Raw genomic sequence first — 139812 nt, 5'->3', positions numbered from 1 at the left:
GTTATAACGGTATAAGGGTACTTTTGTCACACAAGAATGTATTAGGGACAATTTTGTTCATTATAATTAAAGTGTATAACATTTAATGAAAAATATTTACCTTTATTAGCATACAAATGTAAATATTAACACAAATGTGTTTATATCTTAATTGATAAAGCTCATGGTTTTTAACTTAAAGGTTAAGAGTTCAATCCTCACCTTAAACATTTAATTCATTATACTATACATTTATTAAAAAAAAAAAAACAAACCGATCGGTTTCTCAGTACCCGAACCGAACTGAACCGATCGGTTTCCTCCGATCGGTACTTCGATCTAAGACCGAACCGAAGTGAACCACTTCGGTTCGGTTTGGGTTACCCGAACCGAAATGTTCAGCCCTAAATATTTTTTTTTCAAGGCAACCATAATGGTTATTTTATAGATATGCAGAAATAGAATCTGGGGGGACGACGTCCCAATACATAGCTGTAGTAGAATCAAAAGCAGTAGAAGCTAAACTATGTGCTAAAAAATTCTGAGATCTAGGTACGAAACTGTTAGGAATATAGCGGAATATTGCGGAAGCGAAGAATCGAAAATTGAGAATTATAGAAGTTAAATAATAGGGAAAGTATGTAAATGAAGAAAATTATATATAAATGACAAATGAATCTAATATAAAATGAGAAAATATAAAATATATATATAAATTCTCAAAAGAGAATAACAAATGAAATATATATATATTTGTATGTAAGGAACACTAAAGACAAAGAAGATGAATTCAATAATTGATGCATTATTACAAAAACAAGCAAAGCTATTTATACTATTCTAAATGAGAGAAAAAAGGCATTAAGGAGGGATGAAGTGCAACGTGGAGAAAGCTGCTAGCTTTATGGTGAGAGTGGAAGATGCCAACATGGTGAAATGGTCCATGTGTAAATATTTGAGCCACACATTCCCAACAATCTCCACCTTGGATCAAATTCATTGTGGGAATTAATAGCTGGAACAGCCGACAAAGCTCGAGCACTGCTTGAACTTAGCAATAGGAAAAGCTTCAGAATAGCAGGATGGATCACCATCAACTTCCTATGCGACTGAAAGAGCATAAGCAACCATGTTGGTTTCATCATCACTAGCATACCTAGCAGGTTTCTTGATTGTCCTCCTAGGCCGATCCATAGCAATGGAATACTCTCGTAGTGGCTCGACGAGAGGTGTTGTGCTAGTAGATGCATCATCTTTAGTATTACCGTCAGCAATAGTAACACTATCAATAGGCCTGAACTCAAACTCCACCTTTTCACCAGTACTCTGCGTCTCACCTGTACTGGGAACTTTTTCAGAAGAAAGTAGTGCATTTTCGTCAAAAGTGATATCTCGACTCAGAATGATTTTCTGAGAATCAGGAGACCATAGACGATACCCTTTTGACTCAGAGGCATAACCAAGGAAAATGCATTTGACAGCTCGAGGGTTTAATTTACCCTTACTGGAATGAGCATAAGCAGGACATCCAAAAACTCTTAAGGTAGAGTAGTCAACAGGATTACCTGACCAAACTTCCTCTGGAATTTTGAAATCAAGGGATGAATGTGGAGATCTATTTACCAAATAGCAAGCAGTAGAAGCGGCCTCGGCCCAAAAATCACGCCGTTTCCATAACCCAGCATTAGAGAGCATACAACGAGCTCTTTCTAATAGAGTCCTGTTCAAACGTTCGGCAACACCATTTTGCTGGGGTTTACCAGGCAAGGTCTTGTGCCTGGCGATTCCATTTGCCGCACAGAAGTCATTGAAATCTGACTCACAGAACTCCAAGTCATTGTCTGTCCTGAGCTTCTTGACTTTTTTTCCTGTCTGAGTCTCAACAAGTATTTTCCACTTCTTGAAAATAGAAAATGCCTGATTTTTGTGTTTCAGGAAATAGACCCAGACTTTACGAGAAAAGTCATCAATAATAGACATAAAATATCTACAGCCTCCCATAGACTGGAATTTAGTTGGTCCCCATAAATCAGAATGTATGTATTCCAATACATCTTTGGTACGGTGTGTAGCAGTAGAGAAACTAACCCTCTTTTGTTTCTCAAAAACACAATGCTCACAAAACTGTAATTTACCCGTACCTGAACCACCAAGGAGACCTTTCTTGCTCAGGAGATGCATGCCTTTCTCACTCATATGCCCCAGACGCATATGCCATAATTGAGTGAGATCCGCATCAGACATCGATGAGGATACCGCTACTGAACCTGTCACAGTATTGCCATGCAACACGTACAAGCTTCCAGAACGAGAAGCTTTCATGAGAACAAGAGAGCCTTTTATGACTTTCAGAACTCCACCTTCAGCTATGTACTTGCACCCCAGAGATTCCAAGGTGCCCAAGGATATCAGATTGCGTTTCAAATCAGGAATATACCGAACATTGGTAAGAGTCCTGACAACATTATCATGAGTTTTAATCTGAACACTTCCAATTCCACTAACCTTGCATTGGGTATCATTACCCATCAAGACAAATCCACCATCAACTGGTTCCAGAGAGACGAACCAGTCTTTGTGAGGACACATGTGGAACGTACAACCAGAGTCCAAAATCCACTCAGTCTTGCTCCGTTTGTCACCGGAGCTAACAGGTAACATAACATCGCCTTTTGAATCACTTTCAACAACACTAGCTTCAGCAGACTTCTTTTCTCTCTCTTGCTTGTTTTTCAACTTGAAGCATTCAGTCACATCGTGACCCTGCTTCTTGCAGTACTTACAGGATTTGTTGGACTTACGTCCATTGGACTTGGATCTAGAATTTTTATTGCTACTCCCTGATTCAAGTGAATGACCCCTTACGGTCAAGCTTTCACCTTTGTCCTCAGACTTAATTTCAAAGTCAAACTTTTCTTTGGACAATAGGTTTGACTTAACATTGTCGAAAGTAAGGGTATCACTACTATTACCATATAGCATAATTTCTTTGAAATGCTTGTATGAATTAGGGAGAGAGACAAGCAATAAAACAGCACGATCCTCATCTTCAATTATGACATCAATATTTTCCAAGTCCAATAAAATAGAATTGAATTCATCTAAGTGATATTTAATAGAAGTACCTTCCGTCATACGGATTGTGTACAGACGCTCCTTCAGGCGTAGCGTATTTGCCAGAGTTTTGGCCATGTAAAGCATATCCAGCTTGGACCATAAATCTGACGCAGTCGTCTCACTTACTACCTCACGTAGAACCTCTTTAGACAAGCACAAAAGAATGGTTGAACGTGCCTTGTCATCCAAATCTTCCCAATTTTCATCTGTCATTGTAGCCGGTTTCTTCTTCTTCCTAGCTAGCGCTTTCTTCAAACCGTTCTGGGTTAGAACGACTTCCATCTGAACCTTCCAGATAGAAAAGCTAATTTTCCCGTCGAACTTCTCGATATCGAACTTAGTGACAGTCGACATCTTTGAAAATAATTCTCAAATAAACTTGGCTCTGATACCACTTGTTAGGAATATAGCGGAATATTGCGGAAGCGAAGAATCGAAAATTGAGAATTATAGAAGTTAAATAATAGGGAAAGTATGTAAATGAAGAAAATTATATATAAATGACAAATGAATCTAATATAAAATGAGAAAATATAAAATATATATATAAATTCTCAAAAGAGAATAACAAATGAAATATATATATATATTTGTATGTAAGGAACACTAAAGACAAAGAAGATGAATTCAATAATTGATGCATTATTACAAAAACAAGCAAAGCTATTTATACTATTCTAAATGAGAGAAAAAAGGCATTAAGGAGGGATGAAGTGCAACGTGGAGAAAGCTGCTAGCTTTATGGTGAGAGTGGAAGATGCCAACATGGTGAAATGGTCCATGTGTAAATATTTGAGCCACACATTCCCAACAGAAACTAATAATAAAAATGTCAAAAGACGATAAGTAGGCCTTACAGGCTTGTAAAACGTATCCTACGTATGATCGGGGTATAGGCATAGATGAAGTTAATTGCCTTTGTAATGCATGACAATCTGTAAAAGCTCGTACTCGCTAAATATAATAGTGAATGAATCTAAAGAGTTTTATTATTATGAGACAAATTTATGAGGGAAAAACAAGATTAGTCTTTCAATCAATTGAAAATTGTATACAAAACAAGTGTTAAATCTAAAAGTACTAATTAAAGGGGATGAGAAGAAGTAAGGGAATAAAATGGTGATACCTTTATTTTATTTGGGTATGAGTTTTTTAATTAAGAAAGTATTTGAAACTCATAATAGTGTTCTAAAAACCTATGAACCAAACAATACTAATCATTTTGATACCCATTTCTTAGAGCTAAACATGTCAACCAAACTTTTTTACTTTGGAAAGTGTTTAAAAAATTTTGTACTTTAAAATTTTTACCACAAAGCATGCGCAAGCACAACAAATCAAAGACTTTTGCTTACATTGTTTATAATAAAATAGTACATGAGTTTTGTGTTTGATTAGAAGGTGTTTGATAGGTTTGTCATGTATGGATCACACAAACAAATGCAATATTGTTGGTCTCGGGTAAACTAAAAGTCTAGAAGGTGGGGGTTGAATAGACTTTTAACAATTTTAAAAACCTTTACCAAATAGCTCTAAGTTAGCTTGAATTTAGAAAATCAAAGCGATGAACGAAACAAGTTTTCTTGCAGCGGAAGTCTTGAAGCTTTCCGATAAAATGATGTAGCTAAGTTCTACGATTTTGAAGTGATAATGTGTGTAAAGTAAGTATGGTGTTAGTTGCTCAGTCGAAGTAATGAAAATAAAAAGAGAGACACCGAGATTTTATAGTGGTTCGGAAAATTTTCCTACTCCACTCTTCTCCTTAAACTCCAATGAGGGTTCCACTAAGTATTTGATTACAAAATACAAAGTGACATGAAGTCTTCAGCTTCTTCCAGTTGACAGTCCTTAAGATAATCATAAGTCTTTCGTCAACTTGTCTTTCATTGTCTAAATAGAGCTAGACGCTAGTCAAGGGTCAATCACAAAGTCGCCTTGCTAGGTTGATCTCCCAATTTCCTTCATGTAACACCCCCTTTTTCTAAATTCTAAATCCCGAATAAACAAAATTAATTAAGATAAATAAACAAAACTTAGATAACTAATTAACCATCCAAACGATCAACTAAATGGTGTCACCGCCACAGTCACCACTCACGGTAACTGTAGGCTACAAAAACATCTAACAAACTAGAGTCAAAAGCTCTACAAAATAGTAATAAAAGGGAACACAATCCCGGTGTCTACGCGCCATCAAAAGATAGTTCAACTACAGCTGCCAACAGTACAACTAAGGGTAGAAAACTAAGCTAGTGACTACCACATCAAATCTACGCACTAAACTAACAGGTGCGCTCTCAAGAACTGGGTCTACCTGAAAGGGGTTATAAAATAAGTAGGAAAATAAACCCGGTAGCAAATTAATGCTAAGTATAAAACCACTCGACCCTGTAAAGTACTATAGATATAGGTTGGAAAACATTTCTCATTCACACGCAGTCTCAAGTATGAATATAAACCGTCACAACACTTAGACAACAAGTCTCAATAGATATACATAAACGCTTCTATATGCTTGCAACCTATACTTCATATAAACATGCTTTAACCCATAACTCATACTTTAACACATTCACAAGCTATAAATAGATATTTCCAACTACATTCTATCATGCACTACTCACGCTCATACTAATAAATAAAGAGCAAACTGAAATTCAACAAGCAAGATCATGCTATCATGATAACTCGTAAACAACAATAAGACTTTACTTCTCAAATGCTCTAAATAAAACATATGCTAAGTCATGAAACGAGTAAAGATATGATGCTATAAATATATAGATATACTCTCGCTCTTTATATAAAAAGGAACATTTTCCTGTGGAGGATCTCTGTTGAGTCTCTTTGACTCACTTTTCTCTTCTTTCTTCTTTCTTACTTTCTTTCAGAACTCGCGGGCGAGGTATGAACTTCACGAATCGTGAAAGGACCTATCCGGGCTCGACATCTAGCCGGCCTAATACTCATCTCGCCCACAGAACCGTTACTCTTGGTTCTTATAAAATCTCTGTGGAATCAGGTATCGTACTTTTCAGTGTGCACACCCCCTAACCAGGATTCCAAGCCTGGCGGGTAGTATCCAACCTAGCAACTCGAGAATATCAACCAAGTTACTTCATAAATATATGTCGGTCCTCTGTGACCGTTGCTTTCCTTTCTCAAACTTCTTTCTTTTTCTTTTATTCCGAAAGGACCTAGTCCTAACGGGGCCTCCAAAACAAAGTTTTCCTCACATATAGATAACATATATATCTCATGCAACTTCTTATCTCATGCAAATAAACTCCATAATATGCAAGCTTTGGATGAGTTTAGGGAAATTAGTTCATTCGATAACAACCAGATAGAACGTACAAGATATACAATAAATAAGAGCTTCCTATACAATAGGCTAAGAGTGTGATGAATAAGTCTACACCACACATTATTAAGACTAGAATATTAACTGCACTCATACTCCCCCTCAAGCACAAGGGTGTACTGTAACAACATTGAGCTTGGACCGTAGAGTTCCAAACCGCGTAGCCGGCAAAGGTTTGGTGAAGATGTCGGCCAGCTGGTCCATCGTGGAAACAAAATTAACCTGAAAATAACCAGAGGCCACTTTATCACGAACAAAATGATAATCAACCTCAACATGTTTTGTTTTGGCGTGGAAGACAGGATTTGCACAGAGGTAGGTAGCCCCCAAATTGGCACACCACAGCATGGCCGGTGCACTAGTATGCAGCCCTAACTCTCGCAGAAGAAAAACTACCCAGGTGACTTCGGCGGATACATCTGCAAGGCCCTTGTACCCAGCCTCAGTCGATGAACGGGCTACAGTACGCTGCTTCCTAGAGACCCAGGAGATGAGATTTGTACCCAGGAACACTGCATACCCATTGGTGGACTTCCTGTCAACAGGGCAGCCGGCCCAATCAGAGTCGGAGAAGGCGTGAATCGTAGCAGATGATGACGGAGACAACCGCAAACCAAGGTCAAACGTGCCCTTGACATAACGTAAGACCCGCTTGAGAAGACCCCAGTGTTCATCTGTTGGGGCGTGCATAAACTGACAGAGGCGGTTGACCGCATAAGACAGGTCTGGCCTGGTGATGGTGAGATACTGCAAGGCACCAGCGTGACGCCTGTATTGAGTTTGATTGTCGTATGGCTCAGTAGTGGGTGTAATTGCCTGAGTTACCGAGGCGGGGGTTGCAAGAGGCTTGCAGTCAACCATACCCGCCCGGTGTAACAAATCATTCATGTAACGCCGCTGAGAGAGAATTAAGCTATCCCCAGTCACTATAGTTTCAATCCCAAGGAAGAAGCTCGGCGTCCCAAGGTCCCTGATTTTGAATGTAGACGCAATGCAGCTAAGTAGGGTGTCAATCAAAACATAATTATTACCCATCATTATGATGTCGTCCACATATACTAGCAAAAATACCCTAGAGTCCCCATCAAAGTAGTGAAATAGGGATACATCAATCTTAGACGTTAAAAACCCTGCAGACAGTAAGTAATCATGCAAGCGCTTGAACCAGGCCCTGGGAGCTTTTTTGAGACCATATAATGACCTCTGAAGATAAAAAAAACGTGATCCGGATGCCCTGGATCCTCATAGCCCGGAGGCTGACGCATGTAGACAGTTTTAGCCAACCGACCATTGAGAAAGGCGTTATGGACATGTAGCTGTCGCAGAGTCCAACCTCGGGAAACAGCAAAAGAGTACAGGATGCGCACCGTAGTCGGTTTGACTACCGGGCTGAAGGTTTCAAAGAAGTCCTCACCAGCGACTTGATTAAAACCTTTGGCGACTAGGCATGCTTTGTAGCGTTCCACCGAACCATCGGCTTTGCGCTTGGTGCGAAAAACCCAGATGCACCCAATGATGTTCATGTCGGGTGTAGGTGGCACCAGTCTCCAAGTATCATTATGTAATAATGCATTAAACTCCTGATCCATGGCGTCGCGCCAGTGCTGATGCCCAACGGCCTGAGAATAACATGTTGGATCAACAGTGGTGTCTGTCACAGTAAGGGCATGAAACTGTTCACCAGTGCCCTGTGTCATGCGGCGGAGGCGCATAACGTGACCCGTTGTTGGGGGGCACGAGGTGGCCGGCCACGTCATTTAACTAGACGAACCGGAGCCACCGCATTTGTGGTTGTCGAAGGCCCAACTGTGGGGACATCCTGTTGTGCTCCAGTGATTAATGGGCTTGAAGCCCAAGGTTCAGCCACTGCTGGGGCCGGAGCTGCTTTAGCTATTGCAAAAGGGAACTTAGTTTCATCAAAGCGCACATGGCGACAGACATAGATCTTTCCCGTATTTAAGTTCATGCATCGGTAACCCCTAAAAGACGAAGGATAACCTAGGAATACGCATGAGGCTGAGCGATACTCTATCTTGTGGCGATTGTAGGGCCGTAGATAGGGAAAGTACAGGCACCCGAATATGCGGAGGAAAGTGTACGAGGGCGGAGTTTTATATAGGCGAAAGTGTGGTGTTTGAAACTGTATGGCTGATGAAGGGAGACGATTAATTAGGTATGTAGCTATCTCAAAAGCTGAGTCTCAGTGTCTCATAGGGACTGAACCTTCGGCTAATAGAGCTAACCCGGTCTCAACGATGTGCCATGTCGGTGCTCTACTCGGCCGTTCTGTTCAAGTGTGTAGGCACAAGATTGCCTATGCACAATTCCAAGAGTATTAAAGACAACATGCAAACGGCGATATTCGCCACCTAAATCAGACTGAATGGACTTGATAGAACGCGAAAACAGTCGTTCTACCATAGTCCAAAACAACTCAAACACTTTATAGATGTCAGTTTTGAGACGTAGAGGATAATACCAACAATACCGGGTATGATCATCTACGAAAAGTACAAAGTAACGAAAACCTTCCGCAGAAACAATGGGTGCGGGACCCCAAATATCAGTATACAAAAGATCTAATATGTTATTGCTAGAGTGAGCTACCCTATCTAAAGGAAATCTAGATGATTTTCCAAGCTGACAAGACGGGCATATAGCCGAGACACGCGAATTATTTGTTGAAACTGGACAATTGCGCAGGACTTGCTGCTGAACTCGACTGTGTGGATGGCCTAACCGGCGATGCCAAGTCTCAGAACACGCCAGGGCCGTTGTGAACGAGGAATGGACAAGGTGTACAACCCCCCGCAGCTAGGACCTTTAAGAAGTGTAGTTTTGGTGAGGCAATCCTTCACAACAAAGAAACCCAGGTGAAACTCAAAAAAACAATTATTATCCTTAGCAAATTTATTAACAGATAATAAAGACACTGAGAGTTCAGGTACGTGTAAAATATTAGAAACTTGTAAGGATTTAGATTATGACGGAATGATCGCATGACCAACACGGGAAATACCTAGACCGTTACCATTACCCACACGGAGAACATCTGAGCCAGTGTACTCCTCCGATTGCCCGAGCAGTCCAGCGTCCGGTGTTACATGAGCCGAAGCGCCAGTATCTGGAAACCAGGCAGATGTCTCCGGCGCAACGTCTCCGGCTACTGCAACGTTGGCCTGAGCCGGCTGATCACTGTAGCGCCGATAGCAGAAGACGGCCGTGTGCCCCTGTGCGCGACATATCTGGCATCGCGGAAGTCCACGACCGCGCCCCTGTCCGCCGCGTCCGCGCTGTCCACCGCGTCCATTTCCACCACGATGGTTTCGACCACCACCACCGTTCCCGGACTGGCGACCCCTGCCGGTGTACAATGCCATCGGCGCTCCAGTCGGCAATACTGCCCCACCCGTGGGATACTCATCGGAGTGGATGAAAGCTTGCGCCTGGAGGTAATCGGACAGCTGGGGAATGGTGACTGCGTTGCCTGAGATGGCGAGGGTGGCGGCCATAGCACGGAATTCCGGGCGCAATCCTCTGAAGACGTAGAGGTTCTGTTCCTCTAATGACATTGGATGACCGGCAACAGCAAGGTTCTCGACGAGCAGTTGCGCCTGACCGAGATACTCACATGGCGACATGTCGCCCTGCCTCAACGACTGGAATTGGCCTAGTAGGTTGAGACACCTTACAAGAGTCGACGAACCGAGGGCAGTCTCGATGGCCAGCCAAACGCCCCGGGATGTAGCTTTGCCGACTACCAAATACATGACCTCCTCCGACAAGGAGGAGACAAGCAGCAACAAAATAGACTGGTCCTGTTGGACCCACGCACCGTACGCGGGATTGGAGGTGGATGACGCTGCTTCATCGGAGGCTTCACCGGCAGTGATCTGGAGGACCGGCGGCGGGCATGGTGTTGCACCGTCGACATAGCCGATCAGTCTTTGGCCTCTGAGGAAGGGAACAATTTGTTTCCTCCAAAAAAGGTAGTTGCATGAGGTTAATTTTAACGAGACAAAATGATGAGCGGCATTGAGGGAGGTGGGTGTGGCCGGTGTGGGCATGGTGGATGTCGTGATGGTTCTCTCGGAGCCGGAAGAAGACATCGTCGGCGAGGAAAGAGAGAGAATGCGGAAAAAGGAACAAGGCTAACTGATACCAGATGAGTTTAGGGAAATCAGTTCATTCAATAACAACCAGATAAAACGTACAGGATATACAATAAATAAGAGCTTCCTATAAAATAGACTAAGAGTGTGGTGAATAAGTTTACACCACACATTATTAAGACTATAATATTAACTGCACTCATACTTTGCAATGCACATAAATCTCAAACAATATCTCTTTCTCACATTTTGGAAATCAATTTAACATGCAAACTTCTCAATGCAAAAGATATAGATTTTCCAAAATAGATATAGGTTTTGAAATAGGACTTAGGCTTTACTTAGAGCCTTCAATGCACTAATCTTTGTAATATGCTAAAAATGCCCATTCACTATAAAGTTGGAAATGCACTATTTCATGCCAATAAATTCAATAACTTAGCAAATTTTCTCAACAAGAGCTAACAGAGTATTAAGCAAGCTACTCAACCATTCATATACTCAAGGCCAAAATTATCTTCACAAACTCAAGTTCACTGCCAAACAACACAGACATTCACCATTCATTTTTCCTTCTCTGTTAACATGTTTTTTCTTCTAAAATCAAACGAGAACAACTCATACTAGTGCATTGTACCGAGCCCGAGTGTCCAAGCCTCAAGGGCCCACGAGTCCCGGTCCGAAACAACACATGCACTACAAGAAAATTGTTAATTAGTGAGAGGTGAAACCGTCACTAAAAATTAAATAACCATCATAAAAGACTTTTAGTGACGGGAAATTTACCGTCACGACCCGTCGTTATTTCTTCCGAGGATAAAACCAAATAATGACGGGATATGATACCATCATTAATAAGCATATAGTGATAGTGTATTTACCGTCACTAAAATGTTCTTTTTGTGATAGAAAATCCCGTCACTAATATAACTACTCACTAACATTATTTCTCTCATTATATTCTTTTAATGATGGTGAATCCCGTCATTAATATTACTATTTACTAACCAAAATTTTCCTCATTATATTAAATTTTACCGTCACTAAAACTAGGTTTTTTTTTTTCTTTCTAATTTGGTATATATATTGTTGCTTCTCATTAAATATTAACTTTTGTAATACATTTTTTATCGCTAATCTACATTATGTTCTAAATATAGATATTGTATCGGTAACATATATAATTTTTAACATAATGGAATCAAATTAAACTCGATTAATATGTTAAAAGATTTCATCATCACCACTAAAATGAAATATTTCGCACAACTTTGTAAAGACTATAAACAAAGAAACTAATTATAATGAATAGCCATAGTAATGTATCTGTTGGCTATTTTGAAAGGAGAGGCTGTATAAATTGACATGATTAGTTTATACAAAAGCAACCCCCCAAAAAAAATGTCCAATCTGCTGTACTTCATACAAAAAGAGTTTACTTTCAATGTGGTGTTAGGTATGCTCTTTTTCATCAATAGCTTTGCCACCTGATAGATAAAAATAGCCTGTGAGGATATACTCTGTATAATTGCAGTTAATAAATATCATGCATGCACTTTCACAATCAAATGTGTATAATGAAGCATATATTTAACCCACAATTCAATCAACCCAACCACATAGATGAAGGGCCAAGAAAAATGTAGTGTGCAATTCAAGTTATATATTCTCATATAAAACTCACAACTCCAGCTAAATGACATTCATAAAACTTTAACTACAATCCTCATAGTAAAGGAAACATATATTTCATATCAATATAGAGTTAATGTATATACATACATATTTCATTTAAACAAATGAAGTGAACTTACATCATCCAAAAGCACACGGTTGCTATACATAATAACCAGTGTTAGAAGTAACCTGCATTGTAATGCAAAATATAAGAATATTAGTTCTTAAAAGTTGTTTGTACATAGTGCCCCAGAATTGCCCCTTTAGGCTACAAAATTCCTTAGTTAAATCAACAAAAGTGCCATCCTCTAAACCAAACAGCAAGCACTCACACCTCAAGTTACTTTACCAAGAGCCGGCTGCCAAGCTGTTTAATCAAGCATACACAAACTTACACAACATGCAACTCAATCATACTACAATCCTTACCCTACACAAGGTGTGGGACCGATGCTTAAGAGTCATGAATAGAAATCAATACAATCTTTACCCTCCACCTTCCACCCTCAGGATCCAGACCAACCCCTCTCATGCAGACCTCTACATTTTTACAAGAGGGATTCCCAGAGCTTACAACTAGAGCAATGGTCACCCTCAAGCCACCCACAAAGAGCACACAAACCATAATAATAATAATAATAATAATAATAATAATAATAATAATAATAATAATAATAATAATAATAATAATGATGATAATAATAATAATGATGATAATAATAATAATGATGATAATAATAATGATGATAATAATAATGATGATAATGATAATGATAATGATAATAGTAATAGTAATAGTAATAGTAATAGTAATAGTAATAGTAATAGTAACAGTAACAGTAACAGTAACAGTAACAGTAACAGTAACAGTAACAGTAACAGTAACAGTAACAGTAACAGTAACAGTAACAGTAACAGTAACAGTAACAGTAACAGTAACAGTAATAGTAATAGTAATAGTAATAGTAATAGTAATAGTAATAGTAATAGTAATAGTACACATCTAGATCCATCAAGTCATCTAACAATAATTTTTCCAAGAGCCACAACTTAATTAAATTGATATACTGGTAAAAGTGATAGAAATGTTTATTTTACCTTAATACTAAAGTCAAAAGAAACAATGTTCATATCTTGAGTTCTAAGCACCCTGCAATGATAAAATTGTAGTCATTTTGTATAAGGAACTCAAAAAAATAATATAAGTTAGTTACGTTATTTCCTATATAGTAAGCAAAATTAAAGGTTTCTCTCCATTAACTTTATGTACCTGTTGAATATCATCACCGGTTGTAATTATAACTGATGGTGAATTTCCATTCTCTATTCGGATCAACCTACTTTCAAATATATCCATGCGCCTCTTAAGGTCACGATTTTCTTCACCCTTTTCATAGAGTTTAGCCTCTAGCTCTTTGATATAAGTAGATTTACTGTCATTAAAGTTTTTCCGCTTCACTCCACCCCCATAGCCATATACATGACCATGGCGTTGTTGTCCAAAATGTTTTTCAACAACTTCAAGGTTTGAAAGTGATGGATTGGACTTAATAGTCTTCACAATTTCATTCTATAAAAAGTTTACAAAAGTTAAAAGTATATCAAGATAAAAATGAACAAGATCAATGTAAAAGGGATAAATAATGACACTTACATATTTTTCTTCTTCTTTTGTCCCATTTAATTTTTCATTTTTGCTTCTAGTCTTTAAGAAAATTACTCCCAAATCAGGTGGTTGTGAATCTTTACCTCCCTATAAGTTGAGGAAAAAAATGTCATTCTACAGTCATCATCATCTTTCCAATACAACATACAATTATTAACACATGCATCTATTTTTTCATAAGAGAGGCCAAGATCTCTAATGATTTTTTTTGCATCATAATATGTTTCTGGCAAAGATGATCCTGATGGAAGTATGTCTTTTAACATTTGTAGCAACATGTCAAATGATTCATTACTCCATCGACCAATGCTCTTGATATATAGCAATTTGACAATGATCGATAACTTAGAGGTATTACATCCTGGGTAAGCTGGTTGCTCAAATTCCTTTAACAGCCTGTAAAATGCATTTGCTTCCTCATTTGGTTCCTCTCCATGCTCAATGTGATCTGAAGTACCAATATTAGATCCACTCTTATCAAAACTATAATACTCAGGATATATATCTTCTAATAATTCTTGAATCTCCTCATCATTTTCACTTTCGTGTTCTTCTTCTTCTTCATTATCAGATTGTGGTTCACCACGCCTTTCACCATGATGATACCAAAATGTATAATTTGGCAAAATTCCATACACATATAAATGCATTTCAACCACTTCACGAGATCTATAACCACTATTCTTACACTTAACACACGGACACCGTATTTTATGCTCTTCACCCGTCTTGAGAAATGCATAATTCAAAAACTTTTGAACGCCATCTTTATAGTGTTCGTTCAATCTATCATTGAAAAAACTCATCCATTTCTTGCTAGGTGCCATTATAAACAAAATAATGAAAGCTATACAGCAAAATTCGAAACCTGAATTTAATTTAAAATGACAGTTTATTAACCAATAAAATCCATTATATATATAATGCATAGTATTCTAAAAAATATAATGTAATCTGTCAAAGTCTACATGATTTTCAAGAGTCAAATTTTCTTAATTTATTTACATTTCTTCAACCAAATTCCCAAGAATTATTTTTCATTTTACAAGATACAGACAAGAAAATAAAGAACTTAATGATTTAGAATACATAATTGTAATTTAAAAAATTCTTTTTAAATTCAGAACACATAATTGCAACTTAGAAATTTCTTCTTAAAATTCACCCAAAACAAGAATATATTCAAAGAGAAAACAAAGGTGACATAACAATAAAAGAAATTAAGAAAAACAAACTAAACAAACAAGAAACACCTAATATTTTAATGGAATTTACAAATTCAACTTAGATAAGTTCATGACTACAAGAAAAAATGACATAGGCCATAAATACAAGAAAAAGACTAATAAATGAAAACTTCTATAAGAGTTTTGAAAAATCAAATCGGTAGAAAATAAAACTCTTCCTTTTTCAGATGCTATATAATGTACTACGGAAAATACAAAAAGAATGGTTTTTTTTTTTTTTTTTTTTTTGTGAAAAATGGGTTATGGGTAAAATAAGGCTGAAAGTAGGATTTCTTGATTGTGGGTATTTGTTTATGATTAAAAACGGCCGATGAAGGGTAACGAAGCATTTTCTTTACCATTGTTTGAGTGTGCTGTATGCATCAAGTTCTACCAAATTAAATGTCCTAAGAAATGGTGAAAATGCAGGGGATGTCGAAAGAGAAGGGAGAAAGGTGTGTGGTTGTAAAACCTTGTGTAGCTACAAACACTATTCTATAAATGTAAAAAAAAAAAAAAAAAACAAAAACAAAACAAAAAAACAAAAACAAAAACAAACACAGTGAAGTTGAAACAGAGAATAAAAAATGTGAATCGAGATCTTCATTTTGGAAGATATTTTTATCTCCTCTAACAAGTCAAAAACACAGGTTCCCGGAATTAAAAAAAAAAAAAATTTGTTGCCCAACATTACACCACCTATAAGAATACTGTTTGTTCAAAAATTCATAATCCTATATATGTTTACAGCACAAAACTATTGCATATACATAGACAATCCCCCCTCCCCAAAAAAAAAAACATTACTCCTACCCCAATAAGTTTAGGTACAGAGATAAATAGATAGATAGATGCAGTGAAAGATAAAATACTGTGATTACTGGACATGCCCATGTCCTAATTAAGGTTCTTTGACAATGATTATGGCAGTGTAATTTGCAGGATGGGCCATCAACTTCAATATACCCTAAAATTTTCCTTACAGTTCTTGAATCCACCCAGATTATATATATATATATATATATATATATATATATATATATATATATATATTTGTCAAAATCTTGATGGTTTTGTAAAAACCCATTCAAGATGTTGGTAAAAAAAATTCCCTGGAGCTTTTTTTTTTTTTTTGAAGAAGAAGAAGAAGAAGAAGAAAAATCTCTCTAAAGCTTGAGTGATTGACTAACATAATTAAAATTTCAGCAAACTAATGGGTATAGCAGCAATGAGAAGAAATTACAAAGATAATGGAGAAATATTGGAAAAAAAAACAAAAAAATTAAAAATTACCTTATAGATACATGGTGATGCTGAGAAAAATCCAAAGTCACTCACAGTTTCTGAGAAAATGAAATCCTTCAGCACAAGCTCATATTTGTATTGTTAATTACTAAAATGGATCGAGAGGGACTTACCTTTTTCAGCTACATTGAACTACTGCATAAACAATAGATCCCTGGGTTGGATGAGAAATCTTCTATCTGGAAGTAGAGAGTGAATAGAAAGAGAGAGACGAGAAGTAGAAATTGAAGAGAAAGCGAGAGATGGAGAGATGGTCTACTGAGGTGAGAGCTGGTGGTGAATCGCAGGTGAGTGGAAAGAGAGAGATGAATTTTTGTGGCTGTAAAAGCTTATGTCTAAAAGAAGCGCGAAAAAGAAAAAAATTGGTGGGAAATGGATTTTAGTGAAAAAAAAAAAAATCTAGACATCAATAGTGAGAGTAAGAATATCTTCCATATCATTAGTGAGAGTAAAATTTTAGAATAAGTAAAAAATTAAAAGTTTGTCACTAAATCATACACCTTTAACTAGAGTAATTTTTAACCCTCACAAAAGCTATGCAAATATTACATTTAGTGAGGGGTTTCTCTACCCGTCACTAATTTTTTGTCGTTAAAAGTCGTTTTTCTTGTAGTGATGGTTGAGCCACAGGGGGCCCGGCCTTCTCAGCATTGGCCTGGCGGAGCTTGGTGACGGGGCTTCTTGGCTTCGCCAAGCGGTGACCTTGGGTAACGGATCCAGCTGGGATCCGTCCCCATGGACCATTGTTCCACGGTCCTAGCCGACGGACCCTCCCTAGGTCCGTTGGCTAGAGCCGTAAGGCAGTCTGGTGTACCGAGGCTTCTTCTCCAACAAAACAACATAGAGCATCAGAAAGTATGCTTCCAGACCACAACAAATCAATCATAAAACATCAACAACACACAAATAACTCATCCACAAGTATTTTCTAACATCTCTAAACATCTAAACTCAAGCTTCTATCATTTAACAGAGCAAAAATCTTAGTTTTGGAAATCCATGGTTTATACCTTGTGCTTTGTCTTCTCTTGTGTGGATCCCCTTTCTCTCTTCTCAGATGTTACCACCTTAACCAGCTATTTTCCTCAAACAACAAACATACACAGAAAGCTTAAGGCAAAGCTCAGAGATTGGAAGACAAGGGTGGATGGTCTAAGAGATGAGATGAAAGAATGGAGGAGATGGAAGCAAAACAACTTACTGTAATCTTCTTCTTCCTTCTACTGATTCTAGAGCTTGGAGTGGAGAGGCAAAAGAGGGGATCATGAGAAATGGATGGAATAGTGATGCTTATATAGGGGTCCAAAACCCTAGGTAGAAATCATTGGCTGGTGAGGGTAAAAGAGTAAAATAGCTTTGTTCAAAATCAGGCATTTAATTACTTGGCTTGTAGAAAAATCATCAGATTTTATCTAAGGCTTTAAAAAAAATAATTTTTACACAACCTTGGGGTCAAAATAGATTTTCTATAAGATAGTTTCTAATTAAAACATTTGGTTCAGGTTACACAGGTTCCTCTCAGGTTTCACTCAGATTGACTTTTTGGGTCGAAACTTGGTACATAAACCCAAAACTTAGGATTTTCAAAATAGGCTACTTCTTGGTGTTGAATTGATTTAAAAACTCGATTTAAAATATTTAATTCATACACTGTTTTTAGAAAGAAAAAAAAATTTGGAAGAGTGAAAATAAATATTTTGGAATTTTATAAAATAGAATTTAGGAAAAAAATATTTTTGGGTTGTCTCACTTCAGCTAGAAATATGATTTTGGTTGAGTGCTGAACTTGAAAAAATCGAACTGATTCTTCAATTCTTTTAGCTTAGAAGACTTGATTGTATCAATGTAGAAATTTCTCTCTAAACTTAGATCACTTATCATTTTTCCACCATATTCTTCTAAGCTTGGGGTCCTCCTTTTATAGATGAAGAGGGGTGAGCAACAACTCAAAATTTGAATTTGTCCATTGTCACTCAACAAGTGGTAGCCGTCAAAGAGCTGTCACAATCCCCTAAAATCCACCACTATATCTCTAAATTTGTGCAACTTAATATCCATATGGTAATGGCCATTTCCCTATTAGTGTATAAGCACACTTAGTCCACAAAAAGCTGCTCTTGCTTATCACCTATTTGTCGTGCATGTGGACTCCTAGCTATCTAACAAGTTGTATTTCTCTAACAGCATTTTTGTTCTTCTGAGGATGATCTTCTTTAAAAAAGTCATCAATAAAGTTCTCATAATCTTGGATGATAGCATTGAATTCATTTTATCCTCTCATTCAGATTCTAAAAGAATTCTCCTGGACTACTCTTTTTCTTATCCCCTTTCCTTCGGGTCACTTAGCTTTCTTCAGAAGCCCTTCATTCCAGTCGCTTCTTTTCGAAATTGCTTCCTTCTGGTTAGATGTTTGACGAAGTCAGTCTAGATTTACACTAAGAAATGAGGGGTCTATAGTGCCTATACAATATCATTTGCATCATCAAAATCTATTTACAATTATTCCTAACAATTTCTCCCATTTTGATCATATAAAAACATAAACAGAAAGAGATTGAATCAATAAAGATTGCACTCTCACTAATAAACAAAGATAATTTCATTAACCATATTTGGGTACATGAGAGTTCTGAAAGCAATAAAATACAACTATTACAAAAGATCAAAAATTAAGAACCTCCAATATGGAATCAAAAAAATAAAATAAAATAAAAATTAAAAAAAATCTCCAATACAACTTTAGTCTCTCTTATCCTCCAGATGCCCACTTCTTCCCCCCTAAGTGTCAGTATATCAATATTTTTATATCCTGAGCCTCTTATAGGCTCGTCTTTCGAGCCCCTCTCTGTTTCTTTGACTCCTTCTCCTATCATCTTCATACTTCTTCTTGGCCTCTTTTGCGTTTTTGAGAAGTTTAGCCTATTGAGCTATTTCTCCCTTTTGTTTACTAAACGACTCCTGAGTCTTCATTTCAACTTTCCAGTTGTTGCGTTGCCACTTCTCAAAGTTCTTTTAGTATACCCTTAACAATTCATCAAATTTGTCCTTGGTATAGCAAAATAGGTTGTACAACTTAAATGCTTCATCCAATCCACCTTTCTTAAAATCATCAAATGTCGTTGGCTTATCTTTACCAAGGCAACCGTAGTTGAAAGCATGGAAGAATTATTCCAATTTAACTCTGGCTTGGTACATGATGAAGAGTATCTTTTATTGAGTTTTTTGTGAGAGTGTATCCTCACATACACCAGATATCATTTCCAAAGGATTAGCAATAAGAGTCAAGCTATTGACTATCAAGCACAAGGTATTACTTCTTCTATTGAAAATCTAGTCCAAAGCATAAAGTTAGATAATGCAAATAATGATTAGGAACTTGGATTGGGACAATGAAATGTAATAAATTGGGAATAAGGGAAATAGTCAATTGATTAGATAATAGGCGTCAGATAAATGAGAGGAAGCCTTTTTCAATGTCATTCAACACTAAAGGGTATTCTCATGACTCATGAGTGTCTAAGAGACTTTCATCAAATAGTCATACACATATCGTACTCCCAATTTCTCAAAGGTGAAGCATGGTTGATCAACTACCCCTTGATCCTAGGTTAGGTTTTCACTTCCTAATCGGGACTCAATCACGTTGATCTATATAATCCATATCTAGTTTCATCTCTCTCAATCAACCAATTCAAGATCACATCTCCAAAATCATAATCTACATCCCTATCTGCCTCCTAAGAGATCTACTCACACATGTTGAAGATATAAATGACAATATATTCAAAATCAAAAGCACAATCAATAGAAATCACAAGTAATAGATCAAGATAATCAAAGCAAGAAGTAAAATTGCACGAAATGAAATAAGAATGAACTTAACTATATTGAGATGAAAGTAAAAATCCAAATCTTCAACCCTTGATCAAATGTAACAATTGAAATTAAATCTAAGTAATGATTGTAAGAAAAGTGAAATTTACAATAAATTGTATCTAAAAGCGCTGGAAATTAAAAAGGTAAAAGGTTCACTAAAGTAGTCTAGGATGTTTTTTAAACAAATTAAATTAAAAAGATCATTCTAAAGTTCTAACTTCTCCCTTTTATACTTCTCGGATTGGCCTACATTACGAGGTCGGTTACGAGCGTAACGCGCCTCATAACAGTAGAAACAACTTGTGAATGTCTTCCATTACGAACTGATTTATGAGTGTAACGCTCTCTTGTAGTAGCAGAAATACCTTTCAGGTACTTCCCATTATGAACCTTGTTACGAGCATAGCACTATTCGTAAGTCGTAACAGTAGATATGGACTTTTTGAAGTTGAGCACTACAAACCCTGTTACGAGCATAACGTAGCTTGTAACATGAGAGAGTTGGCATCCTTCCTATTTTTACTCTATTTTGTCTAAATTATCCTTGAATTAGCCCTATTTACCTTCAAAACACAAAATGCCCAAAATTAGTCCTTCAACACAATTTATCACATATTTGGACATCTTAAGCACATATAAAGCACATCCAATCCCAAATTAGCCAATAAATGTCTCCTAAAAGTAGTATAATTTGACATTTATCACAATTTCCACACTTTAAATCTTATTTTTCCTCAAGCAAGACAAAGAATTAGCCGAGAAAGAAGACATGTATGAGGGCCAACAATGGAAATCACAAGCTCACAATGATCAAATAATGAACACGTTATGTGCAAGGAATCCATGGCATGGTGTCTTTACCTTTACCTGGGATATCAACTGGAGTATGTATGGACAAGCTTTTTAGACCAAAACTTAAGGGAAAGAATCTTGTGTTACCCTCAATTCCTTTTATTACACACACACCCAAAGGTTCACCTCTAAAAACACACCAATTAAGCACACAAAACGAATCAATTGATCAATCAAAGGACCTTCTCAAGCTTGAACCAAAAACAATGGGAACAAAAATCACAAGTCATCCAATCTTTCACAATTTATCCTGAAGATCCATTTAAGCGATGTGATGGTATGATACAAAGCCTCTCCTCGCATTTTGGCTTGGCGAGCTTTCTCTCTTTTCTTTTCACATTTATAACTTCCCTAAATCAAACAAGACTACCAAAACACAAAGTTAAATATCCTTATAAACTTTGGTGCATTTATTTGTTTAGGATATAGTAGCAAGTTTAGTTCCTACGAGGTGGCGTTACCCTCTTCTTCTTCCTCTCAAAATAAGATAGCTTAGACTCTTTTAGCATTTTAAAATTGTTTCTTCCGCATCCTTACAATCTCGTTCTTTTTTTTCCTGGGAGAAGGGCTTTAAACAAGTTAATATAGAAAAGAAAACGCTCATCTTGCCTGATATCATACCAAGAAAGTATTTTTCATGTCATACCATCTTACAAACCACAAACCATCTTGTGCAAGCATTCCCATTAAATGGTGAAATCTAAGGTCCAAAGATCAATCAATTGAATTACACAAAAGCACACAATGAATATTCATTACAAGCCTAAAGTGGAAGTGTGCAATTGTGGCTCTAAACAAACCTCACAAGTGGGTTAAGAAGACAATTACCCAAAAATTTGACGCAATAAGTCTTGTCAACAATCACTCCAAAATTATAGACAATACAAAGAATAAAAAAACAACCCAACATTGAATCATACATGTATACGACATATTTATTCAATTATTGAGCGTTATAAAACCAAAAGATTAGCTCACACACAAGAAAGTGCAAAGTACAACGAGCAACCCTTTCCACACTTTAAAATGGAACAACATCCCAATGTTCAAGAAAAAGAAGCACGAGGTTAGAGTGGGATGGGCAAAACACGGCTTCCCCTTTCCACACTTTAGAAGTGTATATGGGGATGAGTGTAGAATGGGTAAAATAAGACTTTCCATTTTCACACTTTAGGTCCATGGAGGTTAGCTCTTTTGGGTCTGTAAGAAAACCCGAACCCATCACGAGAAGCTAGAGCCATCTTACGTTCCCATTCGAGATAATAGTCAAGAGGAATCCTGAAGTATCGTTTTGGGGCATCCTCTTTGAAGATTTTTTACCCAAAATTATTTTGGTGCCCACGGGAAGGTATGACTTTTCTTGGGTTTCTTTGCTTGGTTATAGGCATGGAACTAGCCATTATCCAATCAAAATCAGATGGAAATGTCCTACCAACACCATTCCTTGGAATCATACATATTTTCCTCTACTTTGGTTTTGGACGATTTCCTTGAGATGAAGTTCTTTTGGAGGAAGATTGTTGGGCGTCGGCCGAGTTTAGCCCCTGCTCGATTTGAGACGTGGCGATGTGGCTTACCACGGAGAGATATGGTTAATGTTCACCTACTTATCATCAATTGGTTTTAAGTAGGATATGGCAACCAGGTACCATAGAACTCTGTGGTTAAGTGTGCTTAACTTCCAACAATCCCGGGATGGGTGACCCATGGGAAGTAGCATTGAGATCCAACAAAGTTGACTCTTTCTGGTGTGGATCGAGGACCCTTTTTGTAGAAACCCATTCCTTCCTTCCAAAAGTTTCTACCGGTAGAACTTGAACTTCATTTATTTTCATATTATATATTAGGGCATTAATTAAGAGGTGCAAGTTGACTAGGCTTATTAAGTGGGGTCTGGTTGGACTGAATAGCTAGAATTTGTTAGTCAACCAAACTCTATGCCTAATATAAATCTAGATTGATGGGATACAGGTTTTTTTATTAGATAGCACATTCAGTTACGGTACTCATACTGCTTAGTAGACACAAATACACCATCTAGGGTTCTGAGTCTAGTATGAGGCAAATAATGGCTAACGGTATACCGTTAAGAGGCAACACGACAGGAACATCAATTGTGGCTGGAGATCAACACTGCTTCTGTTGCTATGAGGTTAGGTTTCTATTCAGTACCGTTAGGTTTAATCTAACAGTACTTCCACTTCTTCCATTGGTTTCCCTAGTTTTAGAAAATGCTTTCTTTGAATTTTTCTAAGGCACATTGGCAATTTTCTTAAAACCTAAGCTAGTCTGATTTCGACTGCATTCATGATCAACTTTGGTTAAATTATGAGCTTGTACCACTCTATAAGTCGGCTGAGGATTAAATTCTTTAATGAATATTGGTTTGATAGAATGTGGTGCCAAAGAAGATGAGGAATTAAAACCAATTCTGGTTCTATCCCCTGAAGGCTTTTGTATAGCAAGCGAAGTGTTCATTGATTTTGAACTACCCGCATACTTGCCCTATAAGCTCTCTGACCTTTTCGATCTTCTATGCACTTCCTTGTTGTGCACTCTTCCTTCAATCTTTCATGTTCAACTTTGAGTTTATTTAATTGTGAGATGAAACTACTGAGGGATTTTAATTCCTCAGCCAACCTTGTATTGTCACTATTTAATATCTGATTATGTGATTTAAGAAGATTGTGCTTCATAAGGATTTCAAAAAAATTGCTTGACATTTCAAGAAATGTGTCACAACAATTTTTGGGTGCAATATTTTAAAAATTAGAAGAGGATGTAGAAGTTACCTCTTCTTCCTCGTTCTTGTTAGTCATTATACATTTGGAGTTGATTTTCATCATTCTACTGCATTGGGACTCATCAAAAGAACTTGATTTTTTCGATGAACCAGTGGATTCTTTCAGTTCCAGGTTGGCCATCAAGCAAATGAGCGCTTCTCGTTCTAAGTCGGAAAAAGACTTACTTTCGGAAGAAATGTTGCTTGGCTCGCTTTCTTTTGTTTGATCATCACAGATGAGAGCTTTCCTTTTGGATTTCTTCTCATCTTTCTTCTTATCATTATTGTCATGCTTCTTCAGATCATCCTTTCTTGAACTCTTTTCTCCTCTTCAAGGTATTGGCAATCTGCCATGAAGTGTCCGAGCCGAGTTTCCTCCAGTTATAGCAAACCCTTTCAGAATTATCATCTTCTACTTCTTTATTTTTCCTTACTTTCCGGTCAAAAGATCTTTGTTTCCTAGGGCTTCCATCAAATTTTCCATTGTTGTGAGACAAGTTGCATCTATCCAACAACTCTTTTTCTTCTTCCTCGAATGAACTCCCTTTGAATTTGATCTTCCTTAAAAGTTCTTCAATAAAGCTTCCTTAGACTTAGGATGACATCATTGAATGCCTTTTGCCTCCTATGAAGATCCCTCAAAACTTCTTCTAGTCTTGTGCTTCTTCCGATCCCCTTTCCTTCTGGTCGTCTTCTTTCAAAACCTTTCCTTCCCGACACTTCCTTCCGATGCCTTTCCTTCTGGTTACCTAGCCTTATTCTGAAGTTGCTTCCTTCCGGATGGATGACAAACCTGTCTAGATTTACAATAACAAGGAAGAGTCTAAAGTGCTTATACAATCTCTTATATATCAAAATCTATTACAATTAATCATAATAGAGTTTCACCTAAAATGCACATTCAAATAGTGGTTGTTGGCTTCTCTGTAAATCAAAGGGATAAAAATGAGTGTATCTCAATAAGAATGTATTACTTTAATTAATATTATGTAAAAAAACAAAAAACAAAAAAAACAAAAAAAAAAAAAAAAAAAAAACAAAAAAAAAAAAAAAAAAAAAAGTTAACTCCATCATTGATATTTGTTGAGTTCAATTTAAGAATCTTCAACTCTATGGACGGTTGTTAACACAATTGTACTCTAGTCTAGGCCTCTAGCCCCCAATGACCAGCCGTATATTGATTTGAGAGTTGAGTCCATAGGTGAAAATTGTTGACTTTTTATATTAATCAAGTATATACCACCCACCTATTCAATTATTAATCGAGTCTCATTAGCGGCAGTGTGGGAGCAACCTCTCAAAGTGAGGGGGTTCCTTATGCGCAGTGAGCACATGTCTAGCCTTTGTGGTTCATGTTCAGTTGAGTTACCATAATTTACATTCTCCCAAATGCTCGGGTCGGGGTGTGGGGGCCCTTAGGGTTGGGGTTCAGCCTTTTGGAAGAATTATTAAATATTTGAGTTAATTCCATTTTTTGTCCTAGATTTTATAGGTGACAATTTACTTTTAGTTATTTTTTATCAAAATATTCCTTTTTAATTTGGTTCTAGTATTATTATGATATGACCAATTTTAATCTTCTATAAAAAAAATCGTTGAAATTTCGATAAATACAAGGACATTTCGCTTTTCAATTATGAATATTTTCAAAAAAAATAAATATAAAAAATATAACGGGTCAACGTACTTTGTATTAAAAAGATCAAAATATCCTTCAATTTAATAAAATTTCAACGATTTTGTTGATAAATGATCAAAATTGGTCTTGTCACAATAATACTAGGACCAAAAATGGATATTCTAATAGAAAAAAGGACTAAAAGTTGATTGTCACCTCTAAATCTAGAACAAAAATGAAATTAACTCTAAATATTCAAAAAAAAAAATGAATTAAAACTATATATACAAATCTTTACAGCCCTAGATTGCAGGCTAGCTAATAAAGCAACCAATCTCCACCACTGGTAACCTTGAATAGAAGCATGGTGCAGTGTATCCAGAAGATTTTGACCCTTAGAGAAAACTGTTCTCATCAATTCCTTCATTTGGATCCATGCTTGGCTTACAATAATCCTTTCTCAAAATTTTTCTATATTTCTGTGGTCTCTATTTGCCTCTTCGTACATATTTTATTACAACAAAATACATTAAAGCTGCTAACAAGAGACACTCCAGATTTTCTGGGCTTCTCTTCTACTGTACTCAAGGGTTCAACACTCAACAAACAAATTAAATTAAACACTGTCCTGGAAAAAAAAATATTAAAAATGACAATCTAAATGGGGAAAACCGTGGCAACCACAAGTTCATTTAATTTGTTTTGAAGAAGCAAAAGAGATGGCCGCTTGGATGGCCTGTATATTTTAATTTTACAAAATCATATTTTATGAGTTAATACCATATAGGGTCCTTCGAGTATAGTAATTTTGTCACGTTTAGTCCTAAACTTTCAAATATTTGTGATTCAAGTTAACAATCCATGGTCCTTCATTCAACTATCAAATTTTAACCACCCATAATCCTTATAAGAAGGCCGCGGCTGGTTAAATTTTGAAAGTTGAAGAACCATGAGTGGTTAACTTAGACCGCGGAGGGTAGAAATTTAAAAGTTGAAAAATCGTGAGTGATCAATTTAAAAGTTTAGGACTAAACGTGACAAAATCACTATATTCGGAGGACTCATATGACATTAACTATTTATTTATTTATTTGTCTCTTGTATGTGTGTTTGGGGTGTTGTGTGAGGATGAAGAAGAATAAAAGTATAAAGTTGAAGTGGAGCAGGCCGGCTTGTGAGGGAGGACAAGTTATTAGAACTCCCTGGTGAGAAAAGACATCAGACCATACATATGACTTTTACTAGAAAGACTAGGATCTCTGTACCTGCTGGTTGGGTTCAGATGTCTTCTAAAGTGACTACTTTAGTTTGATCAACTGCATTCACATATACATGCATGCAGCTGCTTTCCCAATTTTCATTTTTTATTATTATGTTTTTTTTTATATTAAAAAAAAAAAAAAAAAGTGAAATTGTCCCCTAGTCAAGAAGTGCAATTGATCGAGTGACTTACCTGAAAAAAGTTCAAATCAACTCGGTTAAACTGACAAAAAAGTATGATTGAACTCTTTGTTATTTATATAATAAGTTACCACTAATTTGACACCCTGACTAAATTGCAAAGTATGCTTCTCACATATGTGCTATAATTTTGGCAACATTGAAGAAAAAAATTTGACTGCAAGCACAACCTTAACAAAGGGATTCAATTGCACTTTTTCGATCTCCGTTTAAGGGGTTCATTAGAGTTTTTTCATTTAGAAACTCAATTACACTATTTGCTCAACTTAGGGTTGACACTTTTTTATTTAAGATTGATCAATTGTTATTAGACTTTTAAATAATATTATAATTATCGTTGTTAGGATCAAGCGTTTGCCACTACACCAAAAGTTATAGCTAGTAGTGAAGGTACAACTTTATTTTCTTATACCACCACATATTTTTGAGACGCGCGCGAGGTGCTGTAGCTGAATTTAGTCTTTTAAGACCTTTACCAGTCTCCGCTTAATAATACCCCAGCCACTGGATGCTAGACTTGGCATTTACTGAATTACGGACCTCTGCCCAACAATTATGTATTCACTAGTTTGTACTTATGTTGTATTAATTATTTACGGTATAGTAAAAACAAACAAGCTGCAAGTAATCATATTGTATCAACAAAAATTTTGTTATTCTATACATAGTTTCCAAATAATCATGAATAATGTCTGCTAACACCGAATCATTAATCTGATTGCTATTGTCTGATCTTTGCATGCATGTAAATGTTTTAGTGTGTGTATGTACAGTATGCATGCATGTAGGCATGCATCACAGTAATACAGTATCAACGTTTTAACGAGGAATTAATTACAGAAGGGATTAATGTAATACTCTCTTTGTCTCATTTTATCTGTTGTACTTACTATGCATTGATCAAACTAAATCTTTCTTCTTTACTTGTTTTCATTAGTGTTTACTTATAATTTTTTGAGTTAATTCCTAAAATGGTCCTCTGACTATGGCCTTTTCTCAAATTGGTCCATTGACTTTTAATTTTCCCAAAGTGGTCCTCCAACTTTTGAATTTTAAATCAAAATGGTCCTCCGCCGTTAGCTTGGTGTTAAGTTGGTGTTAAAATGAAGGGTAAAACTGGAAATTTAAGTTTTGCACTCCAATTTAGAACAATCTGTGATTCCTTTCACCAGTCTGCGCACATATTTCTTCAAATTAGATTTTTGCTCTCCTAAACCTGCGATCAAAATGTGGGATAATCAACTAGAATGCCAAAAAAGTTCATCTTCGATCAACTTCATCAACAAACTTCCCAATGCAAAGATTTATGGCCTTCTATACTAGTTGATTATCCCACATTTTGATTGCAGATTTAGGAGAGCAAAAACTTAATTTGAAGAAATATGTGCGTAGACTGCTGAAAGGAATCACATATTGCTTTAAATTGGAGTGCAAAACATAAATATCCAGTTTTACCCTTCATTTTAACACCAACTTAACGCCAAAGCTAACGGGGGACCATTTTGGCTTAAAAATCAAAAGTCGAAGGACCACTTTGGGGAAATTAAAAGTCAAGGGACTAATTTGAGAAAAGACTATAGTCGGAGGACCATTTTAGAAATTAACTCTAATTTTTAAATTTGATTTCTTGTATTTAATAGTACTTTTAATGTAGTTTCTAAATATATAAATTTCACCTACTAACTCTAAACTTAATATTATGACAAATTAAATTGTAAATAACTTCAATCAAACCATGTTAGTCGCATGGTCGATTTTTAGATTTTTGTGATCCTGTACTTATAAATAAATGAGGCTATTACCAAAAGTATAAGCATAATCTTTAAAACGAATATCATAAAATATATGACTCTTCTTCTCAATTACAGAATGGTTTGGCCATGCTCAATTAATTAGATCCTAATTATTAGGAGAGAGAAGTGACTTAGGAAAAAATTGATGAGTTTTAAAATTAATTGTAAAAAAAATTATTTCTTAAGTAACTAGGTAAAATATAAATATTGAACCCTCTAAAATTGAAATCATGTGTTGTTGTCCATCTTGCATAGTTTAAAATCAGATCATATTAATCAGACACATAAAATAGGACCCGAGTATAATGACTGGCAAAAGCCGATAAGGCCATCCAGCAAACTGACAAACACAGGTCGCAGAATGTTTCGAAACAGCAAATGATTAACTAACGTTATCAGCCGGCCTGATAGGGACAGCTGGGGATTCCGGCGTGGCATCCACGTGTCAGCGCTGTAGTGGTGCCAAGTGCCAAAGGGCGGCGGACCAAATAGACAAAGCGAGCTGGAATATTGTATATTGAGGGAAAAGAGGTGACAGTGCTTAAGAATATCAGAGAGAGGATGTGTTAAGCTAATGATGAAGTTAATTTGTTTTGTTTCAGTGTAGAAAATAAAATAAAATAAAATAAAAAGTGGAAAAGCTTAGAGCATAATATAACGGTGGTGAGAGGGGGTGTGGTGGCGTGAGAATTCGTTGTCACGCCGTCCAAACAGGCCTTTCATCTATCTGCCACCCCACGCGTAATCATCAATAACCATCACTCCCAGCCCACCCCAACTATTTTTCTATTTAACATTTGTACTATATATATATATATATATATATATATATATATATATATATATATATATATATATATATATATAAACTCAGGATCACATAAGAACACACAGTAAGAGAAAACTAATAACTAATTTCAGCTTTACATATGTAAAAATTGGATGGATCATATCATATTTTTTTAAAAAAAAATGCGGTAACATTTTTTTAATTATCGTCAATTTCACTTTGCAAACTTGAACACTTAAATATTCAATATGTAACAACTAAATACGCAAATTTGGATAAATTTTAAAAAAATCAATGAAAAAAACTAAATTTTAAATCTAAACTGTAAATGCTAGACCCTAATTAGTAAAAAGTGAACTAAACAAAATAAAACAAAAAACTCAGTCATAAACTCTATAATCAAACCTGATAGGGAATATACCGCGGGACCCGTTACCTATACATACCACATACATGCTCGGTATCCGGGCGGGCCGTCGAGATGAATTATTCTCAGACATTTATCGACCTGGTGTAATCCAATCCAACCTATCGTAAAGTGCCGAGTTGAGGCTCAACTGGCGGCAGTAACGCCCCGCCTTTGGGGTCTTCCCGATTATCTTAGATCGGTATGAAATACCCGATCTCTCCCACATAGAGAACGAAACTTCAATCTCTTTAGTCAAACCCAACGGTAGCAAAAGCAAGGGCGTCAAGAACCTTTGTGCACGTGGAGGAATCAGTGGGGCCTCTGGCCTGCCCCTGTGCATGAGTAGCATGTGTCACACATGCTGAGCGTCCGACATGCGCTTCCCATCTCTCCTATAAATATCGCATTAAATGCAAGGAAGAGGACTTTTAGCGGATTTTACACAGTTTTTATATGTTCGGGACCCTTTGACTCACTGTCACTTCATCCCGAGCTTACTCCTTCATCATTAAATCAATAAACCAGTATGAAATTCAAGAGACAATTGTATTATCCAACTTAATATCCGTATACCTGATAGTATTTACACTATCAGAACCCCTAAGTGTAATGCACTTTTTGCAATTTTGCAATCTTTTAATACTAAATGTGCAAACCTGAAAAATTATAAGAAATGCATATTTTAGTATTCAAGTTTGCATAGTAAAATTAGTAATAATTATGAAAATGCCACTGCATTTTTTTAAAAAAATATATCATCTAGTATGTCCGATTTTTCCAGATGTAAGGCTGAGATTAGTTCTTAGTTTTCTCTTTAAGGACTTGTTCTGACACACACACACACACACACACACACACACGCACACACACAATGGACATATCAAATGTTCAGTAAAAAGTGAAGATTGATCTTAGTCATCCGGTTTATCAATGGTTGAGGGTTTTAGTAAAAAATAATAATAAAAAAAACATTGGAATTAATTTTATAAAATTATTGAAAACTTTTAAAAGCATGATTTAATATTTTATAATTATTGCAAACTTGAAAATTTAGTAATGATAAGATCCTAAACTTTGAACTTTAATTTATAGATATAGAAGTCTATTTCCTGGGTGTGTTTGGTTCATGGGTTTACACACTAAGAATGAGAATCAAAATCATAGTTAGTGTTTGGTTGACAACTTTTTAAAATACAACTATGAGATTTGATTACCCCTTCAATTAAAAAACACATTCCGTAATTAAAAAATGTGTCATTCCATCTTATTGGTAATATGATTTTTAAGTTTAGATTAGTTCTTTTTGATTATTAATTTTTTTTTTTTTTTTTTTTGTTGACATTGGTGCTTTGGATGTCATTATATTAGGATCAATTGCTTTGATTTTTTTTTTTGTTTTTATATTTTTAAAATCCTTATTCTCATTATAGAGTCCTACATAACCAAACATCAATATTGGTAATCATTCCAATTTCACCCTACTATCAAACATGCAAAAATACTTTCACCAAAACTCATACCATTACCAAGTATTTGATTCTCATTCCGGTTCCAATTCCCATGTACAAACCAAACACAACTTTAATTCATCTTGCTCGTCGTAAACTTTACTAATCATAATTTTTTTATTTCTTTGAACAATATATAATCAATCTTTCTATAACCTAATCTCCAAAAATCTGCAGGATTATTGGTAAACAATCTTAACTTGTAATGATTATTATTTATAGAAGTGATAGATGACTATTATTTAATATAGAGTATATCCCAATCCAATAATAATCCTAGTGTTGTACCAAAAATGAAAAATGAAGTTGCTTAAGCTACTCCAACATCCCAATTGAGGAAATAAAAATGGCTCAAAGTAAAGGAAGAAAAAGAAATGGAAAAGATGGAGTTGAGTTGTCTTAGTACTATTAGTTTGGTGTTTTTTTATTTTGTATTTAAATATGTATATGTAGGTGGAAGTGGATAGGTTAGTTTAAGTGCACTCTTGTTCCAACCCTGTCACTTTCACACATTCCTGGGTGGTCTCTACCTGCTTATCGCATTCCATTCCCCCCCTCTTTATTTATATGTCTCTCACCAATAACCTTGCAACCAACACCTCTTTCCCTGCACTTATTATATGCACTATTTCCTTCTCTCTTTCATCTCTCTCTCTCTCTCTCTCTCTCTCTCTCTCTCTCTCTCTCCACCCCCCAATTATTGGCACCCAACAGCAGTGTATACAAGCTAGGTTGAACTTTCTGGTTAGTATTCTCCATAGGTTTTGATTTCTTGTCATCTTCTTTCTTCATTCTTTGTTCTTAATAAAAGAAAAAAAAAAACATTCTTGTTTTGCTTGCATGCTGATCAAAGTTTAGGTTTCCATGATGTTTTTGAAGATAATGCCCTAATGTATTTCCATTATCTCACACCCAAACGCACACCTTATAAGTACTAATCAAGGTTAATTAAACTTTTACAGAATTCATCTCTTAATTTTGAGCTTTAAAACTGTTTTATGGTTATCATATAATGTGGTCATATATACAATCTTAGAATAATAAGTAAAACAAAAATCTCCTCTATTATAAAAACCTCACACACTCTGCCATATTACCATTCTTTGAAAGCTAAGTTATACATTTGCTCAAGAAATTATATACTGAAATCGTTGTATATATCTTGAGAAAAAGGAGAATTGTATGTGACACAGGCTTTGATATTTTTTTTTTTCTATTTTCTAATTGCGCATTATCGTTAGTTTCACATATATTAAACATAATGTAATTGGAAAATAAGTAGAATTAGTTTGAGAAAAGGGGGTTAAGTTTTTCTCAAGAGTGGGTTATTGAGTAGTAACATTCATGTTTTGGCTGACGAGGGAAACCCGCAGCCACTATTTAAGGGCCTGCATTAGGTAAACCCCGCCTTGTAACCCTAGTCGGCAAAGGACCACAAGAAGATAAACCAGTTTAAGTTATCCATAGCAGATCGGTTCAAGCCAAGAGAGCTGGGATTCAAACTCATGACCTTATGGTTCTACAGTTGTATCCTTAATCATCTTGGTTGGGTTAGTTGAGTAATATTGGTGTTTTGGGGCAAGGGCATGAAGAGGTAGAAAGTGATGGAGGGTGGGTGTGAAAAGGGTTTTCTAAGGTAGGGATGACATAATGGAGTGGAATGCACTCAAAGAAATGATTTCCCAACATGCTTAAAACCTATTGGCTGTTTCTTCAATTCACTCGACACAACACAAATAAAAGTCAAAGTTTTACGGCTGTGTTATGTAGTGCTCTCCTGTTCATATTTTTGCATGCTAATTATGCAACTGTTTGTGTCCTAATTCATCATTATCATCTCATTCTTTTCCCATTGTTTTAATTGAATATTTTTTGGGTTAACAATAATGACCCTTTGCCTCACGAATGTGTGGATAGATAAAGGGAATGATGACAAATCTTACAAGACCAGGAAGTGTAAAATTCACTCACTTTAAGGGCATCACAGAAACTCTCTCACATCATTGCATTGAGAGAGAGAGAGAGAGAGAGGGGAAATTGGGAATGTCTTTCCTTGCAAAAGTTGCTTTTTGATTTGATGGGAGTACATATGTATTTCATCTTCTTCTTCTTCTTATCAGTTGTCTTCTTTCCAACACATTTTCACAGAAAATTAATTAAAGCAATTAAGAAGATCAGAAATGGAGATGGAATGTTGTGTCCCTCCAGGTTTCAGATTTCATCCAACTGAGGAAGAGCTTGTAGGGTACTACCTGAAGAGGAAGATCAACTCTTTGAAGATTGATCTAGATGTAATCACTGACATTGATCTCTATAGAATGGAGCCATGGGACATTCAAGGTACATTTTAATTTTAATAATAATATTCCAATTCTCTTCAATTCTTCCCCTCTTATATACATTTCTCACATGACATTTAATGGGGGTACGTGTTAGTCAAAAGATCTTATATCTCATAACATGATAAAATCATCAAGATTTGAAATGAGAGGATGGGATTGATTCACTTCAATAATATAATAATTAAGGTCTTAACCTGGGGTGGGGGTGTGGTTGAGTGTAAGTAACTCATCCATCCTTAATCAAAGGTTAAGGGTTTGATAATTAACTTTGGGTATAGAACAGTCTTAAATTTTCAAGTCAGCTGTCCCACTCAAAAGGGTGCCTACAAGCGATTAGTCACTGTGTCTTACGGTAGAATCTCTGGGTACACCCAAAAAAAATATTAAGTTCATTTTTATAACTTGACAAACTTAAAATTTTGAGTTCTGTAATTGTCAAATCAGGTCAATCGAATTAAGATATGAACTTAAATAAAGAATTTTGTTTAATTTAATAATTTTTCTTTGGCTAAAATTAATTCATAAAAATAATATATTTTAATCATTTAGGACTAAGGGGTTACGGGATTGATTAAAATTCTATATCATCTAATTATAATAAAGTTAATAATGCAGGTAAGTATGTGGTCCTAAAAGGAGTAGTCAAATGTGTGAAATATGATTATCCCACTAAAATAACGAGTTTAATTCTTACCAACACTTGTCTAATTAACCTCCAGTTACTATATGTAAGCTACCTACGTTTAATAATAGAATTTTTTATTATCTAGTTGTCATATTCTTCTTAAAGCATTCAAATTAGACAGGAAAACAATTTTATATATTCAGACTTGTGTGACATAGCTAGCTAGGTCTTAGTTAATTTTGAATTTGTTTTGGTTTTTGAGTAAGTGTAGACAGGTGCAAGTTGGGATACGAAGAGCAGAGCGAGTGGTATTTCTTCAGCCACAAGGATAGGAAGTATCCGACGGGGACTCGGACGAACCGAGCCACGGCCGCCGGATTCTGGAAAGCCACTGGAAGGGATAAGGCTGTGGTGAACAAGGAGGAGCAGATCATAGGGATGAGGAAGACGCTGGTATTCTACAAAGGCAGAGCTCCCAATGGGAGGAAAACTGATTGGATCATGCATGAATATCGCCTTCAAACTTCTGAACATGGACCACCTCAGGCAAGTAATTAAGCATCCATGCATTATATATATATATATATATATTATATATATATATATATATATATATATATATATATATATATAGTAGGGTTCCAGTGAGAACATGTGCTTAGGTGAGAACATGAGAACACATCATGTGCATCCCTCTAATATTTTTTAATGGTATAGATTAGATTAAGTGTGTGCGAACGCACATTAAATGTGTGCAAACACATTTAATCGCGTTTGCACACATTTAATGAACGTTCGCACACACTTAATCTAATCTAACGCAGGTGTTCTCATATGATCTTTTATATATATATATATATTTCGCACATGTAGAAATATACCATAGTTCAGATAAAAATATTGTGTGCTTATTTATAAAGTAAAAACATTGTTCAAACTTTGGAGGATTCATGCACTTTCACCTTTATTAATTCTAGCTTGTGGACCTTTTTAAAAGAGAATTATATAGTAATTAAATTTTATGCGCTTGCATAATAGTTTTTCTTACTGTATAGTTAAGCACGGAAAAAAAAAATGTTTCACTTCGATCTATAATGTTTTTGGTTTCCAGTTTGATTGAACTTCATGTTTATTTAGGACTACTTCAATTTTTTTGAAAAATCATTTTCAATTGAATTGGAATACTTTATTTCTAATGAAATTGTTCGTTTGACTTCATGAGTTTCATGTTCATTTTGAATTATTTTAGGTTTTTTTTTTTTTGGGAAAAATCTGTATGTTGATTTTCATGGAATTGGTGCCCTACCAATCTACCATGTATGTGTTTGTTTCATAGTCTATTTACTTATTTAATGTCCAAGTCTAAAAGGAGCATGTTAAGCCCACAATATATATTTGTAAAGAAAAAAATAGTAATCTACTTTTATCCCGACTCATGGATTTGGAGCCTGTTTATGAGTTTGAGAACATAGTTTGACGAAATTGGGAAATACGTATTATTTAAAAAAAAAAAAAATAGTTAAGCTAATAGTTTCAAAAAGTACAGTAGTGGGAATCAAGAAAATTGTCAACTTCTTTTTTGTTTTCCTTCATTCTTTTTGACTTTATCAATGTGCATTTGACCATCAAAATTGTAAAACACTAGGGAGTTAGTGGTTTTTATGATGTTCCTAAGCATGGAAAGCAACCATCAGCTCCATCTAGTTTTCCACTTTCTGAGGTTGAAATTGTTTGTTCATTAGACTAGACTAGCTAGGATTACTATTAATATCATCATTGCTAGCTCTTCAATTCCCTTGTTCCATGATTTCCTAAAAACACATTCCTATATGGCTATATGAGTATATGCATCTTGCCTGCCCAATGGTTCCATAATGTTGAAAATCAAAAATTTAATCCCCCTGACACATAGTGCATATTATCTAGTCAATTAGTTCATCACTCACATCAATGTTGATCATTAGTTTAGAATTTTCCTACTTGAAAAATATTCAGGGGCAGATCAGAAGACGGGTAAGGGGGGCAGTTGCCCCCCCTTCCCTACCCCCATTAATTTTATTTATATATATATATATATATATATATATATATATATATATATGTAGGGTCAGGTTCTCGTGCGAACAGTGCTTCTCGTGCGGATACTCACCATTAGGTACACATAAATGCACCACAAAGTATTCGAAAATGCACCATTAGGTGTGTTGCATTTTGTAGTGCATTTTCGAACACTGTTTGATGCATTTTTGCATACTTAATGATGAATTCGCACCGGTCGCACCGAAAATACTATTCGCATTTGAACATATATATATATATATATATATATATATATATATATATATATATATATATATACACACACGCACATTAATAATGTATTATTATACATAAAAATCATTGAAAGTTGAAGCAGCTTAGTTGGTTGGTTGAAGTATGGATCTTCTATTGAACTGATTTATCATATATATAATTGCAGAAAATAGAGAAACTAATCAAATGTATTAATTGTGCTTATAATTTTATAGGAAGAAGGATGGGTTGTTTGTCGAGCATTCAAAAAGCCAATTCCAAACACAAAGCCATATAATGATGGTTGGAACTACAAGTATTCTTATAGGCCTCCATCAATTTCTGACGACATATCATCAACTAATCCATTATTATTGCATGGCATCAACACATTCAACAATAATCAAGCCATCACAAATCGTCACCAATTCCCTAATTTCCAGCTGCCACCCCATCACCACCAAGACGGCCTGATCCTGCCCCCCGCCGCCGCCGGCAATGGCGACAACCACCTGGTCGAACTTCCCCAGCTCGACAGCCCCACGATGTCGACAAGTTTTGCGACGAAAGATGGGACGTTCGTCGCAAATGAAGATGGGGAGGTTGAGAAGCAGCTAGAGAATTACGGCGACGAATTTCAGAATTGGAAGAATATTGTGGAGGACAGGTTTCTTGAAGTGCCACTTTCGGCGACGACTGACCCACTGCTACCCGCTTCTTCATTCCCTAACGTAAACATGCCATTGATCATTAGCGACGATTCTCAACATCATATAAGCCACCTCCTCCAGTGTTTCCCAGATTTATAGCTCCAACGCTCCCATTGCATGGACGTGATGATATATCGTTCCCTCATATATATATACATATATATACTATATATATAGTGAAATATTATTGTTTGTGATTAATAACAGTCCTCTCAACAACTGATCAAAAGGGCATGTTTTTTTAAGGCTGCCGGTCTGAACCAATGAGATTTATAGAGGATATAAATTAGCCGGGGCTACAGCAAATTAAGCCTGCAGGAGCCTTGGCCATGCATATATCTTCAATGGTTCGTCCACCAATTTGACTGTTTAGTTATGGTATTTCAATTCTGCAATAATAATTGTGTTGTTTAATTCAACCCTATTGACTAATGGTCAAGAAATGCATGCCATGGCTTCTTCATGCATACACTTAATTAACTGTTTATGATGCTTTCTCATCACCGTACCGCAATAATAAAGAAATTTGTGATGGATGGGATGTTGTAAACAGATGATAAAACTGAAATTCCCATCCGACCGGGTTACCTTGGTGATCATGTTGTCTATTTCCCAAGAGCGAATCCCGTGCATGACACAAAGCCTCCGCTAGCCACTTGTTTAAAGTTTTAAAGTGGTGATGGTGGTTTTGAGTGTAAGCACATAATCCATGTTATGCATATAATACATGCCAATAAAGCATAAACCCACTAACCTCTCGCCTTGGTCTTTGTTCTTGATTGTCTGAATTCGTTGTCTATTGAACATGAGTTCCTCGGACTGCTGTGAAATCACCCTAAACTAAAGAAACGTTTCTCTCACTTCTCTCAGTACTCTAGATGGTGTATGAGTCGTCATATGAGCACTGAGAGGGCTTAGAAGTCTAAATACCTACCTCCCCTAGGTAACCAATTACCTAATGTATGTTGACCAAGTTCTAATACTTAACCAGCCTAAATAGTTTGCACCACATAAATTAGACTCATTATTATTATTATAATAATCCTAATCCTAATAATAATAATAATAAAAGGAAAAAGTTATATTCTCCCACTTGGTGCAAACATGGAACCCAAAGAACAAGATTACACCAACCATAATGATATGTCCTCATTAGCGCGAGTAGTATCCATTATGATCAAATGCAAATTGCCTTCGAGTACTTAGGTAATCAAACTTAATGAAACAAACTATATGTTCATTTCAATTCCACTGAAGTATTTTCTTAATGAGATAAAACTTAATAGTGTACACACTCAAAAGAAAATATCTGAAGTATCTGAAGTGTAAAAGAATTTCATTAAACTGAACTGAATGTATATACAAATTTACAAAATGGACGAAAGTCCCATTTTCTGAACCAGATCCTTGAATTAAAATGGAGGCATGCCTTTAGTCAAGGGATTTGCAAACATTAACTCAGTATTAATGTGTTCAATGAATACAACTTTATTCTTGACACGCTCCCTAACGGCTAAGAACTTGATGTTGATGTGCTTACTTCGACTCACACTTTTGTCATTCTTAGAAAGGAAGACTGCAGCTGAGTTGTCACAGTAGACTTTCAGTGGCTTAGATATAGAATCCACAATTCTAAGCCTGGAAGATGAAATTCTTGAGCCATACACCTTGCGAAGTGGCCTCGAAATATGAAACGAACTCGGCTTCCATGGTAGAAGTAGTTAATAAGGATTGTTTAACAATTCTCTATGAGATAGCCCCACTGGCCATTATAAAGATGTACCTAGAAGTTGATCTCCGAGAATCAAACACAGCCAGCGAAGTTCGCATCATAATAACCAACAACATCCAGGATGTTCGTCTGCCTAAAATCCAACTTGAAGTCTTTGGTACCTTTTAGATACCTCAGAACTCTCTTTACAGCTCCCCAGTGGTCCATGCCCAGATTATGCAAGTACTGCCCCAACATATCAATGACAAAGGCAATGTCGGGCATTGTACAAACTTGAATATAGCAAAGGCATCCAACCGCTTTAGCATACGGAATATCCTTCATACGCTCCTTCTCCAAGTCGTTCTTAGGACATTGATCCAAACTAAACTTATCCCCTTTTGCTATGAGAGCAACATTTGGTGAACAATTTTGCATCCGAAATCTCTCCAAAACTTTGTTAATATAGGTTTCTTGCGATAGGTCCAGTATGCCCCGGGACCTATCCTTATGAATCTTTATGTCAATGACATAAGATGCGTCACCCATATCTTTCATATAAGAATTTTTGGAAAAGAATTGTTTCACGTCGCGAAGCATCCCCAAATCATTAGTGGCGAGTAGGATATCATCCACATACAAAACAAGAAAACAGACTTTACTCCCACTAACCTTCTGGTATATACAGGGATCTAAGGGACTTTCAACAAAACCAAATTAAGAAATGATCCCGTCGAACTTAATATACCACTGACGGGAGGCTTGTTTTAAACCGTATATGGATTTCCTAAGACTACACACCAAATCCTCACCACCTCTAGAAGAGAAACCTTCATGTTGTTTCATATAAACTTCCTCTTCTAGATCACTATTTAGGAACGCAGATTTCACATCTATTTGTTGCAACTCAAGATTAAAATGTGCAACTAAAGCCAGAATGACTCGAATAGAGTCTTTCTTTGATACAGGAGAAAAGGTCTCATTGTAATTAATTCCTTCTTTTTGAGTAAACCCCTTAGCAACGAGTCTAGCCTTGTATCTCTCAATGTTATCTAATGAGACTCTTTTGGTTTTAAACACCCATTTACAGCTAATCGGCTTGGTCCCATTAGGTAACTCAACAAGGTCCCAAACTCCATTACTCTTCATGGAATTCATTTCATCTTTCATGGCTTCTAACCATAAATCAGACTGTGCACAATTTGTGGCTTGTGAAAATGTTTCGGTACATTTTCAGCTCCAATGTCAGATTCTTGTAGATACGATACATATAGCTAGGAACTACTGAACGTATTACCCGAGTAGACCGTCTTAATATTGGAACACCAATATCTTGAGAAGGTTGTGGTGCAACTACCTCTTCAGGAACTGGAGGCAGTTCTTGAATCAGTACAATTTCGGTCAGTGTCGGTTCAGGATCTTGCTGTAAATCCTGAATTGGTTCAACCATTGGCTCAAAGTCCAGTTCAGGGGGTTGCTGTAAGTCCTGAACTTGTTCGTCCAATGGCTGAGTTTCAACAGCTTGTGGAATCTCAATAGTAGGTAGTACAACTACAAGCGGAACTAAAGTCGCGTTGCGTATAAGTACAACTCCGTTATATGACATAGAAGGGCGAGAGTCAATATGATCAAATAAAGGAACTATGTCCTTAAATCTATCTCTCCTCTCCCACTGATCAAGTTATCTTCAAGAAACTTAGCATTTCTTGATTCCACTTTCCTAGTAGTATGTTTTGGACAATAAAACCTATAACCCTTAGAAGATTGTGCATATCCAATAAAGAAAACACTAACAGTCCAAGGGTCAAGTTTCTTTTCATGTGGGTTATAAATCCTCACCCCAGACGGATATCCCCAAACACGCATATGATGCAAACTCGGCTTCCAACCTTTGAAAAGCTCAAAATGTGTCTTGGGGACAACCTTGGTCGAAACCCGGTTCAATATATACATTATCTTCTGAAGAGCTTCGGGGAAGTATAGAGTTGCTTAGCATACGCCGCACCATATCCAAAAGAATCTGATTCCTTCTTTTAGCAACACCATTTTGATCCAGAGAACCCGGCATGGTGTATTAGTTAACAATCCCATATTCTTGAAGGAATTTAGCAAATGGACCCAAAGCTTATCCATTTTCTGTGTATCTACCATAATATTCACCACCTCTATCTGACCTAACTATTTGTATTTTCTTCTTGCATTGGTTTTCAACTTCAGCTTTAAATGATTTAATGGCGTCCAATGCTTCAAAGCTTATGATGGAGTAAATACACATAGGTAAATCTAGAGAAGTCATATATAAAGGTAATGAAATATTTTTAACCCTGCATATCCATATCTGGACAACATATGTCAGTATGAATTATCTCTAACAATGTTGAACTCCTATTGACACCTTTCTTTGACGTGTTAGTCTGCTTACCTTTAATGCAGTCTACACAAGTCTCAAAGTCAGTATAGTCTAGAGTAGAAAGTACTTCATCCTTTACCAACCTTTTAATAAGCTCAAGAGAGATATGTCCTAATTTTCGATGCCACAACATTGAAGATTTGTCGTTAATACTGCACCATTTAGTGTTGTTTTGAACATGTAAAGAATTATAAACTGAATCATTCTTTAAGTTAAGATGAAAGAGACAATCAGACAATGTATCAGTACCAACACAAGTAGAACTACGAAATAACTTGAAATAATTAGTATTAAATTCAAATGAATATCCAAAGGGTACAAGTCTTGAAACCGAAATTAAGTTCCTTGAAAAGTAGGAACATAAAATGTCTTTTCTAACATCAAAACAGAACCATTGTCCAAAACTAAAGTGCAAATTCCGATAGCTTCTACTGGTGATGCAATCTTGTTTCCAGAGAATATGCTGCACTCAGTTCCCGTCGGCTTTCTCAAGTTTGTCATATTCTGCAAAGAGTTTGCAACGTGGATTGTTGAACCAAAGTTAACCCACCAAGACTTAGTATTAACTACTGACATATTGGACTCGAAACATACAAAAGAAGAGGAAACATACCCAAGCTCAGCCGTAAGCCTTTGTTCCTCTTGTACACACATGGATATCAACTCAATGATATACCAATCCACCTTATGTGTGATGTAGGAAAACTTAAAAGGATAGTACTCTTGAGGAAGGGTATCAAAATTCAAACAAATTGAAAACTTAATAATTTGTTCAGAAATTGAATAATAATTTAATATCAACTTTAGGCAAAAAAAAAAAAAAATTCAATTGGATAAAATACATTAGAAGAAGCCAAATATGATGATTAGAAAGAAAAAAAAAAACTTAATATGAAGCCCAAAAACCAAAACAAGCCCAAAATTATTATTATTATTTTTTAAACAACCCAGGTCTGACCGAATTGGGCCAGACCCGACCCAATGATTAAGGTCATCAGTTTCTTCATCTTCAAATAGACTGCGCAGATCAGACGCGCAACAGCCGTGGAGATAAGACGCACAACGAAGGTCTCCAGTCGTCTGGAGGGTAGTAGCAACGTCATCGTCGGGAAAGTCCGGCTCCGCTTGACCACTTCGCGATCCATCGCCCCGCCGTGCATCTACTTTCGCCGCGTCACGAACCGTCAGTCAACGGTCTGTAGAGCACGATCGACGTGCTTTCGTGGCCACAAATCCACCCGTCATCACTAGAAAAGAGACACCATTGTTGACATTACAAAGGGAAAATGACCGGAGCAATTTTTTATTTTTTATTTTGAAAAGAATACGGCGTCATTTGTTTCTCCATCAACAATGGTGGTCTGCCGATGAACCACATGTTCAACCGACATCCCCGGCCACCAACGAACTAAGCTGCGAGCGAAGGTCCAAAAGGGCGATGAACAGTATGCAATATTGAATATCCAATTGCAATTTTTTTTAAAATTCTTAATGCGAAAAAAAACAAATAAATATTTTCCAGCAGCTCAGATAAATATGATTGCAATATATTACACACGAATTGCGAATTATACAAGAATGTATATCATATGTAAAAACTGTAGATTATGCAATCAAAAGAAAACTAGGCAGAGATTAAATTGGTTCAGATATCAAATGTAAGCACATAATCCACATTATGCATATAATACATGACAATAAAGCATAAACCCACTAACCTCCAGCCATAGTGTTCTTGATTGCCCGAATCCGTTGTCTATTGAACAGGAGTTCCTCGAGCTGCTGTGAAATCACCGTAAATCAAAGAAGCCTTTCTCTCATTTCTCTCAGTACTCTAGATGATGTGTGAATCGTCAATTGAGCAGTGAGAGGACTTAGGTGTCTAAATACCAACATCCCATCAATATAGGTAACCAATTACCTAAAAATAGTTTGCACCACATAAATTAGACTTAATATTATTATTATAATAATCCTAATAATAATAATAACATAAAAGGAAAACGTTACACTGACTACCCTGCAGCTATTAGCGGTTTACAATAGTCTAGTCTGGCAGTGTTGGTGGTCAGTAAAGACCTAAATTCCTGCACCCGTTGGTCACTTGCTCAAAGTGGTGATGGCAATACAAATCGTCCTATTCATGCTTGCGGTTACTTCGTGCACTGCTAGCCACTAGCTCATAGGGCTATTATTGCATCTTTGGTTTTGTTTTAGGCCAGTGTGCTATTGTGAACGTTTATTTTAAGAATGTGTGTCATTGTGTTTGTTTAGATCAATGTGCCATTGTGTTTACTTTTAGCCTACGTGCCATTATGTTTGCTTTAAGCTTGTGTCATTATGTTTACGTACTTTAGACTTGTGCGCCACTCCATTCTCCTATGGTCCTAGTTTGCGGGCATGTGCACCTCATTATAGTTTGCTTGGCCTTTGCGTCACGTATGCCATTTTAACATATGATATAGCAATAATATGATAATGAATGTACGAGTGTAGTACAATATCGTCCTCAAGGGATTGAGGTTATGACCTGCAATATGCAAGCAACTAGGCACTAGCCTAAAAAAAATTAACAATCTAAGCAATAACAAACAAGATAGAACGAACACATATATTAACCATGTAATAAACAAGAAATAAAATAAATATGCATGACTCAAGTTAGGGAGCAAAATCTACTAGATGCAAGCAAACTTATAGGATTATGAGAGAACACATAAACGATGAATTGATTGGATGCACATAAGAATTCTAACCTAAAAACCACTCCTGTAGTCATCTAAACAAGAATTACGACTAGGAATTGCCCCACTCTCATGGGATATCAATTCCAAGTCCTTCAAGCATACAAAGCATCAAACCCCCTAATTTTTCCTATTTTCATAAGAAGAAATCAGGTTTATGAAAGGAGTGACTTGAAATCTTGACCCAACGCTCATTGTCGCAAAAAATCCTCCAAAAAAATGCTAATTAATGTGTCCAATCAAAAAATAACAATAATCCAACACAATTATATTCCTTTATAATCTCAAAGAACCTCTAGGTTAGACATTTTTGTCATTTATGCAATAATCACAAACAAAGCATGAAGATAGACAATATAACCCTAGTCCAAGCTTCTAAACTAATTACTCAACATATTAAGTATAAATATAGCAAAAGCACAATTATAATGCATAAATATTGCAATGAAGAGATAAAAGAAAAATGAAACTTATCTATTGAAATGTAAGTGAAATGATGAGATCCAAGCTTCAAATCCAAGATTATAAGCTTTCAAAATGTTAAATAACCCAAATCTATGTCTAATCTAACTTAAAATTAAATTTTGAGCATGCAAAAATGTGGAAAAATAGCTAGGGTAACAAAATGACAGGAACTGAGTAGAAATGACTGAAAATTGCTTAAATACCGAACAGAGGATAATTACACTAGCAAGTACAAGCCCATGTAGCTGTTCGTGCACCACCCCTCTCCAAACCTCCCAAATTTCTATTTCTCACACACTTTGGTGCACGTCCGTGTGACCTTTTTCCTTAACGTGAACAGACGAGTAGAACATCTTTCTTGCTATTTTTGACGATTTTAAAGTCAGAAATATGCTTGACAGTCTTCATGAAATCGTATCCCTTTAAGTTGTCTTTTCCATGGCAGGAAAATCAGTTGATTTCGACATTTCCACACTAAGATATGATCAAAATACTGAGTACTGGACTTGTTGTGAAAGAAGTTCAACTCTTTGATATTTTGCTCTATTTTTTCTTTTGTTTGCCCATGTGATCAAAACCATTAAAAACACTACTCTTTAGCTCTCTTAAAAATATTTTAGCCAATCTTCTTAGCATCAAATTGGCTCTCATTGACTCTAAGTGCATTCAAAATGCTCTAAAAATTCTTTACTTCTACTCAAAGATGATGAATTATATTGTACCCAATTGATCAAATGAAGAAAATAATTAAGGATAATTTTGAAAACAATTATAACATTTCATAAGTAAAATAAAGCTATGTGTAAACACAAAAAAAGTAAACTTTGTATATATTCACAAAATTTCGTGTACAGCGTGTGTATAATTCAATGTGCAGGTATACAATCTCTGTCTAGTCCTCTGATTCTTCACTAATGTTATCTACTGAAGTGCCCCCGGGATTCAAGTAGCGTAGCCTCCGAGATTCAATTGGCGCGTGCCTCCGGGATTCAAATGGCGTAGCTTCCAGGGTTCAAGTGGCGTGACCTTCAACAGCAAACGTCAAGAATTTAGAAACAATCAACCCTGCAAAGTTTCAAAACACATGCAATGGATTCAAGTTGCCTAAAGATCCTCAAATGCCTTCAAAAGACTTCAAGACCTCCGAGAGAATCAATTCTGCCAAGCTCAAAATCTACTGAAGTGCCTCCAGGATTCAAGTAGCGTAGCCTCCGGGATTCAATTGGCGCGTGCCTCCGGGATTCAAACGGCGTAGCTTCCGGGGTTCAAGTGGCGTGATCTTCAACAGCAAACGTCAAGCTTCAAAGCAATCAACTCTGCAAAATATCAAATTAAAGCGCCTGCAATGGCTTCAAGTTGCCTTCAAAAGGCTCCAAGATCTTCAAAGTACCTACAAAAAGGCTTCAAGTTGCCTTCAAAAGGCTCCAAGATCTTCAAAGTACCTACAAAAAGGCTTCAAGTTGCTTCAAGATCTTTAAAACCTGCAAAAAATGCCTTCAATACCTTTAATTCTTCAATATTTTCAAATGCCTTCAAGAGAGCTCTCAAATCTTCAAGCCTTCAAGTCTTCAAGCGTTCTTCAATGCCTTCAAGCTCTCAAGCCTTCAAGTTGTTCTCAATGTATTTAAGGTGTGATTTAAAGAATGAAATTGAGGCTCTATTTATAGTGAAGTTTGTAACTAAAATCTCTTAACAAACTCCACTAATATTTATTTAATTAAATTAATTAATTATCTACTAAAATGAACCTTGCCAAAATCAAGTCTAGATTCATTATTCTATCATCTAATTCAAATTCAAATTAAATTATAATTATCTAATTCAAATATAATAAAATCATATTATATTTAAATTATAATTATAATTATAATTCAATTATGAAATGGGCTTGGACCAATTAATTAATTAATTCAATAGCCCAAATCAAATTTACTTGGACTAATTAAATTAATTTAATTATCATAGCCCAATTAATTAAATTGGACTAATGATCAACTCCGAAATTGGGCTCGATAATGATTTAATCGGTCCACTTGTCGGCTTCAAATTTTCTGTGTCTACAAATTGCCCCCTTGAGACTTTCTTGGACATTCCACTTGAGAGCATACACTGCTTGAAAGTATGTAGTGCATGGAAGTCTCAAAACTATAAGGCCATTTCAACTCGTGCCAAAGAGCTTTGTGGGATATGAGGCAGTTTCGACTCGTGCCGGGGAGCCTTGAAGTAATATGAGGCAGTTTCAACTCGTGACGGGGAGTCTAGGAATATGAGGCAGTTTTGACTCGTGCCGGGGAGTCTTGAATATGATGCGTTTTCGATTCACATTGAGGAAGCTTGAAGAATATTTCCTCCATCACATATTGTGGTATAATGTGTTGAGGCACATTCTTCTCTAGCATATGGGTTGATTTGAGGAATTTTCATCTTTATTCCTTGGTTAGTTGGAGTAATATGGAACCACTTCGGCTCGTAATCCGCCAATGTGACTGGAACTCGTGCTTTCATATGGTGGCCGCAAGTCCTCCCATCAATAGAGCCTTTTAACATTCTCTTCTTGACCCACCTTTTCATAACTTGCTTAGATGGTCGTGTCGCATCGTCAACGTGGTGTTGTTTAGCATGCTTAATATCATGCCGAGTATCATACTCGGGTTTGGTATCATAAGACTTGATGTTAAGAGGGAATAGACACTTGTGTCGTTTTCTATTTCCCTTCACATTGTTCCTCTCAATGAGTAGCGAAGTAGATTTACCGCATGAGATGGAAACTTGATTAGCGCTTGCTGTGGCATCTGCAAGTTCAATTCTCCCATCTCGAGCTAACTCCATTACTTTATCCTTAAAGACAAAGCAATTTTCAATTAGATGTCCGACAAGTCTATGAAACTTGCAATAACTCGGATGATCCACCATTAAAGCCTCGTGTGGTCGCCTCATTTCTGGCAAACCAACGAGATTGTGCTTTATTAGCTCATCAAACATATGTGGGATATCAGAATCCAAGAATGGATACTTCTTGTTTTGTCTTTCCCTGAAAGAAAGCCTTCTACTACCCTGTAATGATCTATAAGCATCCCTAGACTCACCAGTAGCTTTAGAGAATATCCTAGCTGGTTGAATATTCACATGCATAGCATCCATGCTTTCATATTTCTTAAAGGCCTTGCCGCCATTTTCAACGTCGTCATGACTCTTGCCCCCATTGTAGAAGCTTTGAATGTGTATGTTTTGTCCACCGTTAGCTGTTATGCTTAACTCCATATCGTGGGCGCGACTAGATAATTCCTCAAAAGTCTTAGGCTTGAGCCCTTGGAGGATGTAAGAGAGCTCGAAGTGCATGCCTTGGATGCACATTTCAATCGCGGAGCTCTGTGATATCTTTTCCTTGCAATTCAAACATAACTCCCTCCATCTTTCAATGTAAGCGGTTGAGCTTTCACCATTCCTCTGGCGAGTGGTGGTGAGTTCTAAGAAGCTAACGGTTCTTCTTGTGCTGTAGAAGCGGGTCAAGAACTCGCGCTCCATGTCCTGCCAGCTATCAATGCAGCTAGGCTCCAAGTTAGTGTACCAATTGAAGGCAGTACCCTTCAAAGAGCGGACGAACTGCTTGACAAGAAGATCTCCATACGTCCCAGCGTCGTTGCATGTTTCCACGAAGTGGGCGATGTGTTGTCTTGGATTGCCTTTCCCATCGAATTGTTGAAATGATGGAGGTTGATATCCAATGGGCATCTTCAAATCCTCTATCCTTTGGGTGTAAGACTTAGTGTAAGTGTATGAAGGTTTTCCCCCCTCAATTTTTCCTTTGATAGCTCCCATGATGAACTCGTCAAGCCGATCTACTGGTATCGTGCCCCCTGTGACTGGAATGCTCCTGTCCGAACTTGGTATGTGCGAAGTTGATTCCTTGTGCACTATAGTTCGCCCAATGCAAGTTGGTGAGTGCGAGACATCTTCACCTTGAACCTCAGGTTGTTTCCCAGGAGCCCGGCTAGTTTCGCCATTCCTTGTGCTCTCGACCTTTTCAGCTAAGTCGTTGATTCTCTTTTCTTGGTTTTGAAGGAGGGTGGTGATCCCTTCAAGCGCCTTAGTGATGCTCGCAAGCTGGTCCTCTATAGTTGAAGCGCTTGTTGTCATAGCCGGCATGCCTGTATAGATGCGTGACCATTCTGGTGCGACCTTCCACATGTTAGACGACGGCGATGTCGGTGACGAGCCTCCGGTGTTAGCGTTTCTTTTTGGGGATGTTGGACTCCTATTATCATTAGCTCCTTTCAAAGATGTTGGATTCCCGCTATCGGTTGCTTCTTTCGGAGATGTTGGACTCTCGCTACCAGCTGCTCCTTTTGGGGTAGTCGACTTCTCGCTATTCGCCGCTTCTTTCGAAGATGTCAGCATCCCGCTGCCAGCTGCTCCTTTCGAAGAAGCCAGCCTCCCGCTATCGGTTGCTCCTTTCGATGATGGTGGACCTGTAACATAAATAAACTTCCTCGGGACGGTAGGGGCCGTTTCGAGTCTTTGAATCATACGTCGAACAATTGACTCAGGCTCCGGCGGTTGCATTCCTAAGCTCCTTGCACGGCTCCTGGTTAATGGTATTTCGGTCTCTCGGTTAGCTTCAGAACCAGTTGTTGATGAAGACTTGGAACTAGCGGCTTGGGCATAAGACTTCTGGAACATTGAGCTTCTTGACGCCATTCCGGTTGCTAGTAGAGTTGCTTGCTGATGTAGATCGATAGTGAAGAGATGAGAGGCAGAGCGGTCCCACTGGGCGTGCCAAAATCTGTAAACACAAAAACGTAAACTTTGTATATATTCACAAAATTTCGTGTACAGCGTGTGTATAATTCAATGTGCAGGTACACAATCTCTGTCTAGTCCTCTGATTCTTCACTAATGTTATCTACTGAAGTGCCCCCGGGATTCAAGTAGCGTAGCCTCCGGGATTCAATTGGCGCGTGCCTCCGGGATTCAAATGGCGTATCTTCCGGGGTTCAAGTGGCGTGACCTTCAACAGCAAACGTCAAGAATTTAGAAACAATCAACCCTGCAAAGTTTCAAAACACATGCAATGGATTCAAGTTGCCTTAAGATCCTCAAATGCCTTCAAAAGACTTCAAGACATCCGAGAGAATCAATTCTGCCAAGCTCAAAATCTACTGAAGTGCCTCCAAGATTCAAGTAGCGTAGCCTCTGGGATTCAATTGGCGCGTGCCTCCGGGATTCAAACGGCGTAGCTTCCGGGGTTCAAGTGGCGTGATCTTCAACAGCAAACGTCAAGCTTCGAAGCAATCAACTCTGCAAAACATCAAATTAAAGCGCCTGCAATGGCTTCAAGTTGCCTTCAAAAGGCTCCAAGATCTTCAAAGTACCTACAAAAAGGCTTCAAGTTGCTTCAAGATCTTTAAAACCTGCAAAAAAATGCCTTCAATGCCTTTAATTCTTCAAGATTTTCAAATGCCTTCAAAAGAGCTCTTAAATCTTCAAGCCTTCAAGTCTTCAAACGTTCTTCAATGCCTTCAAGCTCTCAAGCCTTCAAGTTGTTCTCAATGTATTTAACGTGTGATTTAAAGAATGAAATTGAGGCTCTATTTATAGTGAAGTTTGTAACTAAAATCTCTTAACAAACTCCACCAATATTTATTTAATTAAATTAATTAATTATCTACTAAAATGAACCTTGCCAAAATCAAGTCTAGATTCATTATTCTATCATCTAATTCAAATTCAAATTAAATTATAATTATCTAATTCAAATATAATAAAATCATATTATATTTAAATTATGATTATAATTATAATTATAATTCAATTATGAAATGGGCTTGGACCAATTAATTAATTAATTCAATAGCCCAAATCAAATTTACTTGGACTAATTAAATTAATTTAATTATCATTTCCCAATTAATTAAATTGGACTAATGATCAACTCCGAAATTGGGCTCGATAATGATTTAATCGGTCCACTTGTCGGCTTTAAATTTTTTGTGTCTACACTATGTATTGAATATAAATAGAACAATTACGCACTTATCAACTCCCCCACACTTAAACATTTGCTTGTCCTCAAGCAAAGTCATTCAAATCAAAGACAAGCAAGCAAACAAATGTCAACAATATTCACGAAGAAATTCTAAAAGTAACAAGTTTTCATGAAAAGGATCAAATGAAATTTTTAAACTAACACAATCTCACAAACGATGTGTTGGATCTCAACGTGCACACTTAACCACGGAGTTCTTTGGCTATTTGGTTATCATATTCTACTTAAAACTAATTGGTGATAAGTATGTGGACATTAATCACTTAACTACATCCCTCCATGGTAAGTCACAACGCTATGTCTCGAATCGAGCAGGGGTTGAACTCAGCCAACCGGTCGATGCCCAACAGGATGCACTCCAACACTTGAATTTTGCAAATTATGATTCTCTCCGCACAAAACCTAGACTTGCAACATGGTCCAAAGGACTTAATTTAGACTTGAAACATGCTCCAAAGGACTTAGTGTTGAAAGCATGAATGAGGTGAAATGAACAAGGTTAAAGTGATAAGACAAAAGTATGTACATGCCCCAAACAACCAACATTCACATTTCCAAAGTCCTAATCTTTTATTAGAGAAGACAACAATGTGCAACATTAGCTTATCTTTCGCACAAGATGTGATATTTTTCCTCTCTTTACCCTTTTTAGCAACTGCTAAAGCTTCTCCTTAGAGATTTAATTGAATACCACATCATAGATTTAGTTATAAATTTGAATACCCTATCATTATTATCATCATTAAAATAATTAATATTTTATAAAAAATAAATTTGTAATGGATTTATATTATGTTTTAAAACTGAATTGAATAGAAAATACAATTTTTGACTTTTAAAAAAATTATAAAAAAAGAATTTTTTTAAAAAAAAAAAAAAACCAAACACTAGAACATGAAAATATTTTTATGAACCATTTTCAAGAAATCATTTTTTTCAGAAAACATTTTTCGCATTTTCAAACATACCCTAAATGAAATTTTCATATCTACTTAAAGTTTGAAATTTTAATATAATAATTACATAAATTTGTATTCTACATATGAATTTATTCAGAGATGATATATTGTTTAATTCTTTGCAACTTGTCTTTTCAATTGGATTAGTTTTTTTTTTTAAATAAAATTATGAGCATATATATGTAAAAATTTAGTTCAACAATGCAGTATACTATTTAAACAGCTCCATTTTCAAAAAATAAAAATAAATTATTTGTCAATTTTTTTGAGTTGGGTAAATCCGCCTACCCGGTTGCCAATAAACCGATCCCATTAGGAGTTGGACTTGTAACTTTGTGATTGCCAAGTAAGGGTGCCAATGTGTCAGGGAGGACTGCGCTACATTCACCACCTGACCCATCTTATACTTTCTCCACCCACCCCAACCCCTAACCTGCTTTGGATGGGTTTTTTCAAAACTCACTCCGCCTCACCCATGGCCCAGGTGCAGGTGTCCACTATGGATACCCACCACTTATTATCTTATTAATTTTTTTTTAATAATATATATGTTACTTACACATGATAAATAATAAAATTCACTAGTTATATTAAAACATAAAATAATAAAAATATTCAAATATAATAACTAAATTGTTAAGTTTTTAAAAATAAACTTATTAATTTAGAAATAAAAATAGTAAAAATGTAACAAAAGTTATAAAAACTTTTATAATAAACTACATACTATTATTATTATTATTATTATTATTATTATTATTATTATTATTATTATTATTATTATTATTATTATTATTATTATTATTATTATTATTGTTACTATGTTGACTAGTCTTTGTATTAGGCTTAGTCTTCTATGGCTTTCCTAGTTGATAGGGGTTACTTACGTAGAGTTGTTATGCTATTAGTACTGTAATCCTTATCCTTGTTATGTTGAATGTTGAACTGATTATCTCATTTGGTATCAGTCAGACCAGGGATTTCTCTTTCTCTCTCCTACCACCACCCTCGTTCAATCCTCTCCCCAAAACACGGCAGAATATTTAGGGCGTGCTCAGTTATTGGTTGATGAACAGAACATGTTTGTCTTCCGGGGATTACGTCCGGAGTACTGGGCGATGGCATCATCTCTGACGGCAGCTGGGAATGATGTCACCATTCCGCAAATTGCGGATTATTTGCGTGCACAGGAGTTCCTCCACGCTGATGAGTTTCCAGCGGGTTCTGATCCTGCTGCTCCGGCAGTCTATTACGCTGGCCGCGGAAGGAATGGAAGTCGCGGCAGTGGGGGTTCCGGCAACCAGAACTCTGGTCGCGGCAGTGGGGGTCGCGGCAGTGGCGGTCACGGCAGAGGTGGCAGGGGCGATCGGAATGGTGGACGCGGCGCTCCTCGTTGTCAAATATGCCAGGCACAAGGGCACACGACTGTTTATTGTTACAAATGGTATACCCCGCAACAGCCGGCACAGGCCAATTTGGTTGTTCCCGGAGAAGAGGACGTGAATGCAGCTGCTTCAGGTTGGTTCCCGGATACGGGGGCCACCGCCCATGCCACGCCGGACGCGTCTATGATGACGCAATCTGATGAGTACATGGGTGGTGACATTCTGCGTGTTGGTAATGGCGCAGGTTTGACGATCTCACGAGTTGGCCATGCTTATATACCATCTGTGTCTAAAACTCTAAATTTAACCAATGTCTTACATGTTCCTAAACTTTCTGTCCCGTTATTATCTGTTTATCGTTTAACGAATGATAATCGTGTTTTTGTTGAATTTCACAAAGATTGTTTCATTGTGAAGGATTCGGTTACTCGGGCAGTTCTGCTTAGGGGTTTCACCGCGGGCGGTTTATACAAGCTCCCCGTTTCTCAGTCTTAGTTTGCTTTTCTCACATCCCGTGCTACACCGGTTGTCTGGCACCACAGGTTGGGCCATCCACATGCGCATGTTCAGAATCAAGTCCTAAAGTTGTCTCTCGTAACACCAAATAAAACCATACTATGCGGGTTGTGCACCTCATGTCAACTTGGCAAATCTTCAAGATTTCCCCTAGATAGAGTTTCGTTATCAAGTAGCAATGTGTTAGATTTAATTTATACAGACATATGGGGTCCGGCTCCTGTAATCTCTACTAGTGGATTTCGTTATTTTCTGATTTTTGTAGATGATTATTCTCGTTTTTGTTGGTTTTATCCCCTACGGATAAAATCCGATATATATAAAAGTTTCGAGTCGTTACGAGTCATGGTAGAACGCCAGTTTTCGCGTTCTATCAAATCTGTTCAGTCTGACTTAGGCAGAGAATACCACAAGTTACATCATACATTCAAAAAATTGGGCATTGTTCATCGCCAATCATGTGCGTATACGCACGAACAAAATGGCAGAGTTGAACGAAAGAATCGTAACATAGTCGAAACAGGACTAGCTTTGCTAGCCGAAGGCTTTGTCCCGCAATAATATTGGGACTATGCTTTTGAAATAGCCACAACCTTAATCAATTATTTGCCCACTATAGTCCTAAAATCCGAAAGCCCATACACTCGTCTATATAAAACCAAACCACCATACACATTTCTCTGTGTCTTCGGGTGTCAGTGTTATCCCTATCTTAGGCCCTACAATCGGCATAAGATGGATTATCACTCGGCGCCCTGTGTCTTCTTAGGTTATCCACCTTCCTTTAGGGGTTATAGGTGCATGAATTTAACAAGTGGGAAAGTCTATATCTGTCGTCATGTACGGTTTGATGAGACTGTTTTCCCGTTTTCAGAATTAACAGCCCATAATGCAACTTCAATGATGTCTCCAGCTGCACCTTGGGCTGCTGCTCCAGTAATATCACACTCACCTACCACAGTCATCACCGACTCCGGTTCACAAAGGCTGCTGAGTCCAATACCATTGGCACAAGAGTCAACCCCCTTGGCTATTGAAGGGCCTGTCAGGGCCGTAACTCGCAGAAAGCAGGCGGCTAGGACCGAGCCACAAGATCGGGGGCATACCATGCGGCTACGCCATATGACTCGGGGTATTGGAGAAGAGTTTCAAGCCCTCAGTGTTATTACTGATCCCACTTGTTACTCGCAGGCGGTTGGGCATCCAGAGTGGCGTGATGCGATGGACCAGGAGTTCAACGCTCTATTACACAACAATACTTGGGCACTTGTACCTCCCAAACCAGACATGAACATCATCGGGTGCAAGTGGGTGTTTCGTACCAAACGCACCGCTGATGGTTCGGTCGAGCGATACAAAGCTCGGCTAGTGGCAAAGGGATTCAATCAGGTGGCTGGCGAAGACTTCTTCGACACTTTTAGCCCTGTGGTTAAGCCAACTACAGTCAGGCTTCTTTTTTCGCTAGCTGTGTCACACAGCTGGACTCTGAGGCAACTCGATGTCCACAATGCCTTCTTAAATGGGCACTTGGTGGAAACAGTCTATATGAAGCAACCTCCGGGTTATGAAGATCCGACACACCCAGATCACGTGTGTCACTTACAGCAATCTTTGTATGGGTTCAAGCAAGCCCCGCAGGCGTGGTTCAAAAGATTACATGATTACTTAATCTCTGCAGGTTTTTCATCATCGAAGACGGATGTCTCCTTCTTCTATTACTCTTCTGCTGCCTCACGCGTATACTTACTAGTATACGTCGATGATATCATTATGATGGGCAATGACCCGTCACTCATTAATTCTCTCTTGCATCGACTTTCGTTGACTTTTAAGATTCGAGATCTTGGAACACCCGGGTTCTTCCTCGGAATTGAGACTATCAAGACTGACGTGGGGCTCATGCTGTCCCAACGCAGGTACATGAAAGATATTTTGGCCCGAGCAGGTATGACTGACTGCAAACCACTAGCTACGCCGGCTGCGGTTTCTCAACCTGTCTCATCTACCGCTGAGCCACATGACAACCCGACTCAATATCGTTGTGTGGTTAGGGCCCTTCAATACTTAACTATCACGCGACCAGACTTATCCTATGCTGTGAACGACCAGACTTATCATATGCTGTGAACCGGCTATGTCAGTTTATGCACACGCCAACGGCTGACCACTGGGGGTTGGCTAAGAGGGTACTTCGCTACATCAAGGGTACTCTATACTACGGCTTGCAACTCACGGTGTCCGAGTCCTCTGCTCTTCATGCATACTCCGACTCGGATTGGGCGGGGTGTCCGCTAGACAGGAAGAGCACTGGTGGTTACGCGGTGTTTCTACACTACAAGAAAAATGCACATAGACAACACTAGAAAGACAACAGTTTTTAAGAAAAGTGTTGTCTTTTGTATAAAAGACAACAGTTTGGTCCAAAACCGTTGTCTTTGATGCAACACTTTTGTCAAAGACAACGATTTTTGCTTAACCGTTGTTATAAGTGTGTTGTCTTTGTGCATTTTGTGAAAAGACAACACCACAACGACAACGGTTTTTTAAAACCGTTGTCTATGTGCGTTTTTTTTTTAATAAGACAATGGTTTTTTTAACTGTTGTCGTTGGAGTGTTGTCTTTAAGCGCACTGGAATACACAACACTAAAAAGACAACAGTTGTTTAAAACCGTTGTCTTTGTGCGCTCTTTTTTAAAAAAGAGACAACGGTTTTATTTAATCGTTGTCGTTGGTGTGTTGTCGTTAAGCACACTCGAATACACAACACTAAAACGACAACGGTTTTATATAACCGTTGTCGTTGCGCGTTCTTTATTTGTTTAAGACAACGGTTTTATTTAACCGTTTTCTTTGGTATGTTGTCTTTAAGTGTATTTGAATACACAACACTACAAAGACAACGGTTTTTTAAAACCGTTGTCTTTGCGCATCATTATTTAACAGGTATATAAAATAAAAACAAAAATGTTAACAACAAGAGTCAAACCTATGACCTCAAACTTAACAAATAAGCAATCTAACCAATTAAGCAACACAAACTCTTATTTCTAAAGGTGCAACATCTGGTATATAACTGGGTTGCTTCTGTGTTGTTTGTGAAAACCAAGACACCAATTTTAGAAAATAGTTGAAGAATTCCCCACAAGAAGTATAGAACCTGAGACCTTTAACATAATAAACTAAGCTAAACCCACTAAGCCACACCAACATTTATGTACTCAAGCACAACATCTAGTATATTACCGATTTGCTTATGTGTTGTCTTTGAGAACCAAGACAATGATTGTATAAAATAGGTTAAGAATGCCACCACGAAGGATAAAACCCAAAACCTTTAACATAATAAACAAAGCTAAATCCACCAAGCCACACCAACTCCTGTGTACTAAAGTGTTACACCTTATCTTTTACCTATAATTTAACAAAGAAAGAATACAATTCAAAAGTTAATTTAATAGTTCTATTTTTGTTCATATTTAAATATAAAATTGTTCACCAAAATTTCAAAGTAAATTCATTAAAGTTTTATTTTCAATTATATTACAATTAAGACCAATCTATGAATTCAAAAAATAATAATAACTATCAAGTATAAAAAAAACAATATGGGGTGGTGTTCATAATGGTGCGGTATGATGTGTAGGGGTTAAGGGCGGTATGATAGGGGCCGGGGTTGGTAATCGACTCTTCTGGCTAGCGCATGACTAACAAAGTTAGCTATCTGTTGATAATCGACCATTCCGGCTAGCGCATGACTAACAAGGTTAGCTATATGTTGGTAATTGACCCTTCCGGCTAGCGCATGACTAACAAAGTTAGCTATATGTTGGTAATCGACTCTTCCGGCATGCCTAGGACACGTTGAGAATGGATATGAAAGAGTAGTTGATCGATGCCGTGATCTTAATTAGCTCTATGTTCATAATTACCAAACTATATATTCATAATTTTTGAATTGAGATGCATATTCATAATGATTGAATAACTATGATCTATATTCACAATTACAGAACTTTATGTTTATAATTTGCGATGTTCATATTCCCAAGTGTTGATAACTATACAGTTTAGAAATTATGAATCAACAATACAGAAATTATGAATATGCAGTATAGAAATTATGAATCTACTGCATAAAAATTATAAATCTACTTTATTTAAATTATGAATCTACTGTATTTAAATTATGAATCTACGATTTAGAAATTATGAATCTACGATTTAGAAATTATGAATCTAGAGTAAAGATTTTATGAATCTACAGTATAGAAATCTATGAATCTCGCGTTCTGTACCTATATACCCAGTACTATTTTAATTGGGTCTAGTGACCCGGATAATAAAACTAATATTTTCTTACCCTGTTCTATATCTATATCGCCCGGTTTAATTGGGTCTAGCGCTCCGGGTGCCGCAAAAAATTTATTATTATTTATTAGAGAGCGCGAAAAATCTAACCCAAAATTTAGCCCTACCCGCCCAAACTTAGAAAATTTTCATTTCGCTCAATTTCATTCCTCATCAGGAGAGTTCTACTCCAATATTCAAAAATTTCATTTCGCCCATCAGGAGAGTTCTTCGCCGCCCTCCCTCTGCCGACAACGACAACCAACGCCTCAGCCTCAGCCACACTCGCTGCCGCCCTTCCTCTCGCCCTCTCATTTCCGAGACCTCCTGTCGCTGCTCTTCCTTCGCCGACGACGACGGCCGACAGCCACAGCCTAAGCCTCAGTCACACTCGCCGCCGCCGCTCTTCCTTCTACAGCTCTCTGTTAAGTGCACATGCCTCATTGTAAGTCTAATGTTGCTTGTCTTTCTGTTTTTTTTTTTTTTTTTTTTTCATTCCAGTCTAATCTTCCTTCTATACAGCTCTGTTATATGCATGCTATTTAGGTTTCACTCTTTGTGGTTAAAGAAAAGGTCTCAATTTCTTTAAAAGATTTGTTTGTGAGCAATGAGTCTTTCATTATCTGAACTAATCACTATTTCTCAGCGTTATGGGGGGTAATGGCTCAGTTAGAAAGTCCGAATCACTTTAATTACTGTTGCTAATGTAGAGACATCGGAAATTTGGAGAGGAATAACTGAAGTGTAATTTGCAATTTGGCAAGTACAAGGGAGTTCATAACTGACCATTTCTGTTGGGAGCTTTAGGTCAAAATGACTAGGAAAGAAGTCTTTGTCCAAGTTAAATTTGAGCATAGAAGTAGGGGACATGTGAAAAGCATCTTGGGGACTGTATAGGGAGGGAACTGAAATAGTTTAGATGGCTATGTGAATCTTTTATGTGATGGTGTTATCACTTCTAAAGATTCCTAATCCAAATTTCATATCATTTCTGAACTGAATGTAATGCCTCTCTGATTTCAAGCAATTACTGCTTCAGAATCTGAATTGTAACCATGGTCAATCTGTGACTTTTAGGTTGAAAAAAATCAAGTATATGGCTTTGACCTGGTATACTAAGTTTTTTGAGTAGCACATCATTCTTAGAATCTCAGTAAATGATGGCTTTCATCTGCATTATATCTGCTGTGTATCTCTTATATCTTTGCCTTTTTTAAAAAATGAAATTAAGACATCCTGACATCCTGTTCTCTCTAATTCAGGCTGCTAGTCCATTGCAAGTGAAATATGCTGATGGTGAGTTGGAAAGACTAGGTGTGATAGAGTTTGAATTTGTGGTGTAACACATGTTTTCTTCTTGTGATGGTTCCTCTCAACTGTAAACTTTTGAAAAGTTCTTTTTTCATCCGGGTTATGGAATCTCCTCTCTCTCTCTTTTTTTTTTTTTTTTTTTTTTTTTTTTTTTTTTTTGTAAAGTTAATCTGTCTATAGTAATTGTATTGTGTCTGCAATGCAGTAACTTTCTTCTTTCCGATTTTATGTTCCTTTTTTTTCCTTTATTTAACCCCATCCTCCTCTCCTGGGGAAAAATGCAGAACACAAGATTTTTGTCGGGATGCTACCAAAGAATGTATCAGATGCCGAAGTGTCTGGCTTATTCTCTCAATATGGAACCGTTAAAGACTTGCAAATTTTAAGAGGTTCTCAGCAAACTAGTAAAGGTAAGCCAAGTTCACCTCTGTGGGTCTGTTCCTTTTCTTAATTTCAACTACCAGTTGATAATGAAATTTATTGACATTTCCTTATTTTCCTTCATAATTTCTTGGTTGCTGCAGGATGTGCATTTTCGAAATATGAGACAAGAGAACAAGCAGTTGCAGCTATAGAGGCCATTAATGGAAAGCACAAGATGGAGGTTGTTTGTTGTTTACCAATTCCTTTGACTTATAATGTGATGTCTTGAAATATTATTACCTGAACTACTTTGATTTTATTATTTATTTGGTGGAGGGCTAAAGAAATATTTTACCAATTCCTTTGACTTATAATGTGATGTCTTGAAAAAATTTTACAACGTCGGTTTTCATATAGCCGACGTTGTATGTTTACCATACAACGTCGCCTACTTCAACGTCGCTTTTTAGCCGACGTTAAAGGTCATCTATGTAGTAGTGATTGAGTTTGCTTTGATTTGCTTTTTAATTTTGCATTTGGATAAAATCTGGGCTAGTCTCATATTGCTTTAATCTGCTTTAATCTGAAAATATAAACAGAAAGGAGATGATGTTGCTTTTTGTTTCTAGCTGGCTTGTAGTGAGATTATAGTGAACTATGTAGCACATACATAGACATATACTTAGCTTCTCTGCTAAGCTAGTAGATGGTCGGCTTAAACCTGCCAGAAGCTAGACCAGTATTAGACTTAATATTGGTATAAAGAGAGAATTTGAAGTTGGATCTTCTTAATCCAAATGGTCAAAATTCTAAAAGAGGGAAGGTGGAAATTAATTTAATTCATAGCCAACAGAAAGAATCTAATGAATTAATAATTGACTGAAACCTGAAGACTTACTAAAACAATAAACATTGATAATTTCATTGTATACATGCATATTAGGCCGGTAGTATATTGTTTTAGCTTTAGTTATACCAACCATTAATTAGTACTATGTATTACCTCAAACTTGTGAATTTAATCCATTATATATTAGCGGTGTTATAATTACTTTTTAAAAAAAATTATCGAGATTAATTATAAGTTGGGTTTGTTGGTTGAAATCTAGTTGAAATAAAGAATTTATAATGAAGTGCTAATTAATATAATAATATAATTTTGCATGCAGATAATGTATATATGCAGTTCCATGATGAATGTTGGGGAGTTCCAGTCTATGATGATAAGTAAGCAGCATATATATACAATCTCTTTCAACTTCATTGTATATCTTAGTAATCTTAGGTCTTAGTGGATTTATTTATGTGTAGTTTGAGAATTATTACAAAGTAGCAGATTTAATCCGTAATTGGTAAGAAATGTTTTGTGAACGTACAGTCAATTGTTTGAGCTACTTGCACAGTGTGGCATGTTGATGGATTTCAACTGGACTCAAATTTTGAAAAGGAGAGAACTACTCAGGTACTTAACATTTAAGGAGACAAAACACTACTTGTTTCATTGTACGTACGACTACTCTTTTGTTGTGTGAAAATATAATCATTATATTTTACTTTGGACTTTGTCATATATATCAACAATATAGAGAAACTTTTGGTGGGTTTAATGTAAAGAATGTGGCCAAAATGGGGGAGAAAGAGATTCAAGAAATTGCATCCAAAAAACCATTGATGTTAAAAGTGAGCAGAGTAAGGTGCATTGTGCAGAATGCCAAATGCACAATGAAGGCATGTTTCAGCTCCATCTATCCTTCTTTACCTTTTACTTATTATTATCTTTTAAAATTTATTCTAGAATTTGGAGGTCTCTATATCAATTTACGCTCCTTCTCTTTGTACATGCATACATATAAATAATAGAATCATTTTCTTTGTTCTGGCAGATTGGAGCTAGCAAAAGGGACATTTGCAAAAGAGTGGAACGTTATATAGAGTAGGTATGATTTGATCATTAGAACGTTGTGATCATTTAGACTTGGTTCGTGGAATTGTTTTTTGTAGTATTATGACTTGGATGATATATGATTCGATTAGAATTGGTCATGGAAGTATTTAGACTTGTTAATTAGTTCTTTTGTATTTTGAACCTTAGCTTGTGCAAAATTATGTAATTACACTTGCCATGGTGAATGGATAAATTGATTTTTTATATGATTAAAATTTAAGCAGGTTAAAAACGGTTAAAAACCGTTGAGACAACGGTTAAATACCGTTGTCTATTTTACAATAGACAACAGTTTGAAACTGTTGTTTTTTCTACAAAAGACAACAGTTTATGGACGTGACTTTTAACAACAGCGGTTTCAACAACACACAATAGACAATAGTTTATAACTGTTGTCTTTTAAAGAAAAGACAACAGTTAAAAACCATTGTCTATGTGCACCACATTTAATTACACCGGTTTCAACAACATTGAATAAACAACGGGTTAAAAACCGTTGTCTTTGAAAGAAATGACAACGGTTAAAAACCGTTGTCTATGTACGTGATTTTTAACAACACCGGTTTCAACAACACTCAATAGACAACGGTTCTTAAACCGTTGTCTTTTCTAGAAAAGACAACGGTTAAAAACCGTTGTCTATGTTCATGACTTTTAACAACACCGGTTTCAACAACACTTAATAGACAACGGTTAAAAAACCGTTGTCGTTTCTAGAAAAGACAACGGTTATTAACCGTTGTCTATGTGCGTGACATACAACAACACCGGCTTCAACAACACTTAATAGACAACGGTTAAAAAACCGTTGTTGTTTCTAGAAAAGACAACAGTTATTAACCGTTGTCTATGTGCGTGACATACAACAACAGCGGCTTCAACAACACTTAATAGACAACGGTTAAAAAACCGTTGTTGTTTCTAGAAAAGACAACGGTTATTAACCGTTGTCTATGTGCGTGACTTACAACAACACCGGCTTCAACAACACTTAATAGACAACGGTTAAAAAACCGTTGTTGTTTCTAGAAAAGACAACGGTTAAAAAACCGTTGTCTATGCACGGGACTTACAACAACACCGGCTTCAACAACAGAAATTATACCCCTACGACAACGGTTATTAACCGTTGTCTATGTGCATTTTTCTTGTAGTGCTAGGGGCCAATCTCATCTCATGGCTCTTCAGGAAACAGCGCACAGTTGCTCGTTCGTCGACTGAAGCTGAGTACAAGGCCCTAGCTGATGTTGCAGTCGAGGTCACTTGGGTTGTGTCGTTACTCCGGGAACTAGGGCTCCATACTGGTGTTCCACCGACGCTCTAGTGTGAAAATCTAGGTGCAACTTACATGTGTGCGAATCCAGATTTTCACGCCAGGACTAAGCATGTGGAGATAGATTTTCATTTCGTCCGCGACAAGGTTGCATCCGGTGATTTATTGGTAACTTATGTCCCGACTAAAGATCAGTTAGCAGATATCTTCACGAAGCCGCTACCGGGGCCACGCTTCGTAGCGCTACGTGACAAGCTCAATGTTGTGGCATACCACCCTTGTGCTTGAGGGGGTGTGTTAGCAATATTATTATTATTATTATTAGTTTCTTATTATTGTTACTATGTTGACTAGTCTTTGTAATAGGCTTAGTCTTCTATGGCTTTCCTAGTTGATAGGGGTTACTTACGTAGAGTTGTTATGCTATTAGTACTGTAATCCTTATCCTTGTTATGTTGAATGTTGAACTGATTATCTCATCCATACTAGTACTTATTTTGTTATTACTCTTTATATATATATATATATATATATATATATATATATATATATATATATATATATATATATATATAGGGAAGGAATCAAGTGCTGGTGGTGTTTCCCGTGCAGTTGTGCGGGTGGACGCACATTAAGCATTACACTGACGCACTTTAAGTACACAACACACGCACATTAAAGAAAAAAACAAAGTACATTCAGAACACAAACTCACGCACCTTAAGCACAAAAACACACGCACCTTAAGTTTTAACAACAACTCACATTAAGTACTCACTCACGCACATTAAGTACAAAGCTCACGCACTTTAAGCACAAAACTCACGCACCTTAAGCACAAAACTCACGCACATTAAGCACAAAACTCAGGTACTTTAAAGTTTCAACAACAACTCACGCAACAACTCACATTAAGTACACACTCACGCACATTAAGCACAAAACTCACGCACATTAGGCACAAGACTCACGCACCTTAAGTACAAAACTCACGCACATTAAGTATTACGCACTCACGCACATTAAGCACAAATCTCACGCACTTTAAGCACAATACTCACGCACATTAAGTACAAAACTCGCGCACATTAATCACCCACACAACCGAACGAAAAACCTTCACCCGCATTTGAACTTAAACCTATATATATATATATATATATATATATATATATATATATATATATATATATATATATATATATATATATATATATATATATATATATATATATATATATATACTAGTCGAGGGCACGCGCTTTGCGCGAAACGTCATGACCAACAATAAATTATTATATATGTTCTAATTTTTTATTTTTAAAACGAGTATGTTCTAATTTTTAAATAATAATATATATAATTTTTAATAATTGTTATATGACAAAATAAATAAGTTATTTAGATACCAACATGATATACAAGAATTAAATTAGGAACATGCGGGAGGACATTAGATTTTATTTTGAGGGAGAGAATGGATATGTTAGGTAGAATAATGTAGTGGTTTTCTAAAAAAAAAAAAAAAGGAAAAAAAAGAATGGAGTGTTGGAATGATGGATAAAAAAGAAGACACAGATCACATCAAGGCAAAGAGGAAGAAGTCAAAAAAAGTAATGGTAAAGTTGTTATTTCTTTAAAAATTGAGGGCAATTAACATGAAAAAATAAATCAAAAATTAGATCAAAAAATTCCATCCATTAGAGTTGAAATCAATGGTAAGCAAGGGGTGTCATTTTTTAGGGGCAAATGGAAACTCCCAAATATAAGTATAGTGTGTGTGTATGTATATATATATATATATATATATATATATATATATATATATATATATATATATATATATATATATATATATATATATGCGAGTTCAGGTGCGGCAGTGTCTTACGGTGCGGCGATTTCTTACGGTGCGGCAACACCAATAGTTCAACAAATATGCACCATCAACGTTAGAAAATATACCACAAAAAACAGAGTAAACAGAGCCCTGCATCACCAAACATACACCATTAGGCGTGAGTAAAAACACCATAAACTGTTCAGAAATACACCATTGGGGGTGGTGAGTTATATGGTGTATTTTTTTGAGTCTGTTGTGTATTCTGTGATGTTTTATTGCATATCATTGTGGTGTGTTTTTCTAACACTGTTGGTGCATATTGTTAACACTGTTGGTGTATTCTGGAATTCCGCCGCACGGGAAGACCCCGCCGCATTTAAACTTTTATATATATATATATATATATATATATATATATATATATATATATATATATATATATATATATATATATATATATATATATATATATATATATATATGCGGGTTCAGGTGCGGCAGTGTCTTACGGTGCGGCAACACCAATAGTTCACCAAATATGCACCATCAACATTAGGAAATACACCACACAAAACAGAGTAAACAGAGCCCTGCATCACCAAACACACACCATTAGGTGTGAGTAAAAACACCATACACTGTTCAGAAATACACCATTGGGGGTGGTGAGTTATATGGTGTGTTTTTTTGAGTCTGTAGTGTATTTTGTGATGCTTTATTACATTTCATTGGGGTGTGTTTTTATTACACTGTTGGTGCATATTATATATATATATATATATATATATATATATATATATATATATATATATATATATATATATATATATATATATATATATATAGGGAAGGGATTAGGTGCATTTGTTGCTTCCCGTGCGGTTGTGCGGTGGATTAATGTGCGTGAGGTTTATACTTAATGTGCGTGAGTGTTGTTCTTAATGTGCGTGAGCTTTGTGCTTAATGTGCGTGATGTTAATATGCGTGAGTTTTGTACTTAATGTGCCTGAGTGTTGTGCTTAATATGCGTGAGATTTGTGCTTAATGTGCGTGAGTAGTTCAGAATTACGAACTCAGAAAGAAGCAGAACAGAAAATCACCATATAACTATGCTATTGAAAAGAGAAGCACCCATATAGTCATGATAAAATGTTTGCACCAGCATCCTCTTCGCACCTTCATTCTTAAGAATCTGAGCTATGCTACTGAAAAGATAAGCACCCATATAGTCATGATAAAATGTTTGCACCAGCACCCTTTTCACACCTTCATTCTTAAGAATCTGAGCAAAAGCATCAAGAGAGCTCTTGTACTTGACGGCTTCACCATATGTCATCATCATTGGGTAAGAAGCAATACCAGCACCATTTGTGACCACCCATCCGAGAACAAAGCTAGCGAAGAAAATATCCTGTAGGTCTCCACTTTTCTGCTGCATTTTACACATTCACACACATTAAGTACAAATCTCAGGCACATTAGATACAACACTCACGCACATTGAGTACAAATCTCACGCACATTAATAACCGCACAACCGCACGGGAAGCATTCACCCGCACGGGAAGCATTCACCCGCACGAGAACCTGAGTCTATATATATATATATATATATATATATATATATATATATATATATATATATATATATATATATACATACATATATATATATATGATTATATTCAAATACAAACATGTCTTAAACTACAAACGTGTGGATTGATTAGGATCGTTAGATTTTGGAATTGGATGGATAGGATTTATTTAATTAGTTTTGCATATTTTAATTGACCAAGTGCCTGTTTTTAGTTCAGAGATGGTAGTTTTGGGTTTTGACTATTGTTTTAATTGCATTAAATTATAGGAATTCAATCAGGATTAGAAATTTATCTTACCCGATCTCTTTCTCTCTTTTCATTGTGGTTGTCGAAGAAGTGTCTCCCACGCGTTAAATTCGGATTCTTTATCAGCCGTGGACGATGGTCGCCAGTGAGGGCCGAAGTGGAGCCAAGCGACGGGGACCACCAAATCGGAGTGTAAGTCGAGGTATATATATATATATATATATATATATATATATATATATATATATATATATATATATATATATATATATATATATATATATATATATATATATATATATATATATATATATTTGTATCTTTTTGTCATTTTTGATTGTTTTGGCTATTTGTATCCTCTCTTTTTTTGTTCGTTAGTTGTTGTTTGTTGGGGAGCGATTTTTGTGTCTGCGTGTGTGTGGGGAGGGGGCTGGGGACGGTGGTGCATTGCTCAACAGCGGGATTGGGGGATATTTAGTTGATTTAGGGTTTTTTTTAACCTTTTTTTATATCAACATTGGCTGTTGGTAGGTGTGTGTGTGGGTGCAAGGGTGGCTCGCTGGTTGGGGTGGTGTGGTGGCTGGGTCTGGTAGCATAACACATTTTATTGACGAAGGATTCTCTACTAACTTTTTCTTTTCAAAATCTTTCATTCTAGAAAGCATCTGTACAAACAAAACAATGTTTCAGTAGAGTATCAAATACTACCATCTATATTAAATGGAAAATTTAGTATTAGACATACCTGTCACATATCTCCCAACTGATTAACAACATTGAGATGATCTCCATCAGATTTTTCCATTACATAAGTTGACATGCACACAGCTGTAAGAATATCATCAGTCTAAAGATTTGGACTTAGTTGTAAAAAGTAAGAGTGTAATGGGTACAGGTTGGATATAAATCAGAAGATAACCCCATCTCTAACAATGGTGTTTTACTTATTTATTTTCGTTTTCTGGAGATCTTAGACTTTGAAGTGGGTGTGTGCATGATTTGGTGTGGGTGCGTCCTCTCTTGTTGGTTATTATAGCATGGGTTCATTTTTTAAATTTTATTGGTTTGTGTTCTATGTGGTCACTACAACTCGTCTAGTGGTTAACCTGTGTGTAAGGTTGGGTGTTATTGTTGTGTTTTTTCCAGGTAAGAAGACCAAAGTTGCCATGTTATGTTATTTGGTCATTATCTATTTTTTTGTCTCTATATTCATGTGTTTTTATGTGCACTCTATTTTGGACGTTACTGTGCACACATGCTTACCTTTGTGATAAGTGATAACCCATGAGCATTTGTGGCTAGACACATCCTCACCTATATATAATTTTGTGCACGTAGATTTGCAGTTATGTGCTCTGTGTTTTTCAAAGTTTTTAGATATACTTGTGGTGTGTGATGTTGGTAGTGTGTGTGCGCACACGTATCATAATGTGGTTGTTATTTTATTACAATAATAAGCATGCTTATAGCTAGGAAGTAAGTGTGCATATATTTGTTGAGTATAGTGCACACAATTTAGTCATCCTTTATATGGGTGCACATAAGGCATTGAATGTGTGTATAAGTTTACCGTGTTGAAAAACAGTCTCAAATACTCGGTGGGTAAAATTGCAATGTCCAAAGGATTGAATGCATGGGAAACGTGTGCACAAGTATACACTTCTGAGTGCACCCTGATAAACTACAAAAGATCAAGTTACCCGCAGCGATGTTAATGTGTTAACATATGTGCACCTCTCCAAATGATGCACAAGGTTATTTGGCCTATAAACACGTCTAATTATTGTTGTGACTTTCAACGTTGGCCTTTATTATTATTGTCGTCATATTTAATTTTGTTTGATAGGAGCTGAAACAAACGAAAGTGGACTAAACGCATATGTTATGGACATGTGAGAATAAAGTATATGGTATGTTTGTGAGAGGGGTTCAAGGCAACTCGACAGCAATGCTGAGTGCAATATACATTAAACCACCAACAACAGTAAATAACAAAGGAAGTGGGAGACGGTTCAAAAGCTCAAAGGAAAAAGCAGTAGAGTTGTGTGCAAAACCCAAGCGACTGTGCCGCGCATGCAACCAACTAGGACACCATGACAATTGCCGCAACTGCCCCTAGATGTGATTGACGTGAGGATTAGAATGTATAATGTTTTGGTTCTAAGCATTTACTTTTCGGTGTATTTATTTTTGTTAGGATAATGACATAAATAACAGGACGTGATTACATGTTATGTGTGTACACTTTTTAATGGTAAAGTGTACACGAAGAGTTGTTTTAGTGATACTTTATGTAATGTTGGTGCACACATGATTTGATATAGGTGCACATGGTTTCTATTTGTTGTAACCTAACGAACAAGCGACATATTCGTATAATTGTGCAAATATGTTGTGGATATAAAATCACATGTGCAATTTGGCAAAATATGTGGGTAAATACTGTGCATAATTAAACTCAACCCTAACGCTACGTGTGCATCCTGCGCAAAATTGTGTGCACATATAAATGTGAAAAGTGAACATACTGGAAGGAAAAAATGAAGAGTTAGTAATTTGATTTCATTCAATTTTTTTTTTTTTAATTTAATGTGATGTGAATGAGCTTTTTGTTGGATGAAAATTAAATAATAAAACGAAGTTGCAAAACATCACCAAGTCCGTGTGCACAAAATACTCAAAAACACATGCACTCCACAATATAATATGTTGATTGTTTGTTAGGGTACAACAAATGAAAAATTGTGTGCACATAAGACAAATCATGTGTGCACCTAATGTACATAACGTAACACAACACTAAGGCATCGTGTGCACCCTATAATTAAATTGTGCGCACACATAACACACAACAGAGAATAAACCATATAGGTCAAGTTACTAAACCAAGTTAACAAAATTAGCAACATTCATGAATAAACATTATCCCAATAAAAACCACAACCTACAAACTTCATATTGGCACATCAAATACTAACTAGTAGCTAGTGGAGTAGTCATAAATTCAAATGCCTAAGCTAGATTCCTACATATGTGAACATTGAACTCTAAAACAACAATATCCTTCATAAACGGTAATCGTAGGCGCTGCAACTCATAAGTTTCATCTTTGTGTAACCCACAATCCCAATTCGACGCACCTTGCCCTACATACGTCTCCATGTAATGCATGACATAGACACCACAATCGACCTTATTTTTGGAATCACGCCACAACATCTGCATCATCTTGGCAACCAAATTTGCACAGATGGCAGACCTGACGATATCAATACACTTGAAAAACTTAGACAACATGTTCTTCTACAGAACAGAAAAAAAAAAATTAAAATGAATAGCAAACAATTACACATGAGAAAACCTTTAGTGATTCATACATCATTACACATTCTTGTAAAATGCTGGCACATTGATCTTCACCTGTTGACCATTCAAAAATTATTAAAATGTGTTGCATATTTTATGATATGCTTGACCCTTCAAATATTATTACTCTCAATAAGGTTTATTGATAGTTGCATGGTGTGTGCGTCACCAGTTGCGTCGTTCATTCACTACCCTAAGGTGGAAGTGTTGTAATTCACTCTAACTAGGGTGCTCCGGACCATTTATCTGTGTGCGTGGCAGGCAATAATTGAAACCGTTGCATCCCGTAACATGTTCTTACCTTGATTATGGGTTATGGGATGTGTGCACCGTACCCTATTACCGTGTGCGTGACAGCAAAATTGCAGCCTCTACATCCCGTAAATTTTTCATAATCTGACTCTCATAATTACGGTTTCCAATTTCTCTACTACGCATACATGCTCCCCATTTGTTAATATCTAATTCAATTTCTCTATTACGCATACATACTCCCCATTTGTTAATATCTAATTCAATTTCTCTATTACGCATACATACTCCCCATTTGTTAATATCTATTTCACAAAGTTAATACCGAATCATATGCATGATACACCGTTCAAGAATTGATTACACACTGTGTTCTTAAAATATCATAATCAATTTGGTTTGTTTACCTGGGAGGGAAGTCGACATATTCTCTACACTCGCATCGATGAGTTCTCGCCGTGTTGCTATGCCTGAATGCCGTTTCTGGATTGTGTTTGTCGTAGATTTGATTGCCGGTGGTGGGAGGCGACATCTACTATTTTGTTTAATCCTACCATAATTAGTCTTCTTTAATTTTGGTCTAATATCAACTCTTAATTTTTACCTTAATTATCCTAATTACAAATTGTCTTAACTGCCCTTTTTATCATTAAAAGGATCCTGAAATATTTTTATTCCCCTTAATCTAATCCATCAATCTACTCAAATCTTATGGCCCCTATTTTTCCTCACGTTTGTATTTTAAGGGTGTTTGCATGTGAATGTAACCCTATATATATATATATATATAATATATATATATATATATATATATATATATATATATATATATATAGAGAGAGAGAGAGAGAGAGAGAGATAGAGAGAGGGGGGGGGGGGGGGGGGGGGGGGGGGGAGTGACATACACATGATGGGTCAGATGTGGTTCTAGGTAAGTTTTGTACATAAAACTCAAATTTAACCTAACTCATTGCAAATTTAATTTTTTAAGACAATTCTCAACCCACCACTCACTATCACCCAAATTAACTCAATCCATGCGAGGTGGATATTCATAGCAAATTATTCTGTGAACCCGAGTCTAAAAATACATAATTTATATACTGAATGTTCACAATTTATATACTGAATGTTTGCAATTTTTATATACTAAATGTTCACAATTTATATATTGAATGTTCACAATTTTATATACTAAATGTTTACAATTTACATACTTAATGTTCACAATTTGAATTGTGAACATTCAATATGTAAATTGTGAACATTCAACAAATAAATAGTGTATTTTGACCCGAATGGATCCGGGTCCATGGCATAATTGTTGGATATCCGTGAAATGAATGTTAAAATTGTCATTTCTATTATCAAGTCAATAGTTGAACTAAATCCCTAATTATTTGCCATGTTAGAAGTACAAGTTGCGTGTTATTATAAACCTAACCCAAAAAAATCCAAACAAAGTTGGGGCTCAACACTAATTTTACAAGTAATTAAACTCTATTCGCAACCATTTTGACCTAAATTTCATCTACCTATTTAATTATTATTTTGATATTTTTTACTTCTTCCATTTAAAATTGCCCCTTTGACCGGGTATGCATACTTTTTTTTTTTTTTTAAAGAAGAAAGCAAATTAATTCATTAAATCAAAAAGGAGACAGTGAACAAGATACAAGGGGTTCATCGAACCATTTCTCACAACCTGACATAGAAACTGCTTCCCGAGCAACAGTGTGGGTAGCCCGATTCGCAGATCGCCTAGCAAAACAGAAGTGTACTCCATGTATGCCAATTGAAAAAGGAAACGTATATTAGGGGAGCAACTTGGTATCAGTGGATCACAAGATCCTTGGTAAGTTGTGATCATTTTAAAATTTTTAATAAAGTATTAATATTCATTTTCTTTTTCAATTGGCCCAATTTCCGTGTCTTTTTTATTCTTAGTCAATTATTCTTTTTAAATACATATCAATTAGTCAATTATTTAATTATTAATAGCAGATTAGTTTTTAAATATTTTCAGTAAATTATTAGTAACAAAATATTTTACCAATTTGCATATATTATTGTTTGGGCGGTCTGACCATTTTTTTTTTTTTTTTTTTTTTTTTTTTTGCATTTGAGTCAGTTTGAAATCATTATTAATTTTCAGTCAATTATAAATATTCATTTCTTATTTCAATTGACCTAAATTCCGTGTTGTTTCTATCCTCAAGTAATAATTATTTTTTGTAATATTCATTTTTAAACTATAATTTCACATATGAACATAGTATGAATAAACGAATACAACAAATGTATATTCAAAGTAATGTAAAACCATGCAATCTTACAATTTAAACAAAATACACAAATTTAAAATTATAAATATAAAACATAACAAAAATATTGAAATGACCAGGGACAAATGCCTGTAAAATGTCAATCAACAATCATATGAACAATGTTTAATGCCCAAAGGCATAAATGGCTAGACTCTCAACATGAAAACATTTTATTAATAATTTCAATCCAGCTTCTCAACATTCACAGCTCTTAACAGATCCACCATCCTTTGCATCACATTACTTGTTTCGCTCCAAAGTTCCAATGGGACTTTCAGTCACCTCTCCATCCAGAAAGTCCTAAAAGGAAGGAAAAGTCAAATACCTATATAAAGTTACAAAAAAAGAAAAAAAATTTGTTAGTAACAAATAAGTAATCACAAATGTAAACAATACTGCACATCATCAAAGCAATCATCATTTTCTTTGTATTAAAAAAATAGTAAAATGAGGCTCAATGAGATTCTAATATATATTACTTACCGTACACTAATCTATACTAATATGAATATTAATTAATTGTTCGCATATGCAGCTCAACTGGTCATAGAGGTGAAAGTTTGGAAGAATGACCAGGGGTTGAGTCTCACCAGCGGTAGTGTGGGAGCAACCTCTCAAAGTGAGTGGAGCAAATGTGTTACCATCTTTTGGAAGAATGAATATTAATTAATTAGTAAAAAATTAATAAAAGCTAGATTGGTAACAAAATTTTATAAAATTGGAAAAAGAATTTCATTGGAATTTTGCATTTTCCCGTTTTAAATACATATTAATATATTACAAAATTTTATATGAAAAATTATAACTCGGTTCTAATATATTAGTTAATTTCTATATAAACTTTTAGTTCATATATACTATTAATTTTGTAATACAAATGGGATTCTAATATATTACTTACCGTTCATAAAACTTGTTGTAATAGTCATTTGATGTACCGGTCCATCAAATATTAGTTAATTTGTCTCAAATCATATCATTTTTCCGTCATAAATAATTAATCTATAATTGTAATAACAAAATTGTCAATTAAATTTGCAGTTAAATATGAATAGGACAGAAATTAAAAAAAAAAAAAAAAACAACTAAGTACTCAATCTATTTAATGGTTATCATAATTACTACATATGCAATTTTTAAATATAATAAAAGAATACTATATATTTTTTATTTTTATTTATTTGACAAATCCGCCATTTTAACATTTTGACCATAGACAAAATGTCAAAAAAAGTCGTTTGGTTCTTCAGTAGTTTGGAGCAAACGGTTTGTTCCAAACCGCTGAAAACTGAAATGCTACATTTTTCAGCATTTCAATTTGGCATTTTGGAAAGAATAACCTTTTCCCAAAATATCCTTGAATTATATTTATTTAAAAAAAAAAACTTATTGAAGCAATTAAAAGTTCCCTAAATAATGAAGGAGTCTTTTAGGCTATTAATGCTTTCCCAATAGTGATGGGCAAGCAAATCGTTTCGTAAGTCATTAAGGGAGCAATGCTCCTCTTATATAGAGGAGCTCTTTGAGCTCATCTTCATTCAGTAATGATATTGAATCAAAGTTTTTTTTTTTGAGTATACCCAAGGGTTTCCACTGTTGGACACATTGATTAATCCCACATCAGTTACGTCTTTATATTTATATACATATATATATATACATATATATATATATATATATATATATATATATATATATATATATATATATATATTATTTTGCTTTGTATTATTATTATTATTATTCATTTTGTTATTATTGCTATTGTTATTATTATTAATTTTTGAAAGCTGTTGTTATTATTATTAGTATTATTATAAATTTTATTTTATTATTGCATAATAATAATAACAATAATAATAATAATAATAATATTATTATTATTATTATTATTATTATTATTATTATTATTATTATTATTATAAATGTCCTTATATGTCTTTTTGCATTTAATCGTTAATAGTAAAAAGTTAATTTTGTCAAATATCTTTTACAAACTGTTAATGCAATTCGCTAACACAATTCGCTATCTGTTGACCGCTAACTTCTGGTCGCGAATTACTAAACAAAGCTAAAGTGTATATAATCCTAACCTAAAAAAATCCAAACAAAGTTGCGGCTCAACACTAATTTTACAAGTAATTAAACTCTATTCGCAACCATTTTGACTTTTTACTGGTACGCCATATCCATTTTGACTTAAATTTCATCTACATATTTAATTATTATTTTGATATTTTTTACTTCTTCCATTTAAAATTGCCCCTTTGACCGGGTATGCATACTCAATTAAGGAAATATATTTAATATTATTGGGATATATGTTTTTTAAATTTGCCAACTACCATATAGTATGATGACATCACAGTTATCCCCGGTGGATGGTCAAATGTTTGAACCCCGGTGATGGGGACTTTAGATTCTTTGGCTGAAAATGTGTGAGAAAGTATAGAATAGATACTACTTTGTAAAAAATCATAAGTATTTGAAAAAAAAAATGTTTTTTAAATTTGCAAATATTAAATGTATAAACAATACAGTTTTCATTATTTTAAATTTTTATTTAAAAGATATTTTGAGTAATAAAATTCTAAATATTATTAAATTTATAAAGTGTTTGGTAAATGACAATTTTTCTAATTTTGGTGGCTTTGTCTAACTTTAATGGGCTAAAGTTAGTGTATAATAAATGACAAATTACATTAGCTTATTAGGGTCAAAATGTTAAAAGTAGTAGGCACTAGGCAGTATTTGGGGAAACCAAGTTTCAAACCTCGCGGTAGTGTTTAAAGTGGACAAATCCCTTATGCGAACTGACATTTGACCCTGTCAGCTGAACTAATGAGTCACCGTGATTTACATCATCCCAAATGTTCTGTCAAATTGGGATGTGAAGCCCTTGAGGTTAAGGATTCAACCTTTGGGGGAAGAAAATGTTATAAATAGTAAATGTTTTTGCTTAACGGATTACGTATATTTAGTTTAAAACTCTTTTTTTTTGTCTCCCATTTATACTCTATTAATTTATAGCAGTGTTGTAAAACTCGGCCGCCTAGCCGCCTAGGCGCTAGGCGGCCACTTGCCTTGGAGTTTTGGCCTATAGGCGGCCAAAACTCGGTCGGCCGCCTAGGCGGCCTGGGCGGTCAAACTCGGCCGAGTCGGTCAACTCGGCCGAGTCGACCGATTTCGTTCGATTTTGACCGTTTTGACCGATTTTGATCGATTTTGTCTGATTTTGACCAATGTCGTCTTTCATTAATTATTGATTTTAATATTATTATGACATTATGACTTATAAATTATCATTATTTCATTTATTTAGATGTATTATTTGAGTGAACGTTGAAAACAACCTCATTAAAATTGTCGAACTACAAGTCTGTCACTATTTTTTTTAATTTTTTTGGTGCCCGCCTAGCGCCGCCTAGAATCCGCCTAGGCGCCGCCTAGACCGCCTAGGCGCTAGGCGCTGCCCGGCCGCCCGACTAGCGCCTAGCGCCTACTGCAACCTTGATTTATAGTTAATAATAATCTATATTATCACTCATATGTATTTATATAATTAATCATTAGTTTATATATTATTATTTATATAATAGTAATTAAAAAATGTAAAATCTAAATCTTTTTTTAATGCTACGGACTCTATTACATTATATTGTAGTATATGTTCTAACATATTTTCTCAACCTAATGAAGCACAAAGAATCAACAACGCCTCCGCAACAACGATAATTTCTAAAATTAAATTATTATAAGTTTTATATCTAAAATATAAAATGCTTTTAAAATAATTAAATAAATAAAACGATATATTTATATCCTTATATGTTATTTTACATGAGGCCGAATAAAACTAAATACTTCATCTTTCGCCATTTTATACGTCTAATTTGGTTAATGACGTTTAATTAAATTTATTTTCAATTTCTATTTTTATAATATTAAGTTTAATTAGTATTAGAATGTACAATTATATATTTACAAACTACATTAAAGTCAATATTAAACACTAAGAAAACCATATTTAAAAATAAGAGTTAATATCATCTAGAGTCCTCCAAGTATTGTGGTTTTGCCACGTTTAATCCTAAACTTTCAAATTACCACCTATGGTCCTTCGACTTTCAAATTGTTACCATCCGTGGTCCAAGTTAATCACCCATTGTCCTTCAACTATCAAATTTTAACCACCCATGGTCCTTCCAAGAGGACCGCGGCTGGTTAAATTTGAAAGTTAAAGGACCATGCATGGGTTATTAACTTGGATTACGGATGGTAACAATTTGAAAGTCGAAGGACCATGAGTGGTAATTGAAAGTTTAAGACTAAACGTGGCAAAACCACTATACTCAGAGGACTCTAGATGGTATTAACTCTTAAAAATAATAAGCAAATAAGTAAAGACAAATAGTTAGTTTGACCAATAAATACTAAATATGAATATATGACAAGTAAAATAAAACAAGTGAAGTAATTAATTTACCATTTTTAAAATAATGAAGAGTTAATTGCATTTTTTGTCCTGGATTTATAGGTGTCAATCCACATTTAGTCCTTTTTTATTAGAAAATTCCAAAATTTAGTCCTAGTATTATTGTGGTATGACAATTTTTGTTCATCTATCAACAAAGCAGTTTAAATTTTGTTAAATACAGGGACATTTCAGTCTTCAATTATGATTTAAAAAAAAAATAAACATAAAAAATATAACAGGTCAACCGACTTTGTATAAAAAAAGATCAAAATGTCTTTAAAATAATACTTTAGTGTTGCTATAATGGAACTAGTGTGTGTGAAAAAATGAAACTAAAATTTAGAGTCATACAATGACACATATTGTCAAATAAACTTGAAGTATGACTAAAATAATACTTCAGCATTACTATAATTAAATTAGTGCGTGTGGAAAATGAAACAAAGAATAGAGCTCATACAATAACGTATATTGTCAAATGAAACTATAGTCGAATTAAAACGATACTTTGGTATTTTTATAATGAAACTAATGTATGTGAAAAATGAAACTAAAAACAAAGCAATTTTACCAAATGAAACTGAAGCGTAATTGAAAAAAGGGTCAAATAGGCCCCTGAACATTACTCAATAAGTAAATTAGGCCCTTAAACTTTCAAAGGTTACAGTTAAACCCATAAACATGTTGTTGACTCAAGAAGTTTAGTCAAAATTGTTTGCAAAAAAGAATCTAAATTCAGAAAGGATAAGCATAAAGGATATAAATTCAAAGTCTAAACAAAGTAGGAATAATTCTTCTATGGGTGTATAAAGATTAATTAGCTATATAAAGACCTCCCATCCGATCACCAGAACTTGTGAATTCCCTAGCTTATTCTGTGAGGCCTAAGAGTTTTTGAGAGTATTCTAAATTTCCCTAGAAAGTAGTACATGTGTTTAGGTTACAATATTTTGGTAGGAAAGATAATTCTATTGTGTAATTTCAGGAAAGAATTGAAGGACTGTCAAACACCAGGCCCCCTGCCCTAATTGGTACAAATTTCTCTTACTGGAAAGCTAGGATGAAAATATACATATTAGCACAAGGTGAAGGAGTCTGGGGAGCCGTTGAGAAAGAATGGAAAAATCCAGTTGATGATAAAGGTAATCAATAACCTAAAACAGACGAGAGTGAAGAAGAACGAAGGGAATATAATCAGAATTCAAAAGCCATGAATGCCATCTATGGAGCCGTGAGTGAAGAAACCTTCAAACTAATCGCCACCACTAGTATAGCAAAGATTGCATGAGATATATTATGTGATCATCACGAAGGAAATACATCTGTTAAGCAATCCAAGCTACAAATGATTCAAACTCAATTTGAGAACTTAAAGAGTAGGATGAAGATATCACTCAATTTAATACAAGAGTGTTAGGGATTACTGTGGATGCATTCAACCTAGGGGAACCCATCCCTGAACCTAGGTTAGTGAAGAAAGTACTACGATCATTACCCAAAAGATTCATGATGAAAGTAACAGTTATTCAAGAAACCAAAGATCTAAATACCTGCAAACTCAGTGATTTAATGAGAAATCTTCAAACATATGAACTTGAGATGCTGCAGCACAAGAAAGCTAATGGAAAAAGAATAGCCCAATCAGAACAGGAAGAAAATTCAGATGTTGATACTGAAAACATGGAACAATCTATTGCATTGCTAACCAAAAACTTCAATAAAGTTTGTTGGAAAAATAGCATTCAAATGGCATTTTAAGTAGCTATTTTGTGGTACAATTATCAGTGGGGTCCACTTCCAGTTTGGGTCGGGTCAAAGTGGATTCGGGTTCTTCGTAGTAAGATGAAGAGATTGATATATTGTACGCTCAAAACGGATAATGAGTGAATGAGATATTGATTCTCAAAGTAGACCCATTTGAGTTGGAAAAATGAAGGGAAAAGCTTAGGAGAAGCTTTAGTCCCACATTGGTTTGGGAAGACGATTTGCCCCACTATTTATACAAGAGCTCTTTTAAAGTTTATTGAATTGTATAGCATAAAGGTTCTCTCTCGTGCGTAGGGGGGGTGCACATTAAATCCCAAATTGAGATCGAAAAGGCTTGATCTAAGCCCTAAACTCGTGTACACCGGCACCCGCATTTGTCCAATTGGCCTTACGGGCTTAAGTTATGCAACTTTCCATAACATTTTTTCCAACTCGATAGCTACTAATGAGCCGCGAAGCGGTCTGGTGCGCAGTACACTTCGGCCTTCCGTACTAGTATGCATCTGGAACGATACGAACCGGTCTACCGGTATAGTACGCGTTCGAAACGGTACGAACCGGTCTACCGGTACAGTACGCGTTCAGAACGGTACGTTCAGTTCACCACGAACTCGATAGCAACTAATGAGCCGCGAAGCGGTCTGGTGCGCAGTACACTTCGGCCTTCCGTACTAGTATGCATCTGGAACGGTACGAACCGGTCTACCGGTATAGTATGCGTTCGGAACGGTACGAACCGGTCTACCGGTACAGTACGCGTTCAAAACGGTACGTTCAGTTCGCCGTGATACACTTCGTCCAGAACGGTACATGTCGGTACTGTTCACCTGACTGTTTGGAGGATTAATTCAGTTGTTACGGAATTAATTCAATATTAATTCCAGAATTAATCTCCATGATACATGGTCAGTTTTTTGAAGGATTTGAACATGGGTTTGAATGCCAAAGTAAATGCTATTTACACCACCTTCTCCTATATAAGAAGTAGTAGTTGCAGCAGAATTTTTCTGTATAAGATAGACATAACAAAATAATCTTTTGAGCTTCAAAACCCATGCTTCTACTCCTTTCTTAGCCTACTGTGTTCAGAACTTTGCTCTAGTTCGTCGGGTTCGTTCGTTTGGGGTGCTCAAACGTCAAATCGTAGCATGTTTTATCCTGTGAAGCCTAGGCCACAACGCTCCTAGCACTTTTGGGAGGTGGCAAATAATGTTTTAAGGAAAATAGGCACATCGCTTGACTCGTGCTAAAAACCCAACATCAAACACAAGTCACTCTTCTTTCTTCTCTGGTTTTTGGGATTATGCTTCTAAGCAAAAATCCTTGTGCAACTCTTCGTTTCTTTTGGTTGGAATTATAATCAAAGGATTATAAGTTCCATTTCGGTTGATAGGCATATATATATATTTTTGGGGATATATATATATATATATATATATATATATATATATATATATATATATATATATATATACATATCTGTGTGTGTGTGTGTGTGTGTGTATTTCGGATATATATATCGAATAATATTTTATATACTTTCGAGTGTATATATAAATATTATTTTACGATATTAAATCGACTTTGGTTCATTATCACCAATAAAGTTTTCAAAAGGTTTAACAAATTCAGAAGCAAAAATAGAAATTCTTCAAACAGTCCAAGAAATTACTCAAGTTATCAAAATCAATCTATCAACACCAAAAAGAAGGAAAACACAAACCTTGAAGGAATACAATGTTATAAGTGCAAAGGATTTGGACACATTCAGTCTGAATGTGCAACATATCTGAAAAGGAAAAATAAAACATATATGACAACTTTAAGTGATGACTCGAATAGTGAAGAAGATACCCACACAAACTTTGTAGCCTTCACTGCAAGTCATGAAAGTGAGAATAGAACTAAGGATGATCTACAAGAGTTACTAGACTCATACACCCAACTGCACTCAAAATGGGAACAACTTATCAAATTAAATCTAAATCTCATGCAAGAAAATCAATTTTTGAAAAATGAAAAGGGAAGAGAATGATTTCTTCTCAAGGAAACCCAAGAAAAATTGATGAAATCTCAAGAAAAAGAAGCCAAGATGATCGAAGAAATAAGGGAACTTACTCAAAGACCAAAGTACCAGACCCAGCTTCTAGAGAAAGTCTTGCAAACGAAAGTCCAGAAGTGTCACAACATCACTTTCAACACCACTTTCAACACCGAAGAAGAATAAGATGTTATTACTGTCACAGACTGGGACATATCAAAGCACACTGCCATAGAAGATAAAATGACCTTCAATACAAACAAAACAACAGAATCTGGGTAAAACAAGATCAATGGCAGAATAAGAAAATCTGGGTCAGAAAAGATCAAACACAAACTATTGCATACACCTCAAAAACCAGAAAAGACAAGTATTTGGTATTTCGACAGTGGATATTCAAGACACATGACTGGAAATTTTAACAATCTTGAAGACATCCAATACAAAACTGAAGGACATGCAACATTTGGAGATGGAAGTAAGGGACAAATTATTGCCAGTGGAACTCTAAATGTCCACGGTCTACCTAAATTGCCAAGAGTTTTTCTAGTACAAGGACTAAAAGTAAACCTTATCAATATAAGTCAACTGTGTGAAGATGAACTCAAAGTAGAATTTTCCAAAGAGAGTTGTAAAGTCTACAACCAAAGTGTAACACCCATTTTTTCTAAACTCCAAACCCAATATAAGCATTCTTAATTAGGATAAATCAAAGGTAGATTAAATAAGCTAAGATAACAATCTAATACAATAAACTAAAGGGCAATGTCACCGCCACAGTCACCCACTTGCGGGTGACTGCACAGGCTAATAAAACTACTAAGTTAAAGAGTCAAACTCAATAAAACGACAAAAAGGGGAAGCAATCCCCGGTGTCTACACACCAACAACGGTAAAGTAGTTTACTACAACCATCTACAAAATACATCTAAGGGAAGAGGGGTACTAGTCTAGCAACTACTACATTTAGGACTACGCACTAGTCTATCATTGCGCGGTCTCATGCACTGGGCCCACCTGAAAGGGGTTATAAAACATCTAAGAAAATAAACCCGTTAGCAAATTAATGCAAAGTATAAAGCCACTCAACACTTCACACACAATCTCAAGTATGAATATACACAGTTACGATACTAGCGAACAGTGCATCTCTTGCAACTGCCACATCCGTATCAGCGGAACCTCTAACTCGTGGGGAGGTAGGAACTTCACGAATCGTGAATGGACCTATCCGGGCTAGCAAACATGGGCCGCCCACATACTCATATCTCTGTGGAATCAGGTATCGTACCTTCAATGTGCACACCCCTTAACTGGAATTCCAAGGCCAGCGGGTAGTATCCAACCTAGCAACTCGAGAATATCAACCAAGTTACTTCTAAAATATCTGTCGGTCATCTGTGACCGTTTCTTCTTTTCTCAAACTTCCTTCTTTCTCTTTTCTTCCGAAAGGACATAGTCCTAACGGGGGCTCCATAACATAGATTTTCCTCACTTATATAGATAGCATATATATCTCATGCAACTTCTTTTCTCATGCAAATAATCTCAATATTATGCAAGCTTCTCAATGCACATATATCTCAAATAACTTCTCTTTCTCACATTGAAAATCTAATTGTCATGCAAGCCGGAAAATAGATATAAGTTTTTGAAAATAGCTTAGAGCTTCACTTTGAGCCTTTATTGTACTTAATCTTTAAAAGTGGCAAAATGTCATTTTCAAATGCAAAGTTTGTAAAACAGTGACTTATGCAAGAAATCTTAATAATCTCATCAATTCTACTAATCATGAGTTAAGCAATGTAATTAGCACATTTAATCAAATAATTCTTGTAAGCAAAAGCCAATATGATATTTCATAACATTGAACCCAAAAGCTAAACAAATACTCAAGGACCAAATTCATACTTTGTCTGCTAACATGCTTCTACTAAAAAATCATACAACTACAAACTCATACTAGCGTGTCGTAACGAGCCCGAGTGTCCGAGCCTCAAGGGCCCACGAGTCCCGGTCCGATACAACACATGGCTGAGCCTCAGAGGGCCGACCTTCTCCTCAAAACCAACAACACATAATAAACACATTATCATGCATTCTCAAACATCTCTAAACATAAAATCTCAAGAAATCTCCAACTCAAAGGGTTAAAATAATAGATTTGGGAATCAATGGTTTATACCTTTAACCGAGCTCCAACGCTAAGCATTCAATTTATAATAATAGCATTAAACTATATCTTATTATCATTAATCTACTATTTCTTTCCTTGTCATTAACTCATTCACTACTGCACTTAATAGTCAATATCTTGTCTATTACTGCCCAAACATCTTTGTCAATAAAGCACAAAGAGCCAATAACGTCTCAACTGAAGCTCGAACTCACAACCTCCCATATGGGAGTCCAACTCGGGTGCCATCTGAGCACAAGGTGCTTAGAAAATCATAATATATATATATATATATATATATATATATATATATATATATATATATATATATATATATATATATATATATTGGAACTAAAATGTTAGAAGGAAAATTCAAACCCTAACAATCCTTATACCACATCAATACTCTAACTATTACACCACTCAACTCATTTAATCTTTAATCAGTTTTAACAATACTTAAGCCTTAATCACCCACTCTCATAATATAAATACAAAACTCTGTCGGCAGCTTACCCAGGCTTCATTCCCGCCGTCCAAACTGCAACGCCGGAAGAGCTCCACTGTCGGAGAAGGGGTTAAGGTCACCGGAGGAAAACTGACTACCTGTCAGAGCTGCTCCACTCGCCCGGAAAACAAACCACCAAGCCGACCTACCGCCGTATCTACTTTGTTCTGCCAGAAAACAGTCACGCCAGACATGGAGGACGTCGGATCTGTTGTTTTCCCGTCTTCTGTTCGCCTGGCTCTGCCACATTCGCCCAAAGGAGAACAAGAGATGACGTGTAACACCCAACTTTTCTTAAACTTAATTAGCAAACTAAACCTTTAAAGATAAGCTAAAGCAGCTGATTAAAACAACTAAATAAACATAAAGAGGTGTTATCGTCACAATCACCGCGCACTGTGACTGCACAGGTTACAAAAAGGATCTAAAAAGAGTCAAGCTCAAAAGTACTACATCCAAACTTGGGGAAACACCCGGTGTTCAACACCAACAAAAGAAGGTAGACAACTACAAATCCCAAAATAACATAAGAGTTTAGACTATAAAGCTATCTAAGCTAAACTACACTACTACAAAAAACACTTTTAACGTCGGTTATTTTACCCTTTTAACGTCGGTTTTTTGTCGACGTTGTTCTGGCAGACGTTGTATGTAAATGATACGACGTCGGTTTAAAAACCGACGTCGTATGTATTTTTATTTTTTTTAAATATAGAAACGACGTCGGTTTTTAAATAATAACCGACGTCGTATGTTTTTTTAATTAAAAAAAATATAGAAACAACGTCGGTTTTTTATTAATAACCTACATTGTTTCTTATTTTATAATTTAAAAAAAAATTACGATGATGGCCGACAAAAGCTAATGCCTGTCAATTGTTATCAATTTTCACTATTAATCATCCACACAAACAAAAAGGAATTAGCTATAGAAATTTGTGAAAGCAAATTGCAACTAAAACCAAATTAGTGAAAGATTATTACGATGATGAATGTTTGGGGCGCCGCTTGACGGAAACACTTGTAGAAACTGAAACAGAAACTCAAAATACTTGGCGACTTCAACGGCGACTGCTGGTGGCGACGGAGCAGTGGCTATGGCAACGGCGGTGGAACCTGGGACCTCAAACCATACTTTGCGACGCTGAAAGGACAACCATACTTGGCGACGCTGCGGACCTGCTGACCTCGGAGGATGATACGTACCAGATCTGCTCCATTCTCCTCCAGATCTACTCCGTTCTCCTCCAGATATGCTTCGTTCTCCTTCAGATCTGGTCCGTTCTCCTCCAGATCTACTTCGTTCTCCTTCAGATCTGCTCCGTTCTCCTCCAGGTCTGCTCGAGGTCGACGGTCCCGAAAGTGTCTTGGAATTTGAGATAAGGGTGGACGCACCATGCTTCTGCAGGTTCCTGGACGACGGCCTCCAAGACGCACCATGCTTCTTCCCGGACGACGGCCTCCATAGACGCACCATGCTTCTTCCCGGACGACGGCCTCCATAGAGCACCATGCTTCTACTTCTCCACCAAACTTGCAGGTCAAGCGGCAGAGTATTAATGTTGAGAGAAATTGAAGTGGTGATGCAACTGAAGGGCATTGGAGAGTTAATATAGAACAGCAGAAACGCATTGTATTATATTTCTTTTCAATACCCTATAAAATAATTTTTTTTAATTAAAAAACATACGACGTCGGTTATTTCGGTTATTTGAAATAACCGACGTCGTATGTATTTTAAAAAATATTTATTTAATAATACGACGTCGGATTTATATCAAACTGACGTCGTATATGACATATTAAAATATTAAAAAAGTAAAAATGACATACGACGTCGGTTATTTAAATAACCGACGTCGTATGTCATTTAATATTTTTTTTATTTTTAATTAATGATTTACGACGTCGGTTGCTCATAGAAAGCCGGCGATAAAAGTTTTAACGTCGGTTTAAACAAAAACCGACGTCATATGTCTGACGTTAAATGTTATTTCTGTAGTAGTGCTAGTTTAACTCGTGCTCTCTTTCTTACGAACTGGGCCCACCTGAAAGGGGTTAACACACGACAAGTAGAAAACAAACCCGCTAGCACGAAGCTAAGTATAACGCCACTCAACCCTGTAAAGTAATACAATATATACTTTTGGAAAACATTTGTTTCACATTCTTAGATCAAGCAAACTTAATCACTTAAATCATACTTTGGCATTAACTTCTAGATGTTTGCAACCTAATAACGAATAGGCATGCTTATACAACGAACATCACTTCACAGTCTCAAAACTTGTAAACAAATCTAAAGCTTTCTCAAGTACTCAACGATCTCATGCTTTCTAATATAATCAAATAAGCAATCTCATGTTATCAAATAACACGCAGGCAATCTCATGCTATCAAATAACTCATAAGCAATCTCATGCTACTAGTCATGCAATCTCGTGCAAGACATATAACTCATAAGCAATCTCATGTTACTAATCATGCAATCTCATGCAAGACATATAACTCATAAGCAACCTCATGCTACTAATCATGCAATCTCGTGCAAGACATTTAACTCATAAGCAATCTCATGCTACTAATCATGCAATCTCGTGCAAGACATATAACTTATAAGCAATCTCATGCTACTAATCATGCAATCTCGTGCAAGACATTTAACTCATAAGATGATGATATAGTATAAGTATAGAAATACATATACACTCTTTTGTAAAAAGGATACTTTTCTGTGGAGGTTTCTTAAAGCCAAAAATGACTCGCTTTCTTAGAGTCGTGATGACTCGCTTTCTTAGAGTCGCAATGACTCGCTTTCTTAGAGTCGCAATGACTCGCTATCTTAGAGTCGCAATGACTCGCTTTCTTAGAGTCGTGATGACTCGCTTTCTCTTTACTCGTGGGCGAGGCAGGACTTCACCATAATGTGAATGAACCTATTAGGTTCGGCGTCTAGCCAGCCAATCTCTCATCCCGCCCAAAGAACCAATCTCGTGGTTCCAAAACTCAAACTCTGTGGAATCAGGTATCGAACTATTAGTGTGCACACCCCCTAACCAGGATTCCAAGCCTGGCAGGCAGTTTCCAACCTCGTAACGTGAGAATACGCCGCGTTACATGATATTGGATCGCAATGTTCATTTCTTTCTCTTTTACTCCGAAAGGACATAGTCCCAACGGGTCCTCCAAAACAAGATTTTCCTCACAATAGATACATATAGATATTACTCATGCATCTGGAATCATGAAACATTTATCTTATGCAAATATGCACATAACTTCTCAACACATTCTCAATATGACAAGATAATGACTTTCCAAAATGGATATGAGTTATTGGAAAATAATACTTAGGCTCACGTTGGCCACTTATGCACCTTTGAAAACATGATATGCTCAAAATGCAACTCACTGTAAAACATGTTTCCATTTATATTCATTGTGAAATCTCAATAATTCAATAAATCATGCTTGTTAATCATAACTTGACAAATCTTCTCAACGATCACTTAGCAAGTATTTAACATGCACTTAGAGCTCAAAATAAACAAAGGGACTCATTTAGTGCAATTTAACTTCCCAGATAGATATGCTTTGTATACTTCATCATTTAACAACTTGGCAAGATTCTTAGTCAATAATAATAGACACTTTGGGCATGCTTTTCTTAGCTAAACTTGACAATTAATGTTTATACTTCTCTAATTAAGAATCAAATTAAATAATAACATGCTCATCATATGGATAAATCAAAGTTTGATACTTCAACATTTTCATTCACTGCAACAACTCAAACCACAATTTGCAACATTTATCTCCACAAAATTTATCATAACAGGCTCAAATCTTCACCAAAAACAATGAAATCAAGGTCTAAACGTGCGTCAAGACGGCCCCGAGGTTCCGAGCCACAAGGATCCACGAATCCTGGTCCAAAACGACACGTAGCTGAGCCACAAAGGCCCGGCCACTACACAGGTTCTACTCAGCGAAGCTTTGGGCGGGGCTTAATGAGGCCTGCTCCTTGGTCCGCCAAAGACACGGCTCAGGGAAACGACCCTCTCCTAGGGCCGTCCCCTAGAGCCGGTCCATCACGGTGCTAGACAACGGCCTCCTCAGAGGGCCGTTGGCTAGGCCCATGGGGCTTACTGGTGCACACTGCCTGTGCACCAGTGGACTTCTTTTCATCTGCAATAAAATCCTCAGGCAATTTCCACACATCCAAACCATGAACAATACATCATAACTCAACAATAGATCACTTGATAGCTCAAACTCTTCAATAAACTAGCATTTCTACTCATTTATATTCAAAAACATAGACTTCACAGAGTTTAGAAATAGCTTTGGGAGTCCATGGGTTAGACCTTTGAAGCTTTCTTCTCTTGGCTGGGATTCCACCTTCTTCCCAAGCTAGATACACCCTCCTTCACCTCCTAAACATCTCAAACAAATCACACAACCACTTAGTACCAAGTTCCCAGAGATAGAGTAGAATAAAACTTAAGAAATAGAAGGCTAGAGCTTGGAGAAACATACCGTGACTTGTGTTTTGCAGAGCAAAATGGTTGGGGAAGCAAAGAGTGGAATCAAGAGGCAAAGCTCTGAGAATGGCTCAATATATAGTAGCACAAAACCCTAGGAAAATCTCTCATGATTGGAGGAGGGCAAAAGTGTAAAGGGTTGGCTAGAAAATTGCATCAAACGAGCTCTTGGAGTGGTGTGGTTCACCATGCTTCATGGTCCATGGTGCAAAATCAGGATTTTAAAAGTAGTTGGGGTTTGAAATTGAATTTCTCAAAATGATTTCTGGATAGACACTTGATTTAGGCTTCTCAGAGTTCTCCCGGTTTCACTCACATTGAATTTTCAGTTCAAAACATGGCACGCAATGTACCCGAGAATTTAGGACTTTTGTTTCAAATCATGTTCCGGTGTTGAATTCATTTAAAAGTGGCTCAAAATAATTTATTCAACACCGATTTCATCGCAAAAATTTTTATGGAGTGATAATTGGCTATTTTGAATTTTCTTAAAATCAGATTTATAAAATTTAATTTTGGGTTGTCACACGACGAGGGAGAGAGGAAAGTCCGGAGCTCGTCATCGGGAAACGGAGGCCGTCGCAGCAGCCGCTGACTGCCGTCACCTACATCGATGAACTGCTTCGAAGCTACTTTGTTGGTCGAGCTACTCCGCCGTTGGTGTTGACTGTCGAATGGAGAAAGGTGATGGTAAGGGCAAGAGGTGAAGAGGGTGGTGGTGGTTCATAGTGGCGGTGGTCGAGAGGGAGATCCAAGAGAGACATGAGTGTGAGAAAGACAACCCACAATATTTTATATACATATACTATATTTAGATATTTAGATATTTATATAATATATCGATATATTGATAGTAGGGTTTCTAAAAGAAAATGGGTTGGGTTACACATGAATGTTGGGTCAAAATGTTGGGCTAGACATTTTAGATTCAAGAAATATTTGTTGGGCTTAAGGGTCTCAAATAATTTGGGTTTAGATGATTGAGTCAAGACTAGCTAGAAAATAAATATATTTGGGCTTTAATAGTTGTAAAAGGACTTCTCAGGTTCGTCTTAGGTAGACTTTGGGTCAAAATTTTGGAATAAACCGTCGTAGAAATAAACTAATTTTATTTTGAAACTTTATAAAATAGGAATTTGGAAAAATATTTTGGGTTGTCACACAAAGACATGAATGTGTTATGATGGGAAAAAGATCATCCGATAAAAGCTACAAATGGGATGTCGATCTAACCTGTCATTAATCTACCATCAATCAAACACCATTGTGGCACCAACTAAGGGGGAGAAAGACAGGGATCAAGGTTTTTGCCAAAAAATTGACAAAGGGGGAGAGTGTTGACTCAAGAAGTTTAGTCAAAATTGTTAGCAAAAAGGAATCCCAATTCAGAAAGGATAAGCATAAAGGATACAAATTCAAAGTCTAAACAAAGTAGGAATAATTATTCTACTGGGTGTATAAGGATTAGTTCCCTAGTTTATTCTGAGAGGTCTAAGAGTCTTTGAGAGTATTCTAAATTCCCTTAGAAAGTAGTACATGTGTTTAGGTTACAATAGTTTGGTAGGAAAGATAATTCTATTGTGTAATTTCAGGTTCCAAACTGTGTACTTTGAATATTGAACTTTTAGTGGATTTAGGCAAATTCTCAAATTGAGAAGTGTCTCGCATACTAGGTGTTGGTCCCAAAAGAGGTAAGGTGAAAGTCTAGAGGGGGGGGGGGGGTGAATAGACTTTCAAACTTTTTTGCACAGCACAACAATTGCTAAGCCAGAGATAAACCAAAACTCTTAACTAGATTGTTACAGTATGGTGCACATCGGAAATAAATAAACATAAAGTGTGTATGAGATTGTGTGAGCAGTATATCTCGTGTAGAGCTAATATGTAAAGAGCAGTAAGTAAAGAAAGCAGTAAAGAACACAAGACAATTATAGTGGTTCGTGAGGTGGTGTAATCCTCCTACTCCACTTGCTCTTATCTCCAAGAGCAATTCACTATATCTACCACTCCTTGGTTCCACGATACAATGAATTTCCGTGATCTAGTGCTTTGATCACAAAGCCCGCACTAATCACGCCCAGTGACACCACACTGCTGCTTCGGGTTTCACGTCGCCGCGTTACTATCCCAGGATTTCACGACTCCGCGTTACTTTCCCCCCGTCTTCCACACTCCGGTAGAAACGTATTCGTGATCTAGTGCTTTGATCACAAAGCCCGCACTAATCACGCCCAGTGCCTCTGACACTGCTGCTTCGGATCTCACAGCTCCGTGTGACAATCCAGGATTTCACAGCTCCGTGCTACTTTCTTCCCTTCTCTTGTTTTGCTCCAAAACAAGTGTTGTCTTGCTTCCAACTTCTGAGACTCTGTAGATGATCTTCAATGATGCGCAGGTCTCTTTGATGAAGATAAACACTCTGGAATGATTTCTCTTGATAGCTCTGAGTGTTTTCTCTCTTTGAATTTATCAAGTAAAGCACTTGATATTTTTGCTCTGCTTTGCTCTATTTAAGAACTATCAGAATATTTTCTTTGAAGCTCTCTGAGTTCTTTTTCTTTTCTCACTTCTCACTTGAAGATTTTTGGTATGCTCTGTACCAAATGAGATTTTTGCTCTATGTTCTTTCAAGCTTAATTGCTCTATTCGATCTCCTTGAAGAGTTTCGAATTTTCTGCTCTCTTGTTCGTGAGTTCCCCATCCTCAAGTCTTCATATCTTCATCATTTTATAGCTGGTAATGAGAATCTGTCCGTTGGAAAGAGACGCTCTCATTTTTGAAATCTTGTATCTTTTTGTCAGAGATCTTATCTTATCTTCTGCGAAGATGTCAGAAAGGATAAGCTAGCCGTTGATGGATCTTCATCTCCATGTAAATGAGCTCCCAAACTTCATCTGATATTCCTCTTGTTCAACGTTGAGTGAGAATATCTGGGTCTCAGTTTTGGTGTAGAATGGCTTCTCTGATCAGCTCTGGAGTGGTCCTTGTGTCTTTGGGATTTAAAAATATTCATTAATTTAATCCCATACTAGTTAAAACTAGTATTTTTCCTAGTGAGAATATTTTTACTGTAAGTTCATCTTCATCTTCTTCATTCTCACGTCTGGGTGTTCTCAGACATCAAATTGGTTGTGAACTTCCATCCAATTTGAATTTCTCCTTTGTAATTGACACCCAATTTCAATTGGCTCCCAATTTGAATTTCTCCATTGTAATTGGCTCCCAATTGACTTTGACTTGCAATTGGCTCCCAGTCTACTCCCAATTTGAATTGATTTCAATTTCTCTGAAACTAGCTCCCAATTTCAATTGCTTCGAACTAGCTCCCAATTTCAATTGCTATGAAATCGGCTCCCAATTCCTTTGAATTGGCTCCCAAGTGCAATTGCATCTCAATTGCCACCCAAGTGAAATCGCTTCCCAATTTCCACTTGTAATTGGCGCCCAAAGCTTAAACTAGCGCCCAACTCCATCAGATTAATTTAATTTGGCTTCTCAAATTTTACCTTGTAAAATTGTTGATGGTGAGTTTCGAACTTGAGCCATTTCGCATAATATATCTTCCAATATTTATTTTCTTCACGAAAATTCTTCTGGGATATCTTCTTTGAGTAGCATTGACGTGATTTCATATCATTCATCTTCTTCTTCAATTTGTCATTTTCTCCAGACAAATTCTTGATTTTCGGCTTGATATCTTCTTCTACTATTTTCATCCATCTTCCTCTGTTTTTCTCTTTTCATATTTAAATAATTTCCCGATCATGGTCTAAGACTCTACTAGACCTATAAACAAAATTGGGGGATCTACAAATACAAATTTGGCATATCAAAACCATTACACTTTATTCCTAACAATTTCCCCCCTTTTGATAATGCCAAAACCTATACTCATTCATTGGCTTTAAGTCTTTGAAAAATAATCTTTTTGCTCAATTTTATTTGACAAAGCCAAGATGAGTTTAACAAATGGTTTTCTAGACACAATCAAAAGAAACTTGTGAATTAAATTTTTAGACAAGCTCCTAAACGCATCTTGAATTATTTTTATTTTGATCATCATCAATTTTTAATTTTGTCGTGCGTTTGACATATTTCTTGTCTTTTAATTCACGAAAGTCTAATTACATCAAACAAATAAAATTAAAGATTCAAAATAGACCATGGGAAATTATTATTGATATATTTCGAATTTATAGAGAAAAACGCAACAGAGGTTCGAAAATAGAAAATATCAGCTTAAGAGAGTTTTCAGATTACCTTCTAGGTTTCTTCACACCAGAGTCTTTCTTCAAAATTTCCTTGACATGTTCTCTGAGCTTGAAGAAATCATCTTTGAACTTTGCATTCTGAAATTTCTTTGTAAGCTGTCCGGCCATGTAGTGTCCAAAAGCTTCTTTGATATTGTTGCCCGGAAGAACTCCGTTTTCCCACCATAAGACACATTCTTCGAAGCTTCTTTCTTCTCCAAGATTCATGCCCATATTTCCAGTGAAATCTCTTAGTTCATACCATATCTCGGTTCTTTTCCTTTTGCCTTCTTCTTCTTTATTCTTCTCCGAGATCCATTGGGCTTGATCGGCTGCAGGCCATTTCTTGATCATGCTTGGTAGATTTTCCTTAGTACATATTGTTGTCTGAGTGGCGGTACCCTTAGAGCATTCAAACCAGCCACGCTGTTCAGCAACCTTCGATGTACTCGTACCAAGACTAGGATTTGCGAACTAAGCAAAACCAATCTGAGATGGTCCTTGTGAGGATTGTCCGCGGCTTCGGCCTCTACCTTGAGTAGACATTACTGGCTGTTGTTGGCTTCCAAGAATAAATTCTTGTTGTTGCAAAGCTAAGTGACTGAGAATTTCTTCCCCCCTTTTGGCGTTATCAACCAAAAATGCAAGGGTCTTAAAATCTCGGTCTTGGTTTGCCTTCACAGTTTCAACACTATTGTGCGTTTCAATTGGAAACGGTTTGTACGTTGTCCAGCTTGTTTGTTGTAACTGCGAGTTCAGCTTCAAGTTTGTTGATTCGGCTTTCTTAGTCTTGAATTGCTTTGATCTGTCTCAAGTGACGTTCGTTGTTAATCTTTTCAGCTGCTTCTCGTTCCTTCTTCATGAGCTGAATCACTTCAAGTAAGCCTTTTGTCAATTCTCCTTTCAAAATTCTTTCTGCTTTGTCAATTTGGATTTTCAAAATATTTTGATGCTCCATCAATTCCTTCAGATTGACTCGTGTATCCGTGTGTTGTTGATCCATCTTTTGATTTTGTTCAACCAACTTTTCTCCAATTGTTTGACAAACAACATCACTGGATTCGGCCACTTTGGCAAATAAGGATGAAAATATGCCATCATCTTGATCATTCATCTGCACAAAGTTTTGAGGGGATCCGAATGGACTTCTATTCGGATCTGTGAGAACAACTGTATCAATAAGTTGCATCCCTTCTTCTTCAGGTGATTCGGCTTCTTGATTTAGATCACCAACTTGTTCTTCTAGGACTTCTGTTCTCGCGTAGTTGTCTGCAAATAATTCTTCATTTTCTAGAACAGGGTCCATGGTAGGCATGGTAGACTCGGTATGGTGTACCGGCAATACACTGGATAAATCCTCTGTGATTTGCAGTCTACTCTCAGTAGCAACTTCTACTGCAACTTCCACTGGTATATCTCTTCTTCTTTCTTCTGACACTTGTTCTCTTATTTCTTCTCGTACTGACACTTCTCCTCTTAATCTTTTCTTCTTTTATCCCTTTTTGTAGCTATAAACAAATTTTTTTTTAATTCCTTTTTATTTTTTCTTCTCCCTTTTTTTATTCTATTCATATAATTTTGTGTATCTTTTTTGCTACGAAACTTGTTCTTTTTATATACGTAGGGATTTTTCATTTTGTAGGAGAGAGAGACAGAGAGAAAATAGAGATAAACAAAACCAGTAGCAAAAACATCCCTTTTTCATTATTTATCTCCTTCTTAGGGAGAGAGAAAGAGATAACATTTTTTGATCAGGTCACAACACATATTCAGGCTTCATCAGCAGAGAGACCAGCGCCGTGATTAGTCTCAAGATCAGCATGCGGTGGAGACGGAGAGCTTGATTTCAGAGTATAGACTAATCCGGGTTCCATTGAGAGTTGACCAGATCGCTTGAAGCTGCGGGTTAGAGGACGAGAGGACAATGGTGATGGCGTCGAGCGTCATAGCAGCACTGCTGAGACTTTTGGAGCTTTTTGAACTTGATCCTTGGTCGGTGGTTGTCCTTCCTCTTCTTCAGAGAATAGGATGAGAGGATCGCTAGGTGTGTCTCCAACTTCATGTCCTCCATTTGCAGCACGTCGAGCTCTCAGCATCGCTTGTCTTGCTTGCTCGGCCACTCTCCTAGAAGATCTTCTCTTTTCTTGATTCTTTGGAGTCATCGAAGCCTGCAAAAAAAAATAGATACAAACAAAAGAAATCTCCACACAGATTTGTTTGCTTCAGGTCCTAATTTATAGGCCTAGGAAGGTGTTAGAACCGTGTGTCCTAATGATGAAGAGGGTGAAAGGTTTTCTCTGGATATATCCGACGTTTGGTTTCAAAAGGTGTGATGAATGCTTTCATGACTCTTCATTGGTCGAGAAAACGGTGGATGTGATGGGTAGCGGTTTCTAGGAGATTTAATGAGGGATTAGGGTGACGATTTGAGAGAGAATGAATCGGTTGGGAAGGGTGCTGATATAGGAGAGGATTATGGGGGGAGGTTTAGGTTGGGTGGAGGTTTAGAAAGGGTAGGAGTTTATGGGTGGAGGTTTGATGCCCAAATAAACTCTAATTTTCCTCCTTTATCTCCTGATTTCCTTCTCAAAATCGTGTACCACAAACATAATAACACTCAAACATCTCGTTAGTAGCAAAAATTACTCCACAAATAATTAATCACACATACCAATTACTCATACTCGGTAATTTCCAATCAAAAATTAAACACATTTGGAAATTAACAAAATTATCACACCTATTCCTAAATTATAATTAGAAACAACTTTATATAAAAAGCACATTAATCAGATTCCAAAAAATTTTAGAAACTAACAAAAAATACTAACTTCTAGATTTCTAAAACATTTTATTGCAAATTATATCACATATACTGCATATATACGAAACACATGTACAATTAACACTTTAAATCACATTTTGCACATAACACATATATATTATTAAACAAACATGGTAAATCATTTTTAGAGCAAATTGTTCATGCAAACAAGTTAGTTAATTTACAGAAACATGAACACATACTCAAAAACTGATTTAGCACATTAAAACATGCAATTTTAAACTACTTATCAAATAAATCACGAATTGCACATTTTATCAAATTAATTTGCATGGCATATGATCTCACGTTAAATAACACATGCAAATACACAATTAAATTCCTAACACATATTGCAATTTTATCATATAAAAATTTCGAATAAAAACATACATGCAAATACGTAAAACAATTTGTTCATATAAAACAATTTATTTTGAGCACAAGTGTCAATTTAAATAGAGATATTAAGTCCAGTGATACTTAGCTCATTTCGATCATTCCCAACTCGTGCCTTAAGGTAGAAAATCTCATTTCGCATAAAGGCTTCGTGAGATTATCAGCAACTTGGTTTTCCGTAGGGATATATTCGATCTTCAGATTTTTCTTTTCAACATGATCCCTTATAAAATGATGTCGAATGTCGATATGTTTGGTTCTTGAGTGAAGAACCGGATTGTGAGTGATAGCGATTGCACTAGTATTATCACAATAAATACTAACGTCATCACAATTAACTCCGTAATCCTTCAATTGTTGCCTCATCCACAAAATTTGCGCACAAAAACTTCCTGCAGCAATATATTTGACCTCGGCGGTACTAGTTGCGATGGAATTTTGCTTCTTGCTGAACCAAGAAACAAGCCTTCCCCCTAAGAACTGGCATGTCCCGGAAGTGCTTTTTCTGTCTATTTTGCAACCTGTAAAATCCGCATCTGAAAAACCCGTTAGAGTAAAATCTGTACCTTTTGGATACCATAATCCAACATTGATTGTGCCTTTCAAATATCGTATGATCTTCTTTGTTGCGGTGAGGTGGCTTTCTTTTGGATTTGCTTGGAATCTTACACACACGCCCACAACATAAGAAATGTCCGGCCTGCTTGCAGTAAGATATAGAAGTGAACCAATCATTCCTCTATATTTTGTTTGATCGACATCCTTTCCATCTTCATCTTTGTCTAGCTTTATTGATGTGCTCATTGGAATTTTGATCGATGATTTTCCATCAAGGCCAAACTTCTTTATCAAGTCGCGGGTGTACTTTGCTTGATTGATGAATACTCCTTCTTTCAGTTGTTTGACTTGTAAGCCCAAGAAGTAATTCAATTCACCCATCATGCTCATTTCGAATTTATTCTGCATAAGCTTCGAAAATTTCTCACACAAAGAATTGTTAGTGCTTCCAAAAATAATATCATCAACATATATTTGCACTAATAAAATATGATCACCATCTTGAATTCTAAATAGAGTTTTGTCAACAAGGCCTTTGGTGAATCCACAGCTTATTAAGAACATTGACAAAGTATCATACCAAGCTCTAGGTTCTTGTTTCAACCCATACAATGCCTTTTTAAGTTTGTAGACTTTATCACCTTCGCCTTTTACCTCAAAACCTGGGGGTTGTTCGACATAAACTTCTTCTTCGAGTAGACCATTCAAGAATGCGTTTTTCACGTCCATTTGATAAACGGTGAAATCTTTGTGTGCGGCGTAGGCTAGGAAAATTCTGATTGCTTCAAGTCGGGCCACCGGTGCAAAAGTTTCATCAAAATCTATTCCTTCTTCTTGAGAGTATCCTTTTGCAACGAGCCTTGCTTTATTTCTAACAATCACGCCTTCTTCGTTTGCTTTGTTCCGGAAGACCCATTTGGTTCCTACAACATTGTGGTTCGCCGGTCTTAGAACAAGTTCCCAAACATCATTTCTTTTGAATTGATCGAGCTCCTCTTGCATAGCATTTATCCAATCTGGATCATTGAGAGCTTCGTCAACTTCTTTTGGTTCAATTTGAGATAGATAACACGTGAACAATGCTTCCATGGTAGATGATCTTGTTTTCACGCCTTCATGAATATTCCCAATAATTAATTCTAGAGGGTGATTTTTGAGCCATCTTAAATCTGGTTCAAATGGGTGCATGGTACTGGGTGGATCCATTTGTTGTGTACTGGGAGAGTTGGTTCGAATTTCCACATTTAATTCTTCTTGAAATTGATTACCAACTTCACCAGTAACTTGATCACAAACTGGGACCCGTACTGCATCCTCATTATCACGTGAGGCATCACTCCCAAAATTATTATTAAAAGAATTTCCAACTTCTTCTAGATGAGGGATGGGATTGTCTAGAGAATTAATTTCCAACTCATCCATTCCCTGCAAAACATCATCTTCACACGTATCATTAGTATCACAAAAATCAATATGACACTTGTTACCATTTTGTGCAATTTCTTCGTCCAGTGCATCATTTTTGATCTGTGATTTTTCATCAAATACCACGTGTATGGATTCTTCAACCACCATTGATCTTTTATTCAAAACTTTGAATGCCTTGCTGGTAGCTGAATATCCTAGAAAAATTCCTTCATCTGCACGCTCATCAAAAGCTTTTAGATGCAATTTATCATTAATATGAATAAAACATTTGCATCCAAAAATATGAAAATAACCAATATTTGGTTTTCTCCCTTTATATAACTCATATGGCGTCTTCTTGTACTGCTTATGGATCATGCTTCGATTTTGCGTGTAACAAGCAGTGTTGATAGCTTCCGCCCAATATCGTTTCGGGATATCGGCAGCACTAATCATCACTCGTGCGGCTTCTTTGAGCGTCCGGTTTCTTCTTTCGGCAACACCGTTTTGTTGCGGTGTTCTTGCGGCTGATAATTGATGAGAAATTCCATGTGAATTGCAAAAAGCTTGTATAACTCCATTCACGAACTCGGTTCCGCGATCCGTTCGTATTTTTGATATTTGCAATTCTTTCTCATTTTGTAGTTGCTTCAACAGCTTCGGTAGAACTTGCTCAACTTCATTTTTCTTCTTGAGAAACATGATCCAAGTGTACCTGGAAAAATCATTAACAACAACGAGAGTATATTTCTTACCACTTACACTTATTGGATCAACCGGTCCAAATAAGTCCATATTTAGTAAGCTTAGCGGTCTCGACGTTGACTCGTGTGTCTTTGATTTGAATGATGATTTGATTTGCTTTCCGCGTTGGCATGCATCACACACTTGGTCCTTCTTGAAAATAATATCTGGCAAGCCTTCTACTAGATTTTTCTTTGCAAGCTGATTGATGGTCTTGAAGTTTAAGTGGTTGAGCTTTCTGTGTCATTTCCAATTAGCTTCATTCAAATTTCTGGCCATTAAGCACACTGAATCTTTGCTTGTGCTCCAATCAACAATATACATATTCTTTCGCCGTTTTCCAGATAAAATAATTTCATTTGTGAGCTCATTTTTGATTAGGCAATTATCTTTAGAAAATTCTACAAGACAACCTTTATCACAAAATTGACTAGTGCTCAACAAATTAAATTTTAAGCCTTCAACGAAAGAAACATCTTCAATCTTCAATCCATTTTTCTTGATCGTGCCAACTCCTTTTGTAATTCCATAATTTTGATTTCCTCCGAATATAACTTTTGGTCCATCGATTTCTTTGAAATTCACTAGATATGATTTATTTCTAGTCATGTGGCGTGAGCAACCACTATCGATGTACCAAACATCCTGCAAAAAAGATTAATTAACTTTAGGTACCCATATTTGCTTGGGTCTTTTACTGTTAGTGATTTTTGGTAACCAAACCCACCTTGATCTTATAGAATTAAGATGAGGCGATTTGTAACCATTAGAGACACGATAATCATAACTCACTTTAGAAAGCATTTTTGGCGCCGGGTTTTGAAAATTATTTTTATATTTTGGCACCTGGGAAGAGAATGGTTGCTTTGGTCTATAAAAAGTATTACATCTATTGCACAACCAATCTTCTTGAGTGGGATGAAATCTCCCAACCTTATTTCTAGAAAAGCTTCCCTCTTTTCTATGAAATCTTTTTGCACTTGACTCTTTGGCATATCTTTGCTTGATGAATTTTTGTTGTTTTGTCGTATCATAGAATTGTTTTGGCCTTTCAACATTCAACTTTGCATTTGTTTGATAGCCAAGTCCTTGTCTCATCGTGCTATTCTGACTTTTAACAAATTTTACCACTTGAACTTTATTATTTAAAGTAGTAGTAGAATTAGTCAGATTTTGAGGGGTTTGAGAACATGTGGAGTCATAACCAATTCCGGTTCTATCTCCTGATGGCTTTTGCATGCTCACCATTTTATCTATTATTTTAGACGAATTAGTGAACGTAGCAATAGTAGCTCTAAGATTATGCTCTCTAACCTCTCTTGCTTTACACTCTTCTTGAAGATGAATATTTTCATTCTTCAATTTACTCACTTCAAGTAAAGCATCTTGCAATTTTTTATTCATTTCTTCTTTTTCAAGAATTAGAATATTTTTGCGCTCCTTGAGTTGAGGATGAGTGAGCATAATCTCTTGACATTCTCGCTTTAGATTGTCAATAGATTCACGAGAAAAAGAAGAATTAACATAATTGAAAGAATTAGAAGTTACCTCTTCTTCCTCTGCTTCAAGAGCCATAAGACAATCTTCACTTGTACTCAACTCAATTGACTTGCATATTAGCGCCGTATCATCATCCGAACATGAACTTTCATCGCTTGATGATGAATCCTCCGAATCATCATTTTCGTTTGGTTCGTTGCTAACGAGAGCTTTTCTTTTGTCGCGCTTGAACCTTTTGCTTTCGGATTTGTTCGGCGTAGATTCAACATTTTTGCCTTGATACTTGCTAACGATCGGATACGGACAATTTATTTTAAAATGTCCGGGTTTGCGGCAATTGTAGCACAAATCCTTATTTTCTTCGACTTTTTCTTCTTGTGTTATGCGAGAGATGAATTTTCCACGAGCAGAATTTTTGTCGTCTCCTTTTCGCATAAACCTTTTAAATCTTTTCACAAAAAGAGCAAATTGTTCGTCAGTCATAAAATCAACATTATTTTCTACTGACCTGGAGGTTGACGGTTGTTCGGCCATTAGAGAAGCATTTCGAGCTTCATGAACATCATCATCTTTGGCCTTCATTTCGAACTCATATGCTTTTAGATCACTAAATAATTTGTCTGTTGACAACATTCTTAGTTCTCGGTGATCGCGCATAGCCATAACCTTCATATCCCATGCAGATGGTAAGCCTCGTAGGATTTTGAGATTAATTTCTTTTTGGCTAATATTTTTGCCAAGATCACTAATCTCTCCAAGAACTTTGATCATTCGAGCTTCCATGTCTGCAACACTTTCATTTGAGAGCATTTTGAAATCTTCAAACTTCTTCATGGTGATTGTGAGCTTATTGTCTTTTTCTTGTTCATCTCCTTCGTCAATCTTGATGAGAGTTTCCCATATTTCTTTGGCAGTGACACACTTTCGGATCTTTGGAAATATTGTATCATCTACGGCTTTGAATAGAATATCCTTGGCAATATTGTCAAGATTATTTCGCGTTCTATCGTCCGATGTCCATTCCGGTTTTGGCTTTTGTACGTACTGTGGAGCATCCGGGGATAGGACAAACGCCGTATTAACTTTTAATATTTCGATAGGGCCAGTGGAAATAACTTCCCACATTTCATCGTGTAAAGCCGATAAGTGTACCTGCATACGAACTTTCCAATCATCAAATTTATCAAGTGAGAATAATAGATTTTGAGCTAAATCTTTCTTCATCATCATCACAAGAGATATGAAAGATTAATCCAATTCACACACTTTGTAGAATGGATCTGTCTAGCAGTCAGAAACGGTTGACCCAGTTAGGCACGTGTTTAGATAACAATTTGGCCTAAATAGACAGCCTGCTCTGATACCAATTTTTAGTCCCAAAAGAGGTAAGGTGAAAGTCTAGAGGGGGGGGGGGGGGGGGGGGGGGGGGGGGGGGGAATAGACTTTCAAACTTTTTCGCACAGCACAACAATTGCTAAGCCAGAGATAAACCAAAACTCTTAACTAGATTGTTAGAGTCTGGTGCACAGCGGAAATAAATAAACATAAAGTGTGTGTGAGATTGTGTGAGCAGTATATCTCGTGTAGAGCTAATATGTAAAGAGCAGTAAGTAAAGAAAGCAGTAAAGAACACAAGACAATTATAGTGGTTCGCGAGGTGGTGTAATCCTCCTACTCCACTTGCTCTTATCTCCAAGAGCAATTCACTATATCTACCACTCCTTGGTTCCACGATACAATGAATTTCCGTGATCTAGTGCTTTGATCACAAAGCCCGCACTAATCACGCCCAGTGACACCACACTGCTGCTTCGGGTTTCACGTCGCCGCGCTACTATCCCATGATTTCATGACTCCGCGTAACTTTCCCCCCCGTCTTCCACACTCCGATAGAAACGTATCCGTGATCTAGTGCTTTGATCATAAAGCCCGCACTAATCACGCCCAGTGCCTCCGACACTGCTGCTTCGGATCTCACAGCTCCGTGTGACAATCCAGGATTTCACAGCTCCGTGCTACTTTCCTCCCTTCTCTTGTTTTGCTCCAAAACAAGTGTTGTCTTGCTTCCAACTTCTGAGACTCTGTAGATGATCTTCAATGATGCGCAGGTCTCTTTGATGAAGATAAACACTCTGGAATGATTTCTCTTGATAGCTCTGAGTGTTTTCTCTCTTTGAATTTATCAAGTAAAACACTTGATATTTTTGCTCTGCTTTGCTCTATTTAAGAACTCTCAGAATATTTTCTTTGAAGCTCTCTGAGTTCTTTTTCTTTTCTCACTTCTCACTTGAAGATTTTTGGTATGCTCTGTACCAAATGAGATTTTTGCTCTATGCTCTTTCAAGCTTAATTGCTCTATTCGATCTCCTTTAAGAGATTCGAATTTTCTGCTCTCTTTTTCGTGAGTTCCCCATCTTCAAGTCTTCATATCTTCATCATTTTATAGCTGGTAATGAGAATCTGTCCGTTGGAAAGAGACGCTCTCATTTTTGAAATCTTGTATCTTTTTGTCAGAGATCTTATCTTATCTTCTGCGAAGATGTCAGAAAGGATAAGCTAGCCGTTGATGGATCTTCATCTCCATGTAAATGAGCTCCCAAACTTCATCTGATATTCCTCTGGTTCAACGTTGAGTGAGAATATCTGGGTCTCAGTTTTGGTGTAGAATGGCTTCTCTGATCAGCTCTGGAGTGGTCCTTGTGTCTTTGGGATTTAAAAATATTCATTAATTTAATTCCATACTAGTTAAAACTAGTATTTTTCCTAGTGAGAATATTTTCACTGTAAGTTTATCTTCATCTTCTTCATTCTCACGTCAGACTCTTCATCTTCTTCATTCTCACGTCACGTCTGGGTGTTCTCAGACTTCAAATTGGTTGTGAACTTCCACCCAATTTGAATTTCTCCTTTGTAATTGACACCCACTTTAAATTGGTTGTGAACTTCCACCCAATTTGAATTTCTCCTTCAAATTGGTTGTGAACTTCCACCCAATTTGAATTTCTCCTTTGTAATTGACACCCAGATTTCAAATCTCCTTTGTAATTGACACCCACTTCAAATTGGTTGTGAACTTCCACCCAATTTGAATTTCTCCTTTGTAATTAATTGACACCGAGCCAATTGACTTTGACTTGCAATTAGCTCCCAGTCTACTCCTGGTGCTTTCAATTGCTTCCCAATTTGATTTCAATTTCTCTGAAACTAGCTCCCAATTTCAATCAATTGCTTCCCAATTTGAATTGATTTCAATTTTCCCAATTTCAATCAATTGCTTCCCAATTTGAATTGATTTCAATTTCTCTCCCAATATCTCAATCAATTGCTTCTCAATTTCTCTGAAACTAGCTCCCCCACGGATCAGATTAATTTAATTTGGCTTCTCAAATTTTACCTTGTAAAATTGTTGATGGTGAGTTTCAAACCTAAGCCATTTTGCATAATATATTAAGCATCATCCACTTCGTCTGTACAACTATTGATTAAATCTCCAATCTTCTTTGATGTACTCCTTTCTTTCCATAGATGCTTGATCTCCAAGTCAATTTCATGCATTCTTCCAATATTAATTTTCTTCACGAAAATTCTTCTGGGATATCTTCTTTGAGTAGCATTGACGTGATTTCATATCATTCATCTTCTTCTTCAATTTGTCATTTTCTCCAGACAAATTCTTGATATTCGGCTTGATATCTTCTTCTACTATTTTCATCCATCTTCCTCGGTTTTTCTCTTTTCATATTTAAATAATTTCCCGATCATGGTCTAAGACTCTACTAGACCTATAAACAAAATTGGGGGATCTACAAATACAAATTTGGCATATCAAGACCATTACACTTTATTCCTAACACTAGGGTTTTCCCCGAATTGCGTTACCAACTCCTTGTGTCACAACTGCTACGTTTTTGCAAATTTCACATGTTGTTTTGGAGCATTGAGCCCCAAAATACCAGTTGGTGACCTATAATTACAGGTCATTAGGGTTCCGACGAACCTTCGACGAGCTTCTGACCAAATTCCAACGAAAACACCAACGAAACGGTCGCTGACATTAGTTGGTTGCCTTCTTCTTCGTTGGAGAAACTAAGGCAACTAGTTTGGTCGCTTTCTCTCGCCAGAAAAGGCGATTAGTCGGGCTACCTCCTCCTTTTCCGGAGAAGGTGACCAATTGACGCCGGTAACTGTTTTCGCCGGAATTTGGTTGGAAACTCGTTGGAGGTTCGTCAGAACCCTAATGACTTGTAATTACAGGGCATCAATTGGATTAAGGGCTTCGATGCTCCAAAACAACATATTTATGGATTTAATTGCAACTTTTAAAAGTTTGAGATCTTAATTGATTTATTGAGAAATGTTCAGAGTCTTATTTGACTTTTCTTTTTTAGTATAATTAGAATGATACTTATTTCATGTTAAGCACCTTGTGCTCAGATGACATGTAATGATCTCTTCCATATGGGAGGTCATGAGATCGAATCCCAATGGAGGCGTTATTTACTCTTTGTGTAGATACTACAATCTAATAGAGTCAATAATCATAAACAAAAATGATACTTATTTGTTTTATTTCATGATGAATTTATTACCGAAATGGTCCATCGACTATTGCGAAATTACCAATTTGGTCCTCAACAATTTTTCTTACCCAATTAAGTCCTTTTACTTTGAAAATGTTAACCATTTTGGTCCTCCGTTAAAATTCCATCCACAAGCTGTTAAATTTAAGGACAAAAAAGTAATTTCATATATTTTATTTATTAACGCTTTTCTTCTCCCCGTTTATTTATTAACGCTTTTCTTCCCGTCACCGCCGGACTGTCGATGCTTCGCCGGAAATAGAGGAGGGAGGTCGCGTCCTGCTACTCGCCGGGGAAAGATCGTCAGAAGGGGAACCAGGTGCCATGGCCGATGACGGGAACAGAACCAGTTGGAGACGAGGGCTATAGTGCTGCTAGCCAAAGCTGGAGAACTCAGTGCCTAGCTTCGTCTTAACGTTGCTACAACTCTCCCATAAGCTGGGTGGTACCGGCAGACGAGCACTAGCTTCCTCTGCTCCTCTTAACATTGCTACAACTCTCGCATAGGCTGTAGAACTCAGTGGCCTCTGCTGCTCTGCAGAGGAGGGTTAGTTTCCTCGATGCTGTAGAATGTTGGCCTCACTCTGCCATAAGCAGCAGAAGTACTTGATCTAATCTGTAGGGGAGGGCTAGTTTGCCCAAGTCTTGTTGTCACTCCCCTGCAATAAATGGTACAGTAATGGTGGCGAATAGAGATCTATGTATAGTCCAGACCTGCAATAAACGGAAACCAAAAGTTAAGTGTTTGTGTAACCTCAGTTTTGCAATGGCTAATTTGAAGATATAAAATGTAGGCAATATTCTCAGAGATGGGAGCTCATGTGCAATGATTGATCTCAGCAAGTACAAATATTTACCTACTACTCGGGGATGGCACATGCGGGCCATAGGAATCAACAGGGAGACGAATTTGTTTTGAGTACCGAACAGTATCAGGTTCCTTCAAAGTGGCATCCTCAACTCTAGAAAGACTTGAAGGACTCCAGTGCTTTCCTACCTTACCATAATGCTGGATTCAGAAAAGCAAATTTGCTCATGAGTAATGAAGCAAGCTCATATGACAAGCTGCTTACAAATAAAAACTTACAAATCTGCTGCAAGATACAGAAGATTGAGTTTTCTAAACAAGCTAATTTGTCGTTGCTGCTGCTGGAGGTCTCCGCCATCACCAACCATCTCCCTCTCTGGCCACCAAGCTTTTTGTCCTTAAATTACTTTTTTGTCCTTGAATAAAATATATGAAATTACATTTTTGTCCTTAAATTTAACAGCTTGTGGATGGAATTTTAACGGAGGACCAAAATGGTTAACATTTTCAAAGTGGAGGACTTAATTGGGTAAAAAAAATTGTCGAGAACCAAATTGATAATTTCGCAATAGTCGAGGGACTATTTCGGTAATAAACTCTTTCATGATTTACTTTGTAACATGGAACATGTTCCATAGTATAATTCCTCAAAAACATTGGCATTGGCCTGATGGGGTGTAGCTCACCAGACACCAGCCCGCTCGCCGTCCTCCGTTGACTCAAGCTCCTCTTTGGCTCTCTCTCTCAACAAAAGTATATACGGAGCATATGTCATAAATCCAAGTTGAACAAAAATTCAAACAACCCAATGGATTCCAAGAAAATATCCCAAATTGCCAATTCCTAATACTTCAACCTTTGTTTTTTTCCTGTTTGCCTCCGATTTCAGCTTCCGTTTTCTTGTCTTTCATCTAAAAATTCAATCTTTTTCGTTCTCTTTGGGAATTTTAAATTTTTTAAAAGAAAATTTCTACTGATTCGTTGAATCCGAAATCACAAACCCTAGATTTCTTCATTTCCTTTTGGATCAACAAGCCCTAGACGAGGCCCTGCCCAAATGAGTGAAGCATAGGGTGTTATTGATATCGTCATCACCATAAAGATCGCCATCCATCTGCGTTGTGGTCGTCAATGGCGGCGCCCAGGGGTTTGGTGGTGGACACGTCGCGCTTGGCCAGAGATGAGGAGAAGATTCTCGATTTGTCCGACTCCTATTCCTCGGACTCGCCGACAGCCAAACGTTACAAAGAGGGCAAGTTCCTGCTCAGCCGTTGGGAGTTCGCCGCGGCTCTTGTGGTGTTCATGGTGTGCTTGACAGGCTTGTTCTGCATCTACTTGACAATGCCTGCTGCAGATTATGGGAAACTCAAGCTTCCTCGTAATATTTCTGATCTTCGGATGCTCAAGTATGGTTTTTGTGCTTCTGCTGTTTCATTTGATTCTGTTTTTATGTCAAAATGTTGGTTAAGTAGCTAAACATTGTGACTTATAATATGGTTGTTAATCTCTAGATTCTCTACTACTTCACTTTTATGCTATGCTACACATTCTCCTCTAAAAGTGTTCCTTTATGACCAGCTCAGGAAGTTCCTGCAAATTCATTAACCATTATTCTTACTAATCCATAAGTCAAATTGCAATTTTTCCCAGCACTCATTACCAACTTATGACCTTTCAGTCCAATTGGACCAAAGGGTATTTTTGATCTATCAAAGTAGTGGTCTGGGTATCCAAGTCTTTTTCTTTACCTTCTATACTTGTTGCAGAATAATGGCTGAATGTTTGATTGCCTTGATTTCTCCCAAGTTGAATGGAGAAAAATATCAGCTTGAATTTAGTTGTTGCAAGGCTCATCATGTTTGTGTCTGGTTGATAACGGATTTTTTTGGTGCTGTTAGAGGCGGTCTCCAATTTTAGGTGGTAATGGGTGAGCAACACGCTTATACAGGAAATATGAGATATTGTTCACGTGAGTTGTGTGCTCACTTCCTTTTGTAATGAACAGTTGTCTCCTTTGTTGACAATAATAATTGCGGTTCAAAATTTCTTTGGTAATATTCTGAGAATTTTATGAAAATAAAAGTTGTTCATTACAGTCTCTGGTGATTGCCCTTTTATATGGAGTGAGGATACCTTTTGCTCCTATCATGTCCTTATGGAATTTGGTGTATATGCTATTAGTGCAATAACTATTTAGACATTCATTTTTTAGTAAAATGTGTCCCAATCTTAATTGTGATCAGTTCATAATGCTAAAACTCATCTTTTCTTTTCTTACTCTTAATGTCTAAGTAAACACTTGTAATATTCTTTTTCAGGGATCACCTAGCTATGTATGCCGATATGTACCCAACGAGATTCATTTTGGGTTACTGCTCAACATACATATTTATGCAGACATTCATGATTCCCGGGACCATTTTTATGTCATTACTTGCTGGAGCACTTTTCGGTGTTCTTAGAGGGCTTTTCTTGGTTGTCTTTAATGCTACGGCCGGTGCATCGTCCTGCTTCTTTCTTTCTAAATTACTTGGAAGGCCTATAGTTCACTCACTATGGCCTGAAAAGTTGAGGTTTTTCCAATCAGAGGTATTTTTAACTTTAAAAATGGTAACCTTATTTTGTTTTTTGTTAGTTTTATGCCCTTTTTTTCTACATACTAATGTTAATATTGTAATTGTAGATAGCCAAGCGCAGGGATAAATTACTCAACTACATGCTTTTTTTGAGGGTAACTCCAACGTTGCCAAACCTTTTTATCAATTTGGCATCTCCTATAGTGGATATACCATTCCACATTTTCTTTCTGGCCACGGTGATTGGTCTTATTCCTGCCTCATTTATTACTGTCAGGGTAAGTCTTTCCAACTTATTTATGATTGTTTTTTACTGTCTTTTTTGCTTGTCTCTTTTTGGCAGTACTATGTTGCATCTTACGATTGCACTGTTGATTTAACACTTAACAACATCTGCGGCAAAGACACAAGTCCTTGCTATTCTTAGGATGTTCAGCTGATAGATTACCAAGTCTCTGCCACATATATATGTGGTCTTTCGACTCTTATTTTTGGATGACGAGGGAAACTCCACAACCCTTTCGAGTGCGAGTAAACCCCGACTTGTGACCCTAGCCAGCAAAGGACCACAAGGAAGTAACTGAACCTAGGTTACCCATAGCTGACCGGCTCAAACCAAGAGGGCAAGGATTTGAACTTGTGACCTTGTAGTTACAAGTGCGGATCTTTTGCCATCTTGGCTAGGGTTACCCCCTCGACTCTCTTATTGTCTTGCTAGATAGTGGTTGTGTATAGGAGTAGCCTGTTAGTCCTCCATTCATCATTTATATAATTTTGAATATTTATCCTTTACCAAAGTTAATGCTATTAGATTAAAATCCATCCTAACCTGGTTTCACCGCCACCCTTCTCTTTATCCCACACACTCCCTGTTTGAGCCAATGTGATGGATCTGTATGCTAATTGCAAGGGATATAAACAAATATATTGCCCTCTGTTTCTCAACGCTAGTGAAACCAGGTTAGGATGGATTTTAAAAAGATCTAATAGTAAAGCAATTCAGAGTAATAATAAACATTAAAGAAGAATAATTTTGAAAAGATTTGAATATCCACACTTAGCAGTGCCATGGAGTTGTGATAAGGTCGGTGAATCCTTGTTTTACATGATTCATTCTCTGTAATGGGGAAATCATGGTTGAAAAAATCGCTAGCGGCACTCCTTGGGCGCTCGGGGGCGCCTAGGCGGCGATTAGGCGCCCATGTATTTTTTATTTATTTTTTCAAAATTTGTTTAAAATTTTTAAATTTTTTAAGACTTGATAATTATAAACTATTTAATAATTTAATAGTTAATACTAAAATATTAAATGTTAACTTAAAAAAATCTAAAGTTTGAACAATTTAGGATTATTTTGCTCAAAACGATGTAGTTGAGTGAAATAACCGATTTAAAAAAAGGGAACAATAGCTAATCGGCGGATTAGGCACCCCAGTCGGTGCCTAGGCGGCCTAGTTGGTGCCTAGGAAGCCTAGGCGGCCTAGTCGGCCGCCGCCTAAACCACCGATTATGGTGATACGCTAGGCGACCGGCCAGCGCCTAGGCGCCGTAAGCCAGGCATAATTTGGGTTACCGTTATAAAATCACTTGATTATGCCTGAAGAAATTCAGGATTTGAACTATAACATTGGGTGAAGGAAATATGACATAATCAAATGAACAACAAACAAGCATTCTGTTGATTCATCATATTAGTGATAATGCTTATAACTCAAATGGACAACATTTTCTTTTGTATTATCATAGTATTGATAATTGATAATGCTTCTAAAAGTTGTTTCCGTCAAATGAATCTGATAGCTTCTCCTCCTTTCATCATTTGAATAATCAGGCTGGCCTTGCTCTTGGGGATTTAAAATCAGTCAAAGATCTGTACGATTTCAAAACTTTGGTAGTTCTTTTCCTTATTGGTTCTATCATTATATTACCAACCCTTTTGAAGAGGAAGCGGATATACGAATGAAGCCATCATTGAGCATTGTCTACCCTCCAGAGCCACACAAATTCATGTAGTTCTTATTTCTACCATTTGGATTCGAGATGGGAGCAATCCATGGAGGCCGACAGGAATGTAACTGATGTCAGACAAGTGACCTTTGCTGGTCTCGGGTTCCAACAAACATTCGGTAAGATTAGAGATATGAGGAAATATACAGCCCACTTTGTATTTATGTATGCGAGTTTTACACAACCTGGAGGCAGGTGTTAATTTGGTTGATAGCAAACTAGAAGCTGATTGTAACATTTCTTGTGCCAGATACCTAGATATGAAAATGGTTTCTGATTCATACTAAAAAGTGACCATGTAGCCATATGTTTTATTATATATATTACAATGTAAAAGGAGGTTGAGTTCATTTCATCAATAGTAAAAGTATTTAGCATTTAGCCTGTCATAATATGTGTGCAATCTGTACAGCTCTTTTGCTGTAGTTTGTTGGATAAATAATGGATCCTAATTACCAGGAAACTGTCTTCTTGATGATGGGAAGTTTTGTCCTATTATTCTTGATGTTACTTTGCAAACTTGTATCTTCTACCAATGAGATATGAAGATACAATGGAAAAATGAGTGTTCAAAATTCATAGATGTTTGTTGTGTTAATACCCTGGTACATTAGAGGGCCAGTTGTTATACAGTGGACCATAGTCCACACAGTCATCACTGTGTGGACTATGATCGTCGAATTAAATTAGAGTAGAATTAAAATGATATTTTAGTGTTATTATAATGAAATTAGTGTGGAAAATGAACTTAAAAAACAGAGCACATTATTGTCAAATGAAACTGTAGTATAATTAAAATGATACTTTAGTATTGTGATGATGGAACTAGTGTGCATGGAAAATGAAATGACCTGAAGTGCAATTAAAATAATACTTCATCATTACTGTAATTAAGTTAGTGTGTGGAAAATAAAACAAAAAAATATAGCTCAAGCAATGATGTATATTATTAAATGGAACTATAATAGAATTAAAATGATACTTTAGTATTGATATAATGAAATTAGTGTGTAGGGAAAAATGAAACTAAAAAACATAGCAACATTGTCAAATTAAATTGAAGGGGAAAATTGCAGTTTCCGTCCTTAAGTTATAGGTTAATTGTAGAATTTGTCCTTTTTTTGAGAACAGAAGATTAGATTTCATTAATAAAATCATCACAGAGAACATTACAAAGGAAAAGAGGGGGGTTAGTGACCCATTCCTCGCAATCTGACTTAGAAAGGGACTCCCGAGCAAGAGAGTTGGCAGCCCGATTCGCAAAACACTTAACAAACGAGATAGACACATGGGAAAACCAGCTAAGCCTATCTTTAATATCTAACAAAACCAAGTCAGGAGAAAGAAGCTCCTAAAGTAGAGTTTAAGCTTTAGACAACAGTAAGAGCATCAGTTTCCAGCAAAATATGATCAAGATGGTAGGATTTAACCGAAGATAAAGCTTCCCGGATAGCGACAGCCTCAGCTTCCTTGGGAGTGTAATTCCCAATCCATGGTGTGCATCTGCCGGCCTTGAAATGATGAGACCCAAAGACAACAAGCAAATGATCCGATGAAAGTCTCTAGTGGCCCGACAACAAGAACCAAGTCAAAAAAGATTCAAGAAGCTTTTAACACTTTTGTGCAAGCAAATTTGAGTACAACAGCTATTTATGAAGAAGGAGATCAATCTGGAGAAACAAATCTATTCAATTGCCTTCACATCAAGACTTTTGAAGAGAGCTACTAGCTTAAGGAGTGTGCTTCACTTACTAGCTTGATGAATCACCTACTTGCTTAGTGATTCACCTACTTGTTTGTGCAACTTCATCACTACCTAGCTGCTCACTCACCTCCTTGCTTGTCATCAACCAAGTAGCTCAAGCAAGCACCTCAAGCAACTAGCTAACTCAAGGAGACAAAGCATTAAATGCTTATGACAAACCCATGTGAAAGATAGCAAGTTGTGGAAGAAAATTCAGCCTACTACAAATCAGATTTCATACGTAAAAAGGGGGGAGGAGGGGTTTATTTTGCAACTTGTAATTTTTAATTATTTACTTCATAGCTAAGGAACGAAACCTAGAATATTTTATATTTTTGCAATCCCTGATTTTTCCCTATAAAAACCCCATTACCCAATGGTTCAAATCAGCTTGTAATATTTGGAATGAAATGAGAATTTCTATCTTTTTCTTTGCATGAGAATTGCATTGAGTGTTTAGGTTGTTTGTGAGATGCATTCAATCTAAGTAAGCTAGTGAGAAGCTAGTTTACAAGCCGAGAAGGCATATCCTACTATCTTGTTCTTTACATTCATACACATACCCGAAAAATCCCAAAAAGAATAGTACTACTACTTATATTACATAGTTAAGTTTGTTCTTATTTCTTATCTCAAGTGCTAGATTCATAAGTCTAGTTCTTAGCCTTGTTTAATCATCCAAGGGTTGAGAAGGTCATTGGAAGTTTTGGCGAGGCAATTGTAGAGTTCGGGATCTCAAAATCCAAGAGTCTACAAGGTAAGATCCTTTATAGGACACGAAAGGTTCTGGGGTGATCCCTTGGGTGTGCACTTGTTGTGAGAAGCAACCCGTTAAAAGCCTCTTGAATCTTTTTTGACTTGGATCTTGTTGTCAGGCCACTAGAGACTTTCATCGGATCATTTGCTTGTTGTCTTTGGGTCTCATCATGAAAGCACCGTACTCATCCCTGAGAATCCAACCGAAACCCATCTTGCCACCATCAACATCAATAGCTGCGTCCACATTCAGCTTTGACCACCCCGGTTTTGGTTTCATCCATTTGGTCTTAGTAAAAACAGGATGGGGATTCCTTGGATGCTCTCTGTCTATGATATCTCTCCAGTCACGTAAGTAGGACGAGGCCCTCACAACAGTTTGCACAGCTGTGGTGGATATATTTCTCCACACTTTATCATTCCTGCTACCTAAATGCCAACAAATCATAATAAGCAAAGAAATATCAGCCTTGGATAGCACATTAAGGTTGGACTGGACCCAGTCATTGAAGGTGGGTATCCCGTATGGTCCAATAATTCTGGGCATCATAGACCAGCATTGCAGCCTTGCAAGTGACCAAAGTGTGAAAGGTTTTTTCCGGCTCTTCTTGACAGATTTGGCATAATAAAGGGCAATCCACCCTCCTCTGATGCAGCATCGAAGCAACGGGAAGACATGACGAACAAGCTTGCCAGAAGAAGACCTTGACCTTTGGAGGTATATGAAGATTCCAAACAGCAGTCCAGGCAGGGGTGATAGAAGTAGAAAGATCGTGAGTCAGGGCTCTATAGCAGCTTTTTACAGAGAAATGCGCCCTTTCCTCCCTTGCCCAAATAAGTTTATCATCTCTTGGAAAGGAAGAAATAGGAATGCTGGTGATTAACTTTGCGTCTCGGCAGTTGAAGATGTCCCTAACAGTGTCAACGTCCCAATCAGTATTATGATCATTTAAAAGGGAAGAAACCTTAGCATTATACAAAAAAGGGTATGGTGGAGAAGTCACAGTAGGGTTAAAAACATCGGGCAACCACTTGTCCTCCCATATACTGATAGAAAGCCCGTTCCCCACACGCCATCGACTGTTATTCCTTATAATGTCTTGAGATTCCAGAACATTCTTCCAAATAAAGGAAGGGTTATTGCCACTCTTCGCATCTAGAAATGAGCAAATTGGGTAATACCTTGCTTTGAAAACTCTGGCAACAAGGGATGACTGATTGTGCAATAATCTCCAAGCCCGTTTGCTGAGCATTGCTAGATTAAACTCCCTTAACTTGCGAAAACCCATGCCTCCCCATGATTTAGGAACACAAAGATGCTCCCAAGCTTTCCAACTTATGCCTTTTCTACCTTCTCCCTCACAGCCCCACCAGAAGGCATTCAAAATACATTCAATCTCTTTAATCATAGACATAGGCAGTAGAAAAACATTCATGGAAAACGAGGAGATAGTGTAACACCCCGTGTTACGACCCCTAAAACCAATTAATCATTTAACCAATTATCCAAAGAAAGAATTAAATTACAATAATTAAATTGGAAAAGGCCCACCATAGTCCGTGGGTCCTCTTCTCTAAACCCAACCCCTAGTCCTAAAAGGAATAGAGCTAGCAAGCCTATAGTAATTGGGCCCTAATTAGGACTCTTAGATATATAAATAGGGGACATAAGAGGCACCTAGAACCCCCACCACAATAATCTCTCACCACACAAGGAGTTCCAAGAATTCCCTTAGGAGAAATCAAGAAAGAAGAAAGCTTAAAGAAAGACTCTTCATAGCCAAGGAATTAATTAAGGCTAAGAGGTAACCCATGTCTCAACAAAACCTATTTTCATAGCTATGATTCACCTCTTAGGATTTCCCCCATATTCTTGTGTGTTGATGATTCGTTATAATGATCTTGATAATTGGTGTTATGATTCCATGGGTGATCTTGATCATAAGAGGTTCTTGATGATTATATGGTGTTCTTGATGTTCTTGATGATTATATGATATTCTTGATGTTTATATGATATTCCTACCGAATCTTGATATTAGAAGATGAATTGTGTTCTTGTTGATTTAAAAATAATTAGAACCCTAGGTTGTATCGTGGAATTCGTATGGTGGTATTATTCTTGGTATATTGGGTGGGAATTCGTATGTTTGGGTGTTGATTATGTTTAGAAAAGCATGATAGGTTATGTGCCGTATGTTCTTGCTTTTGAATCCGTTAACTGTCTACGTGTTGTTGTCAATTGCGTTTGAAAGTGTCTAAGCATGGTCTCGGGTTCCACAATGGTTCCCGGGGCATTTTTCTGTGATGAAAGAGTCAGTGGGGGGTACGGGAGCCGCCACCTACCCGCGGCCAATGTTGGTAACGCCGGCAGCGGGTAGCCGGCGGGCGGGCAGCCGGGGGTCACCGTTGGATTTTACCCTACCTTGGGATTTTGGCTTCCCCGTTTGATGTTCCCCCGATCCTCGTGGTGTCCCAACGGACTCCGTCTATCGTGCCTGTGTCTAGTTTGATATTTCGGGTACCGTTCATAGGTTGTATAAGTCTTATATATTGCATGCTAGTTGAATTGGTATCCCGTTGGCCTAGGTGTAAGGAGTATGAAACCCTTAGGATCACTCTTAGTATGTGGATGATCACGCATAGGTTTCGTTATACGATTTCTCCCCCTCCCAATGTGCTAATGTGGGCTGCATGTGCTTGCTATGTGTTATGTGTGCATGATACCCCAATTCGGTTGCGATCGAATTGGTTGTTCCTGAGCTGCGGTTCAGAAGCTGGCTGCGGACAGATTTACACTCTTGGGCTGCGGTCCACCGTTTGGTTGCGATCAAAAGTTTCTACATGAGCTGCGGTTCATATTTCCTGGCTGCGGTCAGATGACATACTCTTGGGTTGCGGTCCACTGTTTGGTTGCGATCAAACTATGATGAGCTGTGGTTCATCGGTCGGTTGCGATCGACCCCTCCGTGTTGCGATACGGGGCAGGGTGCTGCGGGGCCGTGTCAGAGCTATATGCGCTGACCCTCATGTATGGGCATGCGATTGGTCCTGTGGCGCCAACAAAGTGTGCTATGTGATGAGATAGAGATGGTTTGATTGTTACGGTTGTTATGAAAGCGTGACCATAGGATACATGCTAGTAACTGTATATGCTTGTTTATGACTATTGGCTGTGCTTATCTCTATCTGTCGAATCTGTTCCCTACGCTTGTGAATTGTGCATGCTTGTTTATGACTGGTTGTTGTGCTTATCCCTATCTGTTGAGTCTAATCCCCATTTTGAAAGCTAGAGTCTCTTAGGATATATCTTCATGCTTCGAAATGGTTTTTCATATATCTATGTATATATCTATATGTATTGTATTTCAACGCGTTGGAGTGGGTTACCAGCATCTCTCGCTGAACAGATATATTTGGCTTTCAGGCACAGAAGAGTAGACTCTGGAGCGCGCTAGAATCGTGGAACGTAGAAGTAGACAGTTTTCCCTTTCGGCCTGCGTGCCATGCTTATGCTTTTACTTTGTTGAGGATATTAGTTAGTTAGCCTGTGCACCTGAGTTCTGAGTTCTCTAACTCAGGTGTGGCATAGCACCCTGTACTATTTATATTATGTTTGGGATTTAATGAGAACTTACCTTTATCATATAAGTTTCAAAAGTTTAAAAATTTCGGGGTGTTACAGTTGGTATCAGAGCCTAAGTTTGACCCTAGGATAAGACTTTTAATACTAAACTTTAAGACATTAGGCTTGAACTCTAGGTACTTAGGGACATAGGACTCAGGAAGCTTAGGACGCGCGGTGAGATTGTGAAACTTACACATAACCCTCCCTCACTTACTTAAAGAAACCCTCCCCCCCCCCCCCCCCCCTCCTCTTTTCGCATCAAGGTAAGAATGCAAAATAACATCGACCTATGAACACCAGGATGGCACCGAAAAGGAGACAAACAGGAACACCGAAATTCCCCACTCGGGAATTCTTGACTCAGAATCTACAACGCCTGGCCCAAATTGCCCAGGCACTGAGTACTACCATTCCCCAACCTTCACCAACAAACGAGAACTTGGAAATCCACCACCAAGTCTCGGCGCATCAACCACCCACCTTCTCAGGGAACGAAGACCCCACGATCCTCGAGGAGTGGATCGGAACTTTTGACAAGATATTCCGGGCAACCGAATGCCCAGAAAACCACCAAGTCAGAATAGCCTCCTTCTACCTCAGACACGAGGCTGACACCTGGTGGGCTCACGAGAAACCCACATACGAACAAAGCCCCGAATTCAACTGGGAAACCCTAAAAACACGGCTGCGAGGACAATTCTATCCCGACCATCTAAAAGCCACCATATACGAAGAGTTCCTCCAACTAAAACAAGGGGCAGCCCCGATCACGGAATACTACCAGAAATTCTGCAGACTGGCTCGCCTCACCCCCGAGCTAGTACCCACCGAGATGATCAAGGTCAAGAAGTTCATAACATGCCTTGATCCCGAACACCAGAAAGCCCTGGCCACACAAGAACCGAGGACCCTCGGAGAAGCCTATGCCAAGGCATTCCAACTACAACAAGTAACAAACCAACCCCGGGAGACACACCTGGGGTACAAAAGGAAACCTGAGGAGAATCACACAAATCCCACCCGAGGGCCTAAAAACTCCAGGACCGTCTCACCCCCCAAGGTCACAACACCGACTACTCAAGGAAGAATCCTTACCCTAAGCAAAGCCAGGATCGGAGACAACAACATAGTCTCTGGAACCTTCCTAGTACACGCCACCCCCGCTACTATACTATTTGATTCAGGGGCTACCAACTCATTTATAGCAACCGAGTTCGCCACTCAACTCAGCCTTAACGCCAGCACCAAGGTCCAACTCCAGGTCAAGGTGGCCTCTGGAGAAATCATAAAATGCGACCGCATGTACGAGAACGTAATGATCACCATCCAGGGAATGGAATTTCCCAGCAACTTAATACAGTTCGGACTGGATGGGGTACAAGTGATCTTAGGCATGGACTGGCTAGGGAAATTCCAAGCACAAATCCTGTGCGGAGAACAAAAAGTGGTCCTACGGGGACCGAACGGTAAAAGGGTGTCATATCGCGGGACCCGCCAGGATCCGGGGATCAAACTTGTGAACATGATGAAAATGAAGAAGTACCTAAACCAAGGAAGCGAGGCCTTCCTATGCTCGGTCGAGAACCTCAACACCAAACCACCCGAACCACAAACCGTTCTTGTGGTAAACGAATTCACCGACGTCTTTCCAGACGAAACCCCCGGGGAACCCCCAGCTAGGAAAGTCGAGTTCACCATAGACCTCGTACCTGGCGCTGCCCCGATCTCTAAACCACCCTACAGGCTAGCACCAAAAGAAATGAAGGAACTGAAAACACAACTCCAGGAATTGCTAGATAAAGGTTACATCCGCCCCAGCACCTCCCCATGGGGAGCACCGGTACTATTCGTTAAAAAGAAAGATGGGAGCATGCGCCTATGCATCGACTACAGGGAACTTAACCAAGTCACAATAAAGAACAAGTACCCCCTTCCCCGGATAGATGACTTGTTCGACCAACTTAAAGGGGCAGGGGTGTTCTCAAAAATTGACCTAAGATCCGGATATCACCAAATACAAGTGGCCAAACCAGACATTCAGAAAACGACCTTCCAGACACGTTACGGCCATTATGAATTTATAGTAATGCCCTTCGGACTCACCAATGCACCCGCCATATTCATGGACCTCATGAACCGGGTATTCCGACCCCACCTGGTTGACTTCGTCATTGTATTCATTGACGACATCCTAGCCTACTCCCGAAACAAGGAAGAACACGAAAGGCACCTCCGCATAACCTTGCAAACTCTAAGAGAACACCAACTATACGCTAAGTTCTCCAAATGCGAATTCTGGAAAGACAGCGTGGCCTTCCTAGGCCACATGATAACCAAAGAAGGAATTAAGGTAGACCCCGCCAAGGTCCATGCCGTTAAGGAATGGACCACACCAAGTTCGCTGTCAGAGGTCCGCAGCTTCCTAGGCCTGGCTGGTTACTACAGGAGGTTTGTACCCGACTTTACTAAGATAGCTCAACCTCTCATCGAACTCATGAAAAAGGAGACCCCCTTCCGATGGGACGACAACTGCATCACGGCCTTTCAGGAATTGAAAGATAAACTAACCACGGCACCCGTACTAGCCATCCCCTCCGGGGTGGAAGGATTTGAGGTCTTCAGTGACGCATCCAAAAAGGGGTTGGGGTGCGTGCTAATGCAAAAAGGCAAAGTAATAGCATACGCATCTAGGCAACTCAAAACCCACGAAGAAAATTACCCCACCCATGACCTCGAGCTAGCCGCTATCGTATTCGCACTGAAAATTTGGAGGCACTACCTACACGGAGTGCAATGCAAGATCTACACAGACCATAAAAGCCTAAAGTACATCTTCACCCAGAAAGACCTAAACATGAGACAACGAAGGTGGCTAGAACTCATAAAAGACTACGACCTAGACATTCAGTACCACGAGGGAAAAGCTAACATTGTGGCAGACGCCCTAAGCAGGAAGGCTAACCACTCCCTCAACGCCACCTGGGTCCTACCCGACCAGCTGTACAAAGACTTCCAGAAGCTGAACTTGGAAATAATAGAGCAAAATCAAACCCACCCCGAGATCCACCTATTCAACACACAAATCATACCCAAACTCTTCGGAGAAATCAAAATAGGACAGCAGCAGGATCCGGAACTAGGTAAAATACGCCTCGACCTAACCCAATGGAAAGAAGGACCCTTCAAAATACACGAAGATGGCAGTCTCCGCTACCAAGGTAGGTGGTGCGTGCCCACGACGCATCCCCACTTAAAACAACAAATCTTGTAGGAAGGACACAACGCCCCATACTCGGTGCACCCCGGGGGTGACAAACTATACCAAGAGGTGAAGAGGTCGTTTTGGTGGCCCAACATGAAAAAGGAAGTCGCAGATTTCGTGGCCAAATGCCTGAACTGCCAAAGGGTGAAGGCCGAACGATGCAAACCCAAGGGACTCGTGCAACCCCTTGAGATACCACAAGGAAAGTGGGATTCCATATCCATGGACTTCGTCGGAGGATTACCCCCAACAAAAACCGGCAAGGATAAAATTTGGGTCATAGTGGACCGACTAACCAAAACGGCGCGATTCATTGCCATGAAGGAGACATGGACGATGACATAACTAGCCCAAGCCTACCTAGCCCGAGTGGTGAAATACCACGGAATTCCCCGAAACATTGTGTCCGATAGAGACTCCAGGTTCCTCTCACAATTCTGGAAGTCACTGCAATCGGCCTTGGGGACACAACTAAAACTAAGCACGGCGTTCCACCCCACCACTGACGGCCAAACCGAGAGAACCATTCAGGCTCTCGAAGACATGCTGAGGGCCTGTGTGTTAGACTTCCAAGGGACATGGGAAGAACACCTAGACCTCATTGAATTCTCGTACAACAACAGCTACCACGCAAGCATCCGTATGGCATCCTACGAAGCCCTATACGGACAAAAATGTAGAACTCCCTTATGTTGGGAGGACATGGTCGACCCGGTGACACTAGGGCCCCAATACCTACAAGACACCATAACCAAGGTCAAACACATCCAAGAAAGGATGAAGGCTGCTCAGGACCGCCAGAAATCCTACGCCGACCTAAAGAGAAAACAAGCCGAATTCAACCCCGGGGACAAGGTTTGGTTGAGAATCTCACCCACACGAGGGGTAATGAGATTCGGAAGAAAAGGAAAACTCAGTCCCCGATTTATCGGCCCTTATGAAATCATAGAAAGGGTCAGGAATCTAGCCTACCGTCTCGCTCTACCCATCGAACTAGAACGAGTACACAACGTATTCCACATATCCCAGCTAAAGAAATACGTGCACGACCCAAGGACACGATGAAGAAACGCTACCCCGGACTCTTCACACCAGGTAACCAAGAGGGAGTCGCCCGACAAGAACCAAGCTTCGGGGACGAAGCTTCCCGTTAAGGGGGGGGGGGGGGGGGGGGAGTGTAACACCCCGTGTTACGACCCCTAAAACCAATTAATCATTTAGCCAATTATCCAAATAAAGAATTAAATTACAATAATTAAATTGGAAAAGGCCCACCATAGTCCGTGGGTCCTTTTCTCTAAACCCAACCCCTAGTCCTAAAAGGAATAGAGCTAGCAAGCCTATAGTAATTGGGCCCTAATTAGGAATCTTAGATATATAAATAGGGGACATAAGATGCACCTAGAACCCCCACTACAATAATCTCTCACCACACAAGGAGTTCCAAGAATTCCCTTAGGAGAAATCAAGAAAGAAGAAAGCTTAAAGAAAGACCCTTCATAGCCAAGGAATTAATTAAGGCTAAGAGGTAACCCATGTCTCAACAAAACCTATTTTCATAGCTATGATTCCCCTCTTAGGATTTCCCCCATATTCTTGTGTGTTGATGATTCGTTATAATGATCTTGATAATTGGTGTTATGATTCCATGGGTGATCTTGATCATAAGAGGTTCTTGATGATTATATGGTGTTCTTGATGTTCTTGATGATTATATGATATTCTTGATGTTTATATGATATTCCTACCGAATCTTGATATTAGAAGATGAATTGTGTTCTTGTTGATTTAAAAATAATTAGAACCCTAGGTTGTATCGTGGAATTCGTATGGTATTATTCTTGGTATATTGGGTGGGAATTCGTATGTTTGGGTGTTGATTATGTTTAGAAAAGCATGATAGGTTATGTGCCGTATGTTCTTGCTTTTGAATCCGTTAACTGTCTACGTGTTGTTGTCAATTGCGTTTTGAAAGTGTCTAAGCATGGTCTCGGGTTCCACAATGGTTCCCGGGGCATTTTTCTGTGATGAAAGAGTCAGTGGGGGGTAGGGGACCCACCACCTACCCGCGGCCAATGTTGGTAACGCCGGCAGCGGGCAGCCGGCGGGCGGGCAGCTGCCCGGAAAGCTGCCGCCGGCGGGCAGCCGGCGGGTGGCCCCTCACCCACCAACTACCCGCTGGATTTTACCCTACTTTGGGATTTTGGCTTCCCCGTTTGATGTTACCCCGATCCCCGTGGTGTCCCAACGGACTCCGTCTATCGTGCCTGTGTCTAGTTTGATATTTCGGGTACCGTTCGTAGGTTGTATAAGTCTTATATATTGCATGCTAGTTGAATTGGTATCCCGTTGGCCTAGGTGTAAGGAGTATGAAACCCTTAGGATCACTCTTAGTATGTGGATGATCACGCATAGGTTTCGTTATACGATTTCTCCCCCTCCCAATGTGCTAATGTGGGCTGCATGTGCTTGCTATGTGTTATGTGTGCATGATACCCCAATTCGGTTGCGATCGAATTGGTTGTTCCTGAGCTGCGGTTCAGAAGCTGGCTGCGGTCAGATTTACACTCTTGGGCTGCGGTCCACTGTTTGGTTGCGATCAAACGTTTCTACATGAGCTGCGGTTCATTTTTCCTGGCTGCGGTCAGATGACATACTCTTGGGCTACGATCCACTGTTTGGTTGCGATCAAACTATGATGAGCTGCGGTTCATCGGTCGGTTGCGATCGACCCCTCCGTGTTGCGATACGGGGCAGGGTGTTGCGGGGCCGTGTCAGAGCTATATGCGCTGACCCTCATGTATGGGCATGCGATTGGTCCTGTGGCGCCAACAAAGTGTGCTATGTGATGAGATAGGGATGGTTTGATTGTTACGTTGTTATGAAAGCGTGACCATAGGATACATGCTAGTAACTGTATATGCTTGTTTATGACTATTGGCTGTGCTTATCTCTATCTGTCGAATCTGTTCCCTACGCTTGTGAATTGTGCATGCTTGATTATGACTGGTTGTTGTGCTTATCCCTATCTGTTGAGTCTAATCCCCATTTTAAAAGCTAGAGTCTCTTAGGATATATCTTCATGCTTCGAAATGGTTTTTCATATATCTATGTATATATCTATATGTATTGTATTTCAACGCGTTGGAGTGGGTTACCAGCATCTCTCGCTGGACAGATATATTTGGCTTTCAGGCACAGAAGAGTAGACTCTGGAGCGCGCTAGAATCGTGGAACGTAGAAGTAGACAGTTTTCCCTTTCGGCCTGCGTGTCATGCTTATGCTTTTACTTTGTTGAGGATATTAGTTAGTTAGCCTGTGCACCTGAGTTCTCTAACTCAGGTGTGGCATAGCACCCTGTACTATTTATATTATGTTTGGGATTTAATGAGAACTTACCTTTATCATATAAGTTTCAAAAGTTTAAAAATTTCGGGGTGTTACAGATAGCTTGCACCACACTTTTCAAGAGCACTTCCCTCCTGGCTCTAGACAGAAATTTATGGTTCCAACTTCTAACTCTGCTAACAATTCTATTCTTTATGTAGCCCAAGACCTCTCTTTTGTTTCTACCCACAAAAGATGGTACACCCAAATAAGTTCCCGAAACAGTGCCTTTATTAACTCCCAAGATAGAACTAATAGAGTCTTGTAAAGGATCAGGAACATTTTTGCTAAAGCTCAAGGAGGATTTCTCAAAATTAATCAATTGGCCAGATGCCCCTGCAAAGCAATCCAAAATATCTTTACAGACAACAGTTTCATCCATGTTAGCCTTAAAGAATATGAAACTATCATCGGCAAACAAAAGGTGGGAAATTTTTGGAGCACCTCTAGCAACCCCTATCCCATGAAAAGAACCCCTATCTTCCCTTTGTCTGATTAAAGCACTAAGACCCTCGGCCACAAAAAGAAGCAAATATGGGGATAATGGATCCCCTTGCCGAAATCCCCTTTGAGGAATGATAGGGCCAATTTCCTCCCCATCAGACAGAACAGAGTAAGTCACAGCAGAAACACATGACATCACAAGATTAACCCAATTTGGAGAAAAACCAAATTTCAGCATAACACTCCTAAGAAAACTCCACTCAACTCTATCGTATGCTTTGCTAAGGTCCAATTTTAGAGCTGCATACCATCCCGACCTTGGGTTTTCTTTTTAAGGAAATGTTGAGTTTCAAAAGCTAGCATCAATGTTATCTGTTATGAGTCTCCCAGGGACAAACGCACTCTGATTCTCCGATATAAGCCCGTCCAGAAGGTGTTTCAATCTGTTGGCTAAAACTTTAGCAATAATCTTATATACGACATTGCATAAAGAGATATGCCTAAGATCCCCCATTCTCCCAGGTTTCCCTTTCTTAGGAATAAGAATAATTTGAGTGTTATTTAGAGCCCTTTCCATATGGCCAGTAAGCAGGAAATTATTACAGAGATTTGTTACCTCTTGGCCAATTATATCCCAATAGGCCTGATAGAAGCCTGGATTGAAACCATCTGGCCCAGGGGGCTTTTCCAGATGCATATCAAAGCATGCTTTCCTCACCTCCTCCATATTCGCTCTACGGGTTAACCTCTCATTTTGTAACGTTGTGACACGCATGTTTATACAGTTCAGTACGGGATCCATATCTCCCTGATTAGACTTAAACAGGTCGGAGAAGTAATTAATAATTAGATTGTTGAGCTCAGTACCATTGTTGACCCACTGACCCTCCTCATTCTTAAGCTTAGAGATGGAATTTTTTAGTTTCCTTCTCCTCATCGTATTATGGAAGAATGATGAGTTTGTGTCACCTCCTCTGAACCAGAATACCTTAGCCCATTGCTTCCAGTAGTTGTGTTGTTGGGATATGAGATTGGAATAAGCTCTCTGAGCTTCTACGAACATGAGTAGTCCCTGAGCATCCGAACGACCACGAAGAATCTCCATTCTCCTTGCTTGGGCATCAATTTTTCGCTGGAAATTTGTGACTTTGTTTTTGCCCCAACTCCAGATAGCCCTGCTACAGGTGTCCAGACGAACTAGCATACCGCAGCCCCTGGAAATCTGCCAGACATGAGAGACTATCTCTTTGCAACTCGGCTCTTTAATCCAGATATTTTCAAACTTGAAAGCTCTTCTACGCTTGGTGACGGTAGTCGGAGTCGGCCATACAGCTAAAGGTAGATGGTCACTAACCGGAGCCTCAAACGAAATAGCCCTAGCTTCTCCAAATTTTGCTTGCCAAGAGTCAGAAATTAAAATTCTGTCCAGCTTCTCCCTCACCCAATTCTCTTTTCCTCTTGATCGTTCCCAAGTGAACTGATATCCATCAAATTCCAACTCTCTTAAGCCACACTGATCGATAGCCTCATTGAAACCTCTGAAGAGCCACTAGGGGTGAGGTGATTTACCGATCTTCTCCTCCGGCCGACGAAGGTCATTGAAATCTCTCATTATAATCCACGGGATAGTATTAGAAGATGCAAGGTGTTTAAGAAGGCGCAACGACTCTCTGTGCTTGTTACTCTCAGGATGGCCATAGAAGCAGGTAAAACACCAACTGGATGTGTCGCCATCTACCAACACAACTGCATCGATATGGTTTCTATAAAAACTTTGAATTTGGACCTGGACATTATCATTCCACAACAGAGCTAGGCCCCCACTACGGCCCAAACTATCCACAGTAAAGACACTACTAAAGCCCACTTTATTTCTAACATAATTTATCTTGTTATTATTGGAGAGAGTCTCCATAAGAAAGACTAACAAAGGCCTCTTAGAGTGGATCATATCCACTAGAACTTGAACTGTCAATGGGTTGCCAAGCCCACGACAGTTCCATGCTATACGACTCATTTTTGTAGGCGGGTCTGCTCTGCAGAGCCCGCCTCCAACAAGTTTTTTTGGCATCACAGATTGGGCTTCAAAGAACAAAAGGTTACCCTCCATAGGCCCAACTGCAATGGGCTCAGAAGCTACCTCCTCTCTTCTCCTCCTTTTCTGATTAAGACACCCCTGACCCAAATCATTAATTCCCAATTGACTCTGTGGATTTGATCTAGCTGTGCTTGGGGTAGAATTAAATGCGCTCGCTTTACCATGCTTGACCACTGCCATCTGTTTCTGCACGTCTACTATCTGAGGATTACCCGCTGGATAAAAACCATGTAAAGATTCCTCTTGTCCACCGGGTACCTCTTACCTAGGGATTCCCAAGTCTTTGTCTTCTTGGTCGTCCATGGGCGGCTTGTTCTCCGGCGTGGAACTCCGATCAGGTCGCTGTGGAAGGAGCCACCTGTAGGCCTGATGATTCTGTCGTCTGCTAATCGCCCGGAGTTCTGGGCCATACAGTCTAGGCACCTCTGCTTCTTTGGAATCATAATCCTTAATGCAAAAGTTTTCACTATGACCGATTAAGCCACAGATGAAACAAAAAGTGGGAAGTCTTTCATACTTGCACTCCAAGCTTAGAACCTCCCCATTAGCATTCCTTATCTTGATTCTTTGGCGTAGAGGTCTAGCAATGTCAAGACGGACTCTTAACCTTATAAATTCAATCCAAGTGCCATCAAAGTTCGACAGGTCAGCCTTAACAAAGTCTCCCAACTGAGAAGCTACGAACTCTGCCATCCTGAGATTAATCAATCTTTTTGGTATTTTGTGGATTTGCACCCAGAACTCCGCCTTGGTTAGATCAACATCATACGGGGATTCATTCTCCTGCATCTGATGTAGAATGAGTAGGTGTTGCTCAAAGGACCAATGCCCATTTTGAATAACCCTTCGGATATCCTTTTCATGAAAGAACTGAAAGACAAAAAGGTTTGTTGCTATCTCCCTTGCCGTCATTCCCTTCACTGGTCGCCAGACGACTGCCATAGTCTCCTTCAAGAAGTTGAACTTCACAGCTTTGTCCGTCAGTAGAGTGCCAACAATGGTGAAAACTCCTTCCTCAGGGGCGTTCCAGGCTTCGTCGTCCCCGAACGGCATGTCAACTTCAACCTCATCCTGAATACTTATAGCTTCATACTGTTTCTCCAAATGTTCTTTGCCCTTGCTACTTGACGCCATTTGATGAAAGAAAAGGACCAGAACAGGGAGTGGAGCAAAGCAAAAACACAAGGAAGGCAGGATAGTGGAGTTGTTATGCGAATAGAAAAGCAGACGTAGACATAAGCCAAAGCCCTAACTATAAAGATATAAGAAGGACGTCCATCTCCTATCATTCAATGTCATAAAGAGGGTTGGTACAATCCTCATAAATGCAGCAAAGCAGAAACACTAACGACCGGAAAGAGACCGGAGGGTAACTTGTAATCATACAAGAGAGAAAAGGCTTGTTAACTAGAACAAGAGAAAGAAAACCCAATAAAAGGAAATATCAGAACGATAACAGGTCGGAGAGCACCGCCATGTCCTTAAGTGTTGGTCATACATACTTTTTGTCCATAAATTGTCATTGACGTTGCACTTTTCGTCCCTTCACTAATAAAACATTAAGAACGAAATTTGCAATTTTAGTATAACTTAGGGACGAAAAATGAGCACAAAATGACGAAAAGTGCATGCAACGCCAATGATAACTTAGGGACGAAAAGTGAGCATGACCAACACTTAGGGACAAATTTTACAATTATCATATAACTTAGAAACGAAAAAAGTAATTTATAATTGAGAAAATGGCACTTTTTCCCCCTAAATTATATACTTATAGCACTTCTTCCCCCTCAATTATTTATGTAAGCACATTAGCCCCCTCAATTATTTTAAAAGTGGTGGTTTTTCCCCCAAATATATTAAATTGACATTTCTACCCTTAAAGCAAACATTTTATTTATTTCACTTCTCCAACAAATTATTGCGTATATGTAGCAATTACCACGGTTCGGTTCGAACTGAACCAGACACTATAACAATCGAATTAAAATTTTTCAGTTATGATTCAGATCTAGAACCCAATATTTGGATTTTAATTTATTAAATTTAAGAAAAGAAAAAAAAAACTGGATCATGAACCGTGAACCGGCGGTTCCGGATCCAGTTCGCGATTTTGAACCGTCTTTATTTTAAAATAGTTAAATTCAACAATAAATGTATTTTATTTTTTCAGTTCGGAACATGAATCAGTCATTCCGGTTCGCGATTTTAATAAACTCTAAATATCGCGTTTTGATTATAAATTGTAATTGGAATATTTTGGTTTGGTTGCTATAGTATCTGTTTGGTTTGAACCAAATTATAGTAATAATTTGTTGGAGAATAAAAATAAATGAAATATTAATTTTAAATATTTATTTTAAGGGTAAATATGTCCATTTAACATTTTAGGGGGGAAAAAAGCCACTTAAATAAATTAGGGGAAAAAAGTGCTATAATTATATAGCTTAGGGGGAAAAAGTGTCATTTTCCCTTTATAATTAAAATGATACATATTTAATGGTTCACATTGCTACATAGACAATGGTTCATAGTAAAATTTGCCTTAGAGGGCGAAGCAGATCTACTACTAGTTTAAAAAGATTGGTCCAATGTATTTTAACTTATTTAGAGAATTAAATTTGGCTAAATCCATTTAGAATTGGACCTTATAGAAGGGAAAATGAGACAGAAGAACAAGCAATAGTTCTATCAATCGTTATGCTCTGGACTCGTGTCCAGCATGCATGTTGGACACGGGTAACAGTGTCTATCTCCATTTTTTTTTTTTTTTTAATTTCAGATTCGTTATAGGAGTATATGTTCATAATTGTAAGTTCATAATATCATAGCTCTATGTTCATAATTCAATAACTGTACATTCATACTTCTATAACTGTACATTCATAATTTCGTAACTGTAAATTCATAATTCAATAACTGTAACTTCATAATTTTCGAAGCTCTATGTTCACAATTTTAGAGCTCTATGTTCATAATTTTATCACTATATGTTCATATTGTAAGTTCATAATGTCAGAGCTCTCTGTGTTCATAATTCCATAACTGTATATTCATAATTGCATAACTGTACATTCATAATTCCGTAAGTGTACATTCATAATTCAATAACTGTAAAATCATAATTTTCGAAGCTCCATGTTCACAATTTTAGAGCTCTATGTTCATAATTTTATCACTATATGTTCATAATTGTAAGTTAATAATGTCAGAATTCTGTGTTTATAATTTTATAACTTACATTCATAATGTCATAACTGTACTTTCATAATGACATAACTGTACATTCATAATCCCATAATTGTACATTCATAATGGCACAAACGAATAACACCGTTAACGCCGTTAACGGCGAGACAAAATCAATTTTTTTTTTTAAAACTGGAATGACGCGTTTTTCTTAAAAACGACGTCGTTTTGGACTCGTGTCCACAATGCATTGTGGACACGGGTCCAGGGCATAATTTGCCTAGTTCTATCATGAACCAATGTATGTATTTGTATTTTCTTTTTTAATTGAGATTTTAAATAACACTTTTATACCAGGACTATGTGGTCTAATGGTATCCGAGTTGGACTTTCATTTAGAAGGTTGTGAGTTCGAGCCTCAGTGGAGGTGTTATTGGCTCTTTGTGTTTTAGTAGGTCAAAAAAAAAAATAACACTTTTATATTGTATATATATATATATATATATATATATATATATATATATATATATATTTACAGGTACATTAGTGTAATGTTTATGTACATTAAGCTTTAAAGCGAATGGAAATAAATATGATGTATTTGCAAATTAAGCTTTATGTAAATTAATGTTTAAATTTATGATCAAATAAATATTATGAATATAGTATATGATTAATGCTATTAAACATGACGCGCATATCGTGTAATATTTATGTACATTAAGCTTTGTTTTAATGAACATATGAAAATAACATTATAAATATACTATCGAGTGAATAGAAATATATGTGAAGTGCATGCAGTTTCGTGGTTATGTACATTAGGATTTAGGTTCATGAACATGTAAGAAAAATATTATAAAAATAATACAAGAAGATTTCATTAAATATAATATACTAGTTGATACTTAATATAAAACGACATCGTTTTAAATTAGGATTCATTATGCAAGGTAAACTCTAGTCCAAATAATTTGTGAAGAATATAAGATTAAAGACAGTAGAATTACTCTTCACTATATTCCAAAATGTCATTTTCATATACTCTTCCAAGAATGCAAGAACCTAGGCATTTCTCCCTTTCTCCCCTTTTTGCTTTGTTTCTTCATCAAGGTAAAGCCTCCATTAATGACTTCCAAAAATGCTCAATCATGAATCATGTACATATCTTACATATAATAAAGCTATATGGTTGGGAGGTAATTAATGTTACAATTAATTATCAACATTATTATTATTACTAGGCACAAGTGTCAAATATGCTCATCTACTATTTCGAAGTGCTCAACTTCTCCCATCAACTAAAACATAATCTAATTGGACACACTTACCTCTAAAAATTTGTCAATTAACTTTTTTTGCAGGTTACCTCCAGGTTGCATTGCTACTCCACACTGTTGACATGTATTTTTATTTAACCTTTGAAGTTGAAACAACTGCACACGCAGCGTACATCTTGTCTTACCCTATCGTACATAACTTCATAGTTTCTTGCATCCCTTGTATCTCTAGCAGTGTCTTGTTCTTTGATCATGTATGTGATCACTGGTGCATTGGTGTGTATTTGCGACACGCTAAAACAAGTAGACATCAATTCCACCTCAACTTGGAAGCTCAAGAATATTTCTTTTGTGTACATTTCAGACAGCCGTAACTCATAATTGCATCTAGTTCGCAACACAGGGTTGAACTCTTTTGACTCAAGATCATCCAGGGCTTTTTCTGATGCTTCCTTTGCAGTTTCAATTCATAAATATCAAAGAATTCTTTCAAATTGGTCTCTTTATGTACAAAACCTTCAAAGAAATGGCTCGTGGACACACCTGGCTGAGAGACAGACATTATAGCAAAGAATGTATCTTTTAGGTAAACAGGAGCCCATCTTTCAGGATCTTCATACAATTTTTATTTAAATAAAATTATATGTCAGCAGTGTGGAGTGGCAACCTGAAGGTAACCTGCAAAAAAAGGTTAATTGACAAATTTTTAGAGGTAAGTGTGTCTAATTAGATTATGTTTTAGTTGATGGGGGAAATTGAGCACTTCGAAGTAGTAAATAGGCCTATTTGACACTTGTGCCTTATTACTAGCTATAAATATAAAATAGCCACAACATTTTTTACTAAAAAAAAAAAAAAAAAAAAACACAACATTTGAAAAATAAAATCATTTAAGCCATAAATAAAAATTTAAATACATATAAATGTATATATCGTATGTGTCTTTAATGTTTTTATGGATGTCTAAACTTAGGACTTTTAAAAGAAAAAAAAATACATTTGAATTATCTCCACAAAAAGTGGTCTTGGACTTATAAAATGACATTTGAGTTTATGAAATGCCATGTGCATAAAGAATATATTATATAATCATATAAAAAAAAATGTGTTCAATTAGAGTTTAATTTTACTCATACAAAATTTAAAATTTGCTTTCTAAATGTAATTATCTTAGTTATTATTTGTATTGTGAAAATTATAATATAGATGAAATACAATTAAAAATAAATCAATGTAATTATGCAAATTCTCTCTATAAGTTTATTTGAATATATACATAATTAGAGATTATATTAACCATACAAAATTTTAATTATAATTTTATATTCTATAAAAATAATAAATACTTGACCAATGGAAGCTCAAAAATATTATTATATTAAACAATTTAAAATATTTTTATTTTTTCTATTTTTTATTTATATTTATAATAACATAATTTTTTCCCCGTGCATCGCGCGGGTGAATTACTAGTATAACATAATAACAATAAAATAGTGAAACCCTTTGATTTGGTTTAACCACAAATAAGTTTAATGGTTATTCACATTCAAGATTCTACGTATAAATCTTGGACCTATGGGTACTTAGACATTAGTATCAATGGCTAGGCTAAGTAATCAAATAAGATTGAGCAAGTAATGAGATAATAACAATTGCTAGCTAAAGGAAGATTCCTTGCTTCTAAAATGTAAAATGCCAATATTAGAACATCTCCAAAAGGAAGATTTTGGACAAGATTTTAAGAAAGTTGGAATGAGGTGGAGGAAAGAGAGGAAAGAGAGAGAGGAAGTTGGTCCTACAAAAATGGAGATTTTACAGGTGAGTGGGTCCTACCAATGGAGAAGGAGAGTTGCGCCTCACACATGTGAGGCGCAACTCTCGCGCCCAGGCGGGCGCATGCAGTGCACTCGTCCGCCTGGGCACGTAATTATTATTATTTTTTTAATTTTTTAATTTTTTATTTTTATTTTCAGATTTTAGTTTTGTTTTGTTTTTTTTGTTTTCTTTTTTTTTTCTTCTCTTTCCATTTTCTCTTTCCTAATCACACATGTAAAATCTCCTCAAAATCTTCACACTATTGAGGATGCCCTTAATATATAAGGAATAATTTGTACTTTAGTTTTAGAATTTTAGTCAATAAAAGTATCCCCAATAATTGTAGTTTTTAAGTGTTGTAATGTTGTTTGTGCCCGTTAGCTCCTAACCGGTGATTTGAGTATAGTATTCAAAGTACTCCGTATAAGTTAAAACAAGAACATAGTATAGATAGATAGGGGGAAGAATAAGTTTCATTTCACTAGCCTCCAAACAATACAACATATGTAAGTATATATACAATGCAAGTATAACAGATACAATAATGGTATGCTTAATTACCGGACCGTTACGTCCGTTACATAATAATGTCCACTAAGTATATATATTTATAACACTCCCCCTTGGACATTATTTGTCCATAGTCTTGCCTCGTTAAAAACTTGCTAGGAAAACCCGGTGGGAAAAACCTAGACAAGAAAAGAGTACAATAGAAAATATATTCATGCCTCATTAAAAACCTTAACTTAAGAAAACCCTGTGGGAAAAACTTAGTTAAGGGAAAAAGAGTACAACCATAAGCCTTCAGGGCGCAAACCGCATAATCTTCAGGATTTTGGGGTTTGTCCATTTAACCAATTATTTTGCAACTTTTCCTCATTGTCATTACTATATCATACTCATGCCTCGTTAAAAACCACACTAGAAAACCCAATGGGAGAAAACTAGTGAGGAAAAGAGTACATGATATTTATGTATTTATTCGTTGCAAATAGTGCGCAATTGTTAGTCTTTTATGACTTAATCTTCAGGATTTTACGTTCAATCTTCTGGATTGATTCAAGTAAATGTATTTCCCGTTGTGTTGCAAATAGTGCGCAACTATTAGTCCTTTTAAGACGCAATCTACAGGATTGATCAATCTACAAGATTGACTCAAGTGAATGTACTTCTCGTCTCCCCCTGAAGATAACAATCTTCAAATTCTACATTGTTTAAAGTAAAATCATCGTTTCAAAAGGGTGTAAAGAAGGGATATGGTACAATCTTCAGGATTGCCATTAGAATTTATCAAAGGATATGGTACAATCTTCAGGATTGTCGTTAGAATTTATCATATTTTCTCATGATCATCTGGACCAATAAAATTATTTATATTTTGTCGCTCCCCCTAAATAATTTTCTTTACCCTTGCATATCAATCTCATAGATATTTTGTAGGTATACATTTGCTAACTTGTCATTGGAGCAAATCTTCTGGACAAATATTTTATCACTCTTCTGGAGTTCATGTGGATCAAGGTATTTTATACCATGAAAAACTATATACGTTTTTATTTGTCCGAAGTATGATGACTTCATGTCAAAAGCATCAATATGAATATTTGTACCTTGATTTGCTATTCCTTATTTCATCTCATAACTTAACAGTCGCTATGACAAAGCGGGAAAGTAATAACGAGATGATAATATACAAAATACATCTATAAGAACAAGTATTATCACTTAGGCTTTAAGATTCTTAAAGCTTAGATTGATTTATAATATATCAATCCAAGTCATGGCGTTTAACATAATGCCAATATTCAAATGACTTCTCGAAAGATGTATTTTATACCTTAAGGATATTATTTAACATCATTTCCTTTTCTTTCTAGGAGAATCACCAAATCACTCTTTACAAATTACAAAAATAAGATGTGAATTTGGGAATTTTATGTCTCAAAGAAAAGGTATTCAAAAACTGACGTTTTGAAGCAGTGGACTTCTGGTCCTGAAGTATCCTTTTAGGTAAAAATGGTCCTTATCTACTTCGGGAGATTATTTGGACATAGACTAAATAGTATGTAAAATTCCTTTTAAGGAAATGCTCGATCTACAGGTCGATGTAATACTTGATTCTCCATCTCCAATAAGCCCCTTAATAAGTACCTACTGGTACATATTCATTTCTATAATTTCCTATTTTAAGAGGAAATTACTCAATCAATTGCTTCACTATTTTAAGTTTGAGTAAAGCAATTGTACTTCAACAACAAACGTGTTGTGATATTTATTCTCTTTCATTTTTGAGAATTATAAATCCATCAAGGATTTTCATATAAACATTAGTGTCTAATGACCCATAATTTCTAGGTCATGACTTTAATAAGCTGCATATCTAGAATTATTCTGCCAATCATGTAGCGGAACTTTTAATAATATTTATCATGGGAGAGTATACTTGATTCTGGGTTTCTGCGTGAACCCTTAGGCTACAGACTCGCTTTATATCTCACCACCTTATCATTCTTGTTTTCCTTCATACAAACACCATTTGTAACCTACAGGGTTAATACTTCAATGGTGTACAAAAGGAATATATTAGCGAGTTGAGATGTATATGCCTTTAATTGCTCTCTCTATATATTAATCAACCTAGGCGCTTCTGGCACCTAGTTCTGGATCCAGATTGTCATATAATATGAGCAATTTGAAGGCAACTGTGTTGTCGACAACTTACAATATTTTTAAGAATCTCTCCCATATATATAAAAGTAGTTTTCGAAGTTAACCAGATTATAGCCATTTCCCAAGGATATTTATATCTGGTTGTTCCGCAACCCAGTATTATGAATATTTAGTGCACCAATAATTTTACTGGGCTTTTTCTCGTCGTCTGGACGATCGTCTTAAAGGTATAACTTTTTAATATTTCAAGAGCTCTTAGATTTTCAAGAGTGACATAAATTCTTTACTAGATCTAGTTGATTCTTTATTTTTCTATCCCAATGAATCTCCCGCGCTTCTGGCGTCAAGGAGTATTGATAGATATATATGGTCCAATTTTGGGGAATATGTATGGGACCTAGTCACTCTGAAAAAAGATTATTTGGCAGATATGTTTGATTTCTTTCTGAACTTCCAGTTCAGTCTAATTGGTACGTGGATTTGATTTTTGAAGATCATTTCATGAAATTTCTCGGCATTCCATTTCAATTTTGATCATATCTCCCCCTAATGCCGTGAACCGATCTTCATGCAGTCAGCGTATCAATCGCGTCTCTCTCAGGGGCTTTAAATATTGGAGACAATAGATGGAGGTTTAGATGGATACGCTATGGTGGTTATGTAATAGATTGGACTGCATTCATAAGAATAGAAACGCAGATTTGGGAAATGTTTTTTTGAAAACCACGTATTAGATGTAAGGGGGAATAAGGATATGCAGTGTGCCGAAAATTTTAGCATAAATATAGAATTTCCCCACCAAGTATCCGGCACATTGAAAAGTTGAAAAATAATGGTTTAGTAATAACCCATAACTTTATTAATTAGCTAAACCATTTGGGTATGAGCATAAGGTACTTGATACTCCGCCTTAATGCTTAATGTCATATAATAATCGTCGAAAAGTGGACGAAGTTCATAGGACAATATGAAAATTAGGCATTATCCATAAGATACTAGATCATATCCTTCTTTTTAGAGTATGAAGAACGAGTAACATATGTCTACTCACCAGATGAAGGATAATTGATCAAAGTAGGATATTTGATCAAATGAAGGCATTTCAATTTTAAAAAAAATTGATGGAGTAAAAGTGAAGCTCTACCGAAACCCACAAAGGAAACCTTATCAATAATTGCAGGAAGAAGTTAGATGTTTGTATAAAGATCTTCCAAAATAAAACATCACTGAAATGATGTTGAATGAAAAAGTAGGTCATCAATATAACCAACAAGAGCGTTTGCTTCAGGCAAGGCAACTTGATTGGATTCAACATTGTGATGTTCATTTATGTTTCAACAAAATGCTTCGGGATGTGGCACGCACGTGATCGGTGCCTTTTTAACCAACAATTGAAGCATATTTGCTGCTGGGCCAGAATTATGATCATATAAATGTGGTTGTCGAAATGGATCATTTCACTGTTTATTCTGGTTTCGAGAGTTATTGTTCTTGCCACCTTGGCCTTACCTCTTCCATGTCTTCTTCCTCAGCCCCTCTTGGTGTTGCACAATTAGGTGACATCGTGTGCTTCGGGCACCGGTGCAGAACCAGCTCGACATGCACTATAGATTTGCGTCAACATGTGGTTGTGCTTCTACACTCATGGGAGGAGGGTGGTGTGGAAAAGAAGGCAAGGGCTCGCCAATCAAATTCGTGCCAGAAACATTCTGCTTACGCAACTTTAGTTGGGACACAATTTTGCGTATAGTTGATTTAGAATCAGGAATTTGATTTAAAATTTTGAAAGGTCAAGGTAAGGCAGTCTAATTGCGATTTTAGAAAGGACCAATGAATATGTGCTAGCCAAATTTATCCTTCGGGGATTTCTATAAGGCATAATGGTCCTTTGCAGGAAGGTATTCAGGTGGCGTAAGAAAAATAAAGCGTTGGCTTTCTGGGCTGCGTCGTTCATGGATTTCTCAACGATCATGTCTTCAAAGTGACATAGGATCGAGATAAATTTGAATATCAAGAGCTCGGATGAAATAATCACTCCCGTCCAGAACAAGTGTGGTAATAGTAGCCAGGATGTATAACTTTTAAATCTATGCATACTAAGTCTGGCTAAATCCGAAGGTCCACTTGTAAAGCATAATGCATACTAAAAAATATTATGCTAATATAACAAAATATGCATAGAAATTCATAAAATCATATGATCCAAATAAATTGCACAAAATAGCAATTTTAATTTATGAGCATATTCAATAGTAAATTGAATGACAATTTGAAAGCAATATAATACTCAATGCTTTTAAAAAACAAATTGCTGGCCCAAAACAATTTATATATACATATAAATCAGAATAAATCAGGCCTAAGTAAAATATGTGGGTAAATATATCACAAAGATTGGCCCACAATGATATTCAGAACTGATGTCAAAACTTGGCCCAAAATCATCAAAAAAATAATTAGGCCTGGAAAATAAAGTCAGTCCAGTTACTTTAAAAATAGAGAGGCCCAATTTTTATTAAAGTGAATTATGTCTGGCCAAATTGGGCCAAACCCGGCCCAAACGATAAACCATTGCTTTGTTTGAAACCTAGCAGCCAGACAGAAAAAAGAGGTAGACGCTCGAGAGTGAAAGTGTCGCGCAGTAGCAGAGAGATCGTCGGCCACCACCACGGCCGGAGCCTTCATCACCGCTTATCGTCGCCGATAAGACCGGAGGTCTACCGCCGATCGTCATTACCATTGCCAGAGCAGCGCCATCTTCGGAACGGCGCCACCTTCATCTCAGAGTAGCGCCGCCTCCAATCGCCGAACGTCGACGTACAAAGCCGCCTCCGCCATCGTCAAGCATAGCGCGATCGCCGGAGCAGTGCTGTCGTCTCCATTGCCGCCCGACGCCAAAGCGTAGATCGGAAAAAAATGGCAGAACGGCCAAAAAAAATGTTTTGAAGGAAAAAAAAAAAAAAAAAAAGGAAGCAAGATGCTCGGCCGAGAAAATAGCTCCGTCGCCATGCAACACCAGCCACGCCGCCGGAAGCAGGCCGGCGAACAAGTTGAGCCCAGAGGTATATTACGAAATATATATAAAATTCCAGAAAAAAACTTTGTGGAGAATCTTCATGTATATATACACATATGAAATTCAATATATATAAAAAAAAACAAGGCATATAGGCATAAAATATGTATGCTTATTTAACTAGGCACAAAGATTATATGGATTCGCATACTAATTGCAAGTTATTCGTAGCACTGTAAATCTTAATTTTTAACTTGCATGCTATTCAAAATGCGGAAAAAAACAGTAGGTAAAGCTTACTTGTTTATTCGATTTATGATAAATCTGGAAATTGAGTTTCTGATTGAGTACTTCACCTCTTGAAGAGCGTACTGATAACGTGTTGTAATGTTGTTTGTGCCCGTTAGCTCCTAACCGGTGATTTGAGTATAGTATTCAAAGTACTCCGTATAAGTTAAAACAAGAACATAGTATAGATAGATAGGGGGGAGAATAAGTTTCATTTCACTAGCCTCCAAACAATACAACATATGTAAGTATATATACAATGCAAGTATAACAGATACAATAATGGTATGCTTAATTACCGGACCGTTACGTCCGTTACATAATAATGTCCACTAAGTATATATATTTATAACATTAAGGAGTTTTTGTAGGTGTGACTAGAAAAGAAAAGATGAGAGGGAAGACAAAAAAAAAAAAAAAAAAAAAAAAAAAAAAAAAAAAAAAAAAAAGGGTCAAATAGGCCATCGAACTGCACAGAATAATGCAATTAGGCCATGAACCTAAAAAAGTTACAATTAGATCCCTAAACTAACCATGTTCTTGCAATTTGTCTAATTTGTAAGTTTCCTAGGTTGTTAGCAGGTCACCTTTTATTTAAAATATTTATTATTTAAAATAATTATTTAAAATTAAAAAAAAAAAAACTAAAAAAAAACAAAAAAGAAAAAAAAAAGAGACCGTCTCCGGCCATGGATTCGTCTCCATGGCCGGAGATGAAGAGCTCTTCGTCTCCGTGGCCGGAGACGAAGAAGTTATCTTCGCCTTCGGCCAGAGATGAAGAGACTCTTCATCTCCATGGCCGGAGACGAAGACGAAGAGACAAGAGACGAAGACGTCTCCGGCCATGGAGACGAATCCATGGCCGGAGACGATCTGTATCTTTTTTTTTGTGTTTTATTAAATTTAAAATAATTATTTAAATAATAAATATTTTAAAAAATATTTTAAATTAAAGGTGACTTGCTAGCAACCTAGAAAACTTACAAAATAGACAAATTGCAAGAAAATGGTTAGTTTAGGGATCTAATTGTAACTTTTTTAGGTTCGGTGGCCTAATTGTATTATTGTGTGCAGTTTGATGGCCTATTTGATCCTTATTCCAAAAAAAAAACAAAAAACAAAAAACAAAAACAAAACAAAAAACAAAAAACAAAAACAAAATCTGGAAAAACAAAAAGAAATCAGATTAACACGCCTGGCTGGGCACTATGGTTGCTCCGCACGCGACCAAATGCAAGCCATATTTACACATGGTAGGACCTACTTTTCTGATAAAAACCAGCTCCTTGCAAGAGGGTTTTTATTTTTCTCTCTCCACTCCTTCTTTCCTTCACTTAAGCTTGCTAGCTTCAAAAATCGTGCAAAAACCATGCTAAAAACACTGATGGAGATGCTCTAAGAGGAGATCGATGAGGTGTCCTAACAGGGTTAGTATAGTTTTATGGTGCTCTATCTATACTTCCTAGGATTTCTCCTAGAGTTGGCCTTCTCCTGGTGTGGCGCGTCCATGACCATAATGTTTTGTCTTGATCATTTGTGGGTTGAGCGGTTAAGATATTTGATCTTCTTTGTAAGATCAAAATAGATAATAATTTATAAGTCAATAGATCTACTTAGATATTATAACCACAATAATATAATGTTAAAATAACTTAAAGTCATCATTTTAAACAGCTAATATAACTTAAACCTCAACTTTGTTGACAAAAGGATAAAAATGGTTGTGACTATTTGAAATAGGAAATATTAATGATTCAATTCTTATGTCCTTTATGAATGCAAAATACTACAAGGTATTTGGCAATATGAAGGTTACTTGAGGACAAAGGAGAGGAGCATGCTAAAATGAAGTCTCTAAACTAGATTCATCAAACTAGTTAAAAATCTGTTGGTCGTCCCAAAAGAAGTAAGGTAAAAGTTTAGAGAGGGGGAGGGTAAATAGACTTTTAAACTTTTTCGCACAGCACAACAATTGCTAAGGCACAGAGAAATCAAAACTCTTAACTAGATTGTTAGAGTCTGGTACGCAGCGAAAATAAATAAAATAAGTGTGTGTGGAGATTGTGTCAAGTATATCTCGTGAGAAGCAAGCAAAAAGCAATAAGTAAAGAAAGCTGTAAAGAACACAAGGCAATTATAGTGGTTCGGAGGTGGTGTAATCCTCCCACTCCACTTGTTCTTATCTCCAAGAGCAATTAACTATATCCACCACTACTTGGTTCCTAGATACAATAAATTCCGTGATCTAGTGCTTTGATCACCAAGCCCGCACTAATCACGCCTAGTGCCACCAACACTGCTGCTTCGGGTTTCACGACTCTGCGTTACTTTCCCCCCGACTTCTACGCTCCGGTAGAATCGCTCTTTGGGTTTCGCAACTCCGTGCTACTTTCCCTTCTCCAAGACTTCACAGCTCCGTGTGACAATCTTCTTCCTACACTCCCGTAGG

At 37.0% G+C, this 139812-nt stretch overlaps 3 protein-coding genes and 1 long non-coding RNA gene across 17 annotated transcripts; 3 read left to right on the top strand and 1 right to left on the bottom strand.

Annotated features, from left to right (window-relative positions):
- Nucleotides 1-32075: 32075 nt before the first annotated feature.
- LOC109171316 (NAC domain-containing protein 30-like) lies at nt 32076-37923 on the top strand. Its single transcript, XM_019320391.1, has 4 exons — nt 32076-32279; nt 33684-33875; nt 34774-35048; nt 37031-37923. The coding sequence occupies exons 2-4, from the start codon at nt 33716-33718 to the stop codon at nt 37601-37603; spliced, it is 1008 nt and encodes a 335-aa protein (XP_019175936.1). The 5' UTR covers nt 32076-32279; nt 33684-33715; the 3' UTR covers nt 37604-37923.
- Nucleotides 37924-60951: 23028 nt separating this feature from the next.
- LOC109171329 lies at nt 60952-61441 on the top strand. Its single transcript, XR_002052577.1, has 3 exons — nt 60952-60989; nt 61141-61224; nt 61349-61441. It is a non-coding gene; the product is annotated as an uncharacterized LOC109171329 (long non-coding RNA).
- An 11253-nt stretch (nt 61442-72694) lies between these two features.
- Nucleotides 72695-85214, bottom strand: LOC109171321. 14 transcript variants are annotated; one of them, XR_002052567.1, is made up of 6 exons: nt 84572-85214; nt 83596-83827; nt 80978-81126; nt 80583-80648; nt 78643-78710; nt 72695-72940 (listed from the first exon to the last, which is right to left on the bottom strand). XR_002052567.1 is itself a non-coding variant. In XM_019320395.1 (3 exons), the coding sequence occupies exons 1-2, from the start codon at nt 85185-85187 to the stop codon at nt 81041-81043; spliced, it is 702 nt and encodes a 233-aa protein (XP_019175940.1). In that variant the 5' UTR covers nt 85188-85207; the 3' UTR covers nt 72695-72940; nt 80978-81040. The 14 variants fall into 14 exon arrangements, 7 of the variants coding, with proteins under 7 accessions (XP_019175940.1, XP_019175942.1, XP_019175944.1 ...); XR_002052569.1 differs by having other exon boundaries at nt 72695-72915; XR_002052568.1 differs by lacking the exon at nt 72695-72940 and adding an exon at nt 77866-78554.
- Nucleotides 85215-105883: 20669 nt separating this feature from the next.
- LOC109171336 (uncharacterized membrane protein At4g09580-like) lies at nt 105884-110176 on the top strand. Its single transcript, XM_019320418.1, has 4 exons — nt 105884-106607; nt 107520-107790; nt 107885-108055; nt 109609-110176. Exons 1-4 carry the CDS (start codon nt 106333-106335, stop codon nt 109738-109740), a joined length of 849 nt encoding a protein of 282 aa, XP_019175963.1. The 5' UTR covers nt 105884-106332; the 3' UTR covers nt 109741-110176.
- The last annotated feature ends 29636 nt before the right edge of the window (nt 110177-139812 follow it).

The sequence above is a fragment of the Ipomoea nil genome, unplaced genomic scaffold, assembly GCF_001879475.1.
Source record: "Ipomoea nil cultivar Tokyo-kokei standard unplaced genomic scaffold, Asagao_1.1 scaffold3415, whole genome shotgun sequence".
NCBI lineage: Eukaryota > Viridiplantae > Streptophyta > Magnoliopsida > Solanales > Convolvulaceae > Ipomoea > Ipomoea nil.
The sequence above is the reverse complement of the archived record's forward strand: the minus strand, read 5'-3'. Positions and strand labels throughout refer to the sequence as shown.

Excerpts from the sequence above, each read along its gene's own strand:
- LOC109171316 (XM_019320391.1), top strand. The coding sequence starts at position 33,716 with ATGGAGATGGAATGTTGTGTCCCTCCAGGTTTCAGATTTCATCCAACT. Across the intron at positions 33,876-34,773 it reads GGAGCCATGGGACATTCAAG|ACAGGTGCAAGTTGGGATAC; the intron begins GTACATTTTAAT and ends GAGTAAGTGTAG. Across the intron at positions 35,049-37,030 it reads CTGAACATGGACCACCTCAG|GAAGAAGGATGGGTTGTTTG; the intron begins GCAAGTAATTAA and ends ATAATTTTATAG.
- LOC109171321 (XM_019320395.1), bottom strand. The coding sequence starts at position 85,187 with ATGCCCTTCAGTTGCATCACCACTTCAATTTCTCTCAACATTAATACT. Across the intron at positions 81,127-84,571 it reads CGCCCCAAACATTCATCATC|TGTGCTTTGATATGTCCCAG; the intron begins GTAATAATCTTT and ends CTTCTATGGCAG.
- LOC109171336 (XM_019320418.1), top strand. The coding sequence starts at position 106,333 with ATGGCGGCGCCCAGGGGTTTGGTGGTGGACACGTCGCGCTTGGCCAGA. Across the intron at positions 107,791-107,884 it reads TGAGGTTTTTCCAATCAGAG|ATAGCCAAGCGCAGGGATAA; the intron begins GTATTTTTAACT and ends TTGTAATTGTAG. Across the intron at positions 108,056-109,608 it reads CCTCATTTATTACTGTCAGG|GCTGGCCTTGCTCTTGGGGA; the intron begins GTAAGTCTTTCC and ends TTGAATAATCAG.